Genomic DNA, 144,179 nt, shown 5'->3' with positions numbered 1-144,179 from the left:
TGGTGGCAATACGTTCCACCCATGAGGTGCTATACGTGAAGTATATAACTTGCCTATAGAGTTGTGTCACATATGTTATTCCACATTCACCAGTTTGAGAAATTTGCTAAATATTAGACTGAAAATGCCTAAAACCTTTAAAATAAAAAGCGATGATCTATTCACATTTCTCCATCTTTAATCCCCACCATCTGTCACGGTACATGCAGTATATACGAAAAAAATAATCTTATGATTCATCCCTGAGAGAAGCCTTTACATTAGTTTAGGCAAGGCAGCGTGATTCATCCATGTGTGATTCCTGGCGATTACTTATAGACGTGAACACATCATATGTCATTAGACTGACTGCCATCTGCACACATTATATATGCTGTAGAAGATTCACGCTTTGTTTAGTTCCAGCCTTATATATCGTAAAGAATTCAAAATCTCGAGACGTTTTTTCAGGATGTTTTGGTTTTATTTTTCCTGAAATATTGAAATGTTTGTTATACTTTAGTGGATGTGATCTGACTCCAAATAACAGGGAATGGTGATAAGTCAGGACAGTTCCACCAGAGGTCTTCTCAAACTTTGTGTGCTTGGGCTTCACCAGACTGGCTAAGATAACACTTGGGCCTCACCATCTGTCTTGGAAGATCAAAAATTTCTCCCAATCCTACTTTTTTTGGGATTTCTTAACCAAGTAAAACATTTATATGATTACTCCTGCCTCATTATCAGTGACTCACCAAAACCAAGGGGTACCTCAAAGGTGAGGCCAGACTCAGAGTCTGAGAAACCTTTGATCATAGACCAAGTTCAGTAATGGTCATCAAGGGTAATTTGGAGGAGACTAACTAATTGCATCTGGGGTCTATTTCTTATGATACAAGTCACAAATAACTTATTAGATCTTATTGATGACTTTTTGTGTGTGTACAATCATAAAATGACAAAAAATGCATGTTATAGATGGATGGAAATTGTCTCTTCAGTGAGGAAGTAGACAAACTCTAGTGCCACCTATTGGAGGTAGCAATCTTAAAAGTCAAAAGTGTCCCTTTAACAAGCCTTGTCATATGACTTAGGATTTTTGCCAGATCAAAACCTCACTTTGCAGGCACCATGTTTCGGTATGGTTGTCCCTTGTCAGTGCAAAGTATGAGATCTGATCTGGCTGTATGAGAGGCTAATACGGGGTCTAAAGGGGAAGTTATTCTCTTTGCGGAGACTGACTCACCATTCCAGAATTCCAGTGGTGAGGAGACTTTAAGCCGCAATGCTCCTCTGGAAGCTATTCTTCTTGGGGAGACTGACACACCATTCTAGCATGCCAGTGGTGAGGAGACTTTAAGCCGCAATACTCCTCTGGAAGCTATTCTTCTTGGGGAGATTGACACACCATTCCAGCTTGCCATTGGTGAGGAGACTTTAAGCTGCAATGCTCCTTTGGAAACTATTCTTCTTGGGGAGACTGACACACCATTCCAGAATGTCCGTGGTTAGGAGACTTGAAGCAGCAATGCTCCTCTGGAAGCTATTCTTCTTGGGTAGATTAACACACCATTCCAGCATGCCAGTGGTGAGGAGACTTTAAGCTGAAATGCTCCTCTGGAAGCCTCTCATACAGCCAGATGAGATCTCATACTTTGCACTGACGAGAGGCAACCATCCTAAAACAATGTGCCTGCAAATTGAGATTCTGATCTAGCATAAATCCTATGTCATATGACAAGGCTTATTAAAGGGTTACTGTTGACTTTTAGGATTTCTACCTCCAATAGATGTCACTAGATGTAATCTACTTACTCACTGAAGAGACAATTTGCATATTTTCCACAGGAGCATTGTGGCTTAAAGTCTCCTCACCACTGGCATGTTGGAATGGTGTGTCAGTCTCTGCAAGAAGAATAGCTTCTCCTCTAGATGGATGGAAAATAGGCATCAGAATCCTAGCCAATGGTAGACCAAGTAACCTCAATTCAACAGTATGGATCCCCATATTATATTAAAGTCGGGCAACTTGCCGATTTTGGCTGGGCCCGATGACTATATGAAGTGTATGGAGCCTCCTGACTATCCCATGACAGAGAAGGAGGGGGTGTACTTATTATATTGTAATCAGTGTAGCTTCCAATGTGGAGACTCCTTCAGGATCTTTGGTGACAACACGATTATGTGATAGGTCATGTGACCATGATGTCAGCACAGGTCTTATACTTCAGGAACTTTGGTGACATCATGATCATATGACTGTGATGTCACCATAGGAAGGTCTTGAAGAGGAGATGGAATAATGGTAAGTGTGTGTATGTCTAGAATATATGGGCTCCTGCTGTTATATATTAACCCTTTCACGATATCCAATGTTCATGTACGGTGCAAGTCATTAGAGGGTGTATGGAGCAGGCTCATGGGGTGCACCCGCCACTTACTTGGCAGGTAGTGGCTGTGTATTGTAGCCAGAACCTGTCTCCAGCAATCACGAGTGCAGCGGAGTACTATTTGAAGTGCCTATTGGCGCACCTATGGCATGATCATTGGTCACCGATGGGTTGCTATGACAGCAGGAGATCTGGTGAAGACCTCAATGGTTGTCATAGCAGTGCTGAGGCCTGGCATCAAATGAGACTGTGATTTTCACTATGTGCAGCAATATGCTGTATATACTGTGGCATTGCTGTATATAGCACAAGCGATCACACATATGCAGCTTCAAGTCCCCAAAGAAGACTATTAAGAACAGTAAAAATTAATAAAAGTTTTATAAAATATTTTTCTAGTTGCTGCAATACGATAAAAACCTAAAAACCTCACCCTAATCCGACCCAGCCTGGGGCTGGAGTCTAGTGAATAGGGGGCAGACTGTAGAAACTAGAGAGTCGAGAAGGAGCAGTGGATGCGTGAAGACCTTGACTCCGGAATGTCTGACTGAAGGCCTGTGACCTTCCCCAACAACACCCTACCCCCTAGGGTTCTTATCTAAAATAAACACAAACACTGTGTGACGTTGGAATATAAAGGCCACAGCAGCCCCATTTATTCATAACATAAACATCAGCCATGTAACAATACAACTCTTCATTGAAGAACCCGAAAAGGAAGGGGGGGGTACCTGAAGGTTAACCAAAATGTTCTTTGCAACATCAGCCTGTCTCCTGACCCTCAGCCGCAACACACCGACTCGAGAGCCCAAGCCAGATGTTGCCCCCACTACGTCCCGCTGAGACTCAACCCAGCAAGGACCCGTTTACCAAACAATTGCACCGCTAGAGGTAACCCGCTCCGGCACTGGGTTCCGTCCTCTCCTCTGTGCAAACCCCCACCTTCAGACACCCCCCTCCTTTCCGCCGCTGCGACAAATACGATCTTCCTTCTTTTCTTCATCGATGTCGAATCCACAATTAGGGCGGGCGGGCGGGAACGATTCCAGTCACGTCCAGGTAGGAATGGCCCACCCCCCTCTGACCTGCCCTATATACGACCCCCTATAGCCACCACCCCCTGACCAATCACACTGACCCCTGATCCTAACTGCCCCTTAGCACCACCCCCAAATTTCGCGCCCAAACTGACTTTCTCCATTAACCCCTTATTAACCCTATGGCCTGGCATCCCTCCTAGTCATGTAGCCCTCCCTTAAGCCCCTTCGGGTCAGCAGTCCGGGCTCTTCCTTGACTCCGGAATGTCTGACTGAAGGCCTGTGACCTTCCCCAACAACACCCTACCCCCTAGGGTTCTTATCTAAAATAAACACAAACACTGTGTGACGTTGGAATATAAAGGCCACAGCAGCCCCATTTATTCATAACATAAACATCAGCCATGTAACAATACAACTCTTCATTGAAGAACCCGAAAAGGAAGGGGGGGGTACCTGAAGGTTAACCAAAATGTTCTTTGCAACATCAGCCTGTCTCCTGACCCTCAGCCGCAACACACCGACTCGAGAGCCCAAGCCAGATGTTGCCCCCACTACGTCCCGCTGAGACTCAACCCAGCAAGGACCCGTTTACCAAACAATTGCACCGCTAGAGGTAACCCGCTCCGGCACTGGGTTCCGTCCTCTCCTCTGTGCGAACCCCCACCTTCAGACACCCCCCTCCTTTCCGCCACCGCGAGCTCGCATGACCCCTTGTGCGCGCGAGTCCTCCCACACCAACAAAGCCTTCTCAAGCCCCTCCATCAGCCCTAAGGCCCAAATATCATTTCCCACCGAATTTAAATGGACCCCGTCCCGGCGCAACAAGTCGGCGGACGCCGCTTCCAACTCCGGGTGCCGAACAGAGACACCCCCAACCCGGGAAATGAACCGCCCAATCTCCCGATTCACTTTACTTCGCGCCCTGTTTACTGCCTCCACCGACCTGGCGTGCCGCCATGTCAGCCGCGCAACCATATCCGACCAGACAATTACTAGACCCGGGTGGGAAGACAGGAGCCGCAGGCAGTCACATTTTATGTCTTGTATCAGGTCCCTGGAAGCCCGGAGACCCAGGTCATTCCCACCCGCGTGTAGTACTACCACGTCCGGTGCTCTGTCCAGCTGCGAATGGTGGCGCCAGGTAGGCAACACCTCACTCCACAGCATGCCCCTGACCCCGATCCATCGCACAGTAGCCTTTTCTCTGGGAACCCCCAACTGGCGGCCGTCCGGTCGTATTCCCGCACGGAACGCCCCCCAATACACGTATGAGTGGCCGAGCACCCACACCAACAATGGGAAACCTACAAAACAAAAGGTGACAACACAACAGGGGAGAGGGGGAGGGGGGGGGGGGGCACAAGGAAGAAAATGGGTAATGATTACCAAACCAATACAGCCCCCGACCCCCCCCCCTCCCCACCCATAGATCACAACAAGTTCGGCCGGACGTAAGATCGAAACCTGGCCGAGTCCCATCGTCCAATCTTACGGAGAGCCTGCGCGCCCAGACCCCAACGAGCCGCCTGAGTCGCAGCCCCAATCCGAAAGGAGTGCGACGCGAACTCAGCCTCGTTGAGACCGCAACACTGCAGGCACCTCCGAAAGATGCAGACAAATTGGTAACTCGACAAGGCTGACCCGTCCTGGTGGGACAAAAGGGACCCCGGGCGAGCTCCCCTCACCTCTAAAAACGCCGACAGCCATCTGACAGGGCACTCCGCTAAACCAGGTACACCCCATAGTTCCACCATCCGACCTCTACCCAGCTGGTCCGTCTTTGACCGTCTCAAGCAACACCGCACCACATCCATACCGCATTCCACGTCCTCCAGCAACAAACCTCCGTGACTCCTCGTGTTTCTGCTCACCAGTTCACTAATTCTAAACGCCCCAAAGAAGGCCAAAACAAAAGCGGTCCCGAACAACTGGCATTCATACTCCGAACAGCACACCCGAGGCAACACCGACAACAGCTTGCCCAGCAGCTCAAAAGATACCGGGCGCCGAAGGTCTCGGCGCGCCCCCGCCCTCCGGTAACCCTTCATCACCTGGCGCACCCAGAAATCCTTCGTAACGTCCTTCCAGCCCAATAACTTGAAAAAGAAGGAAATGCCCGCTAACCTGCCCGCCACGGCCGACCACGAAAGGCCTTCTTCCTTAGCCCTGCCCAACATAAACAAAACTAAATAAACTCTGTCACCTTCAGATACATGACCTCCCACCTCATCAACCAACTCGAGCCAACGGTCCCACGCTGAATTATAGCTGCGCCACGTACTGGGTGCCACCGAATGTCGGATCAATTCCCAGGCCGGCTGCAAACCAGGTCCCACAACCAGACGGGCCATACGGTCTCCTGCTGCTCCGCGTCCGGCGCCAGCATTCGAAAGCGGTCCCACTGGAAGCGAGATAAAGCATCAGCCACAGAATTCAGCACCCCCGGCACATGTACAGCGCAGACCCACAAGTTCAACTCCAGACATTTCAGCACCAAGTGACGCAAGAGGTCCACTACCGGGGGGGAATCAGCTGTCAGCTTGTTAACACACTGAACCACCCCCAGGTTGTCACACATGAAACGCACCTTCCTGTCTTTCAAATCCTGTCCCCAAACCTCTAAGGCCACGACAATAGGGAAAAGTTCCAACAGGGCCAAATTCCTAGTCAGACCGCAAACCCGCCACGAATCAGGCCACCTGCCGACACACCATCTCCTCCCAAAATATGCGCCAAATCCACTGGATCCCGCCGCGTCCGTATACAGCACCAACTCCTCATTTGACACCACCTCACGAAGCCACAATGACCGTCCATTGTACAGCTGCAAAAAACGGGACCACACTCTCAGGTCCGCCTTATGCTCCACCTTCAAACGCACAAAATGCAAAGGGTGCAACACACCGGTGGTGGCTTGAGCCAAGCGACGGGAAAAAACTCTCCCCATCGGCAATATTCTACACGCAAAATTCAACTTCCCCAACAGGGACTGCAAGTCCCGTAAACGAATCTTCTTGGCCTCAATGGCCCCTTGAACACAACGCCTCAAATCCACCAGCTTGTCCTCCGGCAAGCGGCACTCCATGGCAACCGTATCCAGCTCGATACCCAGGAATTTCAAAACCGTAACCGGACCCTCCGTCTTCTCCGGCGCCAACGGAACGCCAAACCGGCGAGCAACCTGCTCCACTGTCCGAAGCAAAAGGGAACACTGCGAGGATCCCGCAGGCCCCATGCACAAGAAGTCGTCCAAGAAGTGCAACACTGAATCTAGACCCGCCTCCTCCTTAATTACCCATTCCAAGAAACAACTAAACTTCTCAAAATAAGAACATGAAATTGAACAGCCCATAGGCAAACAACAATCTACATAAAACTTGTCCTCCCACCAACACCCCAACAGGTGAAAACTGTCCGGGTGCACCGGCAACAGGCGGAAGGCCGCTTCTATATCCGTTTTCGCCAACAGCGAACCACAGCCCAACTTCCTTAACCATTCCACAGCCTTATCAAAACGGACATACGAAACCGAAACCAGCTCAGGATCAATACCATCGTTCACCGACCGGCCAGTAGGATAGGACAAATGGTGGATGAGCCGGAACTTGTTAGGTTCCTTTTTTGGGACCAACCCCAACGGGGACACAACCAAGTCCGGCAATGGAGGGGCATCAAAAGGCCCCGCCATCCGTCCTAGCTCCACCTCCTTCCGTAACTTATCCGCAACAACCTCACCATGTAGGCGCGTCGACTGCAAATTTTTTAAACGAATCTCTCCCGTCTGAACCACTGACGGTATCTTGAAACCAAAACTAAAACCGTCACTCAACAATTCCGCCGATCCCCGGTCCGGGTATCTACTTAGAAACGGCGCCATCCGATCTACCCTCACCGGGGTCCTCCCTTTTTGACGAAGACTCCGCGGCCTTTCCTTTTCCCTTCCGGAAGCACTTAAGGTGACTGTGGGCGCCACCACAGCCCGAACACTCGTGCTTGAATCGGCAGGAAGACCCAAACCGGCATTCCTTCTCATTAAACTGCCAGCAAACGCCCTTTTTGGGCCCCGACGAGGTGCCAAATGATCCCCCGCCGGTGCCCCCTGGAAAGGACTGTGATGCCGACTTCGGCGCAGCCATCAGCCGCATCCATAGACTAATTTCTTTGTGGTCCCACCGTAAACTGGGTCTGACCGCCTTCCTCTGGCGAAACTGCTCGTCATATCTTAGCCAAGCAGTCCCCCCATAGGTCCTATACGCCTCAGAGATAGAATCCAGATAACAAAAAAGCGCCGTACAGTTATCCGGAGCCTTTTCCCCCACCACACCGGCCAGTATCACAAAGGCCTGCAACCAGTTCTGAAAAGTGCGGGGAATAAGGCGATAACGCCGCCGTTCTTCCTCGTCCTTTTTGCTCTCATCCGGTTTAACCCGATCCAGATTAAACTTTTCCAACGGAAGCAATGAGAATATTTCAACATATTCATCCTTCCATATTTTTTCCCTGGTCTCCTGCTTCAGATGCGCCCCCAACGGGCCATCAAAGCAAACATACACTTCCCCTCTCGCCTTGTCATCCAATCGAACAATGTCCACTGCAGCCGCAGCTGCGGCAGCGGGAGCCGCAGCTGGGGCCGCGGGAGCCGCCACCACCGGCTCACCAACCGCATTGCCACTAGCAACCCCTCCAACCGCAGGAGTCGCAACCTCCTGCCCCGTCGCTCCCTGCCACACCAAGCTAGGGCCCCCCACAGGGGCAAACAAACCCCTAACCAACCTCAACAACTCGGATGCCACACTGCCGTCACCCGTCACCACATTCACGACCCGCCCGCCACTCGGGCCACCAAGTAAACCACCCGTACCACCAACCACATTCACGCCCTGCACGCCATCCGTATCACCAGACACACCATCCATAGCCAAACCAGGTGCACGAGAAATAGAAGAAACCGTGGTCTTACCAGGCTGACTCCGAGAAGATCCCGAAACAGCCGTCACATGTTCTCCGCGTCGCACTCCAGCCGCCTCGCCGACCTCCACGATCTGGTCCCCGTTGCCGTCCTCCGCGACGTCCTCCTCCAGGGTTGCCTCCTCGTCCTCACTGGACCCAGGCCCAGGGAGCCCGCCGTCCGGCAGACTCGACCTTAGGCCCCGTCCGCCCGCAGCACCATCCATCCTCCGCAACGATCCAGACGCTGGCTCCGCCACATAAACGCCGCCTGGGGCATGCCGTCCGGCATCCCCGCGTGCTCCAGCTGATCCCGACGCCGTCCCATCATTGTCCCTCCGCTGCGATCCCAGGCCGGGCCCCGCTGATCCGGGCCGTCTCCGTACGGACTCCCCCGCCGCCACTGGGACCCCATGCTCCTGCATGGGCCCCGCTCTGCTCCTAGACCTTGCCGCCGCCGCCACTGTGGCCTCATCTGCGCCCCGCGATCCCGCTGGCCCACGCAACCCAGCTGGCCCCCATGACCCCGCTGGCTCATACGACCCCGCCGACCCACGCGACCCCGCCGCCCCACGCGACCGCGCCGGCCCACGTGACCGCGGCGGGTCAGGTGACCGCACCGGGTCAGGCGAGCCTGCCGGATCGCGAGGACGCGGCGGGACGGGTGAGTACGCGGGGTCACATGACCGCGCACGGTCAGGTGACAGCGCCCGATCAGGTGACATCGCCGCCCCACGTGACCGCGCTGCCCCACGTGATCGCGCCGCCCCACGTGACCGCGCCGCCCCACGTGACCGCGCCGCCCCACGTGACCGCGGCGGGTCAGGTGAGCGCGCTCGGTCAGGTGAGGCCGCCGGAGCACAGGGGGACGCCGGGTCACGCGAGCGCAGCGGGCCCCGTGACCGCGCCGGGTCAGGTGACCGCGCCGGGTCACGCGGCCGCGACGCGCGCGTCACTGCCGTGCGCCGCGACCCGGAAGAGGAGGGGAGGCCGGCCGTGTCGCTCACCGCCCCGTTGCCTTGGCGCCCGCGGCCCGACTTCCGGCCGGGGCCTCGCGACGTCCCGGCTCCCGGATCCACCGCCGCACATCCACTCGGGCTCCGTCTCCGCCGCCGGCTCCTCGGCGTCATCTCCGGGCTGAGGCGCTCTGGGGGCCGAGTTCTTCGCTGCCGCTTCGGAGGCAGAGGGGTCCCATCTTCCTCGCCGACGCCGGACCATCGCTGGAGCTGCTCGTCCATCCAACGCTGTCCACGCTGCTCCGCCATCCTCTTCATCTGTGCCATGAAGTCCTCCATCTTCGGGATCCAGCCACAACGATTCCAGTCACGTCCAGGTAGGAATGGCCCACCCCCCTCTGACCTGCCCTATATACGACCCCCTATAGCCACCACCCCCTGACCAATCACACTGACCCCTGATCCTAACTGCCCCTTAGCACCACCCCCAAATTTCGCGCCCAAACTGACTTTCTCCATTAACCCCTTATTAACCCTATGGCCTGGCATCCCTCCTAGTCATGTAGCCCTCCCTTAAGCCCCTTCGGGTCAGCAGTCCGGGCTCTTCCTATGGTCTGGAGCTGGTGCAGCTCGGTCCTGGCACAAGAGAGAAGGGGTCCTAGAGCCCACGGGGAGTGTGCCATACCCCCGTGGTCTCATTCCACATACAGCATATTGGAGTGGAGGGACTTGTCTGCAAGACTAGAGGAGAAGAATTAATGTGCTCATCTAGTAAAACCGGAGGCTAAGGATACAGCTAGTAACGAAGCCAACTCCACACATGAATCCACTGGAAGGTGACCATAGAGGGCCAAGGGACAGAGCTTCAAGCCACTCTGTAGGGTCCGTGGACACCGGCTCAGGGCACTGTATGCGTAGGCGTGGGACAGGAGGGAGAGAAGTCAGCGCAGGAAGACGACCAGGGAAGGAACATAAGAAGGGTGCACTGGTCTTGACCTCCGAACTACCCAGGATCGACTGGAGCCCATCACAGTGGAAGCCAGCACTCCAAAGGCGGTCACTGAGTCGTGTTACCTTGGAACCTGCTACAGTGAGTAAAAGCCTTGAGCCTGCATCCCTGTGTCACTCCGTTATTTGCCTGCGCCCGAGCCCTGCAGACCCGCCATCATAGACTACTACTCCCATCGGCCCTGGGGCCCAGCTCTACCTGTAGAGAGCTATGCCAACCAAGCTGCTCCATCATCAGCCCCAGAGGTCCCATCCCGCAGAGTCGGCTATCTCTGGCCAAATACCACAGGTGGCATCACTACAAACTACTATCCCCATAATTTCTCCCCCTTTTAATGACACCGCCGGGGTCACGGAGCCGGGCCTTGCCTCCATCGCAGCCTCCCAGAAACAGAACCACGGCCCGGTAGGCGCATCATATCTATGTATGTCAGTGTATATGGCTGTGTATAGATTTATGTCTATTTAGATGTATTTTTATGAATTATTCTTTAGATATGTATATGTACGTATTCCTGTATGTGTACGTATCTGTATATGTGTGTGTCTGTGTGTGCATGGGGCCCACTGAGACTCTTTCGCCCGAGACCCACAAAAACCTTGAGTTGGCCCTGATGAGCCACCTCCTCACTTCCCATAGAAAAAAAATATGTACTTTAGGTCTGGCTGATCTAAACTTCTCAGACTGGACTGGATCCTTGTTCAGCTCCGTGTGCTTTTGCTCATAACCAACAACGGGTGCAGGAGCAGTTCCAACCAGACTGGGTCGTGCTGTGATTTTTGTCTTTGTATGTAGTCTGCTGACCCAAACTTGACATTCCTATGATCCTGTTGAGTTTGGATCCAGATACTTCCTGACGATCCGCACATCGCGGTCCATACTTTGACCCAAGATACATGATTACTCCAAATGTAGCTGCCAGATGACGGACAATTCAACCTCCACCCCCTTATAACACATTCTACTGCACTCTCTAGCCTGCAAAATAGATTTTATTTTTTATTTTTTTTTGGGGGGACCCTCTACAATCCAAAAATATTACTGAGGATATTACATTACATACCCAAAGACAAAAGAAAAAATAGAGTTTTATGTTTGCACAAATTGGAATGCCTAAATGGCCCATAATATGCTGAATGAATCATGGGATGACTGCACCAGTAACCGAGCCAAGAGAATAGTTACCGCTCGAGAAAAAATACAGACACGCCCGAGACTTTTTCTCATTAAGCTGCGGAGTATGTTGTAATCGAGAGTAATGTATTCACACATCTTTCCAGAAATATTTGACAGCCGGAGGTTTGCCTACTCAGGATTTCAGATGTTGATGTTGTGCTGTGATCTGTCTCACATAACCATGGCGGCCGTACTGCTCTAAATACCAGAAGATCATTATTGCAAGCTATGTTGTTTTTCAAATTTCTTGGTAAAACGTAAATTCCAAGAAGAAGCCAGAGCCTTGTGGATGGAAGAAGGACTGAAAGTGAGGTCATTGTGACGCCCTGGGCAAGCCAGGGGTCACAGGTCATGACACCACCACACCCTACACCCCGGATAGGTACACCAAAGCTACACAAAAATCCTTGTTGCCTTCCTCCAAGGGCTGATGTCCACACCAGGGGGTGGGCCAGGCGGTTGGCTCCGCCCACCGAGGAGTTCACAGCTCTGGAGGCGGGAAAACCAGGCAGTTCAGTCTAGTGAGAACAGTGAGTGAAGTTGGAGTGAAGTGGTAGAGGAGCAAGAGAGAGGAGTTAAGGTGGAAGAGAAAGTGACAGTTGAAAGCCTGAAGTTGGTCCGGGTGTGTGCCCCGGACTGAGAACAGCAAGGTTAGCAGACGGCGGTGACCGTCTGCAGGAGAGGCTGCTTGGAGGTTGCCGAAAGGACCGTGGACGGGTGGTGGCCCGGCGGTACTGGAGCGGTATACGAAGAGAAGCCAGCACCATTGGCAGGGGCCTTTCGGATCCCGGCAAGGCTAGGAGTCGCCGTGAAATTGCCAAATCCGTCAGTGAAGGGGACCTCTGGGTCTCCCAGCAACCAAGTCCCGATTGAAGACAACAGTCCAACCGTTAGAGAGAGACACCGCCACCGCCAAGGCACCAGTTTCTCAGGGCCAGCGCCTGCGGGCAAAGAGGGGCTCCTCCGGCCCATATCCAAGCCGGGGAGCGGGTTACCGGTGGGAACCCATCGCTACCAACATAGACTTAGGTGAAGGAAAAGGGACCGTCACCGTCAACTACTGGGGAAAAGCAACAGCAGCCGTCCGTGGGAACCGTCCTTCCAGCCGTGTGTTTTACCGAGAACTGTGTCCCCGTCTAAGGCTGAGTGAGTACCACAGTGCCGTGAGGCACAGCGCTGCCCCCGCGTCCCTGCACCCCACCAGGCCCCGCACCTGGCCTGCCATCCATCCCTACCCCATCACCTGGCCCCGGGACAACCAACCCCCTACCCACGGAGGGGAGAAATAACAACAAAGCTGCTCCCTGTCACCGCTCCCGGGATCCCCATACAGAGCAGCGGTGGTGTCCACACAATCACCACAACCGTGGGTGGCGTCACGGACAATAAACAATCCCAAAAACCAATCCCCTTTCACTCACGGGCGAGGAGCGCCGCTCGAGTCCCCGGGATCCGGCCCATCGCTCGAGCCACCGAGCAGCAGCAGGCCGCAGCCGCAGCGGCAGCCGGACCCGAGCAGTGGGAGAGCGCAGCGTCCCCTCCTCCACCCGCGACATCATGACTCAGGAGAGAATAGGGGCCCTACGTTAACCAAGTCCCCCCCCCCAGAATATTGCACTGCCCCACCCGGTCTAAACCCATTATTAGGCTTCATTCAGACATCCAATTTTCTCATGTATGATTGTGGCACTCAGTGGGCAGAGGGTTAACTTTACTCGTCGCCGGGCAGCTGCTGTCGGTTCCGGGGATGTCACGGGATGACCCTTGTGCCCGGTTTCGTGCCCCAAGGTGTCCACAAGAAAAAGGGGATGATGAAGTGAAGGTTGGGAATGATATTTGTCGTGATGCCACCTGCACTACGCGGGTAGGGATTAGCCACTGGTGCTATCACTGTCCTCTGGGGCGGATAGTTATAGCAGCAATGATGGTATTGCTCCCCACAGGTGGAGCGGGCCCCAGGAAGGATGATGACGGGGGTTGTAGTGGTGGTGGCCATTGGTGCCGAGGCGTGGGTCTCCGGTAATAATGTACCACCCCCGTGGAAGCAGCCGAGCTGCTCGGATCCGGGTTCACTGTAGCTCGAGAGTCTCCGGATCCGGGGGTCGCGTGGCCACTCGAATGAAAAGGGGGGTATATACAGGGAGTTTATAGCTCGTGACGCCACCCGTGGTGTGTGGTAATTAGGAGTACCACCGCTGCTGTTGGGAGTACCCGAGGGTGATGGAACGTGGCAGCAAGGTGTTGGAACCCTCCGCGGGTAGGGGATGCCCCGGGACTCGGTGAAAGGAGGGAAGTGCTGTGGGGGTGAAGGGGTCACTCTCGTACTCACTCAATTCATAAGCAGATACTGACAACTGGGTAAACCAAGTCTCTGGGTAATGCTGCCGCTGAGGGGAGTTCGTCCGGGTCCCGTCCCCAAGTGGCGCTGCCTGGTGGTCCGTGACCTGCCTCTTAGCACTTAGTTTAGACTTCAACATGATGGCCCGGCAGCTTGGAACTAGCCGGACCCCGCTCCCTACTATGGCTAAGTAAGGAGCTTGCTCTCAGGGCTCACGCTTTGGATTTCTTGGATCGTTTTTGGTTGGAAAGTCCTATCCCCCTCGTTGTGCTAATGCCCCGATTCTAGAGCTGGTGGGAAAGGACCGGGAAGGCTCTGTTCTCCTCAGGTGAATTGTCGGGTTGCCTGAAGGTACTCCCCGACCTAGGATTCGTGTACCCCGCCGTGCCCTTAGTCCCGGACCGGTGATACGGCCAGGCTGCCGGCCGTCCTCCTCGACGGGTCCGAGCACCTTGCCATGATCCCCTGCGACCGGGGGTCCGACTCTTCTAGGCAGTTACTTCGGGAGCCCCCTCCTGACTTCCTCCTCCACTCTACTCCACTCCACTCAACTCCACTGACTCAACTCAACTCAACTGACTCAACTCAACTCAACTGACTACACTTCCTCACCTCCCCTCCCTGACCCCCCAGTTGGGCGACTCTATTCCTCTCAAGCCGTCCACTGGTGTGTCAGGTGGGTGTGGTGCAGGGTGTTTCTAGGATTTTGATTCGCTGATGGAGGCAGCACCACTTAAGTAGGGACCCAGAACAAAGAGGGAGGCGGAATACTGCAAAGGGCAGCTTGTGTAGTATCTTGTGACGACCTGATAGTCCAGGGGCGTCACAATAAGAGTCCGAGTCAGCTGCTGCGGTTCCAGGTGTTTTTACTCACTCTTAAGCCGCTCGCCCGGGAAGTACCGGTCACCTGCTGTGATGGGCCCTGTCAACCTCGGATAAATTGGAAGAAGCCATCCGTGTTTGCAAAGTGTCCTTTTTAAGACTTGCGCCTCCAGTGGTGAGGAACCCAGGCTGAGCGTTCCCCTCCAAGCCTAGGCCCTGCATAAGAAGAAAAAGAGGAAGATGGTGCTGGTGTCATGTTTCCAGAACTGATGTCCGGGGTAGACTGACTAAGAATTGTGTAAGGTTGCTCCTACTTCTACCCTAAGTGGAACCCGCCCTTCAGGTGGTTGTCCTAGTGACCGGGAAGTCCCACGCTTTGTGACAGCCAACCCCCCTGACTACCCTAGCACAGCTCTGCACTCGTTTGTCTTCTGAGTTCAGTCAGATTTTTGCACTGACCCATAAATTTGCAGTGAGATTTTGATTTGACACTCGGATCAAAATCAAACATGTCTCCACATGGTCCGCAAAAAAATCTTGATATGTGAATGGTTCCATAGACTACACTGTGTGCAGAATTATTAGGTAAGTTGTATTTTAGAGGATTTTTTTTTATTACTGATCAACAATTATTTTCTCAATCAACCCAAAAGACTCATAAATATCAAAGTTTAATATTTTTGGAAGTTGGAGTGGTTTTTTTTTTAGATTTGGCTATCTTAGGAGGATATCTGTATGTGCAGGTGACTATTACTCTGCAGAATTATTAGGCAACTTAATAAAAACCAAATATATTCCCATCTCACTTGTTTATTTTTACCAGGAAAACCAATATAACTGCATAAAATTTAGAAATAAACATTTCTGACATGTAAAATTAAAACCCAAAACAATTAGTGAGCAATATAGCCCCCTTTCTTTATGATGACACTCTGCAGCCGACGATCCATAGATTCTGTCAGTTGCTTGATCTGTTTACGATCAACATTGTGTGCAGCAGCCACCACAGCCTCCAGACACTGTTCCCAGAGGTGGACTGTTTTCCCTCCCTGTAGATCTTACATTTTATGAGGAACCACAGTTTCTTTATGGGGTTCAGATCAGGTGAACAAGAGGGCCATGCCATTATTTTTTCATCTTTTAGACCTTTACTGGCCAGCCACGCTGTGGAGTAGTTGGATGCATGTGATGGAGCATTGTCCTGCTTGAAAATCATGTTTTTCTTGAACAATACCAACTTCTTCTTGTACCACTGCTTGAAGAAGTTGTCTTCCAGAAATTGGCAGTAGGTCTGGGAGTTGAGCTTCACTCCATCCTCAACCCGAAAAGGCCCCCCAAGTTCATCTTTGATGATACCAGCCCATACCCGTACCCCACCTCCACCTTGCTGGCGTCTGAGTCGGAGTGGAGCTCTCTGCCCTTTACTGATCCAGCCTCTGGCCCATCAAGAGTCACTCTCATTTCATCAGTTCATAAAACCTTTGAAAAATCAGTCTTAAGATAATTCTTGGCCCAGTTTTGACGTTTATCTTATGTTTCTTGTTCAAAGGTGGTGTTTTTTCAGCCTTCCTTACCTTGGCCATGTCCCTGAGTATGGCACACCTTGTGCTTTTTGATACTCCAGTAACGTTGCAGCTCTGAAATATGGCAAACTGGTGGCAAATGGCATTTTGGCAGCTTCACGCTTGATCTTCCTCAATTCATGGGCAGTTATTTTGCGACTTTTTTGCCCAACACACTTCTTTCGACCCTGTTGGCTATTTGCCATGAAACACTTGATTGTTCGGTGATCACGCTTCAAATGTTTGGCAATTAAAAAGACTGATGCATCTCTCTGCAAGACATCTCACCAATTTGGACTTTTCAGAGCCCGTCAAATCTCTCTTCTGACCCATTTTACCAAAGGAAAAGAGGTTGCCTAATAATTAACCACACCTTATATAGGAAAATAGCAAATATGTAAGAGGCTAAAATATAACTTTTAATCTATTCACATAAAATCTTAGATTAAGACACAGGGGTAACCTATAGCTCTCTGGATTGAGATGGAGCCCAGATACAGGAGCCAATAATATATAACAAAATTAACAAAAAAAACACAACATACATAACAAATAATTGAGTATGATAATTATTACTCCAAGAGGGACAGTGGTCCCGTAAATGAGTACCTAAAAAATTATCAAAAAAACCTCAATATAATAAACATATAGTGCATAGGTGATCCTCAAGGAGGAAATTACTCAAATCAGGATTCTAGAATGAGTTAGACTCGATCTCACCCATTCCTCGCAGCTTGGGGTATACAGGATTTTCTCCACACGGGTCCGCACCGCATCCAGCTGGCCCTACAATGACCCTAGGAAATCTTAGTAATACCTGATACCCCAAAAGCTTCTGCCTTTTCAAGGGCAGACCACATCTAGCCCTCTCTTAGTGCCCCTATAATGTTCCTGGCCCTCGTCCCGTGGCTCCTGGATCTGGGCTCCATCTGTCCCATTCAATCCAGAGAGCTATAGGTTACCCCTGTGTCTGACTCTTAATCTAAGATTTTATGTGAATAGATTAAAAGTTATATTTCAGCCTCTTACATATTTGCTATTTTCCTACTAATCATAAGTGGCTTATTTGTCTCATATGACAGTTGCTGTTTGATACACCTTATATAGGGTGTTGATGTCATTACACTACACCGCTCCTCATTACAGAGGTGCACAGTACCTGATTTACTTAATTGGTAGTTGGCTCTCAGCCTATACAGCTTGGAGTAGGACGACATGTATAAAAAGTATCATGTGATCAAAATACTCATTTGCCTAATAATTCTGCACACAGTGTATCACAGATATGAGTGCTATCGATGAAGACAACGGATAACACTTGTACGTGAAAATTGTATATGAGCCCTTAATGAGCTGGTCCAGTACAAAGCATAGTGGCCACATAGATTTAAAGCAGGGGAAGAAGGCTTTGTGAGAGTGAGAGGAGGTTGGGAGCAGGGCACCTGTGAAACAATCTAGGTGGCAGACGGTGGTCTGGGCCTAGAGGAGTCGTACCCCTGGTCGCAGGGGATCGTGGCAAGGGGCACAGATCTGTCGAGTATGACAGCCAGCAGCCTTGCACCATCACCGGGCTGGGACCAAGTCACGACGGGGTACGTGGACCCTAGGTCGGGGAGTAGCTTCAGGCAACCCGATAATTTACCCGTGGAGAACGGAGCCTTCAAGATTCGTTCCCAACCACTCCAAAATCGGGGCACTAGCGCAACGAGGGGGATAGGACTTTCCAATCCAAAACAGTCCAGAAAATCCCAAGCGTGATCCCTGAGAGCAAGCTCCCACACTTAGCCATAGTGGGGAGCGGGACCCAGCAAGTTTCACATTACCGGGACCTCCAAAGAAGTAAACTTAGTGCCAGGAGGCAGGTCACGGATCACCAGGCAGCACCATTGGGGACGGGACCCGAACTAAGCTCCCCTCAGTGGCAGCGGTGTCCTGAGACTTGTTTTACCAGTTGTCGGTGTCTGCGTAATGGACTGAGTGAGTACCAAAGTGACCCCATCACTGAGTACCGGGGTATTCCCCCTTCTAGTGGAGGGTTGTAACACCTGGCTGCCCCATTCCATCATCCCCAGGTACTCCCAACTGCAGCGGTGGTACTCCTAATTACCACATACCACGCGTGGCGTCACAAACGCTATAAAATCACTTGTAAATACATTCATTTGAGTGGCCGCACGACCCCCGGGTCCGGAGACCCTCGAGCCACTGAGAACCCAGATCCGAACAGCTCGGCTACTGGCACTGGCCCGGCACACAAGTAAAGTTTGTAAAATGAGCAGCTTTTTGAATGACAGCAGCTGCTGATCAGCAGATAGCTGGGGTGGATATTCATAGTGATTCCCGCCCCCCTGCTTGTCGTCCTCTCCCTCTTACTTAGTAAAATAATTCTATAATAGAATTAGCCTAAGTGACTAGTAGGACCTGTGCTGATGTCATACCCATGTGACCAGAAGAGGCGGGGCCTCAGCCAACATTGCTGATACCAGGATGCAACATTATTTTTCTGTTGGATGTGACCCCGCCCCTTCTGGTCACATGGGTATTACATCAGCACAGGTGCTGCTCATTTTACAACCTTTATTTGTTTGTGTTTCAAAACCTATACATCCGAGTTGACAACTAAAGGTATGTATAGAATCAGCCTGATAGTGCCAGTATAGCACTGGCTTTAGGTTATATAGGAAAATCCTGGTGATTGATGCGCTTTAAAGGGAGCCTGTCAGGTGCAATATGCAGTGAGAACCACGAGCAGTTCTGGGTCCATATTGCTAATCCCTGCCTAACCGTCCCTGTACACACTAGTATAGATAATGAGATCTTTAGGAAAAGTATTTCTAATGATCTTTTACCGTATACTAATGAGCGAGGGCCTAGTCCCCTGGCCGTTAGTTCCCCTGGCTAGTCGGCCCCTTAGCATGTTAGTACACCTCTGTTGGTGTGCTAACATGCTAATGAATGTGCAGCATCAGACCATGATCTCACTCACCTCTCCGCCACCATTGCGTCCGACGAGGGATTTTGGCCCAGTGCACATGACCCTGGAGTTTGGGTCATGCGCACTATGAAGCCAGGTGTAAGCGCGCTGGCTTCAAACTGAAGCCGGGACGAGCACTATCATGAGTCCTGTGTTAGCCTCCTAAGACCATTTATGTGTGGGGGCTTTTCATCCAATGAGGGGGTTCACTCACAATTATGGCTAAGAACACGACCTGGAAAAAAGAATAGGATCTAATCATCCTCCAACAACAACTTCTCCCAACAATCCAGAAACAATGTGGTCATGATGCTTTTTCAGCATAATGGAGACCATGGAAAAAGGTGATAACTAGATGCCCGGTGAACAAAATATTGATATTTTTGGAGTCCGTGGCCAGGAAAATTCCCACATCTCAATCCCATTGAGAACCTGTGGTCAATCCTCAAAAAGAGGGAGGACAAAATATAGAAATTGTGATAAACACTAAGGCGGGCTTTGCACACTACGACATCGCAGGTGCGATGTCGGTGGGGTCAAATTGAAAGTGACGCACATCCGGCATCGCATGCGACATCGTAGTGTGTAAAGCCTAGATGATACGATTAACGAGCGCAAAATCGTCGTAATCGTATAATCCATAATTACGCTGACACGACGGTCCGATGTTGTTCCTTGCACCTGCGGCAGCACACATCGCTGTGTGTGAAGTCGCAGGAGCGAGGAACATCTCCTACCGGCGTCACCGCGGCTTCCGTAGCATATGTGGAAGGAAGGAGGTGGGCGGGATGTTTACATCCTGCTCATCTCCGCCCCTCCGCCGCTATTGGCCGCCTGCCGTGTGACGTCGCTATGACGTCGCACGACCCGCCCCCTTAGGAAGGAGGCGGGTCGCCAGCCAGAGCGACGGTCGCAGGGAAGGTGAGTGCATGTGAAGCTGGCGTAGCGATAATTTTCGCTACGCCAGCTATCACACGATATCGTACCTGCGACAGGGGCGGGGACTATCGCGTGCGACATCGCAGCATCGGCTTGCGATGTCGCAATGTGCAAAGCCCGCCTATGCATAATACAAGAATGTGTCATCAGACTGGATTTGGCCAAAAAACTGATGTCCAGCTGCCAAGACAAATGGTAGATAAAAAATAAGGATCAACACTGTAAATGTTGCGCCTTTACATGAACTTCTGTGGTCTGTAAGCAAGGTGCCCGGCTGTTGAGAGGAGATCCTCAGCCTTTATCTGACCAGCAAGCAACAACTTTAAATTGACAGAATCTAATGGATCTGTATCCAGAAAGAAGAGCATCATTGATTCCTTCAGAAATATCGAACAGGATCACAGCAGCAATTAAGAGAACAGCACCCCTGGAATCAAGTAAGCAAACGTTAAAAGCACCAGATTATAATATACTGTACAAAATATCTGAAGCTAAAGAGTGTGACCTACCAGACCGTGGTGGAGCTTCCAGCATGGCCCAAACAATGGTGCTAACTATGTTGTATTAATTTGGAGAACTATGGCTCCTAAGCTATAAAGGAGAGGCCCATGAACTACGAAACTGGCAGCTATTCCTTTCATAGCCTTCACAGGCAACAGCCTGTTTTCCCACCTGAACACAGCCTGACTATGAGTAATAGAGCAGAGATGGACATCACGACTGGCAAATTATCAATTCACTATCAAATACAGAGCACGAAAATCTAACACCAGTGCTGATGCGTTGTCCCAGTTTCATACTTTCCAAAAGCTTGACGGCAATGAATAGGAAGATGTGAAGATGCCAGACTTCCACCTGTGTTCTGTAAGCAAGGTGCCCAGCTGTTGAAATGAGATCCTCAGCCTTTATCTGACCATCAAGCAACAACTTTAAACTGATAGAATCCAATGGATCTGTATCCAGAGAAAAGAGCATCATTGATGCCTTCAGAAATATCAAACAGGATCACAGCAGCAATTAAGGGAACAGCACCCCTGGAAGCAAGTAAGGTAACGTTACAAGTACCAGATTATAATAGACAGTACAAAATGTTTGAGGTTAAAGAGTGTGACCTACCAGACCGTGGTGGAGCTTCCAACATGGCCCAAACAATGGCGCTAGCTATGTTGTATTATTTTGGAGCACTATGGCTCCTAAGCTATAAAGGAGAGGCCCATGAACTATGAAACTGACAGCTACTCCTTTCATAGCCTTCACAGGCAACAGCCTGTTTTCCCACCTGAACACAGCCTGACTATGAGTAATAGAGCAGAGATGGACATCACAACTGGCGAATTATAAATTCACTATCAAATACAGAGCACGAAAATCTAACACCAGTGCTGATGCATTGTCCTGGTTTATGAGTAGAGATGAGCCACCCCCCTAGTGTTCGAGTTCGGTTCGTCGCACGGCGGGTGTGTTCGGTGAACATTCGACGAACACCTTCGAACCCCATTGAAAACAATGGCAGGCAAACACAAACACATACAAAGACATTATACATATACACATACAATTAATAAACATTGCCATTATACTTACAGGTCCCCGCGATGCGTCCTGCAGACTCTGTCTCCCGCCGCTCTCCTTCCAATCATCGCTGTGCCCTCCCGGTAACCAGCACTGATAATAGGACCTTCGGTGACGTCATCATAGCATGTGACCAGTCACGTGTGTATTATCTCATTGGCTACAGACTGGTCACATGGCTAGACGTCCTAGGTCCTGTCAGTGCATCTCTCCAGTATGCGGTGCTCGTTTGAGCATCTCCGTGTACTGGCGAGATGCTTGGGCACATGCTTGGCACCCCAGCGATGGGAATCAGGTGATCGGTGCAACGTTGGCAGCGGTGACGTCACCGCTTACCAACCCGCAGCCTCTGCTCACTCACTGAGTGATTAGACTGCACGGGAGCCGCAGCGTCTTACTCCTATGCAGTGCTGTCTGATGTAGCAGAGCTGCATGGGTTGAAGGAGAAAGAAGAGAAGACAGAAGACCAGGATTGTGGAGGGGTGAGAGGGAGTAATAAACATAGAGTCTCTAAGTGTGTCTGTGTATTTATTTCTATTAGAGTATTGTTTTCTCTGTGTGGTGTCTCTTTTTTAACCCTTTATTGGAGATTCTTAATGGCCGGGTCAAACTTGCCTGACATTAAGAATCTCTGGCTTAATACTAGCTAGTAAAACAAAGCTAGTATTAACCCTTTATTACCCAGCGAGCCACCCGTCACCAGGGCAGCTGGAAGAGTTGGATACAGCGCCAGATGATGGCGCTTCTATGAAAGCGCCATTTTTTGGGGCGGCTGCAGACTGCAATTCACAGCAGAGGGGCCCAGAAAGCAAGGGCCTACCTGTGCTGAGGATTCCAATCCCCAGCTGCCTAGTTGTACCTGGCTGGACACAAAAATGAAGCAAAGCCCATGTCGTTTTTTTTATTTAATTATTTCATGAAATTCATGAAATAATTAAAAAAAGGCCTTCCCTATATTTTTAGTTCCCAGCCGGGTACAAATAGGCAGCTGGGGGTTGGGGGCAGTCGTACCTGCCTGCTGTACCTGGCTAGCATACAAAAATATGGCGAAGCCCACGTCATTTTTTGAGCAGACAGCAGAACTACAAGGCTCAGCATGCTCCATTCACTAGTGTATGCAGGGGAGCAGACAGCAGCTGCAGAACTACAAGGCTCAGCATACTCCATCCAGGACTGTATGCAGGAGTTTTTTCCCCCCACAAAAAATTACGTGGGCTTCGCCATATTTTTGTATGCTAGCCAGGTACAGCAGGCAGCTACGGGCTGCCATCAACCCCCAGCTGCCTATTTGTACCCGGCTGGGAACCAAAAATATAGGGAAGCCCTTTTTTTTTAATTATTTCATGAATTTCATGAAAATTTTCAATTTTGAAAAAAAAAATTACGTGGGCTTCGCCCAATTTTTGTGTCCAGCCAAGTACAACTAGGCAGTTGAGAATTGGAATCCACAGCTCAGGGTGCCCAAGCTTTCTGGACACCCCTGCTGCGAATTGCAGTCCGCAGCCGCCCCAGAAAATGGCGCTTTCATAGAAGCGCCATCATCTGGCGCTGTGTCCAACTCTTCCAGCTGCCCTGGTGGCAGGTGGCTCGCTGGGTAATAATTGGGTTAGGGCTAGCTGTATATTATCAACTGGCCCTAAGCCTGAAATTCATGGTGTCATGCCAATATTAGACATGGCCACCATGAATTTCTAGTACAGATTGTCATGATTCGCCTCCCTATCCACATGGCTAGGGGGTGGAGCCATCTCTCAGGCCTCACTTCCGGCCCCTGGATGCCTTAAAAGGTGACACTTCCAGTGAACCAGCGCCGGCTATAAGCTTAGCTCTGCTTTGCCTGTGATTGCTGGTCCTGTGAGTGATATCCTGATCTGTCTGTTCCTGTGCCCCCGTGCCCTTGTCTGTGTTCTGTCCCCTGGTCATCCCTCCTGTCATGTGTCCCCCCTCCTATTCCCCACTCGGTTGCTTCCTCGGTACTGACCTTAGCCTGACTTTGACTTTGCTTCTGCTTGCTCCTCTGGTCTTGCTTCTGCCCGTACGGTGTCTGACCCAGCCTGTCTGACTATTCCTCACAAACCCTGCAGTTCTGCCTCTCAGCTGTGCTGATTAGGCAGTGCATGAGAACGCTGTACATTTCCTTCCTGTTTCTCATAGCTCTGTGTAGTGTCGTCTGCTGCAGAGCTCTGGCTCCCCCTGGTGGCAGCATTACACAGATAAAAAAAAACAACACACAGAAAAATATTTTTATTAGAAATAAAACACAACACAATTAGTGACTCCATCTTTATTGAAATAAAGAACCCCCAGTAATCCTGGGTCAAGGGTCCTGCGCCGTCCAATCCGGATCCAATATCATCTGACCGGTTTACTGGAAGGCAAAACGATCAGATGATGTGTCAGGTTCAAGGGCCTGAATCACATGACACAGCAGCTGATTGTATAAATGGCTTTTATACAATTAACTTATGCATCAGTGCAAAAAAAAAAACAAACAAAAACTACACACTTCTGTGCAGACTCCTGTCCGACAGCATCAGCTGATAGTTTAGCCGGCCGGGCGGTAAAAAGCCGGCCTCACCGCTCGACTTATAGTGTCAGCTGATACCGTCTGATGACCGCATCAGCTGATCATCGCTAGGTCTGAGAGAGAGAGAGGAGAGAGAGAAGAGAGAGAGGAAAGAGAGGAGAGAGAAGAGAGAGGAGAGGGGAGAGAGAGGAGAGAAGAGGAAGAGAGTGGAGAGAGGAGAAAGAGAGAGAGAGGATAGAGAGAGAGGATAGAGAGAGGAGAGAGAGAAAGAAGAGAGAGAGGAGAGAGAAGAGAGAGAGGAGAGAGAGTAGAGGAAGAGAGAGAAGAGAGAGGAGAGAGAGGAGAGAGGAGAGAGAAGAGAGAGGAGCGAGAGAGGAGGGAGAAAGGAGAGAGAGAGAAAAGAGAGGAGAGAGAGAAGAGATACGAGAGAGAGAAAGGAGAGAAAAGAGCAGAGAGGAGAGAGAGCAGAGAGAGAAGAGGAAGAGAGAGAAGAGAGAGAGGAGAGAGAGAAGAGAGGAGAGAGAAGAGAGAGAGAGGAGAGATAGAGGAGAGAGAGAGGAGAGAGATAGAGAGAGAGGAGAGACCCCGGACTTTCCATCCATGGACGAGGAGATGAAACTCCGCTTCTCACTGGAGGAAGAGGAATCAATGGTGGAGATCGCCGCCCAATATGTCACCACATGTCATAAGCTGAGGGGAACATAAGGCCCCTAAATGGACTTTCAGAGCCCAAACTGTGCCCCCAACTCCCCATAAACCTGATCCCCTCCCACCACACTTACTGTAATTCTCTTGCTTTGGCAACACTAATTGTATTTTGGTCCTGCCAATAAAGCATATTTGAATTTGAATTTGAGAAGAGAGAGAGAGGAGAGAGAGGAGAGAGATAAGAGAGAGAGAGAGAGAAGAGAGAGAAATCCATATACATGGACAATCTGCATGACCGAGAGGTGAAGTTCCTATGTGGCGCCCTGGACTAGCCAGGTCGTCACAGGTAACACACACACACACCCCCACACCCGGACAGTAACATTAGCCAAACACAAAACCTTGTTGCCTCCCTCCAGGGTCTTATGTCCACACCAGGTGGGGCAGAGCCAGGCGGTTGGCCCCACCCACCGAGGAGTTCACAGGCCTGGAGGCGGGAAAAGCAGACAGATTAGTTCAGGAGGTGACAGAGAGAGGTCACGTACTGCAAGTGTCTGGGTTGGAGCCCAGGCACTGAGAGCAAGGTTGGCAGACGGTGGTGGCCGTCTGCAGGAGTGGTGGAACAACGCGGAACCATAGGACCGGAATCGGGCAGTGGCCCGCCGGTACCGACCGGGGAGCGAAGTGAAGCTAGCACATACAGGCAGGGCCATCGGACCCCGACCAGGCTTGGAGCCGCCGACAAAAGTCAAATCCGAGTGTGACTGGAACCCCAGGGATTTCCTAACAACCAAAGACCCGTTAGAAGGCAACCGTCCGCACCGTGAGGGTATACAGCCACCGCCACAGGCTAGAGACCCAAGGGCCAGCGCCTGCGGGCAAAACGGGCTCCTCCGACATCCATACACCGGGGAACGGACTACCGTTGGGAACCCATCGTAGTCAAGACAGTACACAAAGGTGCAGGGAAAGACAGCCGCAATCACCTGTCCGGGGAGAGAAACTGCAGCCGGCTGCGGGACCCGTCCATCCAGCCGTTTGGTTTACCGGAGACTTTGTGCATCTCTTGCTGAGTGAGTACACCCGTGCCATCCGGCACCGCGCAGCGCTGTCCCTGCAACCCTGCACCTCACCGACCCTGCCTCCCCGTCACACCACCGGGCCCCGGGACCACCAACCCTACCCACGGAGGGGGGAAAACAACATCCCAGCTGCTCCCTACCATCGCTCCCGGGATCCCCGTCACCAGCAGCGGTGGTGCCCATCTTCACCACAACCCGTGGGTGGCGTCACGGACTAAATCCCCAAACCAAACCACCCCCTTTTCACTCACGGGCGAGGAGCGCCGCTCGAGTCCCCGGATCCGGCCCACCGCTCGAGCCACCGAGCAGCAGCAGCAGCGCCAGACCCTAGCGTTAGCGAGCGCAGCGCCCCGCCGCCCGTGACACCTACTCTACGCAGACGACCTCCTGCTACTCTCCCCAACTGAAAGAGGCCTCTAAGATAGTCTGGCAGTACTGGAAACATTCAGCACCACATAGGCGCTTCCTATCAACATAAAGAAGACCAAAGTCATGGTGTTTCAGAAGAGGAACCAGAATAAAATAAGCACTCCCTCCTTCACATTAAATGGCTCCATGCTGGAGAACACCAGCAACTATACCTACCTCGGTCTGGAGCTAAGCAATAACGGGAGCCTCAAGCAAGCAGCAGAAGCCCTGAAAGGAAAAGCATTCAGAAATTGCTATGCCATTAGAAAACAGAGAACAATAGAGAAGGGTGTTTAAATGCCGCGCCAACAGATCATTCGTTCAGATGGTCAGACCAATGTCACTTTATTTTCATCCAGGTCTACGCGTTTCAGGAGCACCTGCTCCCTTCCTCAGGACCGTCAGGTTACAAATAACATCAAGAGATTTGATGTTATTTGTAACCTGACGGTCCTGAGGAAGGGAGCAGGTGCTCCTGAAACGCGTAGACCTGGATGAAAATAAAGTGACATTGGTCTGACCATCTGAACGAGTGATCTGTTGGCGCGGCATTTAAACACCCTTCTCTATTGTTCTCTATTTTCTGCCACTGGGTGGCTGCAGCCGTGGATCGATTGTACATGCTATTATAGTGGTTGTGACTCTCACAACCACATCTGGTGAGTAGCATTACTCCCCCCTCCCCACCCTACACTCTTTGGGGTAAGACCCTATTTGCGCTTGTTTTGTCCACAGCTTTTTCGTTTATGCCATTAGAAGACAGATGTCCCACCTCAAACCACCTCTGAGAGTCTGGCTCAAGATATTTGACAGCGTCATCACCCCTATACTGCTGTATGGCAGCGAGGTATGGGGCCCAGTGACCTACCCAGACCACACAAAGTGGGATTCCAGCCCAACCGAAGTCTTCCACATGGAGTTCTGTTAATATTTCCTCCAAGTCCATCGCAGCACCTCAAAGATAGCCTGTCGGGCAGAGCTGGGCCGATTCCCCTTATGGCTCAGTATACACAAGAGGGCGCTATCACACCAGGCACACATACAGAACAGCAACCCCAGCTCCTACCATCATAAAGCCCTGCTGAGCCAGAGTCCAGAGCAAGCCAGGAACCCCGGCAGCCAGTCCAGCCAAAGTTAGCAACACACCCTGACAAAAGCCCAAATAAAAGAGATCTCAGAGAGCGGCAAGATGCAATACATAGAGGACTGGAAGAGTGAATTAGAGAACGCCCAGAAACTCACCATCTACCGGTCACTGCGGAGGGACTACACCCTGGCCCCATATCTGGAAAGGTTATGCCACCCCAAAGACTGGCAGACACTTAGCCTGTACAGACTGAGTGCCCACAGCCTAGAGGTGGAAACAGGGCGGCACCGACAGACATACAAGCCGCGGGAGAACAGACTGTGCCAGCACTGCCAGCAGGGGGCTCTGGAGGACGAGGCACATTTCCTGCTGCACTGTAACAAATACTCAGCAGTGAGGGCCTCCCACTTCTAGAAACCTACCTCTCATACCCCGGACTTTCCATCCATGGACGAGGAGATGAAATTCCGCTTCCTACTGGGGGAAGAGGAATCAATGGTGGAGATTGCCGCCCAATATATCACCACATGTCATAAGCTGAGGGGAACATAAGGCCCCTAAAAGGACTTTCAGAGCCCAAATTGTGCCCCTAACTCCCTATAACCCTGATCCCCTCCCACTGTGAAGCCCCACAGGTGTTGTGTCGGTGCATTACCTTCAGGGACTCCACTCAGCTGGATCTGGTCACCGGTAGGAGATCTTCTTCTTGTCGTGACGCCACTCTCAGTATTGCGGTCAGTGGGGACCGCCACTGCAGGTTGAGGGACGCCTGGGGCTGATGGTGAGTGCAGTTAGTTGGAATAGCCTCCTGAGAGTGAGGCAAGCCCCAGGGCCCTGTGTAGGTGTGTAGAACCACAAGGCGCAGAATAACTCCACACAGGCTGAATGTCTTTCAGGGTTTTTACTCACTTCAGGTGGCAGGGTGAGTAACCCGGGCGTAGCTGGGATGAACCAGGCGGGAACCAGGTATCCTTCAGGCTGACTTCTGATGGTGACTACCAACTCGCCTTCCTTAGCCCTTGGTGGTTTGGGGTGACCCCGACTTTTAGTCCCTATGGGGGCCACCCAGGGAAGTTGCTGAAGCCTCACTCCCCTTCGTTTGCCGTTTGCTTGTGGCCTGGACCAGATCACTCCAGCTGCTTGCCTCCTGTGAACTGTGGGCCCTATCTGTGGCTACGTGGCTGCGGCTTTTAGGTGTTGTGGTGTGGGCTTTGAGGGCCCCACACCGGCAGGTTTAGCAGGGAAAGGTGGATCTATCCCCGCTCCGGGATCTGCCGCCCGTTTGGGCCTGGTTCTCCCTAGCAGTCTCCTTACTTCCCACTCTGTGCTCTCTCTCTAGCTGGAGATGGGTTTCGGGTAGCACTCCTAGGTGACCGTTCTCCCCCGTCGGTAGCCACTGCGCGGACGCTGTCAGACTACAGCAGCCCAGGGGAAGGGGTCAGCTCTCCTCGGAGCTCCCTGGACTCTGCTCTGAACCGGCTCACATCTGGGACCTTCACTGCTGCTCCTGTCTGAGCTCCACTTTCCTGCTCCTCACTCCTCCACACTCTGCTGCAGACTCTAGACTGTTTACTCCTCCTTCTCTTTTCCCTTTTGTGCCTGCCTACGCCACCTAGCAACCAGACTCTCTTACCACACCCCTTGAGAGGAGATGGAGGCTTTTGGCCCCCTCCACTATTCCAGTGAAGGTGAAGGCTTTTCCCCCTCCTGGGATCCCCAGGGGTCCTCTCATGGGTACATGTGTGAGACCTGATCACTATGCGCCTGTGTTCCACACCCCGGTCAGCCTTCTGGATTACCTGTATTGTACTGTCCCCAGCATGGGTGCAGTACTCAGTGGTGCCTGACCAGGTCAGGGGCGCCACATTCCCCCTTAGTTATCACCAGCACGTCCTCGGGCTGCAAGACAACATTTTAAAATGCATAAAACATTAAAACATGTAAAACATTTTTAAAAGCACCAGGTACCATACATCACCACCCTCCACCCACAAGTCCGTTAACCCACCCAAAACCCTTTCACGTTGGCCGCGACTTCAGCCACTTCTGGCAGGATGTAGAGGCGGCTTTCATGGGCTGGTGGTCTTCAGGGTATACCTGGCCTGGTGGATCCGCGCCTTCAGCCGCTTCTGGCAGGATGTAGAGGCGGCCTCCACAGTTGGTGCTGACCAGGTACCCTCTTTGTGGTGGAGAGCCAGGCCCCATAAACAGGCATGCTCTCTGGTCGCAGGCGAGCCAAGGCCCTATATACGGACGGGCTCCTCCTGGTTGCAGACGAGCCAAGCCCCTAAACAGGCTGACTGGTAGTGGTGGTGCCCTTTTGGTGTAACTATTTACACTGCGAGAGTTTGTGGCTATAGCCAGTTCATAGCCTTAAGGTTTATTTCTCACAATAGTTTATGTGGGCACATTCTTGAACTTTAAAACGTTGCAAAACAAACTTTTCAAACTGGTCAAAACTTGCTGTACTTTACTTGAACTTATGCAGACTCCTCTTCACCAGGGCTTGGGCCTGTAGGGCTGCGGCACCTGTTGCTTTCTTGACCTTTTTCCTCATCTGTAGTTGTCTCATCATTAGGTCTTTGGTCTTTTCTTTCTTCTTCTTTGGGACATGGCACTACATCTAGGGCATACCAGCCTCTTTCTCCTTGGTGCATGGTGAACTGCACTGTGTCTCCCATTTTTAAGTTTCTGCCAGGGTGTCCTCTGGGCAGATTAGCTCTGACGTCTCTCCTATTAACAAAAATGCCTTCTTTGATACCAGGTGCTACGATGAACCCGTATCCTGACTTGAGGCTGAAGTCCTCCACTACTCCTCTGCAAAGGGGTCCTCGGACCTGTGCTTTGGCTCTTCTCAGGAACCTTTTTTCTTGTAGGTCTCTGGCCGTGATGTCATCTCTCTGCTCTGGGGATGGCGGTGCAGGGAAAGACTGGGTTCTACTGCGGCGCTGTGTCTTGCGGGCTGGATTCTGCGAAGTGCAGCTTACAAGCTCCCAGGTAGGGCGGTTGGGCAGGTCTTCTTCGTCAGCAGGAGGTGTCAGGTCTTCTTCGTCAGCAGGAGGTGTCAGGTCTTCTTCGTCCCAGCGGGAATATGGCAGCATCTCCGGCTCTGGGACTAGCACTGCTGCTGGCTCCGGGGGCAACTCCTCAGCTTCTTGCCCTCCTCTCCCCCTTAGTTCTTCGCTGCACTCTGGTCGTGGCAGCGCCGGGGATGAGTGTTCCTCAGCTGGCCCAGGCGGTGGACTCTTCAGCGTGGTTGCTGCAGGGGTTGCCTTAGGGGTGTGCGGAGGGAGCATGTATCGGTCCACCATCTCCTGTGGGAACTTGGCCTCCAGGTCAGCCTTCAGCTGCCAGTATGCGGAGTCTTCACCTATCAGGGATTTCCTAGTAGGGACTTCCTTAGGCTGGGGAGCGGTGTCTGCTCTGGCCTTGCAGGCCGGGGTAAATGTTGATGCAATCTCTTGGCGGGCCGCGCCCTGTATGGCGGCGGCTTGGTCTTGGCGGGCCGCGCCCGGCATGGCGGCGGCCTGGATCTGCGTCGCTGTTGCGGCCAGTTCTTGGCGGGCCGGACTGGGCATTGCAGCCGCGGTCTGAATTGGCGTCGCATCCTCGATGGGGTCCGTGCAGGTGGAGCTGGGCATCGCTGCAGTGATCGGGGCTTGACGGGCCGCACCTGGCGGGGCTGCGGCCTGGTTCAGCATCTCACTTGCGGCTCGGACGAGCGTCGCTGCTGCGGTGGGGTCTTGGCGGACTGGGCTCAGCAGGGTGGCAGCCTGGGTCAGCGTCACACCTGCGGCACGGATGAGTATCGCCGTGGCAGTCGGACCTTTGCGGGCCAGGCGGGGTGTCGCTGCGGTGGCCTGGATTTGGCGGGCCGCACCTAGCGTGGCTGCGGCCTCGCTCAGCGTCGCCGCGCCAGGCGCCTCTTCTGGGACCGCGGTCGTAGCAGCAGGGGTCGGAGCACTTGCGCTGGCCGGGGCAACTCTGGACTCACCCATCGGTGGCACCATCGGGATCTGAGTCGTCGCCGCTCGATCTGGCAGGCGTCGCGCGGCTCCCTCCTCGTAGGTCCGAACCGCCGCAGCCATCTCCAGAAGCTCCATGCGTTCCTCTCTGAGCTGTCGCATAATCCTGGCCTCCAGCTGATCGCAGAAGATAGCAAGCTCCCGGCACCACCAGGCAGCAGAGCCTGGTTCTGAGTTTCTGCGGTCAGACGCCATTTCTTCTGCGCCCTCTTCTGTACGATTTCCCAGCAGCGGACTCGTCGTTGCCTCTAGTAGCAAGCTGTTCAGTTTCCGCTCTGCCTCTTTCAGCAGCTCCTCTCCCAGCAGCAGGCTTCTGGCTCCCTTTCTGTCCCGACGTCTCTGAACGCTTCCGCTCTCTTCACAAGCGAGGTCAGAACTCTGCAGGGGATCTCTGGGTGGCCACACCTCTTCGTGGGCGGTAACTTCTCCCAGCGCGGGCTGCTGTTGTTTTTCAGCGCGCTTTTCATGGTGGCAATATGGCGGCGCTTCCAATTTTTCAAGCGGACCGCCCAGGCACATGGTCACCTGTCTGAACAGGTCTAGTCCTTATCCTGTTCGTGACGCCAGATGTGAAGCCCCACAGGTGTTGTGTCGGTGCATTACCTTCAGGGACTCCACTCAGCTGGATCTGGTCACCGGTAGGAGATCTTCTTCTTGTCGTGACGCCACTCTCAGTATTGCGGTCAGTGGGGACCGCCACTGCAGGTTGAGGGACGCCTGGGGCTGATGGTGAGTGCAGTTAGTTGGAATAGCCTCCTGAGAGTGAGGCAAGCCCCAGGGCCCTGTGTAGGTGTGTAGAACCACAAGGCGCAGAATAACTCCACACAGGCTGAATGTCTTTCAGGGTTTTTACTCACTTCAGGTGGCAGGGTGAGTAACCCGGGCGTAGCTGGGATGAACCAGGCGGGAACCAGGTATCCTTCAGGCTGACTTCTGATGGTGACTACCAACTCGCCTTCCTTAGCCCTTGGTGGTTTGGGGTGACCCCGACTTTTAGTCCCTATGGGGGCCACCCAGGGAAGTTGCTGAAGCCTCACTCCCCTTCGTTTGCCGTTTGCTTGTGGCCTGGACCAGATCACTCCAGCTGCTTGCCTCCTGTGAACTGTGGGCCCTATCTGTGGCTACGTGGCTGCGGCTTTTAGGTGTTGTGGTGTGGGCTTTGAGGGCCCCACACCGGCAGGTTTAGCAGGGAAAGGTGGATCTATCCCCGCTCCGGGATCTGCCGCCCGTTTGGGCCTGGTTCTCCCTAGCAGTCTCCTTACTTCCCACTCTGTGCTCTCTCTCTAGCTGGAGATGGGTTTCGGGTAGCACTCCTAGGTGACCGTTCTCCCCCGTCGGTAGCCACTGCGCGGACGCTGTCAGACTACAGCAGCCCAGGGGAAGGGGTCAGCTCTCCTCGGAGCTCCCTGGACTCTGCTCTGAACCGGCTCACATCTGGGACCTTCACTGCTGCTCCTGTCTGAGCTCCACTTTCCTGCTCCTCACTCCTCCACACTCTGCTGCAGACTCTAGACTGTTTACTCCTCCTTCTCTTTTCCCTTTTGTGCCTGCCTACGCCACCTAGCAACCAGACTCTCTTACCACACCCCTTGAGAGGAGATGGAGGCTTTTGGCCCCCTCCACTATTCCAGTGAAGGTGAAGGCTTTTCCCCCTCCTGGGATCCCCAGGGGTCCTCTCATGGGTACATGTGTGAGACCTGATCACTATGCGCCTGTGTTCCACACCCCGGTCAGCCTTCTGGATTACCTGTATTGTACTGTCCCCAGCATGGGTGCAGTACTCAGTGGTGCCTGACCAGGTCAGGGGCGCCACACCACCACACTTACTGTATTTCTCTTGCTTTGGCAACACTAATTGTATTTTGGTCCTGCCAATAAAGCATATTTGAATTTGAATTTAGAAGAGAGAGAGAGGAGAGAGAGAGTAGGGAGAGAAGAGAGAGAGGAGAGGGAGGAGAGAGAGAAGAGAGAAGAGAGAAAGAGAGAAAGAGAAGAGAGAGAGAAGAGAGAGAGAGAAGAGAGACAGAGAAGAGAGAGAAGAGAGACAGAGGAGAGAGAGAAAGAGAGAGAAGAGAGAGCGTAGAGAGAGAAAGCAGAGAGAGAGGAGAGCGAGAAGAGAGAGAGAAAAGAGAGAGGAGAGAGAAGAGAGAGGAGAAAGAGAGAAGAGAGGGAGAGAGCAGAGAGAGAGGAGAGAGAGAGGACAGAGAGAGAAGAGAGAGAAATGAGAGGAGGGAGAGAGAAGAGAGAGAGGAGAGAAAGAGAGAGCGAGAGACACGCAGGCACTACCGCCACCATCATCATCCCCGTACACACCCCAACACTACCGCACCCATCATCCCCGGACACACCCCAGCACTACCACACCATCATCATCCTCGCACACAAGCAGGCACTACCGCCCCCATCATCATCCTCGCACACACGCAGGCACTACCGCACTCATCATCATCCTCGCACACACGCAGGCAGTACCGCACACATCATTATCACCGCAAACACGCAGGCACTACCTGAGTGAAGTCTCCGGTGACAGCGCGGCTCACTTCAGTTGCTGCGTGGAGCTGACACAGAGAGCTCGTGTTCTACGGCGCTCCCTGTCAGCTCCCTGATGAGCTTTCCTCTGATTCAGTCTTGGCGGTACACTGTTTATATCTATTCGCATCTGAAAGACGTGAAAATGTGGCGCCCTGGACAAGCCAGGGGCCACAGAAAACAACCCAACACACCCCACACTCCCGGTCAGGCACACCGAAGTCAGACACAAAACCCTTGTTGCCTTCCTCCAGGGGCTGATGTTCACACCAGGGGGTGGGCCAGGCGGTTGGTCCCGCCCACCGAGGAGTACACAGTCCTGGAGGCGGGAAAAGAGTGGAGTTTAGTTTGGAGAGTGAAAGTGGAAGGAGGAAAGTGGTAGCGAAGCAGACTAAAGTTGGTCCGGGTGTGTGGCCCGGACGGATCAGCAAGGTTGGCAGATGGTGGTGACCGTCTGCAGGAGTGGCCTATCGGAGTCTACCGTAAGGACCGTGGACGGGCGGTGGCCCGGCGGTACCGGACCGGTACGCAAAGAGAAGTCAGCACCATCTGGCAGGGGCTTACGGACCCCGGCAAGGCTAGGAGTCGCCGTGAATTTGCCAAATCCGTTAGCGAAGGGAACCTCCTGGGTTTCCCAGCAGCCAAGTCCCGACAGAAGGCAACCGTCCAACCAAGGGAGAGAGACACCGCCACCGCCAAGGCAACCGTTTCCCAGGGCCAGAGCCTGCGGGCAAAAGGGGCTCCTCCAGCCCATATCCAAGCTGGGGAGCGGGTTACCGGTGGGAACCCATTGGAACCATCTACTGTACACAGGTGCAGGGAAAGGCAGTCACCATCAACCTGCCGGGAGAAACAACACCGCAGCCGCCCGTGGGACCCGTCCATCCAGCCGAGTGTTTTACCGAGAACTGTGTCTTAATCATTGGGCTGAGTGAGTACCACCGTGCCGTGCGGCACAGCGCTGTCCCAGCGACCCTGCACCTCGCCAGGCCCCGTAACCCGCCTGCCAACCATCCCTACCCCATCACCGGGCCCCGGAACAACCAACCCCCTACCCTCAGAGGGGAGAACTAACAACAAAGCTGCTCCCTGTCACCGCTCCCGGCATCCCCGTCCAGAGCAGTGGTGGTGTCACCAATATCACCACAACCGTGGGTGGCGTCACGGACAATAAATCCCCAAAACCATTCCCCTTTCACTCACGGGCGAGGAGCGCCGCTCGAGTCCCCGGATCCGGTCCACCGCTTGAGCCACCACCGAGCAGCAGCCGGACCCGAGCAGTGGGAGAGCGCAGCGTCCCCTCCTCCACCCACGACAAATACATTTAAATATAAGAAGGGAGTTGGGGTCTCCAGGTTCCTGCATGCCGCATGTTGTGTAGGACCGGACTCCCGCATTATGGTCACATGATAATAATATTTCTTCACTTATATAGCGCCATTAATTACACAGCGCTTTACATACATCATGACTGTGATGCCACCAATGGTCTTTCTCCAGTCATAACTTCAGAATCTGCAGAACTTTTACTATCATTGAAGTTTGTGCTTAAAACTCAGGGAGCCCCTCATAGAGTGAGGTCCCTGTGCAGCTGCCCAGTTTGCTTTCTCTTAACACTGGCCCTGGCCTTATGTCTCTCAACATGCTAGCTAACCTATTTCATACAAACATACAGTATAACTAGTGGATAACCCGTCCCAAGACAAGGCTTGTAATAGAAAATGCATCAGTTCTTGTCCTAGAACAACGATTTACATCACTCTGTACACCAGAATATTCGGGTTCAGATTTTTTGTCTGGACTATTTCGTACTATGTGTGTATTTGTTACAAATAACTAATCTAATGCAAATCAATGGGAAAGGCAAATAATTTTCCAGCAGACCCTACCAAGATGTCTGTTAGGACTGTAATATTACTGAAATGGTTGGAAAAGTGCTGCAACTGAATGGGAACAGCATGGAGAAGATGCCTGGATGCATCTCTGAAACACAGGTGGCTTCTGGGAACAATGTTCTGGGAACAAAGAACACCACTTTGATGTACGGTCCCCACCTATTTGTGATAACCAGCGCAGGTAAAGTAGACAACTGCAGGCTCCCTTTAAGGGAGCCCTTAAGGTTCCTGGAGTTCCTAGCTGCTGGCACATATGGAGGCTGTGAACTCCTACCAGAGTTCACAGCCTCTAGGTGTCCCAACAGCTGGGAACTCCAGGAACCTTAAAGGCTCCCTTAAAGACTTCTCTAAGGTTTACGAGCCTCACAGCTGCCGAGAGACCAGGTGGGTGTGAGCTTTAGTAACCTAAAAGGTTACCAGAACGTGCACCCAGTAGGTCTCATTGCAGGTGTCAACCCGGTAACTTTAAAGGAGCCTTTAAGGTTTTTGGAGTTACCAGCTTCTGGGACCTCTGAAGACTGTGAACTTTTACCAGAGTTCACAGGCACCAGGTGTAGCAATTATACGCTCCTTTAAGACTTCTAGGCCTCACAGATAACAGACTGTAAGACTGCTCTGCAGCCTTGTCACACAGTCCAACTGTCCAAATCTGAGTTCACCTGAGGTGGTCAAAGCCGGCAGCTTACACAGAGGGTACAGTAAAGGGCCATTTACACGCTGCGACATCGCTAACTATATATCGTTGGGGTCATGGTGTTTGTGACGCACATCTGGCATCGTTAGCGACATCGCAGCGTGTGACAGGCTGGAGCGACCTTAAACGACCGCAAAAAAGGCAAAAATCGTTTGTCTCTGAGAGGTCGTTTAATTACCAAAAATCGGTGTCTGGTCAGTAGCGATGTTGTTCCTCGTCCCTGCGGCACCACACATGGCTATGTGTGACACTGCAGGAGCGACGAACATCTCCTTACCTGCATCCACCGGCAATGAGAAAGGAAGGAGGTGGGCGGGATGTTCCAGCCGCTCATCTCCACCCCTCCTCTGCTATTGGACGGCTGCCGTGTGATGTCGCTGTGATGCTCCTTAGAAAGGAGGCGGTTCGCCGGCAACAACGACGTCGCAGGGAAGGTAAGTCCGTGTGACGGGTGTTAGCGATGTTGTGCACCACGGGCAGCGATTTGCCTGTGACGCACAACCGAAGGGGGCGGGTACGCTCGCTCGCGATATCGGTACCGATATCACAGTGTGTAAAGTACCCTTAAGAGTCACCAGAAGTGACCTCAGGTGAACTCAGTGCCAGACTGTCTGACTGCGTGTCATGGCGGCAGCGCAGACTGAGAGTCTGGCACTGAGTTCACCTGTGGTCACAGCTGGCAGCTCCCACGATGCTCTCAGTGTGTCCCCTAGGCTGCGGGTAGCAGTCATGTGTTCTAATGTCACCTCTCATCATGGCCTCTGGATTAACCAGAACTTCATGGGACATCATGTAGATTATGCTGCATCTGCGGAGTGTTTTTGAGGTTACAAAATTGGTGAAAGAGGGTGTTTTTTTTTAAAGTTTAAATAAAGGATTTTTGTGTGTTTGTGTTTTTTTTTATTTTTATTTTATTTAATAGGCACTTCTCCATTTCCAACCAAGGGCTTGATGGCAGCTGTTAGTTTTGACAAATCACAGCTGACATTCACCCCATATATTAAACTCATTTCCACCGCATCATATCCCTGATTTCCACTGCATGAGGGCAAACTGGATGAAAGTGGTGCATCTAATGTATGCGCAAATTGTGGGGAGGCTGCGGGCTGCTATTTTTAGGCTGGGGAGGGCCGAATATATTCACTCATCATTAGTGGTCATCAAACCACAGTATTCTGGCTACAGGAATGAAGCGGGACCCTTCGGATTAGTCTCCAGTGCAGCTCAGTCACCATCCGACTTTTCAAAGTATGTTTCCGCTGAAACACCGCATCGTTTCCAGGAAAAGAAAAACCATACCTGTCTGCAATTGTGCAGCCATTCAACCTGCCGGTGGTTTGGGCCGCAAGAACCTAATGACAGGTTTCCTTTAAAGATGTTTTGGGAAGTTGTTAGAGTTGTGAATGTTCTCACATTATCGTATATTGAATAATAATTGCTGGGGAATGTGCGCTGATTTTTCGAGAATAAATCATCCAAGTGAACTGTAGACAGCCTATTGTGAGGAAAGAGTTGGCAGAGATAATGGACTTTGACATTGAAGGATGACTCACTTGGTTTATGAGCGCAGATAATAATGTAAAACATTCTCCGCATATGTTGTCGATCTGCCGTGAGAACGTTCATCCAGGTCAGATCAAAGCACGAACAATAGGAGCAATTGACCGAATAAGCCTATAAATGCATCCCAATAAACCCGCAATACCGGACCACAATACCGAGAGAATGCGCAGCCACCGGCGAGAAGATATCCTGACCGTGATAATATACTCAGGAAAACTGATATTGTTATTGATGCACTGTACGCCATTTCTGGCGGTATTATAGTGCATTTGAACCCAATATGATGTTTTTATGTGTGCACTGTTTGGTGGTATTATTTGTGCACTATACAATGGTTTTATATGTACCCTGTATTGTGGTATAATATGTGCACATATGATATTTTTTTATGTGGACTGTATAGTGCCATTATTTGTGCACAATAACAATATGATGTTTTTATATATGCACTGTATAGTGGTATTATTTGTGCAGAATATGATGTTTTTATATGTACACTGTATAGCGGTTTATTTGTGTACAATATAATGGTTTCCTATGTACACTGTATGGTGGTATAATATGTGCACATACGATGTTTTTATATGTACACTGTATGGTGGTATAATATGTGCACAATATGATGTTTTTATATGTGCACACTATAGCGGTATTATTTTTGCACAATATAATGGTTTTATATGCACACTGTATTGTGGCATAATATGTGCATATATGATGCTTTTATATGTGATCAATATGATGGTATTTTTTAACGCAATATGATGATTTTAGGTGTGGACTGTATGGCGGTAGTATTTGTGATCTGTGTAATGTATTTATATGTGCACTTTACGGTGGTATTATTTGAACATAATATGATGATTTTATATGTGCACTATGGTGGTATTATCTGCGCACAATATCATGATTCTATAATAGTTTTATATGCGCACTATATGGTTGCATTATTTGCTCTCAGTGACATGGTTATTTCTGAACACAATTATTGTTTTCTATGTGCATTTTATGGTGGTATTATTTGTAATTTTTAATTGCATTCTGTATGATGTTTTATATGTGTACTCTATGGCGATATTATACTCTGTGTGTACTCAGTGACACTCTTTGTGGGCCATATGTGCATTCTATCACAGTATATTTTTTTGTGTGTACTTTATGACAGTATCATTTATGCACTCTGTGATACATATTTGTGCACTGTGATGATTTTATATGTGCAATCTGTGGCGGTATTATTTCTGCCCTCTGTGACACTATTATTTGTGCGTAGAATGATGATAATTTGATACATGCACTCTACGGTGGTATTATTTTTTCACTCTGTGACATTATTATTTATGTGTAGTTTGGTGGTATTATCAGAACATTGCTTTGCTTTATTATAGTTGCATTTCAAAGCAAAGAGGTGCGGTATTTTTTACCGTGGCCTACACAGACCTAATATACGTTGTAGCAACCCTCAGCACCGCATCAAATACACCTGAGTTCTCTGTTCTGTCCTATCCTTCTAATTCACCCCATTTCTTTAAAATGTATTGAGGTTTTGATGAACTTTGACACAAAATCAGTAATCTGCCAGCCATAATTGTGAAACTGCACGTCTGGCAATAAAGTAATGTGTTATTTCCCATTATTTACACAAAAGCAACAGTCTGATCCGGCACATTGGAAAGCGATGATTTCGGAGATGTTCTGGTACATGGTGTCATTGAAGGACGGCCACGTTCAACAACAGTATTTTTTTTCCTCTACCAAAGTCTGTTTAGCTGTATGGAATAGGTATATGAGCCATGGATTCGGGTGACCTTTTGATGCTCGGAGGCCAATATAAACTCGTCAACTAAGGTTACCATAATCCCATCACCTTTCTGAAGTATGCATTCATGCAAAATTTGTGAAAATACTATTTTGTTGCATTGTTATGACTCGTGCTTTCTTGACAGACCCTTAAGGGGGCTTTACACGCAGCTACATTGCTAGCGATGTCACTGGTGAAAGCACCCGCCCCCGTCGGTTGTGCGTCACGGGCAAATTGCTGCCCATGGCGCACAATATCGTTAGGAGCCATCACACGGACTTACCTGCCTAGCGACGTCGCTGTGGCCGGCGAACTGCCTCCTTTCTAAGGGGGCGGTTCGTTCGGCGCCACAGCGGCATCACTAAGCGGCCGACCCATAGAAGTGGAGGGGCGGAGATGAGTGACCGTAACATCCCGCCCACCTCCTTCCTTCCTCATTGCCGGCAGCCGCAGGTAAGCTGTAGTTTGTCGCTCCCGAGGTGTCACATGTAGCGATGTGTGCTGCCTCGGGAACAACAAACTACCTGCGTCCTCAACAAGCAATGATTTTTTTAAAAGGAACGATGCGTCAACAATGGATGATAAGGTGAGTATTTTCCATCGTTAACGGCCGTTCGTTGCTGTCACACGCAATGACGTCGCTAATGATGCTGGATGTGCGTCACGGAATCCGTGACCCCGGCGATATATCGTTAGATACGTCGTTGCGTGTAACGGGGCCTTTAGGCTTAATGCGTTGTGACCCAATGCTCCTTTATAGATGCTCCCCTGACCTCATGGCCTCTAGGAGATGGCAAAGCTTTTGCTTCATGGGCACATTTCACGATGTCCAACACAACAGTGCATACTTTGACAGCTCACTTCATGTTGCTATCAGAACAAATGTTTCCACAATGATGTCAATCTGCCAGGAGATATAAGCCATGCGGTTGGTGCCAACCTCCTGCCTTGGTATTTATTTCTAGTGCATCTTTTTTGAGTGTCTTGACCAATGACTTCCAATCCCAACCTTGGACTACGACTGTGACCTCATCTGTTCCTGTTGGTGCCAACCTCCTGCCTTTCTCTTAAGTCCTAGTCCTGTGCTTCTTATTTGCATGTCTTGACCAATGACTTCCAATTCCAACCTTTGGCTATGACTGTGACCTTACATGTACCTGTTGGTGCCAACATCCTGCCTTAAGCGGGCTTTACACGCTGCGACATCGCTAATGCGGAGTCGTTGGGGTCACGGAATTCGTGACGCACATCCGGCCGTATTAGCGATGCCGTTGCGTGTGACACCGATAAGCGATTTTGCATCGTTGCAAAAACGTGCAAAATCGCTAATCGGCGACATGGGGGTCCATTCTCAAATCTCGTTACTGCAGCAGTAACGAGGTTGTTCCTCGTTCCTGCGGCAGCACACATCGCTGCGTGTGACGCCGCAGGAACGAGAAAGCTCCCCTTACCTGCCTCCCGGCCGCTATGAGGAAGGAAGGAGGTGGGCGGGATGTTACGTCCCGCTCAGCTCCGCCCCTCCGCTGCTATTGGGCGGCGGTTCAGTGACGTCGCTGTGACGCCGCACGGACCGCCCCCTTAGAAAGGAGGCGGTTCGCCCGTCACAGCGACGTCGCCGGACAGGTATGTATGTGTGACGGCTGTTGTGCGACACGGGCAGCGATTTGCCCGTGTCGCGCAACAGATGGGGGCGGATACCCACACTAGCGATATCGGGACCGATATCGCAGTGTGTAAAGTAGCCTTTAGTCTTTGGTCCTTAGTTTTTGTTTTAGTGTTTTTACCAATGATTTCCAATCCCAACTTTTGGCTATGACTGTAACCTCATCTGTTCCTGTTGGTGCCAACCTCCTGCCTTCATCTTTGTTCCTTGGTCTTTGTTTAGTGTCTTGATCAATGATTTTAAACCTTTAGGTATGACTGTGACCTCATCTGTTCCTGTTGGTGCTAACCTGCCTTAAGCGGGCTTTACACGCTGCGACATCGCTAATGCGGAGTCGTTGGGGTCACGGAATTCGTGACGCACATCCGGCCGCATTAGCGATGCCGTTGCGTGTGACACCGATAAGCGATTTTGCATCATTGCAAAAACGTGCAAAATCGCTAATCGGCGACATGGGGGTCCATTCTCAAATCTCGTTACTGCAGCAGTACGAGGTTGTTCCTCGTTCCTGCGGCAGCACACATCGCTGCGTGTGACGCCGCAGGAACGAGGAAGCTCCCCTTACCCGCCTCCCGGCCGCTATGAGGAAGGAAGGAGGTGGGCGGGATGTTACGTCACGCTCAGCTCCGCCCCTCCGCTGCTATTGGGCGGCGGTTCAGTGACGTCGCTGTGACGCCGCACGGACCGCCCCCTTAGAAAGGAGGCGGTTCGCCCGTCACAGCGACGTCGCCGGACAGGTATGTATGTGTGACGGCTGTTGTGCGACACGGGCAATGATTTGCCCGTGTCGCGCAACAGATGGGGGCGGGTACCCACACTAGCGATATCGGGACCGATATCGCAGTGTGTAAAGTAGCCTTTAGTCTTTCTACCTTAGCCTTTGTTTTAGTGTCTTGACCAATGACTTCCACTCCCAACTTTTGGCTATGACTGTAACCTCATCTGTTTCTGTTGGTGCAAGCCTCCTGCCTTCATCTTTGTTCTTTAGTCTTTGTTTTAGTGTCTTGACCAATGATTTCAAACCTTTAGGTATGACTGTGACCTCATCTGTTCCTGTTGGTGCCAACCTCCTGCCTTAGTCTTAAGTCCTAGTCCTGGGCTTATTTGGATGTCTTGACCAATGGCTTCCAATCCCAACCTTTGGCTGTGACTGTGACGTCATCTGTTCCTGTTGGTGCCAACCTCCTGCCTTAGTCTTTGTTCCTTAGTCTTTGTTTTAGTGTCTTGACCAATGATTTCCAATCCCAATCTTTGCTTATGACAGTTACCTCATCTCTTCCTGTTAGTGCTAACCTCCTGCCTTAGTCTTTGTTGCTTAGTCTTTGTTTTGGTGTCTTGACCAATGACTTCCCTTCCCAACCTTTGGCTGTGACTGTAACCTCATCTCTTCCAGTTGGTGCCAACCTCCTGCCTTCATCTTTGTTCCTTAGTCTTCTTTTTAGTGTCTTGACCAATGATTTCCAACCTTTGGGAATGACTGTGACCTCATCTCGTCCTGTTAGTGCCAACCTCCTGTCTTAGTCTTTGTTCCTTAGTTTTTGTTTTAGTGTCTTGACCAATGACGTCCAATCCCAACCTTTAGCTATGACTGTGACCTCATCTGTTCCTGTTGGTGCCAACCTCCTGCCTTATTCTTTGTTCATTAGTCTTTGTTTTACTGTCTTGACCAATGACTTCCCTTCCCAACCATTGTCTATTACTGTGACCTCATCTGTTTATGCTGGTGTCAACCTATTGTTTTAGTCTTTGTTTTGGTGTCTTGACCAATGATATCCAATCCCAACCTTTGGCTACGGCTGTTGCCTCACCTGTTCCTGGGGACCATTGCCAGCTGACTTATCGCTTGACCCCACTTATACTTTTCCTTTCCATGCAAGTTCCTGTACCACTAATTGAAAAAGGTCCTGATGATTTCAATTAGGCAGCACCATGAGCAAATATGGCATCTCAATGAGGGGGTTTGTATTCAGGGCAATACCTTTTTAGCAAATGCAGTTGAGGAACAATAAGCTATCTTGGCAAATCATTATAGGGTTATTCCCTTTTTTATATAGTGATATTGTTGGATAGTTCTTGTAAAATTAAGCATTTTTGGAATTTACTGCTTATTAAAATTTGCATTCGTTTTTTAATATATTAACAATTTTAATTTATACTTCATTGCCTAGGAGACCGACCACTTCTGCTGCCTAGCTTGTGTAATACAGTAGAAAGGGGAAATCAGGTTTATGCCGCGCTAATACTCCAATGCGATGTTAATAAATTATTCCTTTATTGTTGTACAGGGTGACGCGTTATAGAGTCTCCTTCATCAGGACATGAAAGAAACAGCATGGTATCAATTCCACAGCCTCCATATATACAAGTGAAATGCCACGTCAGAGGACCGCCCGTTACAATTCAAATCATGGCGGGGCGATCAACTGTTATAATGCCGGTCAAATATACATACAAATAATGACAGAGAAAAAACAAGAAACACACCCAGAAGTACATGAATTTAAAAATCTTCCATAGAGGAATGAAGAAAAATATAGAGTGGTGGTTTATCCAGGAATGTTCCTAATTTTTCACCCCCCTTTTTTGAGTTCTAGACCCATTGTTTTTTCCCGTTCTTCCTATATTATTTGTTTTTTGAATTTTTTCATTCCTTTATGCAAGATTTTTAAATTCATGTACTTCTGGGTGTATTTCTTCTTTTTTTCTGTGATTATATGTATGTACAGTACAGACCAAAAGTTTGGACACACCTTCTCACCTCTAGAACAACTGTTAAGAGGAGACTTTGTGCAGCAGGCCTTCATGGTAAAATAGTTGCTAGGAAACCACTGCTAAGGACAGGCAACAAGCAGAAGAGACACAAGGAATGGACATTAGACCAGTGGAAATCTGTGCTTTGGTCTGGTGAGTCCAAATTTGAGATCTTTGGATCCAACCACCGTATCTTTGTAGAAAAGGTGAACAGATGGACTCTACATGGCTGGTTCCCTCCGTGAAGCATGGAGGAGGAGGTGTGACGGTGTGGGGGGGCTTTGCTGGTGACACTGTTGGGGATTTATTCAAAATTGATGGCATACTAAACCAGCATGGCTACCACAGCATCTTGCAGCGGCGTGCTATTCCATCCGGTTTGCGTTTAGTTGGCCCATCATTTATTTTTCAACAGGACAATGACCCCAAACACACCTCCAGGCTGTATAAGGGCTATTTGACTAAGAAGGAGAGTGATGGGGTGCTACGCCAGATGACCTGGTCTCCACAGTCACCAGACCTGAACCCAATCGAGATGGTTTGGGATGAGCTGGACCGCAGAGTGAAGGCAAAAGGGCCAACAAGTGCTAAGCATCTCTGGAACTCCTTCAAGACTGTTGGAAAACCATTTCCGGTGACTACCTCTTGAAGCTCATCAAGAGAATGCCAAGAGTGTGCAAAGCAATAATCAAAGCAAAAGGTGGCTACTTTGAAGAATCTAGACTATAAGATGTAGTTTCAGTTGTTTCACACTTTTTTAAGTATTTCATTCCACATGTTTTAATTCATAGTTTTGATGTCTTCAATGTGAATCTACAATTTTCAGTCATGAAAATAAAGAAAACTCTTTGAATGAGAAGGTGTGTCCAAACTTTTGGTCTGTACTGTATATTTGACCGGTATTGTAACAGTTGATCGTCCCGCCATGATTTGAATTGTAGCGGGCGGTCCTCTGATGTGGCATTTCACTTATATATAAGAAGGCTTCTGTGGAGTTGATACCATGCTGTTCGTTTCATGTCCTGATGAAGGAGATGGATGTTTCTGAAACGCGTCAACCTGTACAACAATAAAGGAATAATTTATTAACATCGCATTGGGGTATTAGAGCGTCATAAACCTGATTTCCCCCTCTGCTGTATTACACGGTCTACACCTCGGGGCTGCAGCTGATACCACCTTTACATGTGCTTCATAGGGGTTGTGACTCTCACAACCTGAATAGGTGAGTGTATCTTAACCCTTGCGGGATCTGATTTCTCTACCGGGTAAGACCCTATTATGCTTCCTTTTTTCCACAGTTATTTGATTTGGGCTGCCTAGCTTGTAAGCACTTCTCTGTAGCTGGCTGGGATAAGGAGGTAATACAATCCTGTCTGGCTTGAAAACAGACAGAAAAGAGCTTGTAAGCACTGCATATGGTTGCTCTCCATGGCAATGATCTGCAAACAAAAGAAAAATGTAAATCTCTAAAGAACAACTAAAAATTTTAGTAAGCAGTAAATTTCAAAATGTCACTATCTGGTAATAACCATCTATGAGGATGGGAATAATTCATTAATAAGTGGGTAAGAGGAAAAAATAACAGAACGGCATAAAACAGTTGACAAATAGACACGTAATATGTGCGGTAGCTTCTCAGTCCTTCACAACACGGTAAGGTTTTTTATTTTTTAGTTACCAATATTTGAACATATGTAGTAATAATATACACAGCTCTGTGTCCAGATGGCAGATGAAGCAGCTCCTTCTCCATCTACCCCAGCAGGAAGTCCCAGCACAATATTATACAATAATGATCAGAAGAATTACATCCATCTAGACAGCTGCCTGTAACTGAACTGAAGTCCATTTATGTATCTGAACCAAAGAAGTAATAAGTCACCTACACAATGTACAAGACGACCAACAATTCTGTGCTCAGAGGATATGGATATTCCTTGACAATAGATCGGGATTCAAGTTCCAACACATTTTTCAGAAGTTTTTTTCCACCTTCTCATCTTAGGTACTGAATGTATATATAGTATTTTCCCAGTTTTCCTTTCGTGACCTGTTTTTATCAGTGTACCAGTTCCATATTCAGCCATCTGTGTCTGCCAAGGATGTCAAGGTATGAGGAAGCCGAAGGAAGAACCTGTCAAAGAATTTGTGGTATGGAATTTAGATCTACGGATAATAAACTGATGACATAATGTAATGTATATGGAGTACAGTGTTTGAAAAGATGTGTGCATGTGGAAAGAGATCATTGTGAGGAAACAGAGTTAGCACAGTGTGTACTGTCTCCATGCTTGAAGAAGAGGACGTCCTCATTCCAGGTGGCTATTTAGTTTTGTCCGACAAAAACTGTGTGCTCCTGGGGCTGGATTACTCTGTACCATCTCCTAAGAGTGATCTCTGGCCATAATGTCATCTGTTCTGCCAGAGTTAGGGTACCGTCACACTAAGCGACGCAACCAGCAATCCCACCAGTGACCCGACCTGGCAGGGATTGCTGGAGAGTCGCAACATGGTCGTTGGTGAGCTGTCAATCAGGCAGATATCCATAGCGATCAGAGATCAGCCACCAACCACCAGCCACCAGCGACCCGTGTAACGATGCTGTGCTTGGTATCCATGGTACACATCGGGTTACTAAGCAAAGTGCTTTGCATAGTTACCCGATGTGTACCCTGGCTACATGTGCAGGGAGCCAGCACTGGCAGCCTGAGAGCGGTGTACGCTGGTAACCAAGGTACATATCGGGTATCCAAACAAAGCGCTTTGCTTAGTTACCCGATGTGTACCATGGTTTACCAGCGTACTGCAGGCTGCCAGAAGCCGGCTTCCTGCACATTCAGATCATTGGCTCCCGCCGTCAAACACAGCAATGTGTGCTTCACAGCGGGAGAGCAACGAGCAAAAAATGAACCAGAACAGTGAGTAACAATCATCAATTTCACAGCAGGGGCCAGGTCGCTGCTTAGTGTCACACACAGCGAGATCGCTGATGAGGTCACTGGTGCGTCACAAAACCTGTAACTCAGCAGCGATCTCGCTTTGTGAGAAGTACCCCTTAGGTAACCACTATTGTTACATCCAAGCTGGTGCCTCATCCTGATAATATCAGTCTTTTAACATGCAGTTATCTCTGCACTTGAAGTTTGCTCACGGCTTGTGACATGCATGCTGCTATGAAATTTTGCTTCAAAATGTATCTGCAAAATGTTGTACCTTCCGTTTCACAATTTCATGGCAAAACCTGTATTAATGTCACGCTTGCTGGGAATGACAAGTGTGACACGTGTGTTCAGATCTACGGGAAATCCGACACACAATAAAAACACAACAAGGGGGAACACAGGAGACACTATAACAACGGTGAGCCCTGGCACTAGTGAGAGGGATAGATGGGAAACCATCTGCACTCACCTGCAGCTGTCCCTACTCGCCTAGCCAGGCCCTATAGAGTCTTCTCAAGTATCGCCGAGCAGAAACCTGTGACCCTGAGAAACCCTGTAGATGCCCTGGCTAGTGAGGGATATTAGCCCCATCTCTGCACTAATACGACACAAGGAAAGGTAAGACAAACAGGAAAGCAGCAACAAAAAAGGATAAAAGTCTGACTTCAGAAACACTCCTCAACAGGATCTTCCACTAAGGCGGCCTGAGAACAAAGAATTTGTATTTTCAGCAGGGATTGCTGGGAAACACCACTACTTAAACCAACAGGGGCGTGGCTACAAAGCAGCTGCAGCTGAAATTCTTTGCTAGGAGCTGCTGGCAAGAAAACTGACATTAACTTGTTAGGCACTAAAAGAAATGAAACTACATATAAATCTAGAGCCTAGGAGGATAATGAGTAATCTAGTCCTGAACCTGTTGTTAGTCTCAAAAACAGAGAAATGACTGTGACAACTACATTGTGAACAGTGTGTAAGAAGTAGGACTCTTAAGAAAATTGTAGAGTGCTGATTGAATCTTCTTGTGCTCTACCTACTTTTCCTACCCTTTGTCTTCCTTGTCTTTTATTTCATCCTACTGTGTTCTATTATGTCCTTTAAAGGGGTGGTGGTCCTGGACTTTTTTTTCAGGTAGATGCTAACAGAGGCAACTACCCGCCTGTTGTACCTGGTGCCGGCACAGAGTGGCCATTGACTTCTCCTACTGGCGATATAGCTGCTCCACATCAACAGAGCTCTTCTTCTTTCGGGCTGGTATGTCATTGGGGTGTGACTGCCAGCATCATGCTGATTGATAGCCGTTAGGCAGTCAGTTAGGCAGCAGGGAGCCACCTGTCAATGAGCATGATGTCGGCAGTCACGACCCATCCACAGAACAACATGGAAAAGAAGTTGCCGCTCTATCCACGTGATGTTAGCGGAAGCCACCGAATCGCCGGCAGATGTGGTCTGAGGCCGCTCTATGCCGGCAGAGATAGCAACGACTTGCCTGTTAGTTCTCAGCCATAGTGTAAAAAAAAAGTACCAGATATCACCATTAATGTAATTTTGGATTGTCTCCTTTTTATGGGAAGTGGGAAGAACATTGATTGTGAGAAGACAGTAGCTTCTGAGCTGGCAGCAGAAGTGGAGTGATAGTGTTATGGCCGTAGATCTCCACAAGCCCCCAGCGTTGTCACTGATATCCTGACCGGCAGGGACAGAGGAGAAGTCCCCCCAATAATTAGAGAGGTTAGAGTTGGGATGTAGCTGTTAGTCCGTATACAGTATAACTTAAAAAAGTAGCAGGGTAGGGAGAAAAATGTGGCAAGAGCCACATGGACAACTAGAGGGAACTGCTATAATGGGAATTTATGGTCTGGAGAACTATGGATGTGCATCAGGAGCAAAATTAGATGACTACAGTTTAGTTTTTGCCCATTCTGGACATTGGGGTCTATAGGATCCCATAATTAATCTTGCTCTTACTCAGAGACCCTGATACTGTTGCCACGAATGATCACAGCCAATCTGGGTCAACTGGTTTATTCTGAAAATTTCCCATTGAAACTTTTTTCTTTAGTCACGTTCTGTTCTACTGAAATCTATAGGATGAGTGTTTGTTGCCTGCATTGCACAAACAAGCACATCTTAAAGGGGATATTTCACTGAAATTTTTCATCTATACTGAATACCTATTCCAATTCACACCATTCCACTGATTCGGGAATGGTTTTTATTTTTCTTCTGCACTCCTCCGTTCAAAAGTTATGCCCCTGGAACCATGATGCACATTTTCTCTTCGGGTAACTTGGCTCAAACTATAGAACCTATGTGTGGGTGTGGCCGTGTTCTGATTGGTCAGCATAAAAGGGGGAAAAGCAAATGTCCACAGAGAAGTTCTGTGGCATACTCCCAAATGCTTGAAGGCAAAGTGTGAAGGGTATAACAGTAGAACGGAGGGGCGCAGAAGAAAAAGAAAAATTGTTCCCGAATCAGTGAAGTATTTGCACTTGGAGGAGGAATTCAGCCTAAATTAAAAAAAATCAGTGAAAGATAGTCTTTAAAGGAGCAGGAAAGCTTGGCTATGGTAAAAAGGACATTTTTAGTGACTATTACAGAGCCTGGTCTATGATCCTCACCTATTGTACTGTTTGCATGCCTTATTGAGGTTGACATGACCACCTGCGACCCACATTTCCTTATAACAAGGAGAAACAACGGAGTTTTGAGGTATAAAAATTAAAATACAATTTTATTTATGACAAAATATTAAAAATTACATGTAAATTACAATAGCACATGACTCGAATTAAATAGATAAAAGATAAAAGATGTAAAGAGTTAAATATACAGTTATGGAAGTACGGTGGGTAGGCAAGCATAAGTGGCTGGATATATACCCTTGTCCTGGCACAACCTATATCACAATAGTCCCTGGATAAACAAATTGTCAGTATTACAGCATCGGGGAAAGGTTAGCGTAGCAGGATATACCTAAGTTGCCAGTGACAGCAGCTTGCCGGTGGAGAAGGAGCTCCGCGTGAAGGACCCGACGTACGTTTCGCAATGAATTATGGTCGCTTATTTATGGGCAGGTGTGCTCAAGTGTGCCGGCAGGACCTTTTTTGTATCCGTAGTGACGATCACATGATCGTCACTATTTCCAATGCGGTTGGACTTGCATGGCGCATGCGCGGGCGCGTCACCCCGTCATATACATTCCCTACAGCGTCAGAGTCCACGAGTGCTCCCGGAAGTCCACGGGTGACCATGGAGACCGATAAACACACATCGGAGCCATATAGACGCCGCAGGGGGGCAAAGAGGAGGCGACACGGCCGCACATGCGCACATCCTACCACATCTATGAACCACATATAGGCAAAAGGACAAAGTATCGTATGTCTATTTATATATAAAGCATAGCACATATTAAATCACATGAAATAAATGGATTCTTGAATCAGCGGACATCATGTTGTGGACGTTCAGAATGCAGATTATGTTCTAAGTAGTTAGAAATGATTCCATACATGGTTGTAGAATAGATGCTGCCAGACACAAAGAAGCACAATAAGTAAACAAATAAATGATATATAAAAAATTAATATAAAAACACAGAGAAACCCCCCAGAATTTATGATGATGACACAATTTTATAAAAAAGACAAGAAACTCAAATTTTCATTAAGTCCCCTAGGGCTCAAAGTGTCAAGTGTCACTATCCACTTAGCCTCTCTCTGGGCCAGCAACTTCTTCATGTTGCCACCTCTGATGCCCCCATGTATGAGATCAATTCCAAGAACCTTCAGAGACCAAGCATCACTATCATGAACTTGCCTGAAATGTCGAGGCAAAGTCTTCAAGGAGGTCACATCCACCGCCATTTTTGTTGCGCAAATGTCTCTCACATGCTCCCGTACTCTGACTCGAAGTTCTCTTGAAGTTAGACCAATATAAATTTTGAGCACCCGCATGTAGCATAATAGATAACATAAGAGCTACCACATGAGATATATTGATTAATATTGAACTCACGGGTCCCATCACTAGATTTAAATGTGGAGCATCGAGAGACATTTGCGCACGCAAGGCAATGACCGCATGGATATGACCCCTTAATGGGTTATTTCCTGTAGGTATAATAGAATTACAGGTCTCATAACGCAAGCATGTAGTGGGTACCAGTTGTCACGATCATCTCCCTGCATGTTGAGACCAGTGGCAACCTTTGGACTGGAGCCTCTCTGTTACGGTTGCTGCGAGCACTGGAGACTAAGTCCAGATTTCTTACTACTGCACATGTGCGAGCGCTGGAGACTAAGTCCAGATTTCTTGCTACTGCACATGTGCGAGCGCTGGAGACTAAGTCCAGATTTCTTGCTACTGCACATGTGCGAGCGCCGGAGACTAAGTCCTATCTTGGAGCCATTGCACATGTGCGGGTGACATCATCGCTGACACGAGGTCACATGTCTCTGACACCTTCTATGCCGATTGGTCGCTGGTCATGTGCTTGTGATGCCTTGCTCGGTGATAGGCCAGCATGACGTCACTCCTGTCGTTCTGGCAGCGGATTGGCTCTGGTGTCCTCCATCTTGGATGAGGCACAGAGTCTATATAAGACCCTGACACACGCCGCATGGCGCTCAGTCCTCTTGGTTCATGCATAAGAGTAGACGCTCTGTGCGCGTTCCTCTAGGCATTCCTCTGTCTATGCTAGGTGAGCGCTACCGGCAGGGTAGCGTTCTTATACCTTACAGCTTCGGCTGCTGTCCGTATCCTTACCTCTTAGGGGAGCGGACATAGGCAGGTGCCTGAGGCACATGGTCTGGCTGGGCCTTGTGGTTCGACTCGTAGGTGGACGTTGCCGCTAGGGTAACGTTCCTTATACTGCGTCTGGCAGTTGTTTGTATCCTTGCACACTAGGGGAGCGAACAGAGGTAGGAGCTTTCTGCGGCTTACGCTGCTGTTCGTCTCTTTTGCACCACTAGAAGAGCGGACCAAGGTAGGTGCCATTTCGCACACATTGCCTTTGTCTCTGTGATTATTAACAGAGATCATTCCACACACCCTCCAAGTAAGGGAGGAATTGCTTTACTTACTTATTATATCCTTTGTGGGTGATCTTCCATGTTCACAGGGACATAGATTTGTGTGGGTCATTACGGACCATTTCTCCCGGATGGTTCATCTCGTACCGTTATCGAGAATCCCATCTTCCAGGGTACTAGCCAAACTATTCCTCAAGCATGTCTTTAGGCTTCACGGGATGCCAGATCGTATCATTTGTGATAGAGGCCCGCAATTTACTTCCCGTTATTGGCGAGATCTTTGTAGCCTTCTGCAAATTGAGTTGAATCTCTCTTCGGCATACCATCCGGAGACCAATGGTTTGGTTGAGCGTACCAATCAATCTATGATTATATACCTTCGACACTTTGTTGCTGAGAACAACGATAACTGGTCCTCCCTCCTACCCTGGGCAGAATTTGCCCTTAACAATTCGCTGGCTGAGGCCACTGGGCAGACACCGTTCGTACTCAATAATGGGCAACACCCTAGGGTACCGGTACCGTTTCCCGCTGCTGCACCTCCTCCTCTTGTGGCCGACTGGGCAACTAATGCCAGAGAGGTTTGGGATCGGACTCAAGAGTCGATCCAAGCAGCTAAGGACCGTATGAAGACGGTGTCCGATCGGTTTCGTCGCCCGGCTCCTGTCTTTTCTCCAGGGGACTTTGTGTGGCTCTCTGCAAAACACGTGAGACTTAGAGTGAGCTCTGTCAAATTTGCTCCTCGCTTCCTGGGTCCTTAGGAGGTTCTTCGACAGGTAAATCCTGTAGTCTACCAATTGAAGTTACCCGTCCATCTTAAGATTCATGACAAATTCCATGTCTCACTGCTAAAGCCGGCTATTTTACCTCACGCTCGTGAAGTGCACTCTCCTGCCTCTGATTCCTCTCGCTCTAGCTATGAGGTACGAGCCATAGTTGGTTCTAAGATGGTTAGAGGGCGCAGGTTCTTCTTGATAGATTGGGAGGGTTACGGCCCGGAACATCGCTCTTGGGAGCCTGAGGAGGCTGTCCATGCTCCCGACTTAGTTGCCGATTACCTGCGTCGCCGGGAGGGGGGCCCTTGAGGGGGAGGTACTGTTACGGTTGCTGCGAGCACTGGAGACTAAGTCCAGATTTCTTACTACTGCACATGTGCGAGCGCTGGAGACTAAGTCCAGATTTCTTGCTACTGCACATGTGCGAGCGCCGGAGACTAAGTCCTATCTTGGAGCCATTGCACATGTGCGGGTGACATCATCGCTGACACGAGGTCACATGTCTCTGACACCTTCTATGCCGATTGGTCGCTGGTCATGTGCTTGTGATGCCTTGCTCGGTGATAGGCCAGCATGACGTCACTCCTGTCGTTCTGGCAGCGGATTGGCTCTGGTGTCCTCCATCTTGGATGAGGCACAGAGTCTATATAAGACCCTGACACACGCCGCATGGCGCTCAGTCCTCTTGGTTCATGCATAAGAGTAGACGCTCTGTGCGCGTTCCTCTAGGCATTCCTCTGTCTATGCTAGGTGAGCGCTACCGGCAGGGTAGCGTTCTTATACCTTACAGCTTCGGCTGCTGTCCGTATCCTTACCTCTTAGGGGAGCGGACATAGGCAGGTGCCTGAGGCACATGGTCTGGCTGGGCCTTGTGGTTCGACTCGTAGGTGGACGTTGCCGCTAGGGTAACGTTCCTTATACTGCGTCTGGCAGTTGTTCGTATCCTTGCACACTAGGGGAGCGAACAGAGGTAGGAGCTTTCTGCGGCTTACGCTGCTGTTCGTCTCTTTTGCACCACTAGAAGAGCGGACCAAGGTAGGTGCCATTTCGCACACATTGCCTTTGTCTCTGTGATTATTAACAGAGATCATTCCACACACCCTCCAAGTAAGGGAGGAATTGCTTTACTTACTTATTATATCCTTCTGTGAGTTAACAGAGGTATTGCACTCTGCCATAGTCTGCAGCAGAGTCTTTGCACGGTGGACCCTGACTGTCTGATACTCCTTTAGGTTATCAGACAGCCCCCCGTAACATTAGGACTGAGCCAAGGGTCTGGCAGTTATGGCAGAATATCAGCAGTTACACCGTTACATACAAGTACTTGAGTCACGGCTCAAGAGTATAGAGGATAAACCTCAGACCATGGTGACATCTGCACATGATCCTCGGCTTGCTCTGCCAAACAGATATTCTGGCGATGCCAGATCATGTCGTGGTTTCATTAGTCAGTGTCAGACACACCTAGAGGTCAACTCTTCTCGCTTCTCTACGGAGAGGTCCAGAGTAGGCTTTATCATCTCCTTACTTCAGGACAAAGCCTTAGGATGGGCGACTCCCCTATGGGAGCGCTCTGATGTGGTTACTCTGAGACATCAAGACTTTCTTGATGCTCTTAAGGCGGTATTCATGGGTCCGCAGGTTACCCATGATGCGGCCCTGAGACTGTTAGATCTATCTCAGGGTTCGTTATCCACTAGTTCTTATGCCATTGCTTTTAGAACTCTGGTGGCAGAACTAGATTGGCCAGAGAAGGTGTTGATTCCTATCTTCTGGAGAGGGTTGGCAGGCTATGTCAAGGATGCTCTTGCTACTCGTGAGGTCCCTGCTTCTCTGGAGGACTTGATCACAGTAGCAACGAGGATCGATGTACGCCATAAGGAACGTAGACTCGAGGTCTCTTCCTCACGCCCTAAGCATCGGGCTATTCCAGTTGTTGAGGGTCCACTACCATCTTCCTCAGCATCTGAAACATCTCCCACTCCTATGGAGTTAGGTCATACGTCTTCCAGACTACGCAAGTCTGGTCCTCCTATATGTTACGTATGTCGTCAGGCTGGGCACTATGCCAACAAGTGTCCTAGTCGTCAGGGAAACTCCCTGGCCTAGTAACCATTAGAGGGGGGTTACTAGAGACGTCTTCTGCACCCTCTAAGTGTTGTATCCCAGGTCAGCTCTTGTTATCTGAGAATACATGGCCTATTATGGCTTTTGTGGATTCCGGAGCTGACGGGACTTTTGTGTCCTCAGGATTTGTAAAGGGACACAATATTCCCTCTATCATGTTAGAGGCGCCTATTCCTGTCCGTGTTGTTAATGGAACTATGTTGTCTGACTCCATTACATTGAGGACAGTTCCCTTGCGCCTTTCCCTGTCTCAGGGTCACATAGAGGAGATTTCTTTTCTTGTTTTGCCTGAGGGTATAGACGACATCCTTCTGGGTCTCCCATGGCTTCGGACTCATGCTCCTCACATTGACTGGGAGTCTGACAGCATTATTAGTTGGGGTTCGAAATGTCAGTCCCGATGTCTTCCCTTACCACCTAAGGTCATTGCGGTTGCATCTACTGATCTCTCTCCCATACCTACACCCTATCTGGATTTCGCTGACGTGTTCTCCAAACAGGGTGCTGAGGTTCTTCCACCCCATAGGCCGTATGACTGTGCCATAGACCTTATCCCAGGTTCGGTTCCACCTAAAGGCAGGGTTTACCCCCTGTCGATACCTGAGTCGGAGGCCATGTCGACCTATATAAGAGAGAGTGTAGAGAAGGGGTTCATTCGTAAGTCTGTCTCTCCCGCGGGAGCTGGGTTTTTCTTTGTTCGGAAGAAAGAGGGTGATTTGCGTCCCTGCATAGATTACAGGGGTCTCAACGCAATCACAATAAAGAACAAATACCCATTACCTTTAATTTCGGAGCTCTTTGACAGATTGAGAGGAGCTCAAGTTTTTACAAAGTTGGATCTGCGGGGTGCGTATAACTTGGTACGAATTCGAAAGGGTGACGAATGGAAGACCGCTTTTAACACCCGAGACGGTCACTATGAATACCTCGTCATGCCTTTTGGGTTATGTAATGCACCCGCAGTATTTCAGGACTTCGTAAACGATGTGTTCAGGGATTTACTGTTATCCTCAGTAGTGGTGTATCTGGACGACATCCTGATTTTTTCTCCTGATCTGGAGACTCATCGTCAGGATGTCGTTCGTGTCCTTTCCCGTTTAAGGGAGCACTCATTGTTTGCTAAACTCGAGAAATGTGTATTCGAGCAGTCCTCATTGCCTTTTTTGGGTTACATTATCTCACAAGAGGGCCTGGCTATGGATCCTGCGAAGCTCTCTGCTGTCCTGCAATGGTCCGAACCTCATTCCTTGAAGGCGGTGCAACGCTTCTTAGGATTCATAAATTATTACAGGCAGTTCATACCCCATTTTTCTACTTTGGTGGCCCCTTTGGTGGCCTTGACTAAGAAAGGTGCTAATCCCAAAGCCTGGTCTACTGAGACATCTCAGGCTTTTGAGGCAGTAAAAAGACACTTCAACTGCTCCCGTTCTTCAAAGACCCGATGAGAGTAAGCCCTTCCTCTTAGAGGTTGATGCCTCTTCAGTGGGTGCTGGTGCGGTCTTGTATCAAAAGAACGGTGCAGGTAGAAAAAGGCCGTGTTTCTTCTTTGCGAAAACCTTTTCACCAGCAGAGAGAAACTATACCATTGGGGATAGGGAACTGCTCGCCTTGAGATTAACCTTGGAGGAGTGGCATCACTTGCTGGAAGGAGCGAAACATCCTTTCCAGGTCTATACAGACCATAAGAATCTGACGTACTTACAAACCGCTCAGCGTCTGAATCCTCGCCAAGCCCGCTGGTCCTTGTTTTTCTCCCGCTTTCACTTCTCCATCAACTATCTGTCTGGGAGTAAGAATAACAAGGCAGACGCCCTGTCTCGCTCTATGCTTTCTACCCAGGAGGAGATTAACGAACCTCGTCTTATCCTTTCCTCCAGGGTTTTTCATACGCTATCCCCTGTGACGTTAGACCAAATCCCACCGGGCAAGACCTTTGTTCCGCCTGATCGACAGAATGATATACTGTCATGGGCCCACACCTCAAAGGTGGGTGGGCATTTTGGTATTAGGCGGACACGAGAGTTACTGGAGAGGTGGTATTGGTAGCCACACTTAGCCAGCCACGTCAAGAGATATGTCGGTTCCTGCTACTCGTGTGCTCGCAACCGTCCATTACGGCAGAGACCGGCTGGACTCTTGCATCCTTTACCAGTGCCAGATAGACCATGGGAGGTGGTAGGCATGGACTTTGTGGGTGATCTTCCATGTTCACAGGGACATAGATTTGTGTGGGTCATTACGGACCATTTCTCCCGGATGGTTCATCTCGTACCGTTATCGAGAATCCCATCTTCCAGGGTACTAGCCAAACTATTCCTCAAGCATGTCTTTAGGCTTCACGGGATGCCAGATCGTATCATTTGTGATAGAGGCCCGCAATTTACTTCCCGTTATTGGCGAGATCTTTGTAGCCTTCTGCAAATTGAGTTGAATCTCTCTTCGGCATACCATCCGGAGACCAATGGTTTGGTTGAGCGTACCAATCAATCTATGATTATATACCTTCGACACTTTGTTGCTGAGAACCACGATAACTGGTCCTCCCTCCTACCCTGGGCAGAATTTGCCCTTAACAATTCGCTGGCTGAGGCCACTGGGCAGACACCGTTCGTACTCAATAATGGGCAACACCCTAGGGTACCGGTACCGTTTCCCGCTGCTGCACCTCCTCCTCTTGTGGCCGACTGGGCAACTAATGCCAGAGAGGTTTGGGATCGGACTCAAGAGTCGATCCAAGCAGCTAAGGACCGTATGAAGACGGTGTCCAATCGGTTTCGTCGCCCGGCTCCTGTCTTTTCTCCAGGGGACTTTGTGTGGCTCTCTGCAAAACACGTGAGACTTAGAGTGAGCTCTGTCAAATTTGCTCCTCGCTTCCTGGGTCCTTAGGAGGTTCTTCGACAGGTAAATCCTGCAGTCTACCAATTGAAGTTACCCGTCCATCTTAAGATTCATGACAAATTCCATGTCTCACTGCTAAAGCCGGCTATTTTACCTCACGCTCGTGAAGTGCACTCTCCTGCCTCTGATTCCTCTCGCTCTAGCTATGAGGTACGAGCCATAGTTGGTTCTAAGATGGTTAGAGGGCGCAGGTTCTTCTTGATAGATTGGGAGGGTTACGGCCCGGAACATCGCTCTTGGGAGCCTGAGGAGGCTGTCCATGCTCCCGACTTAGTTGCCGATTACCTGCGTCGCCGGGAGGGGGGCCCTTGAGGGGGAGGTACTGTTACGGTTGCTGCGAGCACTGGAGACTAAGTCCAGATTTCTTACTACTGCACATGTGCGAGCGCTGGAGACTAAGTCCAGATTTCTTGCTACTGCACATGTGTGAGCGCCGGAGACTAAGTCCTATCTTGGAGCCATTGCACATGTGCGGGTGACATCATCGCTTACACGAGGTCACATGTCTCTGACACCTTCTATGCCGATTGGTCGCTGGTCATGTGCTTGTGATGCCTTGCTCGGTGATAGGCCAGCATGACGTCACTCCTGTCGTTCTGGCAGCGGATTGGCTCTGGTGTCCTCCATCTTGGATGAGGCACAGAGTCTATATAAGACCCTGACACACGCCGCATGGCGCTCAGTCCTCTTGGTTCATGCATAAGAGTAGACGCTCTGTGCGCGTTCCTCTAGGCATTCCTCTGTCTATGCTAGGTGAGCGCTACCGGCAGGGTAGCGTTCTTATACCTTACAGCTTCGGCTGCTGTCCGTATCCTTACCTCTTAGGGGAGCGGACATAGGCAGGTGCCTGAGGCACATGGTCTGGCTGGGCCTTGTGGTTCGACTCGTAGGTGGACGTTGCCGCTAGGGTAACGTTCCTTATACTGCGTCTGGCAGTTGTTCGTATCCTCGCACACTAGGGGAGCGAACAGAGGTAGGAGCTTTCTGCGGCTTACGCTGCTGTTCGTCTCTTTTGCACCACTAGAAGAGCGGACCAAGGTAGGTGCCATTTCGCACACATTGCCTTTGTCTCTGTGATTATTAACAGAGATCATTCCACACACCCTCCAAGTAAGGGAGGAATTGCTTTACTTATTATATCCTTCTGTGAGTTAACAGAGGTATTGCACTCTGCCATAGTCTGCAGCAGAGTCTTTGCACGGTGGACCCTGACTGTCTGATACTCCTTTAGGTTATCAGACAGCCCCCCGTAACACTCTCATCTGGCTATCTTCATTTAAATGGGTTTAATTTCTCTTGGCACTGAAGTGGTTAAGTGCTAGTTTTGCTATTGCAGCTTTTCCAAAGCAGTTCCTTGCTGAGTGTTTATCTGCACTTACTAAGTAGTCACGCCCTTCAGCTGTAAATAGTGGTGTATCCCAGCATTCCCTGCTGAAGATACAAAGTCATTTGTGTCCTGGCCGCCTTTGAGAAAGGTTCTGCAAGTCAGGTTCCTGTGCTCAGGTTATATTCTTTTATTTGTTAATTTTCCACGTTTGCCTTTACTTCCCTGATGTCTTGTTAGTGCAGTGGGGAGGTCTAGTAAACCCCACCTGCCCCTCACTAGTCAGTGTTACTATAGGGTCTTCTGAGGGTCCCAGGTTCCTGTTCGGCGACACCTGCGGAGACTGTATAGGGATTGGTGAGGAGAGAAGGGACAGTTGCAGGTGAGGTTTGGAGGTGACCATCCAGCCCTCTCACTAGTTCCAGGGCCTCCTGTTGTTTTTGTGTTCCTGATAATCCTCTTTTCGTGTGTTTTGTGTTGTGCATCAGACGCTCGTAGGTCTGAACGCATCTCGCCATGCTTGGTACACCCGGTAAGCGTGACACCAGTGCAACCAAAGGGACTCCTACATAGCTGACATCTCCACTATCAGGTCCCCAGGTCAGGTCTTTTGTAATCATGGAGGATCAACTTGTGGTTGCAAGCCAGAGTGAAGCAAGAAGTTAAAGCTTTTTGGAGCTAAATCTTTTCATGTTGCAAGTTGTATATATAGTGTAAAAGATAACTATTAACCACACGTCGACGTGTAAAAATGTCAGCCGTGCCCATTGTATAACGACATAGGAGGAGCAGACAAACATTACATGTGATTATAACATATTGTACAATGACAGTATAATGGTTGCATCACAGACTGTACAATGTAATAAACATACAGCACCACTTATTTCTCACCAGTAAAATCCATCTCCATGTAGATTGGGAAATCGTTAGGTCTTTTTATGTCTCATAGATAAGAGATGTTATTAAATCGGTCAGAGGCGGTTGGCGCGACATAATAAAATGTAGAATGAAAATCCCAAAAATAGTTCATACCCAATGTTATGGTGAGGCACTATCCACCAGTCATCATGTTACTTGCAGTAACGATAACACTGGATGAGATGTCTTCATTCCCCAATTTTTCAAGATTTATTTAGATCCCATAATGCACCATATCCAACCGTCCGCCCTCCAAATATTATGATCCTAGTTGGAGCTTAGAAAGTGGGCAGATATGAACAAGCTACCTTACCTGCTGCCGGGGAAAGGATGTGATGAGGACCATATTCCTGGAGTAGAGTCAAATCATGTTCGGGATGATCAAGGATGTAGAGTTCCTTAGACTTTGCATCCGGACTGGTAAGAGCCAGTCTAGTTTTTGGAATAGATTGCCCACTTATCTGGGGTTGTGAAACCTACCCTGTGCTGATGAGGGGCAGTAACAACTGCAAATGAGTATATCTGGCTTGGCTTATATCTCTAGTGCTTTCAATGCTCCATTAAAGAGGATTTTGGCTTTCTAAATCCATACACTTTTACCTGACTACGACTACGTTCTGCTCTAGTTCCTCCTTCCAATACTAGTTTACCCAACTCCCATCAATCAGAAACTTCTATGAGCACAACCTGGTGATTTTTCTGAAGTATAGTACAAACCTCTTTGGGATGGTCAATGATGTAGAGTCCCTTACATTTAATCTCGGACTAGTATATGCCAGACTAATTTTTGGAATAGATTGTCCAATTATCTGGGGATGTGACACATAGCCTATGTTGATGCGGGTCAATGGGTCTGGTTTTCTAAGTCCATTCACTTTTTCCTGACTACGACTACGTTCTGCTCCAGTTCCTCCTTCCAATCCTGGTTTAGAAAGCTCCCATAAGTAAGAAACTACTTCAACATGCTCAACTTGATGGACTCTCCGAAGTAGAGTCCAAACCTCTTTGAAATGGTCAAAGATATAGAGTCCCTTGGACTTTGCATCTCTGACTAGTATGTGCCAGTCTAATTTTTGGAATAGCTTGCCCACTTATCTGGGGATGTGACACCAATCGTGTGCTGGAGATGGTCAATAACACAAAACCAGCAATGACTGCAAATGGGTATCTCTGGCTTGGCTTATATCGCTAGTGGTTTCAATGTTCATTTAAAGGGGTCTTCTGGTTTTCTAAGTCCATTCTCTTTTTCTTGACTATGACTACATTGTGCTCTAATTCCTCCTTCCAGGTCTACTTTACCCAGGTTCCATTGATCAGAAACTGCTTCAACCAGCACTCTCCGAAGCAGAGTCCAAACCTCTTTGGGATTGTCAATGATGTAGAGTCCCTTACTTTGGCTCTCGGACTAGTATGTGCCAGCCTAATTTTTGGAATAGATTGCCCACTTATCTGGGCATGTGACACGTACCCTGTGCTGATGAGGGTCAATAACTCAAAACCAGCAATGACTGCAATTGAGTATCTCTTAATGATCTTAGACTAACATCCTCCATAATACGAACCTAAGACCTCCGTCTCCAAGACTTTTCTCGTGCCGCACCAGTTTTCTGGAATGCACTTGTGGCGCCCCAGGACCCGGTCGCCACAACAGCATTGACCTTCCAAAGGGTTAATGCTGTTCCTGGAGGTAATGGGGAGGTCCATTGGCCAGCAAGTTTAACACCCAACGCAGTTCTCCCTCCGGCCAGCATGGGGAGCTCTGAACCTGGAATTCCAGGGAGTTTTCCTCAAGTCTGGCCTGAGGGAGGAAGTAGTGGTCAGTCTGTAGAGAGAAGTGGAAGGAAGCAGACGCAGAGTGAGCTGTCCTGTGGATCTGGGGCCTAGAGCTAGAGTAGCTTGGCCCAGGGAAGCAGGAGTAGCTGAGAGGCAGCGGAGAGACTCGGACATCGGAGTCTGTGGCCACCAGGGCTTAAAATACTCCCTGGTAGCCGAATCCGAAGGGCAGGAGAGCTGCAAGCACCTGGCCCATAAACATGCCAAAAATACAGCTGCAGCATCAGAGCCCGGTGTGGACTCCAGCAGAGAAGCACTAGAGAGGGCCTGCGCAGCCTGCTACAGAGGGAAAGGGACGTACCATCAGTCCCAGCAGCAAAGAGGGCCATTGCTGGATTCAGAGAAGCAGGGTCCTATCATAACAAAGAAAAGCACAGGAGTAGGCCTCATACTCAGCTGGCCAGAAAGATCACCCCAAGTACTTCCAGGCCGACTGGATCCCCATCACCACCTGTAACGGTCTCCCAGGACTGGACTGTTCCCAAAGTAAAAGAGGAAAAGGTAAAGAGACTGTTGTTTGTGCCTGGTTCTTTCATTGCCTGTCGGCCCTGCACCGTGTTAGCCACACAACACCATAGACTTTCACGAGCACTAACAGTGTCCCCGGGGCTCCGCTCCACCTGTGGGGAGCAGTACCACCATTGCTGCTATATCATCACCCCGGAGGCCTCACACAGCAGCGGCGGCTTAATAGCCGCATACCACAGGTGGCGTCACGAACACAAACTTTATTCATCAAGCCACATATTCTACTGACACCCACCAGGGCCACGGAGCCGGGCCCAGCCACCACTGACTACCTCCGGACTAGTCCGGCCCGGCATCGGGTGTCCCATAGCCCTGGGGTGGGCGAGTCACACTACCCCAAAGAATGCGACTAATATCCAGCCCCCAAGTTTTTAAATGTGCATTAAAAACACATCTCTACAGACAAGCTTATCATAATAACTTTCCAACCTAACTCTCCCCTGTCCCACCTTCTAAATGCTGTTCATAATGTTCTCCCTCCTATCTCTGTCCTCACATCCTCCATACAACCAATAGCACGTAAGTGCACCTAAAACGTTACTATCTAATGACTGGCTCATTCATCTTTATATCAAATCAAAAAATTATCATAATGATGGCCAGACCAGATACTACAAGCACATTTCACCTTTTGTGTCCCCCTCTTTACCCATAGATTATATGAGCACGGCCCTCATTCCTACTGTAGCTGCTGAACTATGTGCTATTTTGTTTTGGGTTTTTTTCTGTACAAGCCCCCATCTGATTGTAAAGTGCTGCGATATATGTTGGCGCTATAAAAATAAACTTTATCATTATTATTATTATTATTATTATTATCTTTGGCTTGGCTTATATCTCTAGTGGTTTCAATGCGCCTTTAAATGGGTTTTCTGGTTTTCTAAGTGCATTCACTTTTTTCTGACTACGACTACGTTATGCTCCAGTTCCTCCTTCCAGGTCTGGTTTACCCAGCTCCTATCACTCAGAAACTACTGCAATGAATGAGCACAACCTGGAAGACTTTATGATGTAGAGTCAAATCCTTTTTGGGAAGATCAAGGATGTAGAGTTCTTTAGACTTGCATCTCTGACTAGTATGAGAGTGTTTAGTGTTTGGAATAGATTATCCACTTATCTGGTGATGGGACACATACCCTGTGCTGATAGGGCAAAAACTGAAAACCAGTAGCAACTACGAAATGAGAATCTCTGGCTTGGCTTATATCTCTAGTGGTCTCAATGCTCCATTAAAGAGGTTTTCTGGCTTTCTAAGTCCACTCACTTTTTCCTCACTATGACTACGTTCTGCTCCAGTTTCTCCTTCCAATCCTGGTTTACCCAGCTCCCATCGGTCAGAAACTACTTCCACGAGCACAACCTGGTGGACTCTCCGCACTCTTTGGGATGGTCAAGGATGCAGAGTCCCTTACTTTGTATCTCTGACTAGTATCTGCCAGTCTAATTTTTGGAATTGATTGGCCACTTATCTGGTAATGTGACACCTACTCTTTGCTAATGAGGAGGTGAAAACTCAAAACCAGCAACAACTGCAAATTAAAATCTCTGGCTTGGCTTATATCGCTAGTGGTTTCAATTCTCCATTAAAGGAGGTTTTTGTTTTTTTTAAGTCCATTCACTTTTTCCTGACCTTTACTACATTCTACTCCAGTTCCTCCTTCCAATCCTGCTTTACCCAGCTCCCATTGGTCAGAAACTACTTCAATGAGCATAACCTGGTGGACTCTCCGAAGTAGAGTCAAACCTCTTTGGAATTGTCAAAGATGTAGAATCCCTTACTTTGCATCTTGGACTAGTATGTGCCAGTATAATTTTTGGAATTGATTGCCCACTTATCTGGTCATGTGACACCTACCCTGTGCTGATGAGAAGCAAAAACTCTAAACTAGCAATGTCTGAAAATTAGTATCTTTGGCTTGGGTTATATCTCTAGTGGTTTCAATGCTCTATTAAAGGGGTTTTCTGGTTTCAGAAAACCAATGTTCACCAGTTGCAGCTTATTTACAAAAATCTGTGCTTTACTCACCCTCCTCAGGTGCAACACCAAGTCTCTGGCACTGGTGTCTGTTATTGTCTGTAGTGCTGATAAAAAAATTACATATTTATGGCAAGAGACAATTCTTCTTTACAGGAGCCATGTGGTCAAGAGGTATTTAAAGAAAGTATTGCCACAGTTGTCTCCCTGTTTTTGGAGACTAGAGACAACTTTTGGATTGGAGCCTCTCATCTCCATCTGGGACTCGACATATAAATGTTGTTTTGTTTCTCTTGATGCTGAAACAGTTAATGCAGTGCAGCTGAGCTGTAGCTGCTCTGTAGCTACGCCCATTTGTGTTTAAATAGCTAGGTTTTCCAGCTTGCTTTGCTGAATATACAAAACCATTTGTATGCTAGCCGCCTTGGTGGAAGGAGCTGCTGAGGATTCATCCTGAGACGTATCTTCTCCATTTCGGTTGTTATTCCCCTGTTTTTCTCACCTACCCTCCTGTTTTGTTAGTGCAGTGGTGGGTCAAGTGTACCTTACCTCTCACTCCTTAGTTAGGGATTTTTCACGTATTCCTGCTCGACAACAGGTGCAGAGCCTGTATAGGTCCTGGCTAGGAGTGCAGGGTACAGCGGCAGGTAAAGGTAGGGGGTGTCCCATCTACCCTCTCACAAGTACCAGGGTCTACCATTATTATTGTTTCCCCGGTGTTCCCCTTGTCTGTGGTGTTGTTGAGGTATGTTTTTGTTTTGCATCAGACATCTGTTGGTCTGAACGCGCCCGCCACGTGTATAGCATGACAGAAATATGGGGCATTCTTTCAGGTATTGCCCCATTCCGGTCACCATGGAAAGATGGTGCTATTTTCTGGTTTCCATTTCCAAGTCATCATTAGATATAGGGCCACCCATTATAAGGTCGACCTTGATTTTTCATCGAGGCCCTTTGGATTTTAGAGGATTTTCCACTAACTCGTTTGGCCCATTCTTAGCTTCCAAAGTAACACTGAGCGTCCGATAATCTCCTCATATGACGGAATCAAAGGTTTGATTGTCTTTCCTGATCGTTAGGCATGACAAAACAACCTGCCAGAAATTCCACCAAAAAAAAAAAATTGCTGCTGGCAGAGTCAACAGCGAGAGAATGTTTTGGAAGCCGACGCCGGAGCCCCAATAAGAGCGTTACTGTTTGGGGAGGCAGATGGAATATCTCAAGGCCTTTCTTTCGCAATAATTAAGTACACGTGTAGAAGCAGGGAATCTGAGGACACTGAAAAACATGAGTAATACAGGAAGCCGGGCGAGCGAAGGAGCCAAGAACACAGGGAGGGGAGGAGACAGCGTTACTTTCCTTGCTGAGATGTCTTTTATCTAAGAATATTTTTGATACCGCAAGAAATCTAATTAAGTGAACTTTTGTTTGCATTCGTCAAGGATTCTGCGATGTGACAGATCCTGCAGATCGCGCAGTGCCCCCCCGAGTGCATCGGATCACACGGCAAGGCTTGGGTTACACAACACGGCTGGCATTTAAATACACACATGGCATTGCCAAATACTGGCATTTATCAGATTACCTGCTCCGCGCCAGCCAACTTGTTAAATGTTTCACAAACACAATTATAATAATGGTAATATTTTGCTTTGACTTCTCGATTTCATCATTAACGACACCCAGTACAGATTGTAATAATCTCCTTGCTTCATAGAAAATTATTTTCGGTTCTTTCTGGATAAGGAACAAAGGAAATATTAACATATCCAATTAGAAAAACATTCGAAAAGTCAATATGTTCCTACCTGTAACATGTAGCAGAGCTGAGCTCGAATAAGTACAAAGGAAACCTCCAGCAAGTTGCTGTTGACAGATCTGCAGCTCTTAAGCCCGCTTTACACGCTGCAATGTATCTTACAATATGTCGGCGGGGTCACGTCGTAAGTGACGCACATCCGGCATTGTAAGGTACATTGTAGTGTGTAACAGGTACGTGCGATTGCGATTGAACGGTAAAACGTTCATCGCATGCACGTCGTTCATTCCTCATGAATTGAACGTCAGATTGTTCATCGTACCCGGGGTAGCGCACATTGCAGTGTGTGACACCCTGGGAACGATGAACAGATCTTACCTGCGTCCTGCGGCTCCCGGCCCACAATGCGGAAGGGAGGAGGTGGGCGGGATGTTTTAAGTCCCGCTCAGCTCCGCCTCTCCGCTTCTATTGGCCGGCTGCCGCGTGACGTCGATGTGACGCCGAACATCCCTCCCACTCCAGGAAGTGGACGTTCGCCGCCCACATCGAGGTCGTATGGACGGGTAAGTACGTGTGATGGGGGTTAATCGTTTGTGCGGCACATTCAACAAAATTGAACGTGCCGCACATACGATGGGGGCGGTTACGATTGCATACGATATCGTATGCAGAATCGTAACATGTAAAGCAGGCTTTATAGATACTAATAGGGCTCAATTCATTATTGCCATTGCCCCTATTTTATCTGTTTTTGGTAGTTTTTTTGCATGTTTTTCACTTACCTCTAATGCACCATTTTTTTTTTGTATTTTAGATTTTATTATTTAGGCTTTATATTTGAGTCTAAAGTGCGCTTTACACGCAGTGACATCGCTAGCGAAGTCGCTCATGAAAGCACCCGCCCCCGTTGTTTGCGCGTCATGGGCAAATCGCTGCCCGTGGCACACAATATCGTTAACACTCGTCACACATACTTACCTTCCTAGCGATGTCGCTGTGGCCGGCGAACAGCCTCTTTTCTAAGGGGGTGGTTTGTGCGGCGTCACTGCGACGTCACATGGCAGGCGTCCAATAGAAGCGAAGGGGTGGAGAGCAGCCGCATGAAAGTCACGCCCACCTCGTTGCCAGAGGATGCAGGTACGGTGTTGTTCGTCGTTCCTGCGGTGTCACACGTAGCGATGTGTGCTGCCTCAGTAACGACGAACAACCTGCGTCCAGCACCAGCAACGACATTTGGGAAATGAATGACGTGTCAACAAATAACGATTAGGTGAGTAATTCTGATCGTTAACACTCGCTTGTAGGTGTCACACGCAATGACATCACTAACGGGGCCGGATGTGTGTCGCGAATTCCGTGACCCCAACGACATCTCGTTAGCGATGTTGTTGCGTGTAATGCCCCCTTTACTCTTCTATGTATGTGTTTTTCACTTTTTGTTTCATGTTTTTTGGTATTTGTAACTTGTTTTTTATTTGCGTCTTACACGTCTTGCTTTTTTTTCCATTTATACCTAATGTGCCATTTTATTGTTACATTTTTTGGTATTTTTTAACTTTTTTTTTATTTGCACCTTATTCTTCTTTTTGTTTATGTTTTTCCTTTACCCCTAATGCACCTTTTTGGGGGTATTTTTAGCTTGTTTTTTATTCACACCTTATTCTTCTTTTTATTAGTTTTCTTTCCATTTACACCTAATTTTTTTTAGCTTTTTTTTGTATTTTTAACTTGCTTTTTATTTGCACTTACTCTTTTTTTTATTTGTGTTTTAAATTTACCCCTAATGCATCAATTTTTTTATTTATTTATTTTTTGGCATTTTTAACATGTTTTTTATTCGTGCCTTAGTCTATTTATTAGTTTTCTTTCCATTTACACCTAATGAGCTTTTTTGTTTATTTTTTTTTGTATTTTTAACTTGTTTTTTATTTGCACTCTTTTTTTTAATTGTTTTTCATTTACCCCTAATGCACCATTTTTTTAATTTAATTTTTCTTTGGCATTTTTAACTTGTTTTTTAATCGCGCCTTAGTCTACTTATTACTTTTCTTTCCATCTACACCTAATGCACCATTTTTTATTTTTTGGGGTATTTTTAACTTGTTTTTTACTTGCGCTTTACTCTTCTTTTAATTCTTGTTTTTTCATTTGCACATAATGCACCATTTTTCTTTCGTATTTGGTATTTTAAACTTGTTTTTCATTTGTGCCTTATTCTTTTTATTTGCGTTTTTCATTTACACCTAATGCTACAATTTTTAGTTCTTTTTTTTTTGTATTTTTAACTTTTTTATTTGAGCCTGTTAACTTTATTTGTATTTTTCATTCACACCTAAGACGCAATTTATTTATTTGTTTATTTTTTTCTATTTTCAACTTGTTTTTTGGTGCCTTACTCTTCTATTTATTTGTGTTTTTCACTTACACCTAATGCGCCATTTTTTATTTCATGTTTGGGGCATTTTTAACTTGTTTTTTATTTGTGCCTTACTGTTAACTTTATTTGTATTTTTCATTGACACCTAATGCACAATTTATTTATTTATATTTTTTCTATTTGTAACTTGTTTTTTGGTGCCTTACTCTTCTTTTTATTTGTATTTTTCATTTACACCTAATGCGCCATTTTTGATATTTTTTACTTGTTTTTTGGTGCCTTACTCTTCTTTTTATTTGTGTTTTTCATTTACATCTAATACACCATTTTTTGTTCAGTTTTTGATATTTTTAATTTATTTATTTATTTTTTACGCCTTAATCTTCTTTTTATGCGTGCCTTTTTGGAAATTTTATAGTCATTTACCATTTTTTTTTTAACGTTCGTCATGTTTTCCAGATGTTTTTGTTTGATTCGCCAATTGCGACATTCTCCAAATTTTTGCGTAAATCTTGTCTAGCCCCTCCCTGGTGTGATTTTATGTATGGCTGAAACTTTTCCAGCAAATTTGGAGAGATTGAAGAGTAACATGCTACTTTTGGTAAAAAAAAAAAACATCAAAAAGTTAAAAATAAAGGCCCTCTATTAATCAAGGTTTTTAGTCTTGTTGTTTTTATTAATGTGTTTTAACTAGTGATGGGCGGACCTGAACTGTAAAAGTCCGGATCCGCGCGGCTTCAAAGCTGCCCGGATGCCGGACCCGGGCTTGGGATTCCAGGTGTTTGATCCGGATCTGGCATTCGAGAAATTAAGAAAAGTAAAGAAAAAAGAAAGAAAATAAGAATGAAGCAAGAGCGTCATACTTACCGAGGCTCCGGCACAACTGTAAACTGCTCCTGCGCGGCTGTCCGCTGCTCCTCCCTGGGCCGCTCGTCATTGCTCATACATATGCACAGCTTTTCCTGCTTTCCCCGCCCACTGACCCGCCTGGTGTATGTGATTGGTTGCAGTCAGACTCAGTCAGACGTGCCCCCAGCCTGTGTGACAGCATCTGCCTGCAACCAATGACAGCCGCTGTCTGTGGGTCAGAATTATGATTCATGAAGCAGGAGGCCCAGGATGAGCAGATGAGGACACATCAAACTCATCCTAAGTCTCCTGTTGCATGAAGCAGGAGTCTCAAATTGAGCAGAAGAGGACACATCTTCGTATGTGTAGTTCACCCTGATCCTCCTGCTGCATGAAGCAGGAGGCTCAGGATGAGCAGAGGAGGACACATCATCGTGGGCACAGAGATCTGCTCATCCTTCCCTCCCATTTAGGGGTCCCCCAGACCCCCGCTTTTATTTTAAATTCCTCCATGCCCACATGGACTTAGAAAAAGAACGTTTATTCTTAACCGAGATGCATTGTGAACTTGCCCCGCTATTACATCATACCTTGAAGGAGCCATTACATTCTAGCATCTATCTTTATTTTTAGTGCACGATTTAGACGCACACAGCTCCGGAAGTGAATGCGCGACCTGAAAGCAGTGGCCCGTCCACTATGACACGGAGCTTCGGTGAGGACGCTCCTATGCCCCTACCCCTATCCCTTCCACCAACATTTTCAATCACTGTATTCTGGTTCCCATAGACTTATATGGGTACTGGATTTTTCTTTTGAAAAAAAATAGCAGTAACCCGCCGGTCCCGGTTCTCTGCAAGTCCGCTCATCTCTAGTTTTAATGTGAATTTTCTGCATCAAAATATCAAAATATTCTTTATTTTTGCCTTTAATGTTATTGCTAGTTTTTACAGCAAAACAAAAGTTGCATATTAAGCTAAAACGTCACAAAATTTGCAAGAAAAATTTCAGACTTACCATATTTTTTGGACTATTAGACTCACTTTTCCTCCCAAAAATTTGGGAGGAAAATGAGGTGTGTCTTAAAATCCGAATATAGCATACAAGGGGGGCTGTCTTGGCGGCTCAGTGTGCTGGCGGCTGGGTGCGTGTCGGTGCGTGCGGGTGAGTAGGTGCCTGGTGCCGGCAGCCGGCTGCCTCTCTGTGCAGGTGGGCGTGTGTTTGGCTGTGCGGACTGTGATGACTGTGTTGCGGGTGTCCCAGTCTGTCCGCGGTCCCGGCTTCAAATGATGGCGCCAGGGGTCAGCGCGTGCGCAGATGGAGCTCTTGGATGAGATGGCTCCAGGCATCAATCATTTGAAGCCGGGACCGCGGACAGACTGGGACACTCGCCGCACCGGCCTGCTCTACCACTAACCCGCCACCACCGCTGCCACCACTGACCCGCTGCCACCACTGACCCGCTGCTGCCATTGCCACCACTGACCCGCCGCTGCCACCACTGAACTGCTGCCGCTGCCACCACTGACCCGCCGCTGCTGCCACCACTGACCCGCTGCCGCCACTGCCACCACTGACCTGCTGCCAGCACAGTCTCTGCCTCCTGTGACCCCGCTCCACCACCGCTGCCGTCCCCCTCCGGTAAGACTGACCCCATTTTTTTTTACCTTTTGTTTATCTCTAAATTTGAGGTGCGTCTTATAATCCGGTGCGTCTTATAAAATGAAAACTACGGTACATAAATTCACTCCAGAAGAAGGGACGGGAGGACACTTGTGCAATAGATGTTCCAATTTTAAAAAAACAAACAAGGAAACAAACAAACAAACATCACAATTGATGAATCAGCAGCCAACAACATCTGGAGAGCCCAAACCCTGCCGGGGAACGAACATATATATACAGTATATATATATATATATATATATATATATATATATATAAAGGCAAATGCATATAAAATATACTAAAAAAGGAGAAATTTAACAGAAGAATAGGGTGGAAATGATAAACAGGTGAAAAATACCAAAAATTAGAGAAAAAAATTAGCGGAAGTACAATATTGAATCGACCCATAGAGTCCCATTTTGAAAAAATATTATTTTTCACCAGCAAAAAGGTGACGTTGGGGATTAAAATGATGTAATGCTTCTATTCACCTGTGGTGGCGCTGTAGGGGAATTAAATTATTTTGCTCCGACCTCCAAAATTCTCATTGATCACTGGATTACCAGCTAGATATCACATCATATGATTGGGTGACTCTTTTGATAAAAAAGAACTGACAAATCCCGATAGGACCCTGTTATTTTTCACCATTGCTCTGGATACTGTGATACCACACATGCGCCATGTAACACCTACTGCTATTTATACAGATCCCAGCTCATCATTTTATACAGACACCAGATCAGAATGCAAATAAATAATCACAGGGAGCGGCTCCACGGTGTGAGATCGTAAAATAAGGAGTAAAAGAGAAACTTCGAGGTGTACACTCACCCTGGATAGTTGTGCAAGGAGAAGACACATCATTGAGATATGCAAAGAGAGAAATCCTCCCTGCCGCCGCTTCCACCTTACTCAGGTTACAAATTAGTGATGGGCGAATAGTGAAATATTTGGCCTCAAATTTCTTACTATTCGTGTATTCGTCACAAATATCTAATCTAATGCAAGTCAATGGGAAACTCGAATAATTTTATGGCGGACCCTCCCAGGATGTCTGGAGGGGCTGGAAAAATGCAGAAATGGATCGAAAAGTGAATGGGAACAGCATGGAGAAGATGCCTGGATGCATGTCTGATACATAGGTCTCTTTTGGGAACAATGGTGTCAGAGTATTACGCCTCTTTGACGTGCGGTCCCCCGCCTATTTGTAATAATCAACGCAGGAGAAGTAGACAGCTGGCGGCTGTGTGCTTTATCTTGACTGGTATCAAAAACAGAGGCTCTCCCACACAATTTTTTAAAATTATTTAAATAAATACTTAAAAAAATGACGTCAGTTCCTGCCTATTTTGATATTCATTGAAAATAAAGCTAACAGCTGGGGACTGGCATTCTCAGGCTAGGAAAGTCCATGGTTATTGGGCCCTCCCCAGCCTAAAAATAGCAACCCATGGCTGCCTCACAATTGGCGCATCCATTAGTGCGAATTGTAGCTCTATAACTGGCTCATCCTGATTGCCCTGGTGCGGTGGTAATTGGGGTATTATATGAAGTTGATGTCAGCTGTGATTTGTCAAACATCACAGTCGCCATCAAGTCCTGGGTTCGAAATGGAAAGGTGTTTATGAAACCTCCCATTACTAACCCTGTAAGTTAAAAGAAAAAAAACCCACAAAAATCCTTATCTTAACATAAAAAACACTCTCTTTCACCAATTTATTACCCTCAAAAACACCCCCTCAGGTCTGGCGTAATCCACACGACAACCCACAACGATCCTGGCTCTTCTACATCTGGAAGCCATGATGAGCGGTGACATTAGAGCATGTGACCGCTCACGGTAGTCTGTAGGACATAATGAGAGCAGCATGGGAGTTGCCAGATGTGACCTTAGGTGAACTTAGTGCTGGACTATTTGACTTCATGTCATTGGAGCAGTGCAATCCAACAGTCTAACTGAGTTCACCCAAGGACACTTCTGGTGGTTCTCAAGGTACCCTCTGTGTGAGTCAACAGCTGTGACCTCAGGTCAACTCAGTGCCAGACTGTCAGACTGCGTGTCACGGTGGCAGCTCTGTCCGACAGTCCGGCACTGAGATCACCTGAGGTCACAGCTGGTGGTTCACACAGAGGATACTGTGAGAACCATCAGAAGTGACTTCAGGGAAGTCAGTACCGGACTGTCGGACTGCACGTCACGGCGGCAGTGCAGTCCGACAGGCCCGGAAATGTTAAAGGCGCTTTTAAGGTAGACGTTAAGGTTCCTGGAGTTCCCAGCTGTTGGAACACCTGAAGGCTGTGAACTCTTACTAACACTGTATTTGACTGTAGGGTCTGTGTTCTTTTTTTGTAGGCCTCTTTCTGTTTTCGGTAAACAGTAGAATGATGTGCTTTTCCAAAAACCTATATCTTGGTCTCATCTATCCATGTGATGCTTTGACAGAAGGATTTTGGTTACTCATGTACATTTTTGCAAATTGCATTCCAGCATTTTTATATCTCCAGCAGCCATTCCCTAATGCTACAACATCGATGAGCTGGAGCATTGTCATCCATGAAGATGGAATTAGGCCGGTGTTGTCTATGTAGATGCACAGTGACTGGATTAATGATGTTATTCCAGTAGTAGGGGCTGCACTGCACCAGTCACACAGTGAAGTGCCGTTCTGTACTGACTAGACACACCGGCCAACACTGTAAGACCACCACCAAAGGCACGTCTGATGACTCCAGTATCTGATGCATAGCTCTCTCCTTGATGACTCCAACATCTTGGTGGCCATCACTTTTTCTCAGCGTGAATTGACGTTCATCAGTGAACAGCACTGAGGTCCCCTGGTCCCTCATACAGTATAGATGAGCGCCTGTGCCTGGTGGTGTGGTCAGGTACCTGTAGGTCATCTAGCACGGAGACCGCGATGATGCAAACAATTTTGAATGGTCTGACGTGACACTTTGGTACATTTCACATCCATTAAATGTGCCTGGAGTTGTGTGGCATTCAGCATCCGATTACGCAGGGCATTGTTCTCAATTAAACTGTCATCAGTGTGGGATGTGGTCAAAAGATGTCCTCTTCTCTACCTTTCTGTGACTCTTCTAGTCTCTCTGTGCCTCTGTACAACCTGCTGGTGACACTCTATGACCCTCTAAGCCAGTGTTTCTCAACTCCAGTCTTCAAGACATAGCAACAGATCATGTTTTCAAGTTTTCCTCAATATTAGACGGGGAATAATTCCATCACCTGTGCAACTTTAAGGAAATCCTGAACACCTGATTGAGGAAAACCTAAAAGCATGATTTGTTGGTGGGTCTTGAGGACTGGAGTTGAGAAACACTGCTTTAAGCTCGTGGCCACTTCCATCTGAGAACATCCTGCTTGAAGCCTCACAATGGCGCGGTGCTACTGATCAATTGTTAGGTGCCGTCTTGGTCTCATGATCTCAAAATGTGAACAGCGTGATGAGGAGGACTGATTAATACCAATTCTAATTGACCAGTGAAATGTATTGGGCGATTCATGGATCAAACACCTGTTGTGAATTTTGCCATTAAGCTCCTTTTTAGAGAACAGCAAGTTGTGGAAAAAATCCTGAAACTTTGAACAGTTGGACATGAGCATCCAAAAGATGAGAGAAGGTCACATAAGGTCACCTGAAAAGGTCAGAGGACTTATAGGGCCATCCGGAAATTTCACCCGAAAGCCAAATATCCTTTTTGTGAATAGTGTATATTTATACAGTTTTTGTTCTACCTAGCAGCCTTTCTTTTTGTATCCACGCCTTCAATTCAGGATGCAAACATGAGACTATACCCCTTGTATACAGTTCCCAGACTGTTATGCCTAAATATAGACCTCCGACTATAAGGTTTTTATACAGTTTTCAGTCCAGATTCCTCTTTTTACAAACACTTAAGCATCCCTGTATACCGATACCAAATCAGACTACAGACCTCAGACCAAAGCCCTTTACAGACCTAAGACCAGACCCCCTGTTTAAACAAGTGTTAGACATTTTTCCAGATCCCTGTGTTTACAGAGTCATCTCTTACAAATTCCACATGAGAACCCCCGTTTACAAGTCTCAGTCCCATTCACTTTTGCAGGGCAGAGCCCCCATTTACAGACCAGAGGACAGACCACCTACCTCTTTAGAAACCTCAGAGCAGATGTTCGGCTTCTTACAGGTGTCCCCATTCAAGATTAGTGCACAAAAGTAGAAGGAAATGTAGCTAGAGGTAAAGATGGACAGGTGAAGCTTCGGGGAGATCTGCCTATTTTTTACGAGAGCCCAAGAAATGTCCAGCATAAAGTCCTCTTTTCTGGGAGTCTCCTAGATACTTCAGGAGCGTTGACAATTGTGCATTCGGCAGATGTGAAACCGACCCTTCTGCATTCTCATCACGTCAGACATATGTCTCCTCTTTCCAAGACCTTGAGCCACCAAGGCATATAATAGGACTAGCGACCGCTGTGGCTGCGCCAAGGAACTTGGGCAGACAAAAATCGAAGGTATGTGTCAGCTGACCTATTTCACCCAATTCCAGGTTCTTGTAGATCGCATAGAAACACCTTGACAGGGTATGTAGAAGACAGACAAAATTAAATATCCGGTGATGCAAGGATTGGACCACAATGTGTCATGGTCGTCTGCCTGCTGTTATGAGACTAGTAACAGCCTTAAGACTGGAGCTTCCCATCTCCATGTAGACTCCTCATCTAAACGAGGTTTCCTTTCCTTTGGTGTCTCATGACTTAATTTCAGGTTTTGTTGGCAGCAGCTCAGAGCAATGCAGGTCAGCTGTTGTTGCTTAGGGCCCAGGCTCATGTAGGTTAAATACTGGAGCATTCCCAGCAGTCCTTGCTGCTGTAAGAATTAATTTCTACTCTGGCCAGCTTGGTGGAAGGAACTGCTGAGGTTTTCTCCTGTGTTTCTCTGTTTTCTCCTACGGTGAAGTTTGGTGTTTTGTATCCTATTTATTATGGGGGAAGGTCTGTCTTTCCTTTCTCTCTAGTGTACTCGTCGTCCTACTCACTAGACAGGGTGAGTTTAGGGCCAGCTGAGGGACCCAGGTATCCTGCTCGCCGACAGGTTGAAAGAACCTGTATAGGGACGCTAGGGAGCTCAGGAGTCAGCTTGAGGTGAGTTCAGAAGGTGCCCCCTACCCCTCTCCCTAGCGGTGGAGACCTCCATTGTATTGGGACCCCGGTGTTTCCCCCTTTTTACGGTGTTTTTTGGCAGTGCGTCAGATGCCCATTGGTCTCATCACGTGTGTCACGCATTATATATGGACATATTCTACTCCGTGCGTGACACAATGAAGGAGAAGTAAGATAAAACTTTGTATTTATTTCTATATTAAAAAAGTTGAGAAGTCAGACAATCCAGAAAATTAATACAAACTGGTGTGAAAAAGCAACGCGTTTCGGCTCGGCTTTATCATGGATCATGGATTGTCTGACTGCTCAACTTTTTTAATGAAGAGCTAAATACAAAGGAACCGGGGCAGACTAGATCCTGCTCAGCTCTGCTACATTGTACATAACAGCTCTGCTACATTGTACATAACAGCTCTGCTACATTGTACATAACAGATCTGCTATATCTTTATTTAACAACTCGTGACATCTGAAGGTGAATAAGTAAAGCATTTTTCATGCTGCTATTTACCAAGTGACACAAACCGCAATAAATGACATTATGACATGTCGCAGGGTTGCGTTCCCATAGGAAATCCGAATCCTTTCTTCCTCTTTCTAGAGAAAGTGCTTTATGAATCGTGACCTTTCTTCCTCGACCAAGGACAGAGCGGTTCGTACGTAGTCACGGCGTTATGAGAAATTCTCTCTTTTCTCACGACCTCTGGGAAAAAAAATTACAACAACTTTGCAGTCAAAAATGAAAAAACGTGTCAATGACCCTACGGTAATGCTCGTCATATAGGAAGATGTGCGGTGTCGTTTGTAATTATGTCCGACCGCGATTCTCACAGGGTGGTATATATAGAACGTACATGATAACTGCGGAATATCTGCTTTGTTCTATTGGCTAAATATAGACAGAAAGCAGCAATAATAATAATAATAATAATAACAATATTAACCAGTGTAATATGACTCCTTAAAAAGGGAATTTCCCCCCAAAACAGCTAAATACAGGCTGACTTGCTGCTAAAATCCCAAAGAGTGATCACTTTTTCTGTAGCACCTCCACAGGAGACATAAGGTATTACACCATGCTCCACAGGCACTAGGTAGGATGTTCTGTATCGAAATCTTGAATAATTTGATGCCTTTTGTGTGACTTTTTAGAAGGTCATGGGGATATACATGAAGAATAAAGCTATTCTGCCCATTCGTTAGATTGCCTGAAATCTTCATTATTTTGGATTTTTCCCCTAGTTACTAGAAGTCTTCGGAGTTTCAATATGTGTCCTCAGTCTCTGTCATGGGGATGTAATGACAGAACAGGGGCCCCTAGGCTGGCCCTCAGGCTTGAGACCCTGCGCTGTCTCTTATCTTGGAGGTAGGCTTGAAGGTAGCCAGGTCCGAGCACCCAGCGTTACCCTAACTACTATCCGGACCCTGATCTATGTGTCCTTAGTCTCTGTCATAGGGATGTAATGACAGGACAGGGGCCCCTAGGTTGGCCCTCAGACTAGAGTCCCTGCGCTGTCCCTTATCTTGGAGGTAGGCTTGATGGTAGCCAGGTCCAAGCCCCCAGCGTGACCCTAACTCCGGTCCGAGCCCTGATCTTACTCCCCCTCTCCCAAACCCTTGGGGCTGGAAAACAGTAACAAAATCCCACAAAATGACACGGACAAGGGAGAACGGAAAGTCATACACACAGCACTCAAAACAAAAAGGAGAGACAATATGTGTATCCGGGAGCAATGCAAAAGGGAAGGAAGTAACAACAGGGGAAAGCTCACACCACTCAAAAGCACACCACGGATCACCATAAACAGCAAAAGCACCAAGACCGGGATCACTGGAGTTGAAGCTATCATCGGCACATATAGGAAGAAAGCTTTACATTAAATAGGGAGGAGACAGCTGCATGTGGCAATATGCAACTTGAGTTCTCAGGTCCAGCTCACTAGTCTGCAGGAATTAACTCATGCACAGAAGACCAGTGAACCTGAACCAGCTGACGACCGACTCTGGCTGAACAATCCAGAAGCCTCAGGTTGCTTGTCAGACTTTGTGGTGTGAACTGAGTCTGACGACACCGTACCAGCAGGTGTGTGCACAGCTGCTGTTCTCGGCAACTTCTTGCCAAGTGTTCCTCTTGACATACCAAGCTTCTGTACAGTGTTTGGCTCTGCAACATTGCCTTATGTGTTTCTTGACATAACCCAGCTCTGCTATGTTGATAGGCTCTACCCCATATACACAAGTAGGCCTCCAGCCTCCAGTCCTCCATTTGCCATAAACTCGCTACATCCTCCAGTCCTCCAGTTGACATCCACTCTCTACAGCCTCCAGGCACCATCCACTCTCTATGGCCTCCAGTAACCATCCTGTCTCTACAACCTCCAGTCCTCGAGTCACCATCCACTCTCTACAGTCTCCAGTCACCATCCACTCTCTACAGCCTCCAGGCACCTTCCACTCTCTACGGCCTCCAGTCGCCATCCTCTCTCTACATCCTCTGCTCCACCAGCTGACATATTCTCAGCATATAGTCCTCCAGTTGCCATCCCTCTTCAGCCTCGTTGCTCCAACTGGTTGACTTTTCTATACCAATGTTAGGTGTCCGTGCCGCAATTCATCTGCTCATCTGGACCCAGGGGATTTAGGATCCACCTCACCATGACAGACAAATCAAATAATAGAGCTGTACCTTGAAGAACATATCAATTTTGGAACAAATCAAGCCAGATAGGTCACTTGAAGCAAGGATCATCAATCTATGACTTGCCTACTTTGGACACATCATACGAAGAGAGTAATCCCTGGAGAAGGACATTATGGTCAGAAGACTAGAAGGCGACAAGGAAGACCAGTAACACACTGGTTTAATACTAGCAAGATAACGGTGGACAAGACCCTGGTGGACCCATCTAGCCTGTTGGACCTATCTTGGCAGAGAAGACCCTGATGGACCTATCTAGGTTTACAGAAGATTGATCTTCCTACAGAGCCTTCATCCATCAAGTTGCCTTGTCTCGAGATCGAGCTGAAGGCCATTAAAAGAAGAAAAGAAAGAACTTGGATCTTCAGGCCTCCAATGCAAGAGCTGTCATAGGGTTCCAAACTACCATTGAAAACACTGGGGTCATCTTAAGGGGGTGTTACACACACCCGCCCCCGTCATTTGTGCGTCACGGGCAAATCGCTGCTCGTGACGCACAATATCATTAGGAGCTGTCACACGGACTTACCTGCCTAGTGACATCGCTGTTGCCGGCGAACCGCCTCCTTTCTAAGGGGGCGGTTCGTGCGGCGTCACAATGGAGTCACTAAGTGGCCGCCCAATAGAAGCGGAGGGGCGAAGATGAGCGGGACGTAACATCCCGCCCACCTCCTTCCTTCCGCATTGCCAGCGGCCGCAGGTAAGCTGCAGTTCGTTGTTCCCGAGGTGTCACACGTAGCGATGTGTGCTGCCTCGGGAACGACGAACAACCTGCGTGCTCAACAATCAACAATTTTTTAAAAAGGATCGACGTGTCAACGATGGACGATTTGGTATTTTCCATCGTTAACGATCGTACGTGTGTGTCACACGCAATGACGTCGCTAATGATGCCGGATGTGCGTCACGGAATACGTGACCCCGGCGATATATCGTTAGATACGTTGTTGCGTGTGACGGGGCCTTTATACTGCAATGGAGCCTATAAGACCCTTGGTCTGCTGGATAAATGATGGACATTTCAGTTTCACCACTGCGTACCTGCTGCAATAACCTCTACTCCATCTGTCAACACAAGTCTGGTTTTTCATATATTCTATGAAAAATTATATTTACTATATAAATACATTTCTAGAACCACTTTTCACAGTGCAGGTTTATCCCACAGATCTCCAAGAATTTCAAAGACATTCTGTAGAGTCGTGAATTCAGCAGAAAAACAGCAATCGTTGGATAAGGAACATATTGTTTCCTTCTAAGTATCAGGACACAGTAGGGGCTTTAGAAGAGCTCAGTGTTGTTCCGAGCGGATTCGTGCTATGTGTGGTTTCAATGGCCGTTTCATCATTGTGCAGTGTGCGGATATTCTGCATTCTCCACCTACATTACATCTGATTATCTCATTTTCTGTAATACGGCATTCTTACTATAGTCAGATGTATGCAGAAAAGCAAACAGGAGATTCCATATCTTACAGTGTTATTATTATATTGTCCTTGTAACATCATGTCAAGGTTCAGAGAATAAGATTGTTCCTTCTAGAGACACAACAAAAAGGAGCGTATGTTATCCAGTCTTCTTCATACTCCTGCACATAAAGAATAGTATTATAGTAGTTATATTATTGTACATAGGGGTTAGTATTATAGTAGTTATATTCTTGTACATAGGGGCAGTATTATAGTAGTTATATTCTTGTACATAGGAGCAGTATTATAGTATTTATATCCTTGTACATAGGGGGCAGTATTATAGTAGTTATATTCTTGCACATAGGGGGCAGTATTATAGTAGCTATATTCTTGTACATAGGGGGCAGTATTATAGTAGCTATATTCTTGTACATAGGGGGCAGTATTATAGTAGTTATATTCTTGTACATAGGAGCAGTATTATAGTAGGTATATTCTTGTACATAGGGGGCAGTATTATAGTAGTTATATTCTTGTACATAGGGGCAGTATTATAGTAGTTATATTATTGAACATAGGGGTTAGTATTATAGTAGTTATATTCTTGTACATAGGAGCAGTATTATAGTAGTTATATTATTGAACATAGGGGTTAGTATTATAGTAGTTATATTCTTGTACATAGGGGCAGTATTATAGTAGTTATATTCTTGTACATAGGAGCAGTATTATAGTATTTATATCCTTGTACATAGGGGGCAGTATTATAGTAGTTATATTCTTGCACATAGGGGGCAGTATTATAGTAGCTATATTCTTGTACATAGGGGGCAGTATTATAGTAGCTATATTCTTGTCCATAGGGGGCAGTATTATAGTAGTTATATTCTTGTACATAGGGGGCAGTATTATAGTAGCTATATACTTGTACATAGGGGGCAGTATTATAGTAGTTATATTCTTGTACATAGGAGCAGTATTATAGTAGGTATATTCTTGTACATAGGGGGCAGTATTATAGTAGTTATATTCTTGTACATAGGGGCAGTATTATAGTAGTTATATTTTTGTACATAGCAGTGGTATTATAGTAGTTATATTCTTGCACATAGGGGCAGTATTGTAGCAATACTATTCTATTATATAGGGGGAAGTATTATGTTTGGTATATTCTTGACCATGAGGGAAGCATTATCATTGTTATATTCTTTTTAGTATTTTTTTTTAAACCTTAATTAACATAGTAAGACGGTCACTTCAGCTGTGCTAAGAATTAAAACAATATAAACGTTCTTCATTGCCAAAAACTGAGAAAATAAAAAAAATATTTTGTAAAACTGGTATAAATTATTTCCAAACCTATTAGTTTATGACATTATTAACAGTGCAAATATAATGCAGTGGGCTAAAAACTGAACCAGTATAAAATGAGTTACAGAAAATCCTCCTATGGTTTACAAGAGGGAGCAATTTGTAATTCAACAGAATGTCAAGTAATAAAAGGCTGCTGAAATATCAGGGCTGATCGAGAAGTGGCATGTCATTTTGCTCATATCAAACAGTGACACCTACTGGTGAAATATTGGTTTTACAACAGTCTATGAGTACATATTGTTTTGCTATTGAGATGTAAAGATTGTCTAAGAAACATGAATAAAAGAAAAGTAAAATAATAATAGTTACACAAATCACTATAGGTTATTAATAAAATTCCATAATATAAATTGTGTTTCTACATAATGGACAGTATTATAGTAGTTATAGTCTTGTACATAGGGGCAGTATTATAGTAGTTATATTCTTGTAGATGGGAGCAGTATTATAGTAGTTATATTCTTGTACATAGGGGCAGTATTATAGCAGTTATATTCTTGTATATAGGGGCAGTATTATAGCAGTTATATTCTTGTATATAGGGGCAGTATTATAGTAGTTATATTCTTGTAGATGGGAGCAGTATTATAGTAGTTATATTCTTGTACATAGGGGCAGTATTATAGTAGTTATATTCTTGTATATAGGGGCAGTATTATAGCAGTTATATTCTTGTATATAGGGGCAGTATTATAGTAGTTATATTCTTGTACATAGGGGCAGTATTATAGTAGTTATATTCCTGTACATAGGGGGCAGTATTATAGTAGTTATATTCTTGTACATAGGGGGCAGTATAATAGTAGTTATAGTCTTGTACATAGGGGCAGTATTATAGTAGTTATATTCTTGTAGATGGGAGCAGTATTATAGTAGTTATATTCTTGTACATAGGGGCAGTATTATAGCAGTTATATTCTTGTATATAGGGGCAGTATTATAGTAGTTATATTCTTGTACATAGGGGCAGTATTATAGTAGTTATATTCCTGTACATAGGGGGCAGTATTATAGTAGTTATATTCTTGTACATAGGAGCAGTATTATAGTAGTTATATTCTTGCACATAGGAGCAGTATTATAGTAGTTATATTCTTGTACATAGGGGCAGTATTATAGTAGTTATATTCATGTACATAGGAGCAGTATTATAGTAGTTATATTCTTGCACATAGGAGCAGTATTATAGTAGTTATATTCTTGTACATAGGGGCAGTATTATAGTAGTTATATTCATGTACATAGGAGCAGTATTATAGTAGTTATATTCTTGCACATAGGAGCAGTATTATAGTAGTTATATTCTTGTACATAGGGGCAGTATTATAGTAGTTATATTCTTGTACATAGGGGCAGTATTATAGTAGTTATATTCTTGTACATAGGGGCAGTATTATAGTAGCTATATTCTTGTACATAGGGGCAGTATTATAGTAGTTATATTCTTGTACATAGGGGCAGTAGTATAGTAGTTATATTCTTGTACATAGGAGCAGTGTTATAGTAGTTATATTCTTGTACATAGGGGCAGTATTATAGCAGTTATATTCTTGTACATAGGGGCAGTATTAATTATATTCTTGTACATAGGGGCAGTATTATAGCAGTTATATTCTTGTACATAGGGGCAGTATTATAGTAGTTATATTCTTGTACATAGGGGCAGCATTATAGTAGCTATATTCTTGTACATAGGGGCAGTATTATAGTAGTTAATAATTTGTTGAGATAGGGTCATGGTTGTTTAGTGATTTGCATTTTACAGTCAGTATGTCATTGCTGATAGATTTTCCCTTTCTGTACCATTATACATGTTGCAGTACCGCTGATGTATATGGCGGCTCTCCATTATTTGGGGCGGTCTTGTGCTTATAAACAACATCCACTTACAATGACCACATCCGCAGCCTACATTTTAGTGGGAGCTGATGAAACAGAGACCAGAGGCATTTTTTTAGTAATTATTTCTATTAATTTTTACTTTTATTTGTCCACCAAAATATCATAAAATCTCTGGGGATCATCATTTTGATTGTTTCTTGGGGCATTTTTCAACTATAAATGAAGCATTCTTAGTGTCCAGCAAGATTTCAGGATCAGAAGCTTTAATTATAAACTGTGCAGCACATGATTAGATACATGTACTGTGTAATGGCCGTGTCTGACCGTACAGGGACATTGTCTGATCATACCACAGCTCCTGGGCCAGGGAGGAAGCATTGAGTATACAGACATTACAGCAAGGGATCGCAGTTGGCGCTTTTTGTGAGGTAAAATATTTTCCCGCTTGTTCACAAGAACATAAATCTTGAACTCTCCATGTGTGGCTTGTGTCTTATTTTTATCTTCTCAGTATTGAATATCTTCACGCCTTCACTCCACCCATTGTGGGACATGTCAGTTCATTAGTATAATTTTATGTGTTATTTTAAGCATCTTAATGACATGTAAAGTCATATCCAGGACAACGCAACATCCGGAAGTCATGACAAGCCTCCTGAGTGAGTCCGCAGAGCCGGAGTGGGGCGCGTTATTCACAGGAGCACATGGCTGCCGGTGAGATCAGCGTCTGAGGGTGGAGGTGTGAGTGGGCTCCGCTGCAGCACGGCAATGAATCAAGCAGGGTTATAATTACATTGTGGACCGGGCTCATTTTGGCTTGTGGTTGGTACATGTCACTGGGACATCGGGGAGACAGATGTGACTCCCACTATACATACTAATCAGAATACATGGCTGATTTCCTGCTATGAATGTATGATATGAAAATCACTCGGTTAGATTCTCAGAAACATCCCAATTATAGCTTAATTTTAGTAGTCACCGCCATATGTTAGTCGACTCCAGATTTGATGTACATTTTGGCCTTTTATTCTCAAAAAATGCAATATTCTCCAATATCTGCAGCGTAACGTGCCCCGCTGAGAGGAGAGGAGCAGCGGGATTTCTTTACAGCATTTCTTACAGTTCTTCATCTACAATGCGTCACGGTGGTGAAGAGGAAAGTGTCACGTCCTCACCGGAGTCCGCTCCTGCAACCTCTGCTTCAGTCACCAGGCGCCGCCATATTCCCGCTGTGGACTGAGCTGGTGATGGGGGAGGAGTCGGTGCCGGTGGCTCTGGTGGGCGCAGGCTCCGCTCATCCACTAGGTTGGGTTTTCCTGGCGCCTGCAGTACCATTGGGTGACTGTAGGTGGAGTGTGTCTTCCAGCTGAGGTTGCCACAATTCAGCTACAGCCAATGGGAAGACACCACACCCTTCTTATCCCTTCTTCTGTCTGCTGACCATTGCCAGATATAGATTGTGTTCCTGCTAGACTCTGGTTCCCCCATTTGATTCCTGCTTTGACCCCGGCCTGCTCTCTGACTACTCTCCTGCCTGCCTTATTTCTACCTCACTGCCCGATCCGGATTTGACCTCTGCCTTCTTTTCTGATTACATCCTTGCCTGCTTGATTCTGTCCCTGTTTTGCATTACCCGCTTTGACCCTGCCTGATGACTACTCTCATCGGACAGCAGCCTTCCACAGGTAGTGATCTCCGTGGCCCTGTGTAATTCCAAACCCCTGTATATGGGTTAAAGAGTTTCAGGTTCTCAGGATCCTGCTTTGTGAGTGGCTTTCTGAGTCTGTGGATCCAGGCGGGCGTTACAGAAAGTAGGGGACATGTGGCTCCCTAGACTGGCCCTCAGACTAGGGTGACTCTTGCTATCCCTGATCTCAGAGGTACCTCTGAAGGTGAGGATGTCTGAGCCGCCACCCTGTCCCTTCTCCTGACCAGTCCTGATCTTATACTCCCTCCTTCTTACCCCAGTGTAATAAAACCAACAGAGATAGACAGACAAACAGGGGAAACCAAAACTCTATCACACAGCACACTCACACAGAGATATAAGACAATAAGAGGTAAAGAGGAAAATAAGAGCAGGGAGGAAACAACAGGATGGCTGGAGAACTCCTCTACAATTCCAAGCACTACGCAATATAATCACCAGCAGGACTGGGACACAACAGCACACAGACCAATACAACAATAAACTATAGTCAGCGTGGGAGGACAGATTCCACCATCTAAAATAGGATGGGAGTTGATGTGATAAGATTCCAACAACATGTGATCCCAGATGTGACAAGCAGGCTAGTAGAGGTTAACTATTTCTAATCTGACCATAAATGAGCACACAGCTGGTCGACGCCCCAGAATTGGGGCATTAGCGCAACGGGGAGGATAGGACTGTCCAATCCAAAACAGTCCAGAAAATCCCAAGTGTGATCCCTGAGAGCAAGCTCCCATACTTAGCCATAGTGGGGAGCAGAGCCCGACTAGTTCCAAGCTACTGGGCCATCAAGTTGAAGTCAAACTAAGTGCCAGGAGGCAGATCACGGATCACCAGGCAGCACCATTGGGGACGGGACTGCGACGAGCTCTCCTCAGCGGCAGCGGTACCCAGAGACTTGGTTCACCCGGTTGTCAGTGTCTGCCTATGAACTGAGTGAGTACGAGAGTGACCCCTGCACCCCACAGCACCCCTACACCGAGTCTCGGGGCATCCCCCTACCTGTGGAGGGTTACAACACCTTGCTGCCCCGCTGCATCATCCCCGGGTACTACCAACGGCAGCGGTGGTACTCCCAATTACCCACACCACGGGTGGTGTCACGAACTATAACTCCCCTGTAAATACCTCCCCTTTCAATCGAGTGGCCGCATGACCCCCGGGTCCGGAGACCCTCGAGCCACAGCAAACCCGGATCCAAGCAGCTCGGCTGCTTCCACGGGGGCGGCACACTATGTACTGTGTAATGGCCATGTCCGACCGTACAGGACCATGGTCTGATCATACCACATCTCCTGGGCTGGGGAGGAAGCAAAAGAGAATACAGATAAGACAGCATAGAATGGCAACTGATTCTCTCTGTGAGGTAAAACATCTTTTCTATGAGGTAAAACATGTTTTCTCTGAGGTAAAACATTGTTTTTAGACAAGCAGGAAAATATTTTACCTCACAAAAAGCGCCAACTGCGATCCCTTGCTGTAATGTCTGTATACTCTTTGCTTCCTCTCTGGCCCAGGAGCTGCGGTATGATCAGACCATGTCCCTGTATGGTCAGACACGGCCATTACAGAGTACATGTATCTAATCATGTGCTGCATAGTTTATTAATAATTAAAGTTTCTGATCCTGGAATCTTGCTGGACACTAAGGATGCTTCAATTATGCTGGAAAAATGCCCCCAAAAGCAATAAAATAATGATGATTCCCTGAAATCTTTTATGATATTTAAGTGGGCAAATAAAGTAAAAATTAATAGAAATAAGTACTAAAAAAAAATGCAAAGCCATCCCTCTCCCATGAAAATTAAAAAAATATTATTATTTGCATTTTGCTATATAGAAATAACAAATACATTATAATCTTGTGCAAATTACAAATCTCAGTTATTCCTTCAAAAGGTAATTTAGTATCAAATATGAATTATGAAAAAATTGCAAACAAAATAAACCCTGTTTTTTCAATGTTTGCATTGCAAAAAATAATAGATAAATTACAAGGAAATTTACTACATGTCCAAAAAGGGTAGAAAATAGTACAATTTCTTTTGCATAATAGAAGTAAAAAAGTGAAAATAAAAAAGTTATGGCTGCTGAAATAGGGAGAAACAAAAAAAAATAAAAGCTGGTAATTGAGACCCTATCAGGCATTGAAACATTAAAGTGCCTCAGTGGATCAACGGTATTCAGTGGAGCTAATCCATATAGCGCTTCCTGCTGTCATGCCTCGGGTTCAGGACTCGAACCGGTGGCCTTGTACAGCGTGGTCAGTTTCCTTCCATGCTGAGACACAGTCTGGTCACTGCAAACGCTGATAGTATTTTACTTTTGCTTCTGTCCTTTTGGTGTATAGTTATCAGGTGTTCTCACTTGCTCATTTTGTGTCCTATCACATCTTGGGTGGGGCTACATATTATTTTCATAAACCAGCATTCTCTACTGGCTATATTTCAATGTGGAAGACTCCTAAGGAGTTCCAGCCCTGCAGCTAAGGGATTTAGGCAGAGACCAGAGTTGTTTTCTCTGTGTATTCATTTTTGCCTTTCCTACACTTACCTTTTGTCTTGTTAGGTTGTTGGGAGTTTACACCTGTTTGATTTATTATTTCTCCTTTATCTATTAGTGCACATATTTTATGTTTCCACCCTTTGGTTTTAGTCAATCTATGGTTTACCCTATCTTGGTTTGTAGTGTTAGTAATCTCCCCTCTGGTTTTTCAGGAGGTTCGAGAAACAACTCGTTGGCCTTTCAGGCAGACAGGTTCGAGTTATGGGTGTCTAGTTGTGCGGCTAGGGATTTTCTAGTCTATGGAAGAATCATTAGGATGTTGTGCAGCTAGGGATACGGCTGCAGTGTGATGGGTTATATTACCTCTCTACCGATGTTGGAATATAGACGTGCATAACACCCGCTGTCGTTTTCGGGTAAACCAATGTCAATTATTGAATATGCTTTGGAAATCACATCGGTGAAAACCATGCAAACGGATTGCGGTTTTCTATTTTAAACAATGGGGCTTCTTTTGTATTGGGATTTCCGCATGGATTTTGGCTTGATAGAAGGAGTGTTTTTCGTATCAAAATAAGAAAAGTCTGAGTGTGAGCCATACCCTAATACACAGAGGATCGCATATTTTTCAAACAATACCGTTATACAGTGCTCAAACAATATAGTATGTTTCAGAATAATACCACCATACAAAGCTAAAAAAATGCAACATACCAAAATAATACCGCCTTTGTACTAGAGCCCCCCCCCAGTCCAGACCAAAGATCCACAATCATTACATAGCGCAGTGATTTTCTTTTTCAGAATAATTTTAGGTTTGCATCTCATATTGTTTATTAGTCTTTTCCAACGTTTGCACAAGTATACAGATATTGTTTTAACCCTTTTACTTTTTTTAGAAGGTTAAGTAAAATATCTATTGATAAGGTTCTTTGTACGTGGCTGAGAACAGGAAACTATTTGTACTAATGTATCATTAAACACTATGTGGGCATATCATTTATATCTCGGCCTTGTCAGTGCTGATTTCTCCACTCATCAATGACTCATTAAAATGGTCATGATTGTGTGATGAGCGGTAAACGGAACAGCGGAGCAATGGAAGATCCGACAGATTTATACAATGTTTCCTATGGAAGAGAATGCGCGTAAGAATTGGCGGGTGCTGCCTCTTCCTTAATTGGCTATACAATCATTAAAAAATAATTCTAATATTATTGTCCGGAATGCGGATAAAGGGGGCGCAGTTGTAGTACTGGATGTCGGTTTATATGAGAGGGAGTTATGTCAAATGCTCAGTGACACCAATGTATATAAAAAAACTCCATACAGATCCTGTACCTGGTATCAGGAATTCTCTAGAGCAATTAGTTGAGGAGGGTTTTCATAAGGGACTATTTAATGAAAAACAGAAGGAATTTTTTATCCTGGCTCCACTACTACACGCGCTCCCTAAATCCCATAAGGATATGTTTCCTCCAAAATTCCGTCCAATTGTTTCTGGAATTGGGTCGATTACGGAACATTTATCCGAATGGCTGGATGATCATTTACAGGATTTGGCTAAAGCCTCTCCTAGTCATATAATAGATAGTAAGCATGTCTTGAACATTATTTCTGGTATCAAATGGCAAAAGGAGTATAGTTGGATCTCCTGTGATGTACAGACTATATACATGTATCCCCCATTATTTGGCTATTTTGGCCCTTAAAAAAGTTCATTGGAGAGATACACCAATTATTCATCTGATTTGCAGCACCTTATCGTTGAGGTAACAAACTTTCTTTTGAAAAATAATTATTTTTCATTTTTGGGGGTGTTCTATCTTCAGCTTCAAGGCTGTTCGATGGGGGTGAAATTTTTCGCCCTCATTAGCATGCATTTTTTTGCACTGGTGGGAGGAACAATTCATATTTAATCTCTCCAACCCCTTTCTTTCTGATACTGCCATATACTTGAGATTTCTTGATGATGTCTTAATTATATGGCAGGGAGCCTCTGAAACTGTTGGTGACTTTATCAGCTATATCAGCAATAATGCACACAATCTTTCCTTCACATATCAGCATTATCTTACAAAGATCACATTTTTTGATATGTCCCTTTATGGTAATCACATGACGTATCTATAAGGTATAAGCGGGTCTCCAGTGACAAACTTCCCCTTAATTTAAATATATTAGTAACGACACAGACTCCGACTTTATTGCCGAATGGACACAGCTTTATTAAACAGTATATATGTACCAAACTTGTGGCTCAACATGCCACCCCATTAACACCTGAACCTGTACATATATACATATTCTCCACAAAATGACACCTGATAGGTCCATCCGAGAGGGCAACCATCATTCCTATCCCCCGGCCGTAACCTCCAACCGGCCCAGGGGACCACCTCGGCCGTGACCCACCGATCCGAGGTGTAGGGTAATTAACGTTCCATCGTTAATTACCCCTCCCCAGAACCTGCAGGACCTCCGCCTACAAGTTCCCATCCAACTCGAAGCCACTCCCCCTGAGTGGCTTCATACCAACAAACCTATTGTCGGTACACCAAACCTCTCTGAACGGACCTATCACCCCGCTGTGACAACAAACTCAAAAGAAAACAACATCCTTTTTTTTTTTTTTATATTTCACGTTTATTTATTTATTATTTTTTTTTTTTTACATTATTGCAGGGCGGGTGGGCGGGACACGCTGTCTGTAGGTCAAAAGGGGCAGTGACCTCTGCACAGCCCCCTTTATACCCACCACACCAACCCTCCCACATCTTGTCCCTCACCCAATCCCTTTTCCCTGACTCTCCCACCAATCAGGCAGCCCCTATGTACCTCCAACCTTAGCACTTAACTCTTTCCTACCCTAACCCTCCCGATCGTCATGGGCCTGTTCACCCCTATGGGGCTCACTGCCCGTCTTGACGGGGTTATTGAAAGCAAACTGTACCGTAAACCTTGCTCTGGCAACTCACTTTTACATTAATTAACAATTATTGATGAGAGATTTAAAGCGAGGGGTTATTCCCAAGCTCATCTGGATCATTCCAAAAATAAAGTGAATCTCAAGGATAGGGAACAGTATCTTGACATGTCAGTGAATAAAAAGAAAAAAACTTTTAATTTTGATAAAAAAAACCCAGTGGTTTTTTCTACTAAATATAGTAGAAATTATCATCAGGTTACAAATATTATCAGGAGATTCCTCCCTATTCTTTTGCCAGATGAAACCCTATACAAAATTCTTGATCAAGGTGTGAAATTTGTGTCTAGGAAAAACGCATCTCTGGGCAGTCGATTGTCCCCCGGTGATCACACAGCTTCAACTCGGAGAAATGTTAATCCTAATACTAGTCTTAATTGGCTTCCAACATGTGGGTGTTACAAGTGTGGGGGGAAATCCTGCGGTCTTTGTAGATTCATGGTGGGTGCACAAAATTTTTCTTCCAATGTTAATGGAAAGCTTTTTAAAATTAAGGATATGATAAATTGCGGCACCGATCATGTTATCTACTGTATTTCCTGCAGTGAATGCTGCCTCCAGTATATCGGCAGTACAACCCGTCCTTTGAGACGTAGGATTTCAGAGCATGTTTATGACTCTAATCACACTACTACTACCAGGAATCTATCGGGGGTATCACAGCATTTGTTTTCTAAACATGCTGGTAATATCGACACTTTGCAGGTGGTTGCACTTGAGAAGGTTAGATTGCCAAAGAGAGGAGGGAATTTGAAGGAATTATTATTACGCAGAGAAACATTTCGGATTTTTGCTATGGATACACGATCTCCTCTAGGCATGAACCGCAAGAACAATTTACACTTTATTTATTGAATGTGTGTCGCCCTGGGCAAGCCAGGGGTCACAGGTCACAACACCACCACACCCCACAGCCCAGGTAGGCACACCTAATCTGAACCAAAAATCCTTGTTGCCTTCCTCCAGAGGCTGATGATTCACACCAGGGGGTGGGCCAGGCGGTTGGCTCCGCCCACCAAGGAGATCACAGCTCTGGAGGCGGGAAGTACCAGGCACTCTAGTCAGGGAGGAGGAAGTGGAAGGAGTGGAGGAGTAGCCCAGGCAGGGCTTGAGTAAACAACAGAGAAGTGAAAGTGGAGGAAAGAAAAGTAGTAAAGGAGGAAAGCAAGAGTGGTGACAGATAGAGAGAGAAGCCTGAAGGTCCAGCTTTGTGTAGGGCCAGAACAGCAAGGTCAGCGACGGCGGTGACTGTCCGGAGGGGGACCGTTTGGAAGTTCCTGGAAGGACCCCGTTGGCTGTGTGCCCGGTGGTCTGGAGCAGTGTTCAGAAAGACAGTCAGCACCAGGGCAGGGGCCTCTCGGACCCCGGCAAGGCTAGGAGTCGCCAGATTTGCCGAATCCGTCAGTGAAGGGGACGTAGATTCCCCCAACAACCAAGTCCCGATTGAAGGCAACAGCCCAACCCGTACAACAGAGGCACCGCCACCGCCAGGGCACCAGTCTCTGAGGGCCAGCACCTGCGGGCAAAGTGTAGTGCTCCTCCGGCCCAGCTTGAAGCCGGGGAGCGGGTTACCGGTGGGGACCCATCGCAACCATCCGTACATACAGGTGCAGGGAAGAGGGACATCACCGTCACCTGCCGGGGAAGCAAAGCAGCCGTCTGTGGGACCGTCCTACCAGCCGTTTGGTTTACCGCACAAACTGTGTCCAAGTCTCAGGCTGAGTGAGTACCACAGTGCCGCAAGGCACAGCGCTGACCCCGCGTCCCTGCGCCCACCAAGCCCTGCACCTCCCAAGCCATCACCGGGCCCCGGGATCACCAACCCCTACCCACGGAGGGGCAACACAACACCTGGCTGCTCCCCATCACCATCCCCGCATTAAGCAGCGGTGGTGCTACACATCACCACAACCGTGGGTGGCGTCACGGACATTATCCCAACATCCCAAACCCCCCTTTCACTCACGGGCGAGGAGTGCTGCTCGAGGAAAACCCCCGGGATCCGGCCTACGGCTCGAGCCACCACTGAGCAGCCGGACCCGAGCAGAAGGGGTGAGCGCGGTGTGCTGACACCCTCCTCCCCGCCCGCGACAAATGCATCTGTAAAAAATGTTTTTCCATGATTCTTTTTTTTTTTTTTTTTCTTTTCTTATCCTGGCTTCTTTACTCTCCTCCCACTTCTGTCCTCACTGGGTTCACAGCTTATTTTAATTAGTCCATTTCCATTCATTCAGTAGAGACTGACTAAGAGCCATTGGGTTCGAAATGCATCCTCTCTGACAGTTGTTTATACCCTGTTTGGACCTTTTTTTTTTTTATATGGATTTTAATTTGATTTAATAAAATTTTTGGATTTTAATATCCCTTGGACTTTGTTGCTGGATTACCCTCTGTCTACAATCTGGATTGCCAGTATACCCTTTCCCTTGCACGAGTCCTGGATACGGTGACCCCTCCTTTGGCTACAGGTGAGCGGATACCAATCTTTCTTTTTGTCCCTGATCTTCCTTAGTGCAGTCTTACGCTATGTGCAGGTGGATAGTGCCTGGAGTTTGCCTGAAAAAGCGTCTCTTAAAATGAACATAGTGCACAGCAATGTCAAAACGGCATTGCTGTGCACGTCTGGTCATATTAACCGCTTCAAGGTTTGGAAACCCTAAAGCGGTGAAGAGAAGTAACAGGTAGGTTCTTCTGGCGGATTCCGCTGGTAAACTGCCCATGTTCTATACTGAGGGTATAGGGCAAAAGTCACCAGGTACGGATCCACCGCATGAATGACGACAAAGCCACCATCAAAGCCGACTCAAGAAAACGACTGCAGAGAGAACGGAGCATTGACCCCCCCCGGGGCATTTGCGGAGGCCGGCATGACCCCTGATTGGTGGGGAGGTCAGGGTGTCATGGGTGGGGAGGGGGGAGTGAGCCCGTTTTGAAGGGATTGGATAGCCAAAGGGGAGGAGCGGTACTTTCCCGCTCCCCTGGCTGAAGGAAGAGTCGCATCCATCTTACCGGCGGCTATGGAGACTGTCGAGGAAATCCTGGAGCTGCTGAGAGCGGCGGCAGGCGACCGTCCTCCAGGCTGGCTGCAGGTGACAGTGCAGGGAATCATCGGAGGGAGTCTGGAGGTGGAGGGGACTTCTTCCCCCCCCCCCACGTGAGCGGCGCCTCCGTAAGTCCAAACCGCCGGAGCGGTTATCCCCTGATCTGACTCCCCGGGCCCAGCGACGCCCCAGAAGCCCCTCTGGGGACCCTCCAGGCCGGGCGCCACGTGCAAAAAAGTCCAGCAGGCCCCGGTCTGGGTCCAGCGGCGGTGAGCAGGCCTCTGCTGGAGTTGGGGGCGGGGCCTGCTCCCACTGTGTCAGCGATGGATGTGGGAGCTGCGGCGGGGCGCTCTGGTGATGTGCCTGCCGAGCGCCCTGAGCCCTGTCTGCAGCGGAGGACGGATGAGGGGGCGGGCCCCAGCGGAGGGGGCGGAGCAAGACGGCTGGGATCGGTAGTGCACCGGGCCTGGCGTGCAGGGCCCTCATCAGCAGAGGCCCAGAACGGAGGGGGGGCCCCGTGGAGTGGCATGGGGGAGCTGCGACGGCAGGATTTGGAGGAACGCAGACAGCCCCCTGTTGCAGCCGGCTGGCGGGGCGGACATCAGCTACAGGATCAGCGACTGGAGGGATCTTCCGGCCCTGCAGCAGCAGGGGCCAACGGCGGCGAAGCGGATGAGGGGAGCCGGGAGTCTACAAAGCAGCTGTAGGGACATCTGGAGTCTGGTGGTCCGGCTGGCGGGGCCTCTACCCTCGTGCAGCTGTCGCGGGCGGAGGAGGGGACGCCGCGCTCTCCCTCTGCTGCTCGGCTCCGGCTGGCACTGCGGCCTGCTGCTGCCGCTGCTCGGTGGCTCGAGCAATGGGCCGGATCCCGGGGACTCGAGCGGCGCTCCTCGCCCGTGAGTGAAAAGGGGGTTTGTTTTGGGTGTGGGGATTGTTTATTGTCCGTGACGCCACCCACGGTTGTGGTGATTTGTTAGCACCACCGCTGCTCTGTATGGGGATCCCGGGAAGGATGGTATGGAGCAGCCAGTTGTTGTGTTGCCCCTCCGTGGGTAGGGGTTGGTGATCTCGGGGCCCAGTGATGAGTTGGGAGATGCAGGTCTTGGTGGGCGCAGGGATGCGGGGGCAGCGCTGTGCCTTGCGGCACTGTGGTACTCACTCAGCCTGAGACGATGACACAGTTCTCGGTAAAACACACGGCCGGAAAGATGATTCCCACGGACGGCTGCACTTGCTTTCCCCAGTAGGTGACGGTGATGTCCCTTTTCCTGCACCTGATGTTTCTGTGTTGGTAGCGATGGGTTCCCACCGGTAACCCGCTCCCCGGCTTGGATATAGGCCGAAGGAGCCCTACTTTGCCCGCAGGCGCTGGCCCTGAGAAACTGGTGCCCTGGCGGTGGCGGTGTCTCTCCTCAATGGTTGGACTGTTGCCTTCAATCGGGACTTGGTTGTTTGGAGACAGACGTCCCCTTCACTGACAGATTTGGCAAATTTATGGCGACTCCTAGCCTTGCCGGGGTCCGAGAGGCCCCTGCCCTGGTGCTGACTGTTCTTCGTATACTGCTCCAGACCGCCGGGCCACTACCCGTCCGCGGTCCTTCCAGCAACCTCCGAGCAGTCCCCCTTCAGACTGTCACCGCCATCTGCTGACCTTGCTGACACTGTCCTGGCACACAGCCGGACCAACTTCAGGCTTTACCACTCTTTTCTGTTACTTCAGCTTTTCTCTTTAGCTCCACTACCACTTCCTTCTACTTCCCTCCCCAAAACTTATCTTGCTTCCTCTCACTTTCACTTCCCGCACTTGACTTAGCTCCTCACTCAAACTCCCACTGAGCTAATCTGCCTGGTTTTCCCGCCTCCAGGGCTGTGAACTCCTCGGTGGGCGGAGCCAACCGCATGGCCCACCCCCTGGTGTGAACATCAGCCCCTGGAGGAAGGCAACAAGGATTTTGGTAGCTTAGGTGTTCCTAACTGGGGTGTAGGGTGTGATGACCTGTGACCCCTGGCTTGCCCAGGGCGTCACACAGCCCAGTGAGTATGCCTCTATGTCTTGTTTGTCTGCTCAGTATTGTCAGGACCAGAATGCAAGGGGGATGTAGGTCACCCAGGGTTTAGTCAGGGGGTACCCATGGGGGGTGGAGGGTATGCGTCGGGAAGGGGGGAGCTGGGAGAGCTTATAGGTTGTGTGCGTACGTTGCTGGAGCGGATTGGGGGGGCACGGGAACACTCAGGGCCAGTGGGGGCTTGGATTAATCCACCTGCCCTAGGCATTAGTGAAACGCCGGTTGCAGGTATTTCTTCCCCGGTGTCGGTGTCGGTTCAGACGGAAAAGAATAAGGAGGACAGGATTCATTTAGATGATCGGGTGCGTGGCGAGGTTTACGTCTGTTTTGAGGGCCCCTCGGGTTCCCATCTTAAGAAAGAGGTGAGGGAGAAGATCTGGAAAGATGAATATGTCGAGATCTTCTCCCTCCTTCCGTTGGCCAAATTTAATTTGGACAAAGGAAAAAAGGAGGATAGCAAGAAAGAAGATGAGGAGAAGCGGCGATGGCGCTTGATCCCTCAGACGTTTAATAATTGGTTACAAGCCTTTGCAATTTTTGGCGAGCGTGATTGGCGAGAAGGCGCCGGAGAACTGTTCACATTTGTTTTGCTATATGGACTCTATTGGTGAGGCTTACAGGGTGTATGGGGGACAGACTTGGCTTAGGTATGACGAACAGTTTCGTCAGCGGAAGGCCGTTCGGCCTTCTATTAGATGGGACCAAAAAGATATCGGTTGTGGTTGCGGGTTATGGCGCCGTCTAGGTATGGCCAGCCCTTTCAGGGCGGGGCCGGGTCGGCCGGCCAGTCTGGAACACAGGGTGCCGGTAGTCAACAGGGTCAGGGGGGATCGCAAAAGCCCGGCGTGTGTTGGCAATTCAATGAGGGGCAATGCAAGTTCGGGGCCACCTGCCGTTTCAAGCACCTTTGTACCCATTGTAATGGGACCTCACATGGAGCGGCAAAGTGCTTTAAGAAAGGCAAATCCAAGCCCGGCACCACTCATACCCAAGGGTCTGACACCGGTGAGCTTAGCCGCGATGCTTCCGTACCTAAATAGGTACCCTAATAAGGATAAAGCTGAAGTTTTGCGGTTGGGATTTGGGGAGGGTTTCAGAATTCCGGCACCCGATTTTGTTGTCCCGGGGGCAACGAGGAACCTTTTGTCAGCTTACCAGCATTCGGCGGTCATGGCGGAGAAATTAGGCAAGGAAGTGGCTTTGGGGAGGATGGCGGGGCCGTTCCAGGCCCCTCCTTTTCCCGATCTGGTGGTTCGCCGTTGGGGGTGGTGCCAAAAAAGGAGCCAGGGAAATTCCGGCTGATTCACCATCTGTCTTACCCAAGAGGTAGGTCGGTAAATGACGGGATACCGGCTGAACTGTGTTCGGTGGTATATACGTCATTTGATGAGGCCATAAGGTGGGTAAAAAAATGCGGAAAGGGGGCACTTATGGCTAAGACAGATATTGAATCAGCTTTTCGGCTCTTGCCAGTGCACTCAGATTGCGTCCGGTTGTTGGGTTGTTTTTGGGAAGGGGCTTATTTTGTAGATCGCTGTCTGCCCATGGGGTGCTCAATCTCATGCGCATTTTTCGAAATGTTTAGTTCCTTTTTGGAGTGGGTTGTTCGGGACGTTTCGGGCTTGTCGGCATTGGTACATTACCTCGATGACTTCTTCTGTGTAGGTCCTGCCGATTCGGCGCAGTGTGCCGGGATTTTGGCAACTGTGGAGTGGGTTGCGGACCGCTTTGAAAAAACTGTGGGGCCAACTACTAGCTTAAGTTTTCTGAGTATTGTGATCGATTCAGTGGCCTGGGAAGTCCGGCTTCCCGAGGACAAGGTTGCTGCACTGAAGGACGAGGTGGCAAGGGCACGACGGGTAAAGAAGTTGCAATTAAGGGAGGTTCAGTCCCTACTGGGAAAACTTAACTTTGCCTGTCGGGTGATGCCAATGGGCCGGATTTTTTCGCGACAACTTGCCAGGGCCACGGCGGGGGGTGCTTGCTCCGCACCATTACATTCAGTTATCGGCAGAACACAAAGCGGACTTAGCAGTTTGGGGACAGTTTTTGGAGTACTACAACGGTCGTTCCCTGCTAATGGAGGACGTAGTGGACAATTTTGACTTGGAGTTGTTCACGGATGCGGCGGGCAGCTCGGGTTTTGGAGCTTTCTTCCAGGGTCAGTGGTGTGTGGGTCGGTGGCCGGACAACTGGACGGCTGAAGGCTTGACAAAAAATGTGGCGCTATTGGAAATTTTTCCAATAATGGTGGCAATTCATCTTTGGAGAGACCAGTTGGCAAACAAGAAGATACGTTTTAACTGTGACAATATGGGGGTGGTGCTGGCGATTAATCAGTTTTCGGCGTCCTCTCCTCCGGTTGTTCGGGTGTTACGGGAGTTGGTGTTGGTTACGGCGGCTCATGTGCCAGGCGTTCAGAACCTAATAGCTGATTCCCTCTCTCATTTCCAGTGGAATCGGTTCCGGGTTTGCGCACCAGAGGCAGAGTCCAAAGGCTTGGAGTGCCCGGCACAGCTTTGGAACGTGGTCTTCGGGCAGCGGGACCGCTAATTCGGGCTTCCTTGTCGGGTAACACATGGACAGCGTATAAGGCAGCATGGGTGCTTTGGGAGCAGTGGTTGCAGGGTGGGGATTTTTCTGAGGAGGATCAGTTGGGAACGTTGTTGGAAAAGTTGGGGGAGGTGGCGGTTTTAGGGTGGTCTGTTGCGAAGGTAAATCGTTTTATGGCAGGGTTAGCATTTGGTTTCCGGTTGCGAGGTTTACGGGATTTAACTAAGAGTTTTTTGGTTGTCCAGGCGTTGAAGGGTTTTCGCAGAGGACGAAAGCTACGGGATGGAAGACGACCGGTGTCATTCGGCTTATTGGAGCGGTTAGGTGGGGTGTTGGGGGAGGTTTGTACATCTCCGTTTGATGAACGTTTGTTTAGGTTAGCGTTTTCCTTGGCGTTTTTTGGAGCCCTGCGGGTCGGGGAATTGGTATCTCCCAGTAAGGTGTCCCCCGGGGGTTTGAGTCGTGGTGACATTATGGCTGTGGACAGGGGAATCGAATTTTGGATAAGAAAATCTAAAACTGATCAACGAGGGGCCGGCAGGCGAGTCTGTTTGGGAGTGGTTGGGGGATCGGATATGTGCCCGTTGAAGTGTTTCGAGAATTTCGAACAGATCCGTCAAAAGGTAGACGGCCCCCTGTTATGTCATGACGATGGGTCTTTTTTATCGAGATACCAATTTGTGAATGTTTTCAGGGCGTGTTTGAAGTCGTTGGTGTTAGATCCTAAGTCTTTCGGATCACATTCCTTTCGCATAGGGGCGGCAACAGAGGCCTCTATGTGCGGTTTGTCTGAAGACACGGTTAAGCAGATTGGTAGGTGGAAGTCGGGGCGTTTTAAGTTGTACGTCCGCCCCCAGGCGGTGGTCGGGAACTAAGTAGGGAGCCTTACAGAAAAAGGGGGGGCGACTTGGGTGTTTTGTGTTTCGATTTGAGGGTATAAGACACTAAAATGGTGTTTGTTTGTGCATTTTGTATTGCAGAAACACCCCTTTGGCTATGTGCCCACGCTACAGGATTTACCGCGGATTTACCGCGGATTTTGCCGCGGATTTACCGCGGATTTGCCGAAAATCTGCAGCAGCAGCACTTCCAAGCCATTTCAATGGCATTTTGGAAATGCTGTGCCCATGCTGCGGATTTTTCCGCGGCGGATTTGCCGCGGATTTTGATCCGGAAAAATCTGCAGCATGTCAATTGTTTGGTGCAGATTTGGTGCGGATTTTTGGCTTTGAATGGGGAAAAAAAAAAAAAAAATCCGCACCCGCGGATTTGCCGCGGATTTGCCGCGGATTTTTTTTTTGCCGCGGATTTTCAGGCAAAAAAATCCGCAGGGACATTCTAGCGTGGGCACAAAGCCTTTCCCTCCCCCTCGCTGGTCTGGATCCTTGGCCATTCTTACGTGTATTGGGGAGCCCGGCGAGCGGATGCGAGAAGGAACGAGAGACAGTTAGGCTTCGCCAGGGACGTGGCTCTCGTACGATGGCTCGGGGTTTAGGGTGGAGCAGGGTGTTACAAGAGGTGCATAGACATGCCCGATTAGACAGGCCTCCTGAAGTTTTGGTCTTGCACGTTGGGGGAATGATCTAGGGGAACGGCCTTTTAGAATCTTGATAAAAGACATCAAGCACGACTTGTTACGGCTATGGGTGTCCTTCCCAGGGATTACGTTGGTTTGGTCAGAGATGGTGGCGAGAAGGAGTTGGAGGAAAGCGCGGTCTGTTGATAGGCTGAACAAGGCGCGGGCAAAGGTTAATAGGGCGATTTCGAAGTTTGTTAGTCGGAATGGGGGTGTTTGTATCCGGCATGTTGAGTTGGAAAGGACGGAAGAGGAATTCTGGTTGGCTGACGGGGTGCACTTGAATGCGGTGGGGATCGATTTGTGGGCCCTCGGCCTGCAGGGAGGTATTGAAAGGGCCCTGCGGTTGAGGGGGTCTCAGGCACTTGAAGGTCATCAAGGTGCCTTCGTTGTGGCGTTTTATTGGTGGGTCCTTGAAGTTGGTTTAAAATTGTTCGGGGAATCCATACAGGTATGGATCCCCTCATTGGCAGAATGGCTGGTCACCTGGTGATTTTGAGGGGAATCCCGACGGGGATGTCGGGGCCCCTGTGGGTGTGTTGGGGTTAACGAAGGATTAACCCTTACAGTGTGGTGCGCCTGCGCCAGTGTGGGTAACGGCTGGGAGCAAGTTGGTTTTATGGTTCGGTTTATAGGAATCACCAGGGTTTGTAGCTTCAAGGACCTTACCATATTGCAATTTTATTGGTTATGTATTTATGTTAATAAATGGCTGCTATGGCCAAAATTATCCAAAGATATTCGGTGTCTGTGTAGTCATTTTAGATAAGAATGGGAATGGAGGGAGGAGATGTGAAGGAGACCGGAGTCAACAATTCCAGGGTCAAGTGTTTTTCTTTGGAAAATCTGGAAGTTGCACCGAAGTCTAAATAGGGCTCTGTGCACATACCATTAGGTTAGAAAAGGAAATAGAATAAGATTCCCCAAATCTTACACATTATATACAATACAATATATAAATATATTAATATATATATATACAGTACAGACCAAACGTTTGGACACACCTTCTCATATCTAGAACAACTGTTAGGCTGGGGCCATACGGGCACTACTGCGATCCACTTGCATGAGACTCGGCTCGTGCTGGCAGTACAGCAGAGCCGAGTGTCATGCCTGTGTCCTTGCAACTGAGGTCCGTTCGTGCGAGCAGACCTCAGCTGCGGGGGGCGGGCCGGCACTCAGGAGGGGAGGGAGGGATTTCTCTCCCTCTCTCCTGCGTAGCCGGCTATTGCCATTCTCGCACTGCACTCGCAGTACACCGGTGTACTGCGAGTGCAGTGCGATTTTTCTCTCGCCCCATTCACTTGAATGGGTGCGAGAGAAAGAGACTCAGCTTACAATCGCAGCATGCTGCGATTGTTTTCTCAGTCCGATTAGGGCTGAGAAAATAATCGCCCATGTGTGCTGACACACAGGCTAGAATTGGTCCGAGGGGAATGCGATGTTTTATCGCACTCCACTCGCACCGTTTTTCTCGCCGTGTGGCTTAGCCCTTAAGAGGACACTTTGTGCAGCAGCCTTCATGGTAAAATAGCTGCTAGGAAACCACTGCTAAGGACAGGCAACAAGCAGAAGAGACTTGTTTGGGCTAAAGAACACAAGGAATGGACATTAGACCAGAGGAAATCTGTGCTTTGGTCTGATGAGTCCAAATTTGAGATCTTTGGATCCAACCACCGTGTCTTTGTAGAAAAGGTGAACGGATGGACTCTACATGCATGGTTCCCACCGTGAAGCATGGTGGAGGAGGTGTGATGGTGTGGGGGTACTTTGCTGGTGACACTGTTGGGGATTTATTCAAAAGTGAAGGCATACTAAACCAGCATGGCTACCACAGCATCTTGCAGCGGCATGCTATTCCATCCGGTTTGCGTTTAGTTGGACCATCATTTATTTTTCAACAGGACAATGACCCCAAGCACACCTCCAGGCTGTGTAAGGGCTATTTGACTAAAAAGGAGAGTGATGGGGTGCTACGCCAGATGACCTGGCCTCCACAGTCACCAGACCTGAACCCAATCGAGATGGTTTGGGGTGAGCTGGACCGCAGAGTGAAGGCAAAAGGGCCAACAAGTGCTAAGCATCTCTGGGAACTCCTTCAAGACTGTTGGAAAACCATTTCCGGTGACTACCTCTTGAAGCTCATCAAGAGAATGCCAAGAGTGTGCAAAGCAGTAATCAAAGCAAAAGGTGGCTACTTTGAAGAACCTAGAATATAAGACATATTTCCAGTTGTTTCACACTTTTTTGTTAAGTATTTCATTCCACATGTGTTAATCCATAGTTTTGATGCCTTCAATGTGAATCTACAATTTCAGAGTCATGAAAATAAAGAAAACTCTTTGAATGTGCTGTGTCCAAACTTTTGGTCTGTAATATATATATATATATATATATATATATATATATATATATATAGCTATGGAACATCTATTGTGTTTCCCCAAAAATAAGGCACTGTCTCATATTATCCTTTGCCCACAAAAATGTGCTAGGGCTTATTTTCCAGGTAGGGCTTATTTCTGGGGAGACACCCCCCAGGAGAATCATACTTACAAAACTCCAGACATCTGTGTCGCTCCCATGTCCTTGTGTGCTCCACAGTGATCCTCCCCTGTTTCCAGCCAGCACTCTCACATACACACACACACACACACACACACACACACACACACACACACACACACACATCCAGTGATACCTTCTGCTTCTGGCCGGCAGCGCGGAGGATCTCATGGATTTGTAATGGAACCCATGAATGATGGTTCCACTGAAGGTTCTTGATGCGTTCCACCGCAGGTCCTCACATTGCACTGCGTCCCAGATCACCGGAGCAATACTATATTACCATGTATGTGCGTTCCACCCCAGGTCCTCGATACAAATCATCACAGGTCCTCGCGTTCCACAATGTCCCATTTGGGGTCTAGTGAATATGATTATGTGACGCCCTGGACTACTCAGGTCGTCACAGGGTTCTGCACAATCTTTATCTTCAGTGCAGGATTCAACCCCCCATGGTTCCGGGAACCTAACCTGCAGTACTGCCTCCACCAGCATTCACAAATGCTAGATACACCTTGCACCACACCTGTCAGGCACACTAGTGGACTGCTTAAGCTGGAATGGGGCCGCCCATCTAGGGGTCTGGCAGCGAAGTGGGAGGTGTCAAGTCACAACAGTGGTAGCCCTTGAGTTGCGAGGAGCTCTGAGGAAGCTGGGAGTTGTAGCTCCCAGGGGTGAAGCAGACTAGGTTGCAGACGGTGGTCTGGACCTAGAGGAGTCAGATCCCTGGTCGCAGGGGATTGAGGCTAGGTGCCTGGGACCTGTTTTGGAGGATGGTCAGCAGCCTGGGCCTAATCATCAGTCCGCGACCGAAGGCATGACGGGGTACACGGACCCTAGGTCTGGGAGAAGCTTCAGGCAACCCGGCAGTTAACCTGCAGAGGACAGGGGCTTTATGGGCACTAGTGCAACGAGGGGGTTAGGGCTTTCCAAACAAGCAGCCCACTGAAATCCCAAGCGTGAGCCCCGGAGAGCAAGCTCTTCTACTTAGCCACAGTGGGGAGCGGGGCCTGGAAAGCTCCAAGCTGACGGACCACAAAAGACACTTCAAAACTAATGTGCCAGGAGGCAGGTTACGGACCACCAGGCAGTGCTGCACGGGACGAGACCTGGACGAGCTCCGCCAAGAGGGCAGCGGCACCCAGAGACTTGGTTTACCCTGTTTGCGTCTGCTTTATTGCTGAGTGAGTACCTGATTGACCCCTGCAACCAGCGGCCCTACGCTTCCCCCTGCACTGTCCCCACCATCCAGAGTCCCAGGGCCTTCCCCTACCCGTGAAGGGTGACGACATCAAGCTGTCCCATTCCATCAGCCCCGGTACTCTCATCGGCAGCGGCGGTACTCCCAATTACCGTACACCACGGGTGACGTCACGAACTATATCTAAATCCCCTGTAAATACCCCCCTTTCATTTGAGTGTGGCCCCTAGCCCTCGGGTCCAGAGACCCTCGAGCCACAGCAATCCGGATCCGAGCGGTTCGACCGCTGCAGGGGCAGCACAATTACAGGGTCTGTCTTCTCTCTTTTCCGGGTGTCTGCTTTCTATAATGAAGTGTCCGGCAGTATCTTTAACTTTTTTATCTGCATGGGGTGGGGCTTATATTTAGGCCTTATTACGGAAAGGCCGACAATTCTGGCTAAGGCTTATTTTCAGGGAAATGCGGTATATTCCTGTCAGATAACTGGAGTATTAGAGAGCATCATTCTAGTTCAGTCTCTTACAATTAAGAAAGGCACAGCACTCATTATTTGCACTTGAGAAGTTTTTTTTTTGTTATTTTGCCACTGTGGCGCCCCTGCGGCTTCAGGCGCCACAGGGTACTGCACCTCACTTAAGGTGCGGTATTCATCCCGGGTAAGGAGGAGGTTATTCGGGGCGGCACGGTGGCTCAGTGGTTAGCACTGCAGTCTTGCAGCGCTGGGGTCCTGGGTTCAAATCCCACCAAGGACACCATCTGCAAGGAGTTTGTATATTCTCCCCGTGTTTGCGTGGGTTTCCTCCGGGTACTCCGGTTTCCTCCCACACTCCAAAAACATACAGTTAGGGACTTTAGATTGTGAGCCCCAATGGGGACAGTGTTCCTGATGTATGTAAAGCGCTGCGGAATATGTTAGCGCTATATAAAAATAAAGATTTGATTTTTTATTTTATTCACTGGTGTTGATCACATTGCATACAACATACAGCTTAGTAGCCAGCCACTAGGACTGGGGGTGGTCGTCATGTGAATGGGACTTTCCACTCATGAGATCAGCACCTGGGGGTGGAGCTACACACTGAGGAGTAAGGACACACACACACACACACACACACACACACACACACACACACACACACACACACACACACACACTTCAGAACACGGAGAGACAGGATAGATGTGAGACATAGGAGAACACGGTCGCTGAGATGAGAGCTGATAGCTACCTCAGGACCTGAGCTGATGGGGTGCGGAGCCCTAGGCTAGGGGGAACTTTATGTCCCTCTGGTAAATCCGCCGGGCAGGAGATTCCAAGTTTCCTTGCCCACCTTAAGTGCCCAGGGCACAGCAGCAGATAGAGCCAGGAGTTGTAACCACCATCCAGCCCAATAATGGACTTGCGCTGCCTGCTATACGGGACGGGAACTAAGCCCAGGACAGGAGTTTCTAAAGGACTACAGGTCTAAGAGACTTACAGTCCACAAACACCGGTGGTGACCTTCGAACTACCCGGGATCAGCTGAGGCCCTTCGCAGTGGGGATCAGCGCTCCAAGGGAGACAACCTTGCAGTGAGTAAAGACCTTGAACTGCTGCCTCTGTGTCATCCCATTTCTATCGGCGCCATCGCCCCTGCTCTCTGGCGCTATAGACTACCACGACTCCCAACATCCTCCCTGGGGCATAGCTGTGCCTGTGGAGAGCGGAACCATCCGAGCTGCATTGTCATCCGCCCCAGCAGAGAAGTCCCGCAGCGGCGGCTGATATTGGCCGCACACCACAGGTGGCGTCACGAACAACTACCCCCATCATCCCCATTGCTCAAAAGCAGCGACCTAGGAGAAGAACCACGGCCCGGTGACGGGTAACCTCTGACCCCATGGGCGAGTCACCACACCCAATATTGCTTTTTATGCATCAAATTACTAGCAGTCAAACACCGACACAACAACTTAATTTTGTTCTGTATGTGACAAATAATGAGGCACGGAGATTCTGAGCAAGCCTCAGAAATTTTGTTTTGTCTTCCAGACCTTATCTTGACCTCCACTGTTCCTCTTATCGGCCATTTCTTAATTACATTTCAAACTGAGGAAAGGGCAATTTGGAAACACTTTGCTATCTTCTTATAACCTTCTCCTGCTTTGTGGGCCTCCACCATTTTCATTTTCAGAGTGCTAGGCAATTTGTTGAAATGTCATTGATTCCATTCTGCCCTCTACCTGTGAAGGGTTCCCCGAACTGTTGGCTGCAATACAACCCCAAAGCATAATTGTTCCACCCCCATGCTTAATGGTTGGCGAGATATCCTTTTCCTAAAATGCTGTCCTTTTTTTCTTCACACATACCTTTGATCATTGTGGCCAGAATTCTATAGTAACCTAATATTTAACACAAGACTTGTTTCTAAATTGCATCAGGCTTGTCTATATGATCTTTTGCATACTTCTGACACTAAATTTTATGATGTGGACACAGGAGAGATTTTTTTCTGATGACTTTTCCATGAAGACCATATTTCTGCAGGTGTCTCTGAACAGTAGAACAATGCACCCAACTCCAGAGTCTTCTACTAAATCTTCCTGAAGGTCTTTTGCAGTCAAGCAGGGGTTCTGATTTTCCTCTCTAGCAATCTTACTAGTAGCTATCACAGAGATTTTGCTTGGTCTTTCAGACTTTATCTTCACCTCCACTGTTCCTGGTAACTGCCATTTCTTAAATGCATTTCAAATTAAGGAAAGGGCAATTTGAAAACACTTTGCTCTCTTCTTATAGCCTTCTCCTGCTTGGTGGGCCTTCATTATTTTCAGAGTGCTAGGCAGCTGCTTAGAAAAACCCATGGCTTCTGTTTTTTTGGCACAAGGTTAGAGGAGGCTGGGTTTTTATAAGGCTGTAAAATTTACATCACCCGGCCTTTTCTAATAATGATAGTGAACGAGCCATAGTTCTAACTGGCTAATTAAGGTCTGAAACCTTGGTCAAAGTTATCTGAGCACACAAAGCTCCAATAGTGTCCATTTTCCTCCTTGATGAAAAAATATATTTTTTTTTGCCTAAAATACGAAGGAAATGTGTCACCTTTTAACTTTACACCTTTTAGACATCATTTAATCTTCAACTTGCTAAACCTTTAACAATGATGGTAATTTTGACCAGGGGTGCCCAAACTTTTGCATGCACAGTATTGTATCACGAGATGATCAGCTTTGAAAAAAAAAAAAAAAAAATATGATTTATTAATACTCTGTTGGGAAATGTTTATGCTTCATGTGTCTTCTTATGGCCACCCAGTGGTCGTGATGTGTACTGCGCCCTATCGATGGATTTTTTTTTAGTATATTGTCATTTTGTATTAAACTTGGAAATTGTAATCGTTAATAAAATTTGCGTGGATACATCTGTACGTCATGGATTCTGGAGCCGGAACTAAACTGTTATTTTGTGCACTGGGGTTCTGCATTCCTTACTGTTAAATAGAGAGATGGCTGTATGCACATGGTCATAATGATGAGGTCTTCTGTACTGAATGCAAAAAAAAAAAAAAATCCTCCGATCATGAGACTGGGAAGAGGAGAATGAGTCATCCCGCATTTTTTTATTGAGATGCCAAAGGCGCAAGCGTTAGTCACAGACGTTAATATCTAAAATAACATAATGGAAGCCTTAATGCTTTCATGTTCTGCTCATGGTACAGTACATTTCTGAGTGTTTGTGTACATGGTGCCAAAAGACAGATGTACTGAAGGTTCCGGCACTATCTCACCATCAAGTCATACATGAAGCAAAGCTTGCGTTAACCCCTTCACTTTCAAGGTAAACGAAAAAAATAGCTTGCTATATGAAAAATAGTAATTGTCATCATTACCACTAATAAGTTCTACATCGAATATCAAAGATTTTGATATGGATTGTTTGTTGAGGGTTTTCTGTCAACCGGTACCATCACCGATCCGGTGATTGCAGGTCCCAAGCACAGCGTGGTCCAATAGAGGCAGCTGAGCATTTGTTTAAAAAATTGACGTGCAGGTTTTAGGTATGTAATTTGACAGTAGCAAGAGTAAAGGGGGCTTTACACGCAGCGATATCGCTAGCGGTCGCTCGTGAAAGCACCCGCCCCCGTCGTTTGTGCATCACGGGCAAATTGCTGCCCGTGGCGCACAACATCGCTAACACCCGTCACACGGACTTACCTTCCCTGCGACGTCGCTGTGGCTTTCTAAAGGGGCGGTTCGCGCTGCGTCACAGCGATGTCACATGGCAGCCGTCCAATAGCAGAGGAGGGGCGTAGATGAGCGGCAGGAACATGCCGCCCACCTCCTTCCTTCCTCATTGCCGGTGGACGGAAGTAAGGAGATGTTCATCGCTCCTGCGGTGTCACACATAGCGACGTGTGGTGCCGCAAAAGCGACGAACAACATCGTACCTGCAGCAGCAACGATATTTTGAAAAGGAGCGTCATGTCAACGAGCAACGATTTTTCACATTTTTGCGATCGTTGATTGTCGCTCCTTGGCGTCACATGCTGCAATGTCGCTAACGGCTCCGGATGTGCGTCACTAACGACGTGACCCCGACGATATATCGTTAGCGATGTTGCAGCGTGTAAAGCACCATTTAGGGTCAGATACCCTGATTCCAGCGATGTATTGTCACAATGACTTTGGGATAGCAGAAACCAGGGCTCCTGAGCTGTCCCTATGGTATCCCTGTTCTCAGGGATACTCCTAATGGTGGAGAGGCCTGAGTCTCCTTCCTGGCCCTGATCCTGACCAGCCCTGATCTAATTATCCCTCCCACAGGAAGGGACAGGACAGGAGTGTGTTCAAACTACAGAAAAAGTCAGACAAGGGAAAACCAAAACTCTGTCACACAACGCGCACACACACACACACACACACACACACACACACACACACACACACACTATAAGACAATAAAAGGTTCAGGAGAAAAACAAGAGCAGAAAGGAAGTACAAAACAGGGATAAACTCCACAACTGCACAAAGCAATATGCAGAACTAAAGCATAACTTTCACCAAAGAGAATCTTGGAATATTGGACACCACATCTCACAGATCAACACAAAATAAACTATAGCTGGCATGGGTAGAAGTACTCGAACAGCGTAAATAGGAGGGGAGAAGATGTGATAGGCCTCCCCACAACATGTGATTAAAGGAGAAAGCTGACTAGAAAAGATGAACTCTTCCTTGCCTGCCTATGAATTAGCACACAGCAGGTCGAAGTACGAGACTGCCTGTGTGGATCCCAGACACCAGAGAAACCATTGGGCAGAGTGTTAGAATCTGCAATCTGAACAGAGTCCAATGCCGCTATGACAGTTGGTTGACATTCATGCAAAACTCAGTGTGACATGTATTTCTTCATTTACTGAGTTTATCAGTCACAGTTTACACTGCTGCATATTTAGCAGTGCTCATATTGCTGAGCTATGTATCAACTCCTCTACACCAGTGATTAACAGCTTTCTGTATACATTGTATAGTGACAGAAAGCTGATAATCAGTGATGGAGGTGTGGTTCCAGATTCCATTTAAATACATTATAAAAATCCTTGAGCTCCCCAGATTTTCCATTTTGATCCATTATAGAGATAGTCACTTTTTTTTTTTTTTTTTTGCTTTCAGAGCGCAATATGTGAAATCTCTGCTTACAATCCAATGGGGCATTTCTACAAAGCTTTCTCAGAGGGTTTGCACTTTCAGTACTCCCTGTGATTTGCAGGGTCTGAGAGGAAATTGTGAAAGTGCAGATGCCCAGAGTTCCAGAGAAAACTCTGATGAAATCCCCAGTTGTCTTACAAGCAGAGATTTCACATACTGCGCTCCAAAATCGACAGATGTGAATATCTCTGCAATGGAGCGACACAGCACAAAATGTAACATAGCAACAGAATCGGGGAAGCTTAGGGATTTTAAGAAAGTATTTAAATTATTGTTTAGCAAGTGACTGGCAATTTTTAATCCACAAATAATGGTATCAAGACAGATACGTAGGCTTTTTTTTTTTTAGGATGAGTTGCACTTTTGAACAACACCATTCATTCTCCTCCATATTGCATTGGAAAGCAGGAACAAATTCCAAGTGTGGTGAAGTAGCAAAAAAAGTGTAATTGCACAATTGTTTTTTTATTTTTATTTACTGTGTTCGTACCTTTGAAAAACTGACCTAACATTATGATTCCTCAGGTCAGTACGAGTTCATAGATACCAAACATGTATGGCTTTACTTTTATGCAAGTGGTTAAAAAAAAAAATCAGAATTTTTTAAAAACAAAAATTGAGCTTTTATTGAAATTTCCCAAGACCCGTACCGTTCTCATTTTTCGGGATCTGGGGCTCAGTGATGGCTTATTTTTTGAGTCTTGAGCTGACATTTTTATTTATACCATGTTTGCATAGATGCAATGTTTTGATCGTCTGTTATTGTATTTTAGAAAAATGTTGTGGCGACCAAAAAATGTCATTTTGGTCTTTGGAATTTTTTTCTAGCTACGACGTGTACCAATCAGAAAAATTGATTTTATATTTTGAGAGACATGGCATTTCTGAACGCAGCAATACCAAATATGTGTATTTTTTTTCTTGAATTATTGTTTTATTTTTAGTGGGGTAAAAGGGGGTGATTTGATTTTTGTCAGATTTGAAAAAATTTTTTTTAACATTTTTTATTAATTTTACTAGTCTCCCTAGGAGATCACTGCACTGTCCGATTGCTTCTTGTGATCAGAGTGATGCATTAGTACAGCTCTGATCAGGAGAAATGCTGTTATCCTGTAAGTGCTGGTGCTCTGCCAACACTCACTGGGAACACATTATGGCAATAACAGGGGTCATCATCTGACCCCCATGCTGCCATGGCAAACCATTGGTGCCCTGTAATTGCATCACAGAGCTGCCGATGGTGGTGGGGAATAGTTCGATCCCTGCCGGGGTGCTTAAGATCGCACTGTCAGAGTTTGACAGCACGATCTAAGAGGTCAACAGTCACGGGTGGATTGGACGTCCAGTGTAACGTGCCCCGACGAGCACGTTTCGTATTTCTTCCTCGGGGGGCCGTGATCTTAGAGGTCAACTGTCACAGCCCCCCGATCTCCGATCCACCCGTGAAAGTTGCCTGCACATGTATGCTAATCAGATCAGGGATTAGGGGAATAATGTGGGCTTGCCACACGAGCCTGCATTAAAGGGACAGACAAGGCCAAGGATGTACTGGTACGTCCTTAGTTGTGAAGAAGGGATTACAATTTTAAATCAGTCCCTTTTTGAGAATAGTGAAGCATTTTAGCAAATACTAAGTAATTAGTAATATTGAAAAGAATAGGACAAAATTTGGTACCATAATGAATACACGTGTGATCTACACCCCAACAAACATAGTATTGCGAAACAAGAGAACTAAGGGGTTAAAGTAGATATAGCTACATGATAGCTTGTAAATAATTCAAATCAAACCTTCTTGCAAAAAATAGAAAGGAATATTATTAAGGTAAATTTTCACAGCAAGATGTAAATACAAATAGTTTAAATACATTAAATAAGGATCAAATGAACATGGGGAGTCCCTAGGACATACACCTATTGTAAAATATGACAGGTGTGAACATAGTTTCATTCATCAACAGACGTGGGTACATTATTAGCATAGCACTGCGGGGTTAATGTATCCCGGCGAATCAGCCATAGTCTCATATGTTTAGTCCAAAACTAATAAGATTATATAACCATACATAGTGCGTAGATGAGATCCCACAGAGATAGAATAATTAACCAGTTACTCAGTTAACCTGTAACCATAAATAAATATAATCAGAGGGAAAACCTCTAAGTCACCAAGTGACTATGTATTATAGCTCACCCATGTCTGGTTATAGACGTCCGGTGTAACGTGCCCCGACGCGCACGTTTCGTGTTTCTTTTTCAGGGGGGCTGTGATCTAAGAGGTCAACAGTCACGGCCCCCCGATATCCGATCCACACCCGTGACAGTTACCTGTACATGTTTGCTGATCAGATTAGGGGAATAATGTGGGCTTGCCACACGAGCCTGCATTAAAGGGACAGACAAGGCCATGGACGTACTGGTACGTCCTTAGTTGTGAAGAAGGGATTACAATTTTAAATCAGTCCCTTTTTGAGAATGGAGAATCATTTTAGCAAACACTTAGTAATTAGTAAGTTGCTTATTTTTACAAGCAATTTGCAATTTTACCAATTTAATAAGATGGGAGAACCTCTTTAAGAAGTAAATGTGTGTGCTGAGCACACGCATCTGCAGAGGTGCTATATATTATTGACTTAAAGTTTTTTTCCTAGACTACATTGTTGATGGTCTGTATCAGTATAGGTTTTAGGGGTAGTTTGCACGCTGCGACATCGCTACTGTCATCTCGTCGGGGTCAAATCAAAAGTGACGCACATCCGGCACCGGTAACGACGTCACAACGTGTAAAGCCTAGATGCGCCGATAAACGATCGCAAAAACGTCGTAAATCGGTGATCCGTGTAGTGTCGGTCATTTTCATAATGTTGCACCAATAGGAGATATGTTGTTCCTCGTTCCTGCGGCAGCACACATCGCTGTGTGTGAAGCCGCAGGAACGAGGAACATCACCTTACCTGCCTCCACCGGCTATGCGGAAGGAAGGTGGTGGGCGTGATGTTTATGTCCCGCTCATCTCTGCCCCTCTGCTTCTATTGGCCGCCTGCCGTGTGACGTCGCTGTGACGCCGCACGACCCACCCCCTTAGGAAGGAGGCGGGTTGCCAGCCAGAGCGACGTCGCAAGGCAGGTAAGTGCGTGTGAAGCTGCCGTAGCGATAATGTTCGCTACGGCAGCTATCACAAGATATCGCATGTGCGACGGGGGCGGGGACTATCGCGCTCGGCATCGCTACAATCGGCTAGCGATGTCGCAACGTGCAAAGTACCCCTTAGTCCTAGTGTCGCGGGCGGAGGAGGGGACGCCGCACTCTCCCACTGCTCGGGTCCGGCTGGCACTGCGGCCTGCTGCTGCTGCTCGGTGGCTCGAGCGATGGGCCAGATCCCGGGGACTCGAGCGGCGCTCCTCGCCCGTGAGTGAAAGGGGATTGGGATTTGGGATAGTTTATGGTCCGTGACGCCACCCACGGTTGTGGTGATGGAGTGGACACCACCGCTGCTCTGTGTGGGGATCCCGGGAGTGATGGTACGGAGCAGCCAGTTGTTGATTTGCCCCTCCGTGGGTAGGGGTCTTGGTGCTCCCGGGGCCCGGTGATGGGATTGGGATGGTGGACAGGCGGGGATGGGGCCTGTGGAGTGCAGGGGCGCAGGGGCAGCGCTGTGCCGCACGGCACGGAGGTACTCACTCAGCCAGTAAACACAACACAGTTCTCGGTAAACAAACGGCTGGTTGGACGGGTCCCTCGGACGGTTCACGGTGCTGATGTTCCCTGCAGTTAGCGGTGACGGTCTCTTCCCTGCACCTATGAAAGTCTCTTTGGTAGTGATGGGTCCCCACCGGTTACCCACTCCTCGGCTTCAAGCTGGGCCGAAGGAGCCCTACTTTGCCCGCAGGCGCTGGCCCTGGGAAACTGGTGCCCTGGCGGTGGCGGTGTCTCCCCTTTACGGTCGGACTGTTGCCTTCAATCGGGACTTGGTTGTTAGGAGACAGACGTCCTCTTCACTGACGGATTTGGCAAATTATGGCGACTCCTAGCCTTGCCGGGATCCGAAAGGCCCCTGCCCTGGTGCTGACTGTTCTTCGTATACTGCTCCAGTACCGCCGGGTCACCACCCGTCCGCGGTCCTTCCAGCAACCTCCAAACAGTCCCACTGCAGACTATCACTGCCGTCTGCTGACCTTGCTGTCTCAGTCCGGGGCACACACCCGGACCAACTTCAGGCTTTACAAAACTGTTTCTTTTCACTTTACTTCAGCTTCTCTCCTAAGCTCCTCTACCACTTCACTGTTTACTCCTCACACTTCAAACTCTCTCTCTGATCTCACTCAAGCTCTGCCTGAGCTCAACTCTACTCTAGCCCTCAGCTAGACTTTAACTGCCTGGTTTTCCCGCCTCCAGGGCTGTGAACTCCTCGGTGGGTGTAGCCAACCGCCTGGCCCACCCCCTGGTGTGGACATCAGCCCCTGGAGGAAGGCAACAAAGATTTTGGGTTAGCTAGGTGTACCTGCAGGGAATGTGGGGTGCATGTGATGTTGTGACCTGTGACCCCTGGCTTGCCCAGGGCGTCACATTCCCCCTTAGCAAAACGCAGACCGTCCTCGGGCTGCCCGTCCAACACCGGTTTTATTTTCCTTTTGTTTTTCTGAAAGATAAAAACGGTAACATATATACAATTTATGGCATCATCCCACAGCGGGAGGTTCATTTCTTAAACGGTTTCAAACAGTGTACGGTTACGGTTTCCGCTCTCTCCCACCCAAGCAACCTGGCCCTGATGCTGCCCCTAAAGCCCAGGCAGCACCCCTTGACCCCACTCCAGCACAAGTTACCCGAGCGGGATCTGTCCTTCCCCTCCAGAGGGTAGCCACCGGTTCCTGTGGTGGCTGGGCCCCAGCCTGCTCTGCTGTGGGCCCTCCCTCCAACCTGCCTCTCCGGAGGCGGCAATTGCGGAAACGGTAACGGTAACACAACTTATTTACAAGCCACTAACGTCTGTGGTTGCCCTGCAAGTTCACGGGCTTGTCCATGAGCAGTTCCTCATGCAAAACTTTTCAAACGGTCCCCACGGGGACAACGGTGCCGACAACGGCCGGTTTCCAAATCACGGTTGACAATCAGGTTACTTTCACGGTAATCATTTTTCATTTTTCATCAAACTTTTTCCAAACAAACACACTGGTGGTCCTAACGGGGACGGTGCAACGGTGTTCCGCTGCCATCACTCATACTCTTCGGCATCACCTGAGGGAGGGGGCGCGGTGCTCACACGGGACTCCTGGCTGCCCCTTAGCTTAGCGTCCAGCGCGAACCACCCCCTCTTTCCACAGTGCCGGGTGTACTGCACGATGTCGCCCGGCATCAGGTTACGGCCGGGATGCTCTTCAGGCAGGTGGGCATTCACATCCCGCCGGGCTATAAACACTTCGGCCTCCAGGCCCGGTTCGTATATGAACCCATAGCCCCGGCGGACATCAAACCGCCTCAACTGTCCTTCGTACAGCGGCCCCCGGACACGGAACGTTGCCTGACGGAGACTCTCTTTCTCCCGGATTGCACGGGCCACCAGCTCCGCTTTCTTCCTCTCCCTCTCACCGATCTCCAGGCCCAACGGTACCGGCTCCCTGTCCCAGTACGGCGCTGCTGCGAGCTCCGGCGCACGGGTCGGGCCCCGCAAGACCTGTTTGACATTGCCCACTGCTGGTACTCTGGGCGACAGGTCCCGCGGTGACGTGGCCTTAGACGCTGCCTTGCATCGGCAACCCGGCGCAACCTCAGCCGAGGTGTGGGGGATGGGCACAGGGGCTTTCCGCAGTTGGGCCTTCGGCACGGAGCGGGTCATCGGCTCCGGCTCGGGGACTTTCTCGGGAGACGCCTCCGGTTCGGTTTTCGGGGCTTTCCAGGGCAACACCTCCGATCGACAACGGCCTCCGGCTACAGGTCGGCCCGCCTGGGTGGGCATGCTGGGTATCGCTACCGGTTGCGGTGGTAGCGGGCCTAATGGCGGGGTCACGGCTTCCGAGACGGGTGGCGAGGGAGGCAGCGGGGGGAGAGGGCTTGGACTGGGTCCCGCAGCCGCGATGACCGGCCCTTCAAGGGCATCGGGGAATGGGTCACTCACCCTCCCTTCCTCCGCTTCCTCCTCGCGTCTCCGCACGGTTGCTATAACGTCTGCCATGTCGGTCTCCCACTCCTCCATGAGGAGCTGCATCTTGACCTGCAGCCTTTGGTAGAGCTGCGCGGTCCGGATCTCCACCCACGCCGCGGTTCCAGGCGCGGGGGCTACGGTGTTGCGGGACGGCATCCACATGCTGCTGGCGGCTTCTCCCAGGAACAAGATGTCCGCAGAGTCCTGGCGTCCCTGCTTTTATAGCTGCGTTCACATTCAGCCAGCCGCCATCGCGTCCCCCTTAGCTTCTTTCCGGCCCCTCCTCTCTCGGGGCGGGGTTTTGGCCTTCGCGCCTCTGCTACTCGAGAAGACGCTCGAGCGGGAACTTTTCGCGCCAAAGATGGCGACTTCTGAAATTTTCCGGCCGGATACCTCCGGCGGTCACAAGGCGCACCTCTACGCAACGGCAGAGCGGTAAGATCCTGTTCGTGATGCCAAGTTGTCGCGGGCGGAGGAGGGGACGCCGCGCTCTCCCACTGCTCGGGTCCGGCTGGCACTGCGGCCTGCTGCTGCTGCTCGGTGGCTCGAGCGATGGGCCGGATCCCAGGGACTCGAGCGGCGCTCCTCGCCCGTGAGTGAAAGGGGATTGGGATTTGGGATAGTTTATGGTCCGTGACGCTACCCACGGTTGTGGTGATGGAGTGGACACCACCGCTGCTCTGTTTGGGGAGCCCGGGAGTGATGGTACGGAGCAGCCAGTTGTTGAATTGCCCCTCCGTGGGTAGGGGTCTTGGTGCTCTCGGGGCCCGGTGATGGGATTGGGATGGTGGACAGGCGGGGATGGGGCCTGTGGAGGTGCAGGGGCGCAGGGGCAGCGCTGTGCCGCACGGCACGGAGGTACTCATTCAGCCAGTAAACACGACACAGTTCTCGGTAAACAAACGGCTGGTTGGACGGTCCCTCGGACGGTTCACGGTGCTGATGTTCCCTGCAGTTAGCGGTGACGGTCTCTTCCCTGCACCTATGAAAGTCTCTTTGGTAGCGATGGGTCCCCACCGGTTTCCCACTCCTCGGCTTCAAGCTGGGCCGAAGGAGCCCTACTTTGCCCGCAGGCGCTGGCCCTGGGAAACTGGTGCCCTGGCGGTGGCGGTGTCTCCCCTTTACGGTCGGACTGTTGCCTTCAATCGGGACTTGGTTGTTAGGAGACAGACGTCCCCTTCACTGACGGATTTGGCAAATTATGGCGACTCCTAGCCTTGCCGGGATCCGAAAGGCCCCTGCCCTGGTGCTGACTGTTCTTCGTATACTGCTCCAGTACCGCCGGGTCACCACCCGTCCGCGGTCCTTCCAGCAACCTCCAAACAGTCCCACTGCAGACTATCACTGCCGTCTGCTGACCTTGCTGTCTCAGTCCGGGGCACACACCCGGACCAACTTCAGGCTTTACAAAACTGTTTCTTTTCACTTTACTTCAGCTTCTCTCCTAAGCTCCTCTATCACTTCACTGTTTACTCCTCACACTTCAAACTCTCTCTCTGATCTCACTCAAGCTCTGCCTGAGCTCAACTCTACTCTAGCCCTCAGCTAGACTTCAACTGCCTGGTTTTCCCGCCTCCAGGGCTGTGAACTCCTCGGTGGGCGGAGCCAACCGCCTGGCCCACCCCCTGGTGTAGACATCAGCCCCTGGAGGAAGGCAACAAGGATTTTGGGTTAGCTAGGTGTACCTGCAGGGAATGTGGGGTGCATGTGATGTTGTGACCTGTGACCCCTGGCTTGCCCAGGGCGTCACACTAGCGCATCAGCCAATCATCTGTGAGCCGCTGATCAGGCACAACCACCACCCGCTGATCGGCAGAGGTCGGACCCCCACAAATTAGAGATCAATGGTCGACTTTAAGGATAGGCTTTCAATATTAGAACATGTTTGCATGTGGCGGCATCCATAGGATAAATTCCATACATATGAATAGGCTGACTTTTGGCTGATTCTGATGAATGGATCAGTCCAGGTTATTGTTCTCATTAGTGCAGTCTAAAGGCCACTTTACACACAAAGATAAATCTGTGGCAGATCTGTGGCAGATCTGTGGCAGATCTGTGGCAGATCTGTGGCAGATCTGTGGTTGCAGTGAAATTGTGGACAATCAGTGCCAGGTTTGTGGCTGTGTACAAATGGAACAATATGTCCATGATTTCACTGCAACCACAGATCTGCCAAAGATTTATCTCTGTGTGTGACGGGGCCTTAACAATATAGACTTTGTCCAAACATTGCTGCATTCATATACGGCACAGTACATACATTTATTCATGTACGCCCTCGGAAAACCATGGATGATGATGAACTAGGACCAGAAAATGCATACGTTTATGTCTGTATTGAGATGCTGAGAGTAAATGAAGGGACGGGTGACAGCTCTCTCCCATTCCAGAGATCGATTGAGAAAACTCTGAAATGAAAATTCTCTTGATGATGACGAGTGTCAAAACCCCCGGGAATGGTCACTGATTGTGGTATTGTGAGAAGTTACCCAGGAGAGTTTACACCTGACTCTATACAGTCACCAAAATGTCTGAATGTAATAAAGGCTCAATCTGATAGGGATGAGTCTTATATCAAACCACTAAATGTTTACAATGATGACCTGGAGAATTGTGATTACAGCTCTGGAATATAATTATACGGCTTACAAATCAGGATCTGTGCAAGATGTGTAACGTGATGTATCTAAACAGCGACTCTTCTAACAGAATAGTGAGTGCTGCTCTGGAGTATAATAAAGGATGTAACTCAGGATCAGTAATGTAATGTATGTACACAGTGTCTGCACCAGCAGAATAGTGAGTGCAGCTCTGGAGTATAATACAGGAGGTAACTCAGGATCAGTAATGTATGTACACAGTGACTGCACCAGCAGAATAGTGAGTGCAGCTCTGGAGTATAATACAGAATGTAACTCATCATCAGTACAGGATAAGTAATGTAATGTATGTACACAGTGACTCCGTGCCGCCCCTGCGTCAGCAGCCGGGCTGCTCGGATCCGGATCCGCGGTGGCTTGAGGGGTCTCCAGGCCCGGGGGTCGGGGTCGCGCGGCCGCTCAGATAAAAGGGGGGATATTTACATGGGATTGTATGGTTGAAGTTCGTGACGCCACCCGTGGTGCGTGGTAACATGGAGTACCACCGCTGCGATTAGGAGTACCCGGTGGCAATAGTGTTAACCCCTCCACGGGTAGGGGGGATGCCCCGGGACTCGGTGATGGTGACAGGGAGGTGCCGTTGGGACGGTAAGGGTCACTTGTGTACTCACTCAGTCCAATAACACTGACACCGACAACTGTGGTTAACCAAACTTCTGGACACCGCTGCCGCTGAGAGGTAGCACGCCTGGATCCCGTGCCCGTTGGTGTTGCCTGTTAGTCTGTGACCTTTGCCTTGGCACCTAGTCTTCTGGTTTGTTGCTTTAGTGTAAAACTAGTCGGGTCCCGCTCCCCAGTGTGGCTTACTGAGTAAGCTTGCTTTCAGCGTTCACGCTTGGGATTTTCTGGACCGTGTAGTGGGAAAGTCCTATCCCCCTCGTTGCGCTAGTACCCCGATTTTGGAGTGGATGGAGAACGGATCTTGAAGGCTCCATCCTCGTCGGGTAAATTGTCAGGACGCCTGAAGCTCCTTCCTGACCTAGGATCCACGTACCCCGTCGCGCTCTGGCCCCTGCCCGGTGATAGTGCAAGGCCGTCGGCTGTCCTCCTCGACAGTTCCGTGCCCCTTGCCACAATCCCCTGCGACCGGGGGTCCAGCTCCTCTAGGCCCAGACCACCGTCTGCTACCTAGATGGCTTCCTAGGAGCCCGACTTCTGAGTTCCTCTCTCCTTCACCTCCAACACACTTCACTCTCTGACTACTCCTGACACTCCTGACCTCCCCTAAACCAACCCCCCAAGTGGGCGACCCTATTCCACTCAGGCCATCCACTGGGGTGTCTGGTGAGTTTGGTGCAGAGTGTACCTAGGACTTTAATTAGCTGATGTAGGCAACACCATGTAGTTAGGGACCCATAACCAAGAAGGAGTTGGATATTGCACGGGAGGGTAGATTGCGCAACTCCCTGTGATGACCTGATAGTCCAGGGGCGTCACAGAGACAGACCGGGGAAAGAGACAGACCGGGGAAAGAGACAGACCGGGGAAAGAGACAGACCGGGGAAAGAGACAGACCGGGGAAAGAGACAGACGGGGAAATACAGACACAGATAGAGAGAGACTGGGAGAGAGACAGTTACTATCCCGGGTACTACAGCTAATATATATATATATATATATATATATATAATCATTATTGGCATCCATCAAGTTTAAGTACATAATGAGGAATATCTCCTCAAAAAAAATGATTCAAGGGAAGCAGGGGTTTTGTATCAAGCACTTAAATACAAAACAAAAGAGCAAATTATAAACATCAATTTAAAACAAAAAACTATGGGAGGGAAGAATAGGAAAACCTAAAGTTTGCTGTGACGCTGGTATCGGCCCTTTATATTACATTGTTATTTAAACACATTGTGACTTGTTTGTGGTAAATCACATATAATAATCAGTTGTGATAAATTGGCGGTGCCCATGTGACATGAATTAGCCAATGACTGGTGACTTCAGAGTTATAAAAAGCCACATGGTAGGTCGGCCCTGTTCGTGGTGAAGACAAATGAGCTGTCTGAGGACATCAGAACTGCTATTATTAGCAAACTCAAGACTTCCAAAGGGTATAAGGCTATCTCCAAAGACCTTTGTACCCCAGTTTCAACAGTGCGCAATGTTATTAAGAAGTTTGCCAAGCACGGAACCATCAAGAATCTCTCTGGACGTTGGGGAAAGAGCAAAATTGACAAGCGATGTCTTCGAAGGTTGAAAAAAAACCCCACGTCAAACATCCAAAGACCTGAAGGCCAACATGGAACAGTTTGGGGTTATGGCTTCAACAAGTACCATACGCCACACAGTAAGCCAAGCAAAGCTTTATGGGCAAAGGCCAAGGAAGAAACCATTGCTAATGAAAAGACATGGAAAGGAACAACTGATCTTTGTCAAAGAGTACCTTGACAAACCACAATCCTTCTGGGAAAATGTCCTGTGGACAAATGAAACAAAAATAGACCTTTTTAGCAATGCAAAGCAACAGTTTGTTTACAGATGGCGTAATGAAGCTTATAAGGAAAAGAACACCCTATCAACAGTTAAGCATGGTGGAGGATCCATAATGTTGTGGGGATTCTTTTCTACTTCTGATACTGGAGGCCTTGACCATATCACAGGAAACATGAAATGAGAGAATTATCAAGATATTTTAGAATGAAATGTCCTACTCAGTGTAAGAAAACTTGGTTTGAGTCGAAGATTGTGGCTCCTCCAGCAAGACAATGACCCAAAGCACACATCCAAAAGTACACGGGAATGGTTGAAAAAAAAACATTTTTTTAAAATGGCCAGCAATGAGTTCTGACCTCGATCCCATTAAAAATCTTTAGGGTGAGCTGAAATCTGTCATTGGGAAAAATAATTCTGCAAACATTCAAGAGCGGGAACAAACTGAAAGGGAGAGTGGGAGCTTAATGGTTGGCGAGATATTCTTTTTCTGAAATTCTGTGCCCTTTTTTCTCCACACATACCTTTGATCATTGTGGTCAGAGTTCCATTTTAACCTCCACAGAACTTGTTTCCAGACTACATCACTCTTGTTTAGATGTTATTTTGCAGATTTCTGATGCTGTATTTCATGGTGAAATCTGGGATTAAAAATCATGGTTATTCCACAAAATATTGATTTCTGAACTCCTCCTGAGGTAAAACATTATTAGTATTGTTGTTTCGAAATGATTAGGAACTTGTTTTCTTGGCATTATTGGAGGCGTGAAAGCATTGCATTGTTCTGTTATTTTGACCATTTCTCATTTTCAGAAAATAAATACAAAATGTATCACTTGGAAATTCGGAGACGTTGTCAGTAGTTTATAGAATAAAAGAACTATTTACATTTTACTCAAAAATAGAAGGAGAAAAATCAGAAAAACTGACAATTTTGCAGTGGTCTCTTAACTTTTGCCAGAGGCTGTATACACAGTCTATCTATCTATCTATCTATCTATCTATCTATCTATCTATCTATCTATCTATCCCTCTATCTATCTATCCCTCTATCTATCCCTCTATCCATCTATCCATCTATCCATCTATCTATCCCTCTATCTATCTATCTATCTATCTATCTATCCCTCTATCTATCTATCTATCTATCTATCTATCTATCTATCCCTCTATCTATCCCTCTATCCATCTATCCATCTATCTATCCCTCTATCTATCTATCTATCTATCTATCTATCTATCTATCTATCTATCTATCTATCCCTCTATCTATCTATCTATCTATCCCTCTATCTATCTATCCATCTATCTATCTATCTATCTATCCCTCTATCTATCTATCTATCCCTCTATCTATCTATCTATCTATCCCTATATCTATCTATCACTCTATCTATCTATCTATCCCTCTATCTATCTATCCCTCTATCTATCTATCTATCTATCTATCTATCTATCTATCTATCTATCTATCTATCTATCTATCTATCTATCTATCTATCTATCTATCTATCCCTCTATCTATCTATCCCTCTATCTATCTATCTATCCCTCTATCTATCTATCTATCTATCTATCTATCTATCTATCTATCTATCCCTCTATCTATCTATCTATCTATCTATCTATCTATCTATCCCTCTATCTATCTATCTATCCCTCTATCTATCTATCTATCTATCCCTCTATCCCTCTATCCCTCTATCCCTCTATCCCTCTATCTATCTTCGGATGCCGGATGGAGAGAGATGACAACTTGTCTCTTTAGAATTCCCCATAGGTGTTTGGTTTGGGTCAGATCAGGAGACAATCGGCCACAAAATCACTTTCACCCTGTCCTTCAGTAATGCAGCCGATGTGTGTTTTAGATTATTGTCATGTTGGAAAACTGCACATCTACCAAGAGCACGGAGTGATGGCACATCTTCTCTTTCTTTATAGAGAAGAACATCTGTGAATTCAAGATACCATCACTGACCTGTAGCTCCTGACATCAGCAGCTAATGCAGCACGCACCACATAACGACATCGGCACCACCTGGTTTCACTGTAGTCACCAGGCATTTAGACAATATACACATCTACCAATGGCATGGAGTGATGGTGACGTCTTCTCTTTCTTTATAGAGCAGAACATCTGGGAATTTATAATCCCATCACTGACATGTAGCTCCCGACACCAGCAGCTCATGCAGCACCACATAAGGACACTGCCACCACCATGTTTCACTGTAGGCACCAGGCATTTAATGAAATGAAGTTAGAATGTTGCATGATCAGTAAGATTTGTCACTGGGCCATAGTGAAGTGAAGCTCACAGAAGATGTCCAAAAATATAACTGCATTTATTAAATAGCAGCCCGTGTTCTTGTTCCGTAAAAAACATTTTATTATATAGCAATTCACATAACTCACCACTAGAGGGCACTGAAGCTCTTTCGCACTGTAGATCATGGATTTTTGTGCTTCTATTTGTGCACCTTACCTTTTGCCGGTGTGATATTCTGATTTTAAGCCTTGTTTCTGCAACAGTAAATGATTTGTATAGAAAAAAAATAAATAACAATAGCAGCTTAAATTTTCATTTGCAAATGATTTGCGCACAGTCACAGGAATTCAATTAAAGCAGATGCTAAGATGTTTCATTAAATATGCAAAGGTAATATCCCGCTAAGACAATTAAATTTTACTACTCAAAAATAAGCTGATGCTCCATGAAGTGTCATAGATGGGTAACATCTGCGGATTTTTAATCAAGTGCCAGAGAGGGGCATATTCACAGATTGCTGTCAGCGACAATGGGTTAAATGAGGTGAATTTACTGCATGGAAATAAGGCTGCAAGTTCTTACAGAGAGAAAAATATGTGTTCTTGCAACTTAAGCAATTCCACCTGCCACTAACTGATATACGGATCCAATTAGTAAGGCAGACGGCATTAGGACCCATAGTGTCAGGACTACATGGGTAGATATAAGCTGTGGTCTATGGTAGCGCATTCCAGAAACCTGGTGCAGCTTGAGAGAAGCATTAAACATAGAAAAGAGAGGCTTGGATAATAAAGATCATTAGAATATGGAGGAGAGTACAGGTGGAGTAGAAGATGTAAAATGGCACCCAAAAGATCTGCTAATGACCAGGTCACAACAAGGTTATGAGCACGATGAGATTTTTTTACGCAGTTATTTGACCAGAAAATAAGCATAAAATGAGTGGCAACTCTCCAAATCCTTCTAAAAAACTCAGCAAAATTCAGCAAAAATACTTTGTGTGCGCATACCCTTTTAATATCATGGTGATCTAGTGTAGGGCATTCCAGAGACCTGGTGCAGCTTGAAAGAAACATTGAACATAGAAGTGGGAGGCTTGGATCATAAAGATCATTAGCATATGGAGGAGATCACAGGTAGGGTAGAAGACATAATGGAGAAGATATAGGTTGGCACCCAAAGGATCTGCTAATGACCAGGCTATGAGCACACTGAGACTTTTTTTAAGGAGTTTTGGGGGATTTTCTTTAGCAAAAAATAAGCAGAAAATGAGTAGAATCTAAATGTTTCTCAAAAACTTGGAGTTTCTCTTTTTTCTGATCTAAAAACTCAGGAAAAATATTCTGTGTGCACATACCCTTTTGATATCATGGTGATCTAGGGTAGAGCATTCCAGAGACCTGGTGCAGTCTGAGAGAAGCATTGAACATTGAAGTGAGGGATTTTGGATAATAAAGATCATTAGCATATGGAGGAGAGCACAGGTGGGATAGAAGACATTAGGGAGAAGATGTACATTGGCATCCAAAGGATCTGCTAATGACCAGGCCTTTTTAGGAGTGAAAATGAGTGAAAACTCTCCAAATCCTTCTCAAAAACCTGAAGTTTCTGTTGTTTTTCTGCTCTAAAAACTCAGCAAAAACACTCTGTATGGACATACCCTTTTAATATCATGGAGATCTAGGGTAGAGCATTCTAGTAAACTGGTGCAGCTGGAGAAAAGTCTTGAAGACAGAACTGTGAGGTTCAGATCATAAAGAGAACCCAGGTAGAGTAGTAGGCATGAGGGAGGGGATATTGGATAGTGCAAAGATGGAGAACCATGGAGCCTTAAGGCCCCGTTACATGCAGTGACGTATTAACGATATATCGCCGGGGTCATGGATTCCGTGACGCACATCCGGCATCGTTAGCGACGTCGTTACGTGTGACACAACGAGCGTCCGTTAACGATGGAAAATACTCACCAAATCGTCCATTGTTGACACATCGTTCCTTTTCAAAAAATTGTTGATTGTTGAGGACGCAGGTTGTTCATCGTTCCCGAGGCAGCACACATCGCTACGTGTGACACCGCAGGAACGACGAACATCTCCTTACCTGCGTCCCACCGGCAATGCGGAAGGAAGGAGGTGGGCGGGATGTTACGGCCGCTCATCTCCGCCCCTCCACTTGTATTGGCCGGCCGCTTAGTGGCGCTGCTGTGACGGCGCACGAACCGCCCCCTTAGAAAGAAGACAGTTCGCCGGCCACAGCGACGTCGCTAGGCAGGTAAGTCCGTGTGATGGCTCCTAATGATGTTGTGCGCCACGGGCAGCGATTTGCCTGTGACGCACAACCAACGGGGGCGGGTGCTTCCACCAGCGACATCGCTAGCGATGTCGCTGCGTGTAAAGCCCCCTTTTGGTTTCAATATGTATCGATCAGTACTATATAGATTTTACAATCCAGAAGCTGTACATTATGCCAATGACCAGGGTCTTGATGCTTTGCTGTATATGGAACACTCAAACTATAGACATTTATTATATGGGGACCAATCAGATCCTGAAAGAACCATGCGATATTTGAAATTCTGAATTTAATTTAAAGGGGACAAGCCTGTAATCAGAGGATGCCCACCATGATTTCCACATATTCTAAAGATGTCGACTTCATGAGTCAACCACTAAAGAGTAAAGACACCAGTAATGATCAAGGATGGATGTAAAAATGTTAATCTCTAATTTTTCATTTAAGCAATAAGCTGACCACAAAGTGTCCTCCTCCTGCTGAGATCCCGGTCATGATCTGTGATGAAACCTGGAAATAAGTGTTCAGTTTCCCTGCAGCACCTCCACAGGAGAAATGAAGAATTACACAGTGCGTATTCTAACCAATTGGCTGTCTGTGTAATACAGGACAGGACGGGTCCTCCAGGGCAGAAGACACACATTGGAAGGGTATGTTCACACTTTGCTTTTTAATACAGTTTTTTTTCTGCAGTAACAAAAAGAGGGATAAAATCTCCTCCAAAAATTCAGCAATTATTTATAGCAAATAGAGGGCAGTAGTTATAACCTGCCAAGGCCAAGGAACTAATGCTCTAGCAGGATGCAGCAAGACCCCCAATAAGGTGGAGGCATCACAGGTGCAAAAGAAGCAAATCACTCACACACTTCCAATCGATGGAGGGAGTGATTACTGGATGATAAAATTGCACACAAATGGCTTGTATAGGGTGCCGTTCACACATGTAGGTGCACAGTAACTGGTTAGTAGCCTATTATTCATGCCCATACTATTGAACCAGGTGGGCTGCGCCAGTACTATCCAAGTGCACTATACAGGGACGGGAACTCCAAAATACAAGGCCTAACATTAAGGGGCCTGACTGCATCCTGTATAAATTGTTATGTGCAAAAAACATATATAAAATATATATGAGGTATTGGTTGGTAATATGGCCAGTATACCCACGTCACGGGTTCTCATGCTTGTTTACTTTTATACATTGGTAAAGCATTCAGTTGGTTGGGCATAGTTTACTTTCACACATTGTTAAGGCATTCGGTTGGTCAGGCATTGTTTACTTTTATACATTGGTAAAACATTCAGTTGGTTGGGCATAGTTTACTTTCCCACATTGGTAAGACATTCAGTTGGAAGGGCATTGTTTACATTTACACATTGATAAGACATTCAGTTGGTAAGGAATTGTTTATTTTCACACATTTGTAGGGTATTCAGTTGGCAGGGCAGTGTTTACTTTTACTCATTAGTAGGACATTCAGTTTGTAGGGCATTCTTTGCTTTTACACATTGGTAGGGAATTCAGTTGGTCAGTTGGTAGGGCATTGTTAACTTTCAAACATTGGTAGGACATTCAGTTGGTATGGCATTCTTTACTTTCAAACTTTGCTAAGGCATTGTTTACTTTCACACATTGGTAGGGCATTCTTTAGCTTCACCCATTTTTAGGACATTTAGTTGGTATGGCATTGTTTACTTTCACACATTGGTAGGGCATTGTTTACTTTCTCACATTAGTAGGGCATTCAGTTTGCAGGGCAGTGTTTACTTTCACACATTGGTAAGGCATTGTTTACTTTCACACATTTGTAGGGCAGTGTTTAGCCTAGTACCTATCACTAATTTAATTATCACTTATTTAAACTGTACAGAATCAGTAGAAACATCCATGGTGATGTGAGAATGCCAAGACATTATAGTTAATACTTTGGAAAGCTCAAAAATAAATGGGTTTTGCATCCTTCTTTACCATTTTTTCCAGCAAAAATGTTCAAAAAACTGATAGCATTTTTGCTGCATTTTTGCTCTTACTATTTGCTTTCTATGGGTGTAGAAACTCTGCAAAAGGCTGAAATAATTGACATGCTGCTTCTTTCAAAAAGACAGCAGTTTTCAATTTCAGTCAGGAAAAAAAGCAACTGTGTGCATGAGATTTCTGAAATCTCATATATTTTGCTGGTACTGTAAAAAGCAGCTTTTAAGCTACAGTACATAAATCTTGAAAAAAAACGTTGCAAAAAAACCCATCAAAAATGCAATGTGCGAAAATAGCTTTCCTGTTCTCAATTCTGACCAAGAGATGAGGATCCTGGACATGAGATTTATATTGTGACAAATAAAGCAAAATTTCCTGCTGCCATTTTAGGCATCAGGATAATCAGGAACCAAAATATAATGTGGAACGCATCTGTGCTATTGTAAATTGATGAAGATCCAAAGTCCTGAGTGATAAAATATACAGTCAGGGTCAGAAATATTTGGACAGTGACACAAGTTTTGTTATTTTAGCTGTTTACAAAAACATGTTCAGAAATACAATTATATATATAATATGGGCTGAAAGTGCACACTCCCAGCTGCAATATGAGAGTTTTCACATCCAAATCGGAGAAAGGGTTTAGGAATCATAGCTCTGTAATGCATAGCCTCCTCTTTTTCAAGGGACCAAAAGTAATTGGACAAGGGACTCTAAGGGCTGCAATTAACTCTGAAGGCGTCTCCCTCGTTAACCTGTAATCAATGAAGTAGTTAAAAGGTCTGGGGTTGATTACAGGTGTGTGGTTTTGCATTTGGAAGCTGTTGCTGTGACCAGACAACATGCGGTCTAAGGAACTCTCAATTGAGGTGAAGCAGAACATCCTGAGGCTGAAAAAAAAGAAAAAATCCATCAGAGAGATAGCAGACATTCTTGGAGTAGCAAAATCAACAGTCGGGTACATTCTGAGAAAAAAGGAATTGACTGGTGAGCTTGGGAACTCAAAAAGGCCTGGGCGTCCACGGATGACAACAGTGGTGGATAATCGCCGCATACTTTCTTTGGTGAAGAAGAACCCGTTCACAACACCAACTGAAGTCCAGAACACTCTCAGTGAAGTAGGTGTATCTGTCTCTAAGTCAACAGTAAAGAGAAGACTCCATGAAAGTAAATACAAAGGGTTCACATCTAGATGCAAACCATTCATCAATTCCAAAAATAGACAGGCCAGAGTTAAATTTGCTGAAAAACACCTCATGAAGCCAGCTCAGTTCTGGAAAAGTATTCTATGGACAGATGAGACAAAGATCAACCTGTACCAGAATGATGGGAAGAAAAAAGTTTGGAGAAGAAAGGGAACGGCACATGATCCAAGGCACACCACATCCTCTGTAAAACATGGTGGAGGCAACGTGATGGCATGGGCATGCATGGCTTTCAATGGCACTGGGTCACTTGTGTTTATTGATGACATAACAGCAGACAAGAGTAGCCGGATGAATTCTGAAGTGTACCGGGATATACTTTCAGCCCAGATTCAGCCAAATGCTGCAAAGTTGATCGGACGGCGCTTCATAGTACAGATGGACAATGACCCCAAGCATACAGCCAAAGCTATCCAGGAGTTCATGAGTGCAAAAAAGTGGAACATTCTACAATGGCCAAGTCAATCACCAGATCTTAACCCAATTGAGCATGCATTTCACTTGCTCAAATCCAGACTTAAGACGGAAAGACCCACAAACAAGCAAGACCTGAAGGCTGCGGCTGTAAAGGCCTGGCAAAGCATTAAGAAGGAGGAAACCCAGCGTTTGGTGATGTCCATGGTTTCCAGATTTAAGGCAGTGATTGCCTCCAAAGGATTCGCAACAAAATATTGAAAATAAAAAAAATTTGTTTGGGTTTGGTATATTTGTCCAATTACTTTTGACCTCCTAAAATGTGGAGTGTTTGTAAAGAAATGTGTACAATTCCTACAATTTCTATCAGATATTTTTGTTCAAACCTTCAAATTAAACGTTACAATCTGCACTTGAATTCTGTTGTAGAGGTTTCATTTCAAATCCAATGTGGTGGCATGCAGAGCCCAACTCGCGAAAATTGTGTCACTGTCCAAATATTTCTGGACCTAACTGTAGGTGGTCTTTATTTATACCCATTTCAATGTGTATCCTCACTTCTTCATCAGAAAATCTATCGATCCTGATGAAGAAGTGAGGATGCACTTTGGAACGCATAGAAATAATGGATGCACTAAATTTTTGGGCAGCCGCGTGCTGCTATTTTTAGGCTGGGGTGGGCACAATAACCATGGTCTTCCTCATCCTGATAATACCAGCCCCCAGCTGTCTGCTTCCTCATGGCTGGATATCAAAATTGGGGAGGGGGGGAAACTACACACCGTTTTTTAAAATTATTTTTTAAATAATTTAAAAAAGACAAGTGCGGGTTACTGATATGTTTTTAAACAGCCAAGATAGCACACACAGTGGAGTGCTGCAGTATTAATATGCAGGGACCCTTCACCATTTTTTGCAATAAATAAATAAATGAAATAAGGGTAAACATTCCCTTTTTAGCTTCATCTTTAACCCACAACATTGGGGGCTTCTCTCTTTGAAGCTTTTTTTTATTGGGATACCAGTCACTTTTTAGCTTTTGCGTGAGGGTAATTTTCTATTGATAATGGTCTTACCCAACAAGTGAAATTCAGCCGTATAAATCATGCTCAACCTCAATTATATTGTCTTTTGTCTTCATCAGCTCGACAGGAAACTCAAGAGTCTCAATTAGGCCGTCGAGCTTCCTGGGCACTTACCCCGGCCCATCTAGTCCAATGAGCGGCCAATGAGAAGGCAGGAGGATAAGAAGGTAAAATCCTGTTAGATACACATTTGCAAATGATGAAGAATAATGGAAAAATGATACATTTCACATTAGGACAACTCAGGCACGGTAATAAAGACTGACAATCGGAGGCGCAGAATGCGGACGCACACAGCTCTATCCATTAGGAGCAATTTATTGATGTGACAATAGCAATAAAAGACTCACAGTGTGACAGGATGGAATCGGTCCTCGCTGTGTGAAAAATGAGACTGCTCAATTACAGTTCTGCTACAGTTTGGTCTCGAATCTGTGCTCCTGAGGGAATTCTAGGCCTGGTATCAATGGTATCAATGCCTCATTCAATCCATGGCACACTGAAAAACCTCAATATTCCATAGAAGTTGTTTATGTGTAGAGGATTACCTCAAATTGATATGATCACTAACACATTTTTTAAATGGATCTATAGTGCTGCACCATGAATACTTGTCCTGATCATTTTAGCCAGCTTCACCTCTATTGACAATGGCATCAAAATACTAATTTAATACTAATCTAATCTAATTTGCAGCCCACCGCCTGTTGAGCAATCCATCTCTTGCAACAGAGATACCGAGAGATTACAGGAAGTCGGGGCAGGGAATTCTCTCTACTGAAAGTGGGGGCTTTTCTTGGTCTCTATAGAAAGTAGGGGCAGGTCTTTGTCTCTGTCTCTACAGGAAGTGGGACCGGTCTTTGTCTCTACAGGAAGTGGGACAGGTGTTGTCTCTGCAGGAAGGGGAATAGGTCTTTGTCTCAATAGGAGGAGGGACTGGTCTTTGTCTCTATAGGAAATGGAACAGGTCTTTGTCTCTATAGAAAGTGGAATAGGTCTTTGTCTCTATAGGAAGTGGAACAAGTCTTTTTCTCTGCAGGAAGTGGGATGGATCTTTGTCTGTACTGGAAGTGGGATGGGTTTTTATCTATACTGGAAATGGGATAGGCCTTTGTCTCTACTGAAAGTGGGACAGATCTTTGTCTCTACAGGTAGTCAGGATGAGTCTTTTCCTCTCTACAGGAAGTGGGTTTTGTCTTTGTCTCTTTACAGTAAGTGCATCTTGTCCATGTGTCTCTACAGGAAGTGGGATGGGTGTCTCTACAGGAAGTTGGGTTGAGTCTTTGTCTTTCTATAGGAAGTGGGATGGGTCTTTGTCTCTATAGGAATTGGGACGGGTGTTTGTCTCTAGAGGAAGTGGGATGGATCTCTGCCTCTGTGTAGGAAGTGGGACAGGTCTTTGTCTCTATAGGAAGTAGGATCGATCTTTGTCTATATAGGAAGTGGGACGGGTCTTTGTCTCTATAGGAAGTGGGATGCGTCTTTGTCTCTATAGGAAGTAGAACAGGCCTTTGTCTCTATAGAAAATGGGACAGGTCTTTGTCTCTATAGGAAGTGGAACAAGTCTTTGTCTTTCTACAGGAAGTCAGGATGAATCTTTGTCTCTCTAGAAGAAATGGGTCTTGTCTAAGTCTCTCTAAAGGAAGTGAGTCTTGTCTATGTGTCTCTACAGGAAGTTTGATGGGTGTCTCTACAGGAAGTTGGGTTGAGTCTTTGTCTCTCTATAATAAGTGGGACAGGTCTTTGTCTCTAGAGGAAGTTGGGTTGAGACTTTGTCTCTGCAGGAAGTGGAATAGGTCTTTGTCTCTATAGGAGGAGGGACTGGTCTTTGTCTCTATAGGAAGTGGAACAAGTCTTTGTCTCTATAGAAAGTGGAATAGGTCTTTGTCTCTATAGGAAGTGGAACAAGTCTGTTTCTCTACAGGAAGTGGGATGGATCTTTGTCTGTACTGGAAGTGGGATGGGTTTTTGTCTATACTGGAAATGGGATAGGCCTTTGTCTCTACTGAAAGTGGGACAGATCTTTGTCTCTACAGGTAGTCAGGATGAGTCTTTGCCTCTCTACAGGAAGTGGGTTTTGTCTTTGTCTCTTTACAGTAAGTGCATCTTGTCCATGTGTCTCTACAGGAAGTGGGATGGGTGTCTCTACAGGAAGTTGGGTTGAGTCTTTGTCTTTCTATAGGAAGTGGGATGGGTCTTTGTCTCTATAGGAATTGGGACGGGTGTTTGTCTCTAGAGGAAGTGGGATGGATCTCTGCCTCTGTGTAGGAAGTGGGACAGGTCTTTGTCTCTATAGGAAGTGGGATGGATCTTTGTCTCTACAGGAAGTAGGATCGATCTTTGTCTATATAGGAAGTGGGACGGGTCTTTGTCTCTATAGGAAGTGGGATGCGTCTTTGTCTCTATAGGAAGTAGAACAGGCCTTTGTCTCTATAGAAAATGGGACAGGTCTTTGTCTCTATAGGAAGTGGAACAAGTCTTTGTCTTTCTACAGGAAGTCAGGATGAATCTTTGTCTCTCTAGAAGAAATGGGTCTTGTCTAAGTCTCTCTAAAGGAAGTGAGTCTTGTCTATGTGTCTCTACAGGAAGTTTGATGGGTGTCTCTACAGGAAGTTGGGTTGAGTCTTTGTCTCTCTATAATAAGTGGGACAGGTCTTTGTCTCTAGAGGAAGTTGGGTTGAGACTTTGTCTCTGCAGGAAGTGGGATGGGTCTTTGTCTCTACAGGTAATAGGGGTGGCACTTTGTCACTGTACAGCATACATATCAAACTCTGGTCCTCAGGCCAAATCTGGCTCGCAGGGTGATTACATAGGCCTGTGTGGAAAATCTGTCTCGCTTGTACACGTGCCTGGTCCAGTGCAGCGGCTGCCACACATCAGTGGGGGGCACCATAGGGAGATAGCAACTCTGTTCACTTGCTGTCTCTGCTCTAATTACAGTGCTGGTTGGATCTCAAGGGGAGGAATGTGAGGGGGCTCTATAATCCTTCCTGTTTTTTTAGAGAAAATATATGTGCCATTGACACTAGCAATGGGGTGGGGGGAACATGATGGTGGAGGGAAAAATAGTCACTACATACACTTAACTATACTGGGATGTTATGTGTATTAATCACATTCATAGGAGAGTAATCACATGCATCCATTGTTGTAAAATGGCACCTATTTGAAGTATAATCACATTACACCCCTTGAAGTCCCCATGAGTATAATCATATACACCCTTTCTAATAAAGTGATGCCCCCTCCTCTGTTTAAAGGGGTTGTTCCCTTTGACCAAATGTTTGGTCCTGGCTGCAGTTTATTAGAAAAACAAACAAACCATGCTGTACTCATTTATAAGGACACATACAGTATGTAAGATTATCTCGGGACAAAAGCATTTTTTAATACATCCAATTGTGGAACCTATTTTATTCTAAGATTTATTATTAAAAATGTACTTTGTTTGGAAGACAACACTTTCAATATTGTTTACATATGAAAAGGTCCATCGTTATTTTTGATATTTCCTCAATTGTAGACCTTGTTATTATAAATATCAAGGGTGGCTGTGACGTTGTTCAAGTTTTTGATTTTGATCCTCTGTGTATTTGAGTTTGACCACCTTGCTGTAGAGGAATTAGGGGTGGTTCTTTATCTCTCTGCAGGAAGTGGGGACTGGTCTTCGTCTATCTCCAGGAAGTGGAGAACGGTCGTCATCTCTCTACTGGAAGTTGGAACCGATCTTGATCTCTCTAAGGGAAGTGGGGACTGGTCTTCATCTTTTTACAGGAAGTGGAGACCGGTCATCCTTTCTCTACTGGAAGTTGGGACCGATCTTGATCTCTCTAAAGCAAGTGGGGACTGCTCTTCGTCTCTTTACAGGAAGTGGGGACTGGTCATCATCTCTCTACAGGAAGTTGGGACTGACCTTAATCTCTCTAAAGAAAGTGATGACTGGTCTTCGTCTCTGCACAGAAAGTGTAGACCGGTCATCCTTTCTCTACAGGAAGTTGGGACTGACCTTGACCTCTCTAAAGGAAGTGGGAACTGGTCTTCATCTCTGTACAGGAAGTGGAGACTGGTCGTCATCTCTCTACAGGAAGTTGGAAGCAATCTTGATCTCTCTAAAAGTGGGGACTAGTCTTCGTCTCTGTACAGGAAGTGGAGACCGGTCATCATCTCTCTATCTCTCTAAAGGAAGTGGGGACTGGTCTTCGTCTCTGCACAGGAAGTGGGGAGCAGTCTTCGTCTCGCTAAGGAAGTGGAGACTGATCTTCTCTCTGCAGGAAGTAGGGACTGGTCATCGTTTCTCTACAGGAAGTATGGACAGGTTTTCGTCTTTCTACAGGAAGAGGGGTCCAATCTTTGTCTCTTTACATGAAATGGAGGTGGGTCTTTCTTGTGACAGAAAGAGGGATGGGTCTTCTACCGGAACTGAGGGCTGGTATTTGCCTTTCTATAGGTACAGAGAGATGATCTTTGTAATTACAGGAAGTGGGACTGAAATTTATGTTCTAGTAAGTGAGGCCAGGGTTTGTCTCTTCCTCTCTTCTCTGTCAAACTGCATACCTGCAAAACTGATAGATGAGCATTAAGTTTAGGGCAGGTAGATAGATGATGGCAGTGTCAATGCATGTTGGGAAGTTATAGTATTCAAGTTCCAACTGCTAAAGTGCTGAAAGACAAATTAGACATGTACATCTTTTTTTTTTGCTGTATGAGTTGTTTGTTTTAACCCATTACTTTAGGGTACATGTAATATATTGAAAACGTTTTTTTGTTTTTTTTAGGTAAGTAGAAACAACCAACAAATCAAATTTTCTTTAGTTTTCTGTGCAATGCAAGGATTATAAATGACAACTTTATTCTGCAGGTCAATACGATTATGGCAATAATACATTTTATATACTTTTTGTTTTACTCCTGTTGCACAATTCATTTTTTTCTTAGAAATATTATTTTGTTTTTATGCACTGAAAGACACAATATGTTATTTTTCTGTTGTGTGAAGTCTTATTTTTTGCAAGACAAGCTGTAGTTTTTCTTTGTACCTTCTGGAGCTACATGCTTCTGTTTGAGCACTATTTATTCCTTTTTGGCTTAGAGGGATAAGAAATAAAAAACAGCCATTTTTTCTCTTTTATGGCTTTCACAAGATAACATGACAACTTTATAGCTGCGGATGATATGATGGGGATGCACTAATCATGTGCAGTTTTATTATTATTTGTATAGTTTTACATAATACAGTAGAAATATTTTTTTTTACTTTTGCAATTTTGAAATAGAATTTTTAATTTACTAAACATTTTTTAAATTATCACCTGGGGCTGATATATTATTTATATTGTGCTTATGGCAAGGTCTAATAGGTTTCCTAAGATGATAGTGTGATGCCCTGGACAAGCCAGGGGTCACAGGTAATGACACCACCACACCCTACACCCCGGTTAGGAACATCTAAGCTAGACTAGAAATCCTTGTTGCCTTCCTCCAGGGGTTGATGTCCACACCAGGGGGTGGAGCCAGGCGGTTGGTCTCCAACCACCAAGGAGTTCACAGTCCTGGAGGCGGGAAAACCAGGCAGATAGAGTTTGGAGATGAAAGAGTTGAGTTGGAGAGGTGAAAGTGGAAGGAGGGAAAGCAGTAAGAGAGGAGGAAAAGTGACAGCTTGAGAGCCTGAAGTTGGTCCAGGTGTGTGCCCCGGACAGAGACAGCAAGGTTAGCAGACGGCGGTGACCGTCTGCAGGAGTGGCCTATCGGAGTTACCGTAAGGACTGCGGACGGGTGGTGGCCCGGCGGTACCGGACCGGTACACAAGGAGAAGCCAGCACCATTGGCAGGGGCCTTTCGGATCCCGGCAAGGCTAGGAGTCGCCGTGAATTTGCCAAATCCGTCAGTGAAGGGGACCTCCGGGTCTCCAAACAACTAAGTCCCGATTAAAGGCAACCGTCCAACCGTATCAGAGAGACACCGCCACCGCCAAGGCACCAGTTTCTCAGGGCCAGCGCCTGCGGGCAAAGAGGGGCTCCTCCGGCCCATATCCAAGTCGGGGAGCGGGTTACCGGTGGGAATCCATCGCTACCAACATTGAACATAGGTGCAGGGAAAGAGACAGTCACCGTTAACTACCGGGGAAAAGCAACAGCAGCCGTCCGTGGGAACCGTCTTTCCACCCGTGTGTTTTACCGAGAACTGTGTCATCGTCTCAGGCTGAGTGAGTACCACCGTGCCGTGAGGCACAGCGCTGCCCCCGCGACCCTGCACCTCACCAAGCCCTGCACCGGGCCCGCCATCCCTCATTCTCCAACTCATCACTGGGCCCCGGGACAACCACCCCCTACCCACGGAGGGGAGAACTAACAACTTTGCTGCTCCCTGTCACCGCTCCCGGGATCCCCATACAGAGCAGCGGTGGTGTTACTAAAAATCACCACAACCGTGGGTGGCGTCACGGACAATATTCCTAAAACCAAACCACCCCTTTTCACTCACGGGTGAGGAGCGCCGCTCGAGTCCCCGGGATCCGGCCCATCGCTCGAGCCACCGAGCAGCAGCAGCCGCAGCAGCAGCGGCAGCCAGACCAGAGCAGTGAGAGAGCGCAGCGTCCCCTCCTCCGCCCGCGACAATAGCAAAGAGGGTTATTGTTAGCCCAAAAAATAAAACTGTCCATAACGTTTATGGAAAGTCATATTTGGTATTTAAAGAATAACCCCAGCCCGACATTGGATTTGTATATAATCTGCTCAAAAAATAAAAGGAAGATTTATACTTTACTGTCTAACCCAGGGGTCTCAAACTCGGCTGGGTGTATGGGCCACACATAGAAAAATAAATAATTTGGGGGGGCCGCATTCTTTTCAAGACAAAATGACATTTTTATTGGTACCATATTTTTTTCCTATACACCTTTGGATCACTGTTTTTGAAGTTGCATGGTAATTTATTATAACAAATGTTCATTGATTTGTTTAAATATAAAAAAACAAACATTTTTGATGGTAAAAATATTTTTCATGCTTTATTTTTTATTTACATTTTATCCTCTTTTTGTAAGTAATATAGTTTTACAATTTTTGGCCAACATCTTGTAGTAATGTTCCCCCATCCTGGTCCTCATCTTTTAGTAATGTCCCCCATTCTGTTGTAATGTGCCCATCCTTGTCCCAATCCTGTACTAATGAGCCCATCCTTGTGCCCATACTATAGTAATGTGCTCATGCTTGTGCCCATCCTGTAGTAATGTGCCCATCCTTCTGTCCATTCTATATTAATGTTTAATGTGCACCATCCTTGTCCCCATCCTATAGTAATTCCCCTATCCTGTAGTAATGTGCCCATCCTAGTGCCCATCCTATAATAATGTGCCCATCCTGGTCACCATTCTGTAGTAAAGTGCCCCATCTACAGTACAGACCAAACGTTTGGACACACCTTCTCATTCAAAGAGTTTTCTTTATTTTCATGACTCTGAAAATTGTAGATTTACATTGAAGGCATCAAAACTATGAATTAACACATGTGGAATGAAATACTTAACAAAAAAAAGTGTGAAACAACTGAAAATATGTCTTATAGTCTAGGCTCTTCAAAGTAGCCACCTTTTGCTTTGATTACTGCTTTTCACACTCTTGGCATTCTCTTGATGAGCTTCAAGAGGTAGTCACCGGAAATGGTTTTCACTTCACAGGTGTGCCCTGTCAGGTTTAATAAGTGGGATTTCTTGCCTTATAAGTGGGGTTGGGACCATCAGTTGTGTTGTGCAGAAGTCTGGTGGATACACAGCTGAAAGTCCTACTGAATAGACTGTTAGCTGCTTTTTTCTTGCCATAATACAAATTCTAAGTAAAGAAAAATGAGTGGCCATCATTACTTTTAGAAAAGGTCAGTCAGTCCAAAAAATTGGGAAAACTTTTAAAGTGTCCCCAAGTGCAGTGGCAAAAACCATCAAATGCTGCAAAGAAACTGGCTGACATGAGGACCGCCCCAGGAAAGGAAGACCAAGAGTCACCTCTGCTGCGGAGGAGAAGTTTATCCGAGTCACCAGCCTCAGAAATCGCAGGTTAACAGCAGCTCAGATTAGAGACCAGGTCAATATCACACAGAGTTCTAGCAGAAGATACATCTCTAGAACAACTGTTAAGAGGAGACTTTGTGCAGCAGCCTTCATGGTAAAATAGCTGCTAGGAAACCACTGCTAAGGACAGGAAACAAACAGAAGAGACTTGTTTGGGCTAAAGAACACAAGTAATGGACATTAGTCCAGTGGAAATCTGTGCTTTGCTTTGCTGACGAAGCCTTTGGTGAAACGCGCGTCGAGGCCCCGCCCCCACGCCCGGACACATCCGGCATCTCTGCTCTGACATGACGCAAGGTAATACTGATTAACTATTCATGCCCTCTAGCCATTGGGACTTTTATGGGATTCTACAGATCTCCTACATAAACTGTTTAGTTTACACTGTCCCTTTTTGACTCTTCACGGGCCATTTTACACTTTGTACAATCCTCCATTATATTGCTGCCTGTCAGCAGGTTTATGCCATCTGGTGGTGTGTCCTGGTACTGCTGTGGGTTGTTTTCTGGCAGGCTGTTTCCATCTAGCCTGCCTCCACTGTGTGTCCTGTATCACCCTTATATTTACATTTAATAAATCTTGTATTTCACTCTGATTATCCGTGGTCCTCTTTCTTTTTGTACCCCCACCTCTATTTATTGGTAACTTGGGGCTACATAATTTTAGGTTTTAGAAATCTGTGCTTTGGTCTGATGAGTCCAAATTTGAGATCTTTGGATCCAACCACCATGTCTGTGTGACACAGAAAAGGTGAACGGATGGACTCTACATGCCTGGTTCCCACCATGAAGTGTGGAGGAGGAGGAGGTGTGATGGTGTGGGGGTGCTTTGCTGGTGACACTGTTGGGGATTTATTCAAAATTGAAGGCATACTGAACCAGCATGGCTACCACAGCATCTTGCAGCGGAATGCTATTCCATCCAGTTTGCGTTTAGTTGGACCATCATTTATTTTTCAACATGACAATGACCCCCAAACACACTTCCAGGCTGTGTAAGGGCTATTTAACTAAGAAGGAGAGTGATGGGTGCTACGCCAGATGACCTGGCCTCCACAGTCACCAGACCTGAATCCAATCGAGATGGTTTAGGGTGAGCTGGACCGCAGAGTGAAGGCAAAAGGGCCAACAAGTGCTAAGCATCTCTGGGAACTCCTTCAAGACTGTTGGAAGACCATTTCCGGGAACTACCTCTTGAAGCGCATCAGGAGAATGCCAAGAGTGTGCAAAGCAGTAATCAAAGCTAAAGGTGGCTACTTTGAAGAACCTAGAATATAAGACATATTTTCAGTTATTTCACACTTTTTTGTTAAGTATTTCATTCCACATATGTTAATTCATAGTTTTGATGCCTTCAATGTGAATCTACAATTTTCAGAGTCATGAAAATAAAGAAAACTCTTTGAATGAGAAGATGTGTCCAAACTTTTGGTCTGTACTGTATGTCCCCTTTTCCTAGTGTACTCATACAGTTCCTCTTCTTGTAGTAATGTCCCCTTTACTGGTCATCTTCTTATAGCAATATCCCATCCTGGTCCCCTATTGTGCTATTCTTCACATACACACACACACACACACACAAAAAAAAAAAAACGTTCTCCTCATCTATCCTCCGTTCCCTCAACATCTTCTTTCCTGCTTCTTGCAGCCCGCCGGCACGTGGACCTGGTACCGATCGTAGCCAGTGCAGAACCTGCTGCTGTCAACGCTTCATATGAAATTCACATGAACGTTTTGCTGGCGTTGCGCAGAGTCAAGCTCTCTCTGCATCTGCACAATTTTTCTAATGGAAGCTGTGTATGACGTCAGCTGCTTGCCTCTGATTGGCCGGCGGCTGCCATTGGAATAGTTGTGCAGAGAGACTTTGACTATGCTCAGTGCCGGCAAAATGTTAATCTGAAATAAAGCAGTGACGGCTGTGACCCCTGCATCGGCTGCATTTGTTAATGGGTCCATGTGACTGTGGGCTGTAAGAAGCAGCCTGAGGGGCTGCATGCGGCCCACGTGTTTGAGACCCCTAGTCATACCTCACTTTAAGGGATATCAGTCTGTCCATTTAGGAAGCATAAGTGATTGTGGACCAATGTCACCTGCTATGGGGCAAATAAAAGACAACATGAGCACTGGAGAGGAAGAGCAAGACAATCCTCAAATAAGGTGGTGGATGCAGACAATTCCTCTCTTCTTATTCTTCCTTACTGATTCTTCTCTAGTTTTGCAGTTTGCTTGCTTGTGTCCTTCTCATTACTGGTAGAATGAGGAGGTACTTGCAGCCCATTTAGGTTGCACAGGTTGTCCAACTCCCCTAGGATGTCACATCTGTATGTGTCGTCATCCCAGCACAGTCTACAGAGCATAGAGCAGATCACAAGACATCATCCGGTATGTGAGGAGAGCCGAACACAGCCATAGACGAGCATCAACCCGACAACAAGACTGTGATTTGCTCCTTTATTTAAGGAGGAATAAATGTAGCACAGCCAAAGCCTTACAAATTAACCTACAGCAATTACTAATGTTACCAAAATGTCAAAAACAGATTCCATAGGGGTGTCATGATGGCCCAATATTCTGTAGTGAGACTTGTGCTCAAATCTCAGCACGTGAAACTTGATTGGAATTAGAGAACAACAGTATTGGCAAGTCCATTGGCACCCGATTCTTTTCTCAGGTTCACAATGAGTTTGGAAATGCCACAGTGAGCTTTATGCCGCCATCAACATAGTCCATCATGACCGGTTTGGTAGTTCAGTGATGGTCAGAAAAGCATATACTTGGAAATTTGCTCATACCACCATGTGAGAGCTAATGGTGTCCTTCTGACTGATGTTAGATAGCAGGACGAAATTCTCAGACCTTACATTAATGGTGTCAGCCCTGGGTTCCTTCTAGTGTAGGACATTGACTAGCTTCATGTAAGTAGAGTTTGTAGGCAGTTCCCAGATGGGACATTATGAATCAGTACATCCAATGTTATCAAGTATCATTACAGACTGTCCAGCAGCCACTGATTTCCTGATGCAGGATTGTAGATTCCTCAGGACACCATCTCCCTGTTGGGGTGGCTAACAAGGGGCAGGGTAGTTGTTGCGGAGGCTTACCAGCTGCAGCACGGCCTGTCATTAACTCTTCGCACCCCGATCGCCACTCCAGTGCAACTCAGCCATCTCAGTTCATTCATTCACTGACACAGTAATTTTGACACAAGTGGGTTTCTTTCAATCCCTGGAACTTTACTGGTTGGCTTCATACAGACATCTCCATCTCGCAATATGAAGGCACCGACTCTGACCCTGACGGGGTTCCCTCTAGTTTCAATTACAAAGTCCAATTTGCAGGTCGACCGCTTCTCTGGCACTTGGGTCTCTGAGTGAACCTCTAAGCCCCTCATCTCCTTTGAGGACATTACAATACATGGCAGGCTCATCCTCTGCTCTCACGTTTGGTTCCCACTCTCTCTTTAGGGTCTCATTAACTGTCAGTCTCTTGAGGGGGTTCTTTGAGTATGTCTTCCATGGAAACGGACGTCACTCAGACTGTTTGGACTAAACCTGCTCCACAGAGACATAGTTACAGTCAGTCCTTCCATGTGCAGGACCCTACGTGTCCGACGTTCAAGTTCGACCCTGAAGGTCTGGCCAAATCACTCTATGGGCTTCTTAATTGTCTCTCTTCACTGGGGACTCTCCTGTCCTCTTTCTAGTGTTTGCTCCTTTTATACAGTACACCCCTCCGTGGAACTAACCCTTTCCTATACAACAGGTACCAAGGAAGTGGTCACTTTAACAACATTTCCACCTGATGGCCATACAACGCACAACACCCAACTTTATTATACATCTATACAGTGTTTAAGTCCTAGACTCCCTTACATCCCATCTCATCACAGAGGCATATTGTGGGTGACCAACTACACTACTGAGTCCCTTTCTGAATTGCCATAATGAAATTCACATAAACTGGATCCACCTGTTATTTACATTTTTTACGTTGGTATTCGGAATTTGGAAATTGGAATCTGGTCCACATTTGGTCAATGATTTTGGTCTCCATTGATCATTTATTTGTTCTCAACAAATTGGACAATTTATATCACTAAAGATTTTCAATTTGAGTTTTTCTATTAATATTTTTGAGCAATGTATATATGTCGATGCTTAATAAGAACTTAGAATTTATTTTGTTTAGCATCCTCTTGATGCAAATTTTGTTTTGACTTTTTGGCCAATAGGCCTTCATCAGAACTACATACAGAAATATGTTGTCACCAGGAGGGACAATAATGAGGGGACGACTGGAGGGGGAACCCTACGCTGACCCTTAGACTAAGGGTACCCTTGGCTTTCCTTCAACCCAGGGGTACGCTTAATGGTAGCAAGGCCTGGCCCGCAATGTCTCCCTATCCCGTCTTTATCCCTGATGGTAAGACCCCCTCCACAACCCACCACCTGGGGGAAGGTCAAGGGCAGAAGTGGAAAGCCCCACAGACAAAACTGACATACAGGGGTACAAACAAAACTCACACCTAATACCAACTATCGGCAATATGAAAAAGTGTACAGGGAGGGGAAACATAGAAAGGAGAAATAAAAACACAAGCTACCTTCACACACACCAATGCAATAGACAGCAGCAGCAGAATACACCTCCTCACAGCTCCAGGCCTGGCTCCAAACTGAACTGAATAACCAGAACCCTCTGCAGTCAGCAGAGGGTTGTTATCCAGACCCAAAGTGCTCATCAGAGAAATCAATTGGGCAGAGTTATTGAGCTTGCTGCTAGCAAGGAAAACAGACATTAACTCTGTGACTGCCAAAAGAAAAACATACATTTAATGTGCAAGGCCTCTAATAATAAAAGAGGACCCGAGCCTGTCACTAACCTCAACAAGAGACGACCGTGACATACGTCGAGGTCGGCAAGAATTTCTCTCAAATGGCTGCCCACATAGGGTGCGTTAGTGGTAATTGGGAGTGGGCTGTTTTCTCCCAGCTCCTTCTGCTGCAGCCTGTATTAGAGATAACTCTGATCTGACTGTGTGACGAGGCAGAGGGAGAAGGCTTCTTCTGTCACACCAACTGGTCACATTCTCTCTCCTTCCCCTCTATGGTTCCACTTTTGTATTCTAAGCACGAACTAGAAATTATACCATGAACATCTCAGTAGATGATATAAGTTTCAGTGATAAAGCAAATAATTTTTGTAATAAAATGTTTGATTATCCTGGGTAAGCAATGCCGCATCAGTAACTGCAGTCTATGGGGACCTCCCGGAACGGCTCTTTAAGTACAGTCTCCGAATTTCTCAAGAAGTCATAACAGTGATAAATAATGTAACACTGTAATCCAGCGTGAGACATTACATTCGCGCTTGCTACGCTCCTCGCAGATCTGCATGATTAATACACAATAAAACGCATCACTCAAAGCGACAGAACATTCACGGATCAATTTCCTTCCACTTGTAAATATCACAAGATATCAGATGCCATTTCCTAGAGACATCATCAGCGGTTTAGTTGGAGAAAAGGACAAAAATGTTCGGCATAGAAAACGGAGCTTTCATGATACATCCTGACGTCAGGGAGTAAATCGGTGCTGACACATTAATGAACAATACGTGGCGTTCCTCTTCATATGTTACCAGGTATTTGTGACCTTACATGAGCATTGTCTCCTTCCAACACTGTTCCTCAATAATAAGATATGTCCATGCCTTGAAAAATAACACAACATGGTTTGATGGCCAGAATCCGAGGCAATTCCAAAAGTTCCAATTCCATGCCTGTGAATGACGGCAAAATAGGAAGAGCTTGACGCTATTTTGCTGGATTCTGAATGCTGGAAAGATGTT

Source organism: Anomaloglossus baeobatrachus, chromosome 6 (genome assembly GCF_048569485.1).
Source record: "Anomaloglossus baeobatrachus isolate aAnoBae1 chromosome 6, aAnoBae1.hap1, whole genome shotgun sequence".
Lineage (NCBI taxonomy): Eukaryota > Metazoa > Chordata > Amphibia > Anura > Aromobatidae > Anomaloglossus > Anomaloglossus baeobatrachus.
The sequence above is the reverse complement of the archived record's forward strand: the minus strand, read 5'-3'. Positions refer to the sequence as shown.